The sequence below is a fragment of the Ixodes scapularis genome, unplaced genomic scaffold (genome assembly GCF_016920785.2).
Source record: "Ixodes scapularis isolate PalLabHiFi unplaced genomic scaffold, ASM1692078v2 PGA_scaffold13__105_contigs__length_92229423, whole genome shotgun sequence".
Lineage (NCBI taxonomy): Eukaryota > Metazoa > Arthropoda > Arachnida > Ixodida > Ixodidae > Ixodes > Ixodes scapularis.
In genome coordinates, this window is record NW_024609839.1 from 1,556,753 (window position 1) to 1,700,931 (window position 144,179).

The following is a 144,179-nucleotide window of genomic DNA, read 5'->3' on the forward strand; positions in this document are numbered from 1 at the left end:
GCCGTTCTTGATTTGTGCCCAGATGAGTTCAATGGGCTTGAACTCACGGTGGTAGGGTGGAAGTCTCACTACCGTACAACCAGCCTTCTCTGCAGCGGTATCGACGCGATACTTCAAATACAGTGGCTTGACCGACGCCACGATGTCAAGGAGCTGCTTCTTCTGCATCTTGGCATCCCACGAGATGTCCTTTGACATGAGCCACTGATTCGAGGTTAGAATTGTTCTACGCGTCGAACCTTCTACGTCGAATGCTCCAGAAGCCAACGCGTGTACAAAAGCGGCTCCGCGTGGCAAGCCGGAGTCAGTTTCGCCTCAGCGTTCGATCCCGCTGCTTCGCCGCCTTCGACGCCCGCGACGCTCTGTTGTTATCTTTTTCTCCTTTTATTTTTGGGCACAAGTTCGCCCCCCATTAAACGTTCAGTTTACTCAGTCATTTGCTGCATCATCACTTGTCATTCGTGACAATATAGCCAGCTCGCTATTCGACGAAACGGTTTTAAGCAATACAATCATGAGAAATTGAAATTGCAACAACAAAAAGAACTGATCGATATTCACAGTAAAGTTGAAACGTAGCAATGTTGTAAAACATTTTTTACATTGCCCTTTTCAAAGAACCAGGGCGAAGGTACATTCGTGTCTTGCCTGGCAGACATAACTTCTGAGTCTTCTGGCGGAATCTTTTCTTAGGGAGAGCCCGATAGTTGCACCCTACAAGCTGTAACATCTTTCCCTCCTGAAGAAAATGTCCTTGACTCATGCGGTGGAACCTACTTTTTAACATTCAAAGCAGCGAACATCTGTGACAATTGTTTTTCATTGCTCACCTCGCGCGGAGATAGGCAAAACCAATGCATTGTGGAGAATTTGTCTGCTAGCGGAGACTCCGAGCTCACCAGGGGCGCTGCGATCACTTTTCGTATGATATTTATTTATTTATTTATTGTACTTTTCCGGTGCCCCTAAACAGCCCATAGGCCTACATAAGGGTGCACCGTTGACACCTACATGCAGTTTTGCATAAAAAAGATGCACGCAAACGCATACATAATTTGAACAAACAAAACGTGATATATAAATGTAAATTAGAAAAGTGCATAAAGTTGAAAACAACACTGTTTGCCAAAAAGACTGATACAAGAGGGCGTCACATTATAAAAGCACTAGCAGAGACCGCAAACTAAAACTTTCCCGCAAAAAGATGTCTACTTCGGGCGTGTTTGCGACATTTGACATGTTAAAATTATACTGGATACGCTCAATGGGTCTTAAGCTTTTTGGATCAGAGGAACCGAAAACACGATGGGAGCGAAGAGACCTGCCAGGTACAGCAATGAGTACGGATGAGGTTAGCTTGGGGCAATCTATGAAACCGTGAAGACATTTGTGTAAAAATAAAAAGTCTCGTGCCTGCCTCCTTTCGGAGAGGCAATGCAGGTTTAAAATCTTCAACAATCGCTCATGGCTGAAATAAATTCGCCTGTTAAAATAACGGTCGTAAAGTAGTCGAACAAACTTCTTCTGTACATTTTCAAGTTCATTCGAGTTTGTCTGGTTTAAACGATTCCAAGCAACGCTAGAGAAATCCAGTTTAGACAGGATGAGGGATCGGTACAAATGCAAAAAGCAAGAATATCCTCTAAAGTTTCGAGTCATTCTGGTAATTGCGCCCAGAGTACGGTAACATGTATTGCTCAAGTATGCCACATGATCAGAGAATTTAAATTCACTGTCCAAGAAAACTCCTAGATCACGTACAACTGAGACGCGCTCAATCGAGCACTTGTTCAAAGTGTAGTCAAAGGTGTTAAAGAAATGTTTTCTCGAAAAAGATATGACTTTTGTTTTAGCAGGGTTGAGAACCAACTTGTTGTCCTTGCACCAGTCTGCCAATGCTGTAATATCTTGCTGTAGTTTATTGCACTCAGAAATGTCCACAATAGCTCGGAAAAGCTTAACGTCATCGGCAAATTGTAACATTTCCGAGTGATTTATGCATGAGCAAATATCGTTCACGAAGATGTTGAAAAGCAGAGGCGATAGGCTAGAACCCTGCGGGACTCCCGATTTGGAGAGGTACGCGGTTGATTGTGCACCACCGTATGAAACAGAATTCCATCTGTCATGCAGATAGCTCCGAATCCATTCGCAAAGTGGTAAGGAGATACCATAGGACGCAAGTTTCTTAACTAGCAGTGAATGGCTCACTAGGTCAAATGCTTTTTTAAAATCAAAGTAAATTGCGTCGACCTGCTGCTTCGACCCTAGTTTGGCACCCACAAATTCCGTAAACGCTATTAAGTTTGTTTCCACAGAACGATTTGGCATAAAACCATGTTGTTGCACGTTTATACGTCTGGAAAAAAAATGCATGATATGACAATGCATGGCCTTTTCGAACACCTTGGCAAACGAACAGATCAGTGAAATTGGACGATAATTAGTGACAGTTAGTGCCGACCCATCTTTGAATATTGGCAAAAAATATAAGGGAAAGGGAGATAAGTCTGATATTAGGAATTATTGTCCCATAACCGTGACACCAGTTATTTACAGGCTGGTAATGCAGATTATAAAGAACTGACTGGAGGAGTGGGTAGATTGCGAGGCATACTGGGCGAGTTACAGAACGGGTTTCGGAAACAAAGAAGGTTGGAGGACGATTTATTTTCTCTAACACAGTGTATAAAAATAGCGCAAAAAGAAAACAGACAGCTCTGGCTGGCATTTCTGGATATAAAGGGTGCCTATGACAATGTGAACCAAAGGAACGTGTGGGACATTGTGGAAAGCTTAAACCTAGATGAAGGACTAACAGCACTATTAAGCACTATTAAGGAACATTTACAAAGATAATAAGGTGATTATAACATGGGAAGGAAAGGCGACAGGGAAAATAGACATAAGACGAGGCCTTAGGCAGGGGTGCCCGTTATCGCCTTTGCTGTTTATGTTGTATCTGAGAGGATTGGAGGATAGACTAGAGAAGAGTGGGCTTGGATTCGACCTTTCGTACAGTAAGCTAGGCCAAAAAATTCAGCAATCCTTACCGGGATTGATGTATGCGGATGATATCGTACTAATGGCTAACAACAGGACAGAGTTGCAGGAATTAATGAGCATCTGTGGTAGGGAAGGAGAGGAATTAGGTTTAGAATTCAGTAGTGAAAAATCAGCAGTCATGATTTTTAACGATGATGAAGTTGAGAGACTGAAGATACAGAATATTACAGTTGAGAGAGCTAGTAAATACAAGTATCTAGGAGTATGGATATGCGATGGTGCACAATATTTCAGTGAGCATGAAAAGTATATAATAGGCGAGGGCAACAGAAATGCAGCTGTAATGAGAAATAGGGCACTTTGGAATTACCACAGGTATGAATGAGGTGGTGAGAGAGATTTGGAAAGGGGGTCATGGCGCCTGGCTTGACTTTTGGAAAAGCAGTGCTATGCATGAAATCCGAAGTGCATGCAAGACTAGAAATAAAACAGAGCGGAGTAGGTAGGCTGGCTTTGGGTGGGAACATTGCAAAACGCCAAAACAGGGCAGTACAAGGAGACATGGGATGGGCGTCATTTGAGAGCAGGGAAGCGGTGAGCAAGATAGAATTTGAGGATCGGTTGAGGCAAATGGATGGGGACCAATGGGCACGAAAGGTGTTCAGCTATTTATACATGAGGAGTATAGACACAAAGTATAGACAGCGCACTAGGAAATTAAGAGGAAAGTGTTTAGGCTATGGTGGACATACGGAAGGGCAAGTCTCAGTTAAGAAGAAAGGCCACAGAAAGAGATCGGTGGCTAGAGGGAATTAGCATGCCAGGAGAATATTATTACGTGCTAGCTAAAGTAACCGCCAGGGTGTCGAACCGAAATTTTTATCGGTTCGGATCCGGTTCACGGCTTTCGGTTCGGTTCCGGTTCAGTTCCGGGGAGCAAAAAATAACGGTTCAAACCGGTTCGAACCGGTATGAACCGCTAAATTGTGAATATATTTTTCCGCGTTCTTCTGGCAATATACACTATTTACGCTGTGAAACGATTAACTATATAGTTTCTTTGATCGTCCGTGCAATTTACTTTTGTTCTTAGGTACCAAAAATATTAAATTCAGTTATTTAATTTTGACGCAAGAGCAGAAGAAAATCTACATTAACATCCATAACGTCGTGTTAATACAACTCAATATCCCTTTGTTTACGAGTAAAATATATTTTGCCTGAATCAAAATGTTTAGTTACAAGAGTAAAGAGTTGAGCTTGTTGGTACATACCTGTAAATAGATCAGCTTCTAATTTAGAACTATACTGTATTTTCTTGTCCTTTCTTCGTGTTTAAGTAAAATTGTAAAGTTCAAGCTGATCTATTCACACGGTATAAAATGTTGTCGCGAAGTGTGGTAGGTCGTCTAAAATACCCGTGATTGGTACAACTTTCTGTCGCAGTATTAAAAGTGAAATCGTGTCATTGAACTAAGGAATTAAATACATCACATAAAAATATGAAATGAGCATGCACCTCGTGGCCATATATCATGAAATGAGGTTTACGAAATACACTTCACAATATATATATATATATATATATATATATATATATATATAGAGAACGAAGAGGGGAGAAAATGATTATTGAATTTATTGCATTAAAGTTAGGGAAAGGGAAAGGGAAAGAGAGCTGGCGAAAAATTGTGCCAGGAGCGGGGATTGAACCCGCAACCTTCGCCTGACCGGGGCGACGCCTTAACCGATTAGACCATCCTGGCCACTGGTTTCGGCGGACTCAATTTCTGACCAGCTCTCTGTGTACTGTTTAGTTTCGAATTCGCTTAACTGGGTAGACGACAACCGTTGCTGATTTAAGGCCCGCGCTATTTCCGACATGCGGCAGTGACGTGGCACGTCATCTCAGCTTGCAAATGTCGGAAAGGGCCCGTCTTCCAGGATATCTAGGGAACCACTCCTCCCCATAGGGACAGGCTGCACCGTATATATAATGGGATTGAGTGAAGATTTGACAAGTGCAGCCGTAGTAATATTGAGAACGAAGAGGGGAGAAAATGATTATTGAATTTATTGCATTAAAGTTAGGGAAAGGGAAAGGGAAAGAGAGCTGGCGAAAAATTGTGCCAGGAGCGGGGATTGAACCCGCAACCTTCGCCTGACCGGGGCGACGCCTTAACCGATTAGACCATCCTGGCCACTGGTTTCGGCGGACTCAATTTCTGACCAGCTCTCTGTGTACTGTTTAGTTTCGAATTCGCTTAACTGGGTAGACGACAACCGTTGCTGATTTAAGGCCCGCGCTATTTCCGACATGCGGCAGTGACGTGGCACGTCATCTCAGCTTGCAAATGTCGGAAAGGGCCCGTCTTCCAGGATATATATATATATATATATATATATATATATATATATATATATGATGACGGACCCAACTGAGGTAAAAGCAGTGAGATTTTCGAAATGTAACAAAGTTTTAGGATAATTCCTTTCAGTCGATCTTCTATAGACACACCGAGCGGCAATGCAAATGCCTGTTGTTCTAACCAGACATTCGTTAATCATGCAGCAAGAAGTAATCGCAATTGTTCACTCTAATATATACGCACCTTCGCATTCAGATCGAATCTGGCCCAAAATAATGCTTGCCCAAGTGAACATTTTCTTATACAGAATAAGCTGGCATAGCCTGGCTGTTGAGGGTTGTTGTACGCAAGATGCCGAACAATTTAATTTACAAATGAGCATCACCCTTGCTAATTGATGATTTTAACACGATAGCATTAAGGAGCTCATGTCGCAGAAAAACCGATGTCGGTGGCGTGACTGGAAAATCCTGATGGGTCGATACGTTCATGACGTCAGAGCTACATACCCTAGCGCAAGAATTTGAAACAACCCACAATGCTTACGTGAAACGTGGCATCAGGCGTGGAATGAGGGTGATTAAAACATGATATGTAATGCGAAATAAAGGGTGCCGTATGTTTCAAATGATTTCACTTTTAGTAATTCCTTTGCCTTAAAGAAAAAAATTAAAACTTTTAGGCAGGATTCGAATTCACAACCCTTTAGTTGCGAGTCAGACGCTTTTCACTATAGCCACGCGAGGCACGCTTGCGCAGCAAAGGAGAATGCGATGCAAACGAGGCCCGTTGACGCTATCGCGTTCCTCTTTTAAAGGCGAAGCTTAAGCGTCCTTCAAAGTTATTTTCTGTTAAGTAAAACGAAGTAGTATTTCACGTTCTACTCGACATGGCAGCTACTTAATTGGACATTTTCTGACGGTTTGCGTGCATAATCGTCAAAGTTCCACCGCGCGCCCCTGTTTACTTTGTTTTCGTCCAGCCCACAGACACATAAAGCTAATGTTCACCACATAAAAGAGTCAATAACAGACTTCTATATGTTTGAGAAGTTATATGTGTGAGGAACACGTAGTTATTTAAATTAGCTTCAAAATCAGAAATGTATGTAAGGCAGTGTTGTACGGAACGGCGTTCCAAGGAACGGCGTTCCTGGAACGCGTTCCTTTTAGGAGGAACGAAGGAACGCCGCCGTTCCAATTTGCATCGCTGGAACTGGAACGGGAACGCGTTACATTTTTACCGGAACGGAAAGAGTAACGGCGTTCCTTTTTTCGTCCAGTGGGGTCATTTTTATTTTATTTCTAACGAAAATTTTGAAAGTACAAAAACAATACCTTTACGAAGTGACGGATCTTGTCAACTTTTTGGCTACTAATCTTATGGATTATTTTGTGAGGTCATCGCTTGCTGACAGTTTGGAATGCAGAAAAGCTGGTGGACATTTATTTTTTTTATTTTTTTCTAGAGTGCCCGAAACTGCGGTACAAAAAGCAAAACGTTTAGTCATAAGAAAAGACAAAGAAAGAGGGTCGTTTCAAACTCAGCTGGTTTCTTTGGTTCCACGAATCCTCATACATCCAAAAATTTAAGGCCGACTTCAGCCATTTCTGAACTTCATAACGAGGCCTACAATTACAACAATAACGCGGGTTGCCAGACATCGAACACACCCTTGTATCCCGAACATTGGTCACTTAAAAGATAAACACATACACAAAAAACTTTATTCCTTCTCTTGTCCCCCACCTTCAAACTGAACAAGTTCAACCTTCACAAAGAAGTATTTGTAGTTTTCAAGACTGACCTTCCAAAAGCCCCACACTGTCCTTCACTTGCTCGTCTTGCGGACAGCAACATCGAGGAAGCCACTCTCGTTAAGTTCTAACAAAGGGACTTTGTTGAATTGAAACGTTTGAGGTTGTTGTAAAATGCTCGTGCAATGTTGGGTAAAAGTACATTCGGCTTGTCTGAATCGTCCACTACAAACATAAATATGGTTAAAAGCTGAGATTTTTAACTTGAATGTATCAACAAATGAAACCCTGCTTCCGCTTGTTTTCTTCTACCCCCCCCCTCCCCCCCCCCCCCATGCCTTTTCATCACGACATACAAACTCGTATGTTGCCCATTATTAGGATAGATAAAAAAAAAAAAACTCTGCTTGATTTAACTAAATATGGTAATCAGCAAAATACAAATGTAACGTATATGTAACGATACGTTCTATTTTTTAAGCTGTAACGGGAACGAGTTCCTTTTTCGCAGTTGGAACTTGTAACGGGAACGCGTTCCAAAAATCAGAAGGAACGAGGAACGAGCTTTCGTTCCTTTTTTTGAGGAACGTGTACAACACTGATGAAAGGCCGTCCCATATCACTTACAACGTGCCTGTCGAGGATAAAAATGCCGGAAAAGATTGGCAGAACACCTTTCAAATAATTTGGGGGGCATTGCTTTAGGGTGGTCAGCCCTCTATTTATGTTGTCAAATATTCAATTAGTAATTAAATATATTTTATATTGATAAAAAAATTCTACTTTATAAAGTTCACATAACCGCTTGAGACCGACGCGGAAGGACGATACTCGAAACTACGCGATCTGTGGAGTCTACGTAAAAGTGTTTTTCTGTTTGCTGATTGGCAGTGTGAAACATCGGGCTGCAGGGTACGCTAAAAAGGACTCTGTGCACACATGATGAATTGGAAGTTAAATACACGAAATGTTCAGAAAGAGAGAGATAATTAATGTTATTTTTTTCCAAATAATCCCTTCCAGAACACCTTACTGCAAAAAGAGATGCGTAAAGATGCACGCAATGATATTCATGATTTTACACAAATAGAGCGAAGGACAGAAAACGTTTCTTGAAATCTTAGTATAAATTACATTTCATCAACTTGCATGAGCTCGAAACTTCCGAAATACTACCTCGGGAGGCTAATGTTATATTCGGTTTTACCTGCACTTGTTTTGGGCCCTCACTTTACGACACTATGCTAGAATAGTCATGCGTTCTAACATTTCTCTAGGCTGCCACATCTCATCGCGAGACTGCTCTTAATACTGCACAAATTTACAATTGGGACATCTATGGCTAGTGTTGCGAACATCGCGTTTCACCAGAAAGCTGAACTGTTTAGCATGGTATGCACGTGACGTCATCACACTATAGGCTGGTGGTCATTCTGATTTCTTCTTGCTGGGAAAGTCGAATTCGACGGTGCAAAAGGTACGCTGCAGGAGGCGCAAGCTCAGTGAAAGCCAAGTATTTGAAAGGCACGTATTATCATTCTTAGTGCACCGTCGTGAGGAACGGCGCGAGCGTCTGGCACGACAAAAACGTGCTTTTTGGCAAGAGCATTTTTCCAATAAAAGTAGTTTGCGGGGTCACGCCTTTTTGTCTGCGCCAAAGATGCAGGGAAGAGGAGCCTTTACGACACAGTATGTTTTTAAAACTCCCCCCTCCCCCCCGGCCCCACACACAGACGCACTTCTTTTACAGCGGTGCTGTTAAGGGCTAGTTTCCCCAGTGCCGTGTCCGTCAGCAAACAAATGATGACACTAAACTCTGGAGAGCTACCGCCATCTATAAATGACGACGGCAACCAGACAACCGGCTTGCCAGTTGTCTGGTTGCCGCCGTCGCTCTTAGATGGCGGCAACCTTTCCAGCCTTTCAACTCTGGCTTGCCCGACTTGCGGCTATAGTGTTAACAGTGCATGGGAAAGCCAAAACGACAGGTTCTTTCAAGAGTGCAAAAGCTGGAGACAACGCTTCACTATACGATTCGAACCGCTCTTCGCACACCCGTAGTCTTTAGTCATTGGGTACGCGGGAATATTTTGTTTGCCTGTCTGGTCTTTTTGTTCAAACCCCTTATTATATTTTAGATTGCGTGTTTTCGTTGTTTACCATTAAAGTTTCCCTCTTTGAACATTGAACGAGCGAGATGTGGCAAAAAAGATTGAATTTCTGTCTTTTTAGAGACAGGAAAATAGTAACTAAAAAAGTGATAGTGTAATTTATTTTTCTCTCTTTTTTGCATTTTGAATGGGTTGAGCAAGGAAAAACACGCGCCGGAAAAATTCCCTGGCTACGCCACTGCTATGTAGAACAAGTAACGAGCCCGCGAGTGCCTTGCCAGGCCTACGTCGCGTGTCGTTTCCGCGGCTGAACAGTGAACATAGCGAGTAGTCGTCGGAAAGTTTAGTCGGATTCTCAAGTTCGAGCAGTGGCCATTTTGAACGGCAGGCCGTCTCCGACGAATCGTTCCAGAGATACGAGTCCATCTTCCGCTCGTCAATTTGGAGGGGGTCCCACAAAACGGATTTTCGCCTCTTTCACGGATTTCGGGAAGCGTTCCGGATCTGCCAGGGGGATTCACCGTTAGTTTATGGAATAACGCAGGTGCTTTCTGTACTTATTTCGTACATTGAATGTAATCCCTTTAATGAGCCTAGGCATCAAGGTATGAAGCGAAATGGTACGACAGTATGAAGACATGAAGAGACATAAGAGACATGGGTCCAGATTAAAAAAAGCTAAAATTAAATTTTGGCTTCGGCCAAATAGGAAGGTCACGTGTTCGCTCAGGCCACTTGACTAAGCGTATCCGGTTCTGCGCTCGCAGAACTCGCTTTTTCGTATTGGGGAGCGGTGGGGACTGCTTTTTCTAAGACTGCAATGGTTCAAGCTCGACACAATGTCGGGGAAGCCAACGTGATTGTCCCAAGAGTGAACACTTCGACGCTGTCACCGGGCACCGCCATGTTTCCGTGGATTTTGCCTACTATTGATGAGCTGCTAGCGACGATAGTGCGCTCTTATTGGCTCTTTAGTGTGATTGACTGCTTGTTAGCGCAACTGTGTGTACACGCTTGGAGCAAGCGCTCTTCGTAACAAAACGGTGTCCGCTTGCCGCTACGTAACGCACCGCACTCAAACGCAAATGTGCGTAGAACCTCTTCTCGCGGCTTGCTTTGCAAACGCAGCCCACAAACCATGTGGCCCCGATCTAGCAGTTGGAAGCACTCAAATAGAGGCGCGCTAAGATTGAACATGAAGGGACGCCGAGCGTCGAGAGCGGCAACTAGAACCTGCGCAGTCCATGGATGCTTCAAAACACTACACCTGTCGGTCTCAACCACGCAGGAAAGAAGGGTCATTGGGTCGTCTTTTTTTCTAGATTTGGAGTCCAGATACTGTAAGTGAATTAATTTTTGCAAAGACCTAATCCTCCTTTTGGCGAATATGTGCTGACCCCTAGACATGCGACTGGGTTCGAGACTATGTGGCTAGAAAACAATGCACACGAAGGCCTCTCCCACCCGTTATCAAAACCTCGGCCCCATCCTGTTCACCCATTAAGCCACTGTGGCCTAGATACGGCTCCCCCAAACTCGCCTTAGTCGCCATCGTGGGTTATCGTCTGCCCAAAAGTCGACACGAAGCAACCATCTTCCCTCTCTATTTGGCCTGAAGGAAGAGAGAGTGGTTACTAGAAACATTTACTCTCGAACCAACGTTTCTACAAAAGGTCCATTTTCGCGAATCGCCTACAATTCGCGAAATGTAGGTTCCCTTTCAGCAATGGACCTTTTATAGAAACATTGGTTTGAGAGTAAATGGTTCTAGTACCCCCTCTTCCCTCTGGCCGAGTAGAAAGGGAAGATGGTTGCTTTGTGTCGACTTGAGGCATAAGATAACCCGCGATGAGGGCAAAGGCGAGTTTGGGGCAGCCGTATCTAGGTCACAGCAGTTCAATGGGCAAACTGGATGGGGTTGACATTTTGGGTGTCGAAAGGGTGGGAGAGGGTGTGCGCGCGCATTGTTTTCTAGCCACTTAGTCTCGAACCCAGTCGTGTGCTTAGGTGGCAGCACATGTTCGCCAAAAGGTGGATTCCGGTAAAATGTAAACACATTGGAATCTATATTGAGATCCCACCGCGTCGCGAAAATTAGAACCAGCGAATTATTCCAAAACTTCAGCTTTCATCTAAATCGGGAAATACTGAACCCCAAAAAAGGATTTTTTTTTCTGCAATGATGAAACATGTTTTGTTTAAAAAGAACTCTGCACATCCAACATGTTCCCAAACGTCTCATCAAATTTTCCGTTACTGGTTGCAGGTTGAGGCTACTAGTCCGTGGAGTGGAGGATACCAAGCGTTTTCGTCACATCAGCGGCAGTCGCCAGTTGTTTGTGAAGCACGTGTTGCTTTGTAATTATCTTCCCGATAGTGGTGCAGTCTAGTTTAATCCTGTTGTTTCTTGCTGGAGTTGTGAGGAATGGCTAGGAGTTGATTTGCGCAGAATTATTTTGCAAACATGTTGCATCGTTGATGGACCGCCCTGAAGTTAAAATAATATAACTATAAATGCTTTCACCGTTTATATATTTCTTATCTAATGTTAAGGTACACATTGTGTAGGCAGACTCCATTGAACTGTCAAATCTCAAGTTTAGATAATTATTTTTTTTGCTGGGACTACAGTATGTGATGCGAGAATGTCCTGATCATTGATAAGTTTGCTTTCTAAGACTATTTAAGCTCCTTTCCTGCGTATAAGTACTACTCTTGTCATCGAAAAATGAGGTGCCATCTGTGGACAATAAAAGGCCTGGACCTACCTGTTCAACTGTTTTGCTGGAACTAGGGTCTGATGTGAGAATGTCTTTATTGTTGAATAGTTGGCTTTCTAAAAACTTGAATACTTATCTTGCTATCAAGAAATGATGTGCTCTGTGTCCACAGTAAAAGGCCTGAACCCGTGTGCTTATCTGCTTTGCTGAAACTATAGTCTGATGCGAGAACGTCTTATCAGTGAAGATGGTTTTCAGAGACTATATAGGCTCATTTCTAAAAAAATATTGTTGTTCTAGGTCTACAATGAACAAACTTTCCGGATGTGTGTTGCCCAGTAAATTGCAAGAGTGCATTGCAAACTATCGGGACTTTTTTGTCTATCAAACAGTCACTACTGCCAAACCTAATGCAGTGATGTGATTGGCCTAAGCCATTTTGGAGCATCTCTTGGAGCAGCCAAAACAGTGTTTCGCAGCAGCAAAAGTGGTTTTTGAAGCGAAAATTCTTAGAATATTTTTTTCTTTGAAGTGCTGGACTAACGAAGGGCGCTTTGTGCTGTGTCGTGAAAGAACTTGCTTTTTGTGTTCCCGACGTGCCAGATTTTCGTCAAAAGTAAGCAAACATAAAACAATAAATTGCAAGAGTCCCTGCTGGCGCCTCTGTCGTGTAGTCATGTTCACATGCACGTGAGGGCAACATCAGCATGCTTTCACTGGTACGTGCTTCGTCGCGCAAGCGGAGGCAACGGCTGTTCAATCGAAATCGGAACAATGCCACTTCGCTCCATCGCCAACTGGTTCCCAAAATAGTATGCAAAATGTAACTGTCCAGCATACGACAAAACAACACTCCAGTGGCGCGTGCTTGCCAGACCGGCAGGTGAGATAAACTAAACACACAGGAGAAAAGAACTTGAGCGCATCGATGCAAGACATCGCGAGCCAGGGTAAAAAATTTGGAGCGCTTTGTGCAAAGACTGAACTCGAGAGAAGCAACCACGATGTGCGGGTGCAGCGTGCAGACATTGCCTTTTTTGCTTTAGCTCTCTCCCCTTCACCAACTTTCTTTTGCTGCAAATGTTTCATGTACCAATGTCCCTCTCAAAAGGAAGCCCACCGAGAGGAACCTAGATAATCGTTATTTCGACAAGCAGTCTTTGAATTAAAGGGACACTTTAACAAAATTTGATAAACAGCAGTCGTGTTCAGAAATAGGTTGAATATGATCTTCAATACCCGTAAATGATAACTGCACGTCTGTATTTTGAGCCTGATCACTGTATTTCTGGTTATTAACGGCCCACTCTGGTAAGGGCTTGGAGAGCAGGCAGCGGAGAGCACGTGGCATTCACCGCAATCGTGACGTAGTTCATCTCGGAACGAGCAAAGCCTCGGCGAGGCTGATGCCGCGATGTCCTAACGGTTCCAGCCACCGAAGCGGCTGCTTTTGTATGAATTTTGAGTGACAGGTTAATCTTCTATTATCTTGTAGGGGGACAATAGCCACTTCTGGGAGACACAAAGGATGTTCTCAGGGGGAGGGGAGCCCCTCCTTCCCCTTTTCTCTCGTGGTGGCCGGAGGCGAGGCAGTCATATTCACTAGCTCTCGAGGTTCCTAGACGGGCATTACAAACGAGGCGTTAGCGACATCCACCAGGTGCTCTTTGCTAATTGTTTAAGGGGGGACATTACCCAGACTAAACAATTTCGAACAAAAAAAGTTGAGTTTGAAAAAATGCCATATTTACTTCCACCAGCACCTAGATAATGTTCGCAGAAAGTTTCATTAGCTTACACTGCATAGTTAATTTTTTTATAAATTATTTTCGGTCCTCCGATGCTAAAGAAAAGCCAGGGGTTGGAACACTTTAAACACATTTTTCCCCGTTCCACTTTTTGGCATAAATTTCACTTTAGGAAAACTATCCTTTTCTTATTACGTAACTCGGATTAATTTTTATGAGTTCTTCTGGAGTGAAATTTAGAGGGGAAGATAGCTATCAGCTTGTATTTTTTATTTTTGTCATTTTTCATGGTCAAGAATGAAAATCTTGGACAAAGAATGGAAATTTAAACAACAGTATTTGAGTTTATGTGGCCTTTTTGTCATGAAAGATGGTATAATATAGAAATATGGCTCGACTGTCCTAAAGGAATATAACACATGAAAACGACAAATTTATAAGTATTTTTGAAACAATAGTTTTCCTACGCTGACACGCCCACTTTCTTCTTTAAACATTTGCAATTTTTTTGTACTTCACCCAGGTTAAAAAGATTTGGCAGAAATATTCTCAACGTCAACAAAAATAAGCCCTGTAAATGTCATTTAAATCAGACAAGTGGTTCAAAAATACACTTTTTTGGGTAGTGTCCCCCCTTAGTTTGTTTTAAAATTCCTTTTCGTGCCTTTTTCAACAAGAGATTGATGTTGTCAGCAAAGCAACTCTCGTCGCGCAAAAACGTGGTTTTGTTTCACAGCATGACGGCATGTCTGGCACCCGGCACACTAGCGTCGGGGCGTTCGCACACGCCCGCGCCTGTCGTTGAAGAAGTTTAAAAAAGACGCGAGACGAGATTCCCGAGACGACGAGGCACGAAACGCGAGACGGCGGCAAAAACCATGCAAGACCGGATGGATGCAGGGCACTTTGTGTCGGGCGGCCGCTTGCGCCACATAGCTCACGCATGCTCAATTACGTTCTTAGTTTAGTTTCGGTTTTGAAAGGCGACCAAAATTAATCCTTTGGAGCAGGCTTGGCGCAGAACACCCGTATTTTGGCAAAATGTTGCAGGGTTAGCCCCTTGGCGCAGTTTGGCAGAGCAATCACATCACTGCGAATGTACACTTTCTATTAACTCAATTTAAAACTCTTGTCACCAGCATTTTACAACCAGTTCTAATTGAAAGCTGCAAGGTTTCCATATGTTATAAAAGATTATCCGGCGTAATTTTCTATAATCATGCCACGAAAAAAAAGTCAACCATTCTGTGGAATGCAATGGTTGTAAGTACAAGTTTTCCTTTTAATGTCACACACTTCAGAGGTACACGACGTTACGCTGCCATTAATTCCGTGCACTTATTTTTTTACCTTTTGTGATATGCATAGGTCAAAATGCGAGAGTTCGTAGCAAAAATAAATATGCCAATAATTCAGAACAAAATAAAAAAAAACGTTTTAACATTTTGTACAGGTGCCTCGGGTTACAAGAATAATGTATATGCGCCTCCAAGTACTGTCATCACAAAGGCTACCTGCCCAACCGAACAAAAAAAATGTATGCACTTTTCAACCGTATTTATACGTATAATGCATGGCTCCCTCAAAAAAAAAAAGAAACAAAACAAAACTATATTTACTGGCCGACGAAATAAGTTTGAAGGGAGAGCACGTTTCTATTTTGCTTTTCCTTACTAAGGGCACCTGAAGGCAATGTAGTAATTCAAGCACAGTTTGCATTCGTCGGCTGGTAGCGGCTACAGGCTTCCTAAGCTCTTGCACGGTGCTTTGCCAATTCCATATGTGGCGCACTTCAAACAACTACCAAGTGCCTACTGTCACTTGACACGATACTGTACTCGCTGTGCAACATTGGTTCGCAAGGTTGATTTCGTCAGCAGTAATAGTAGAGTAATAAAACGTGTGAACCTAGTTTGCTATTTATAATTCCGAGAATACTTGTCCGCCGTTGTGGGCACTAGCCTCCCGCCATCTTGAAGTTTTCTTTCGAGCGTCGGTGCAGAAGAAATAGAAACCTCGACGAAGGTGTGCAGCGAAATTCTGTGGCCACCGCAGTATATTTTTGTAATCATGGTGGTCGTGCATTGAGTTTCCTTATGTCGTGGCACGTGTATGATACACAAAAAGAAGGTTTGTACAACAAACAATAGTCGAGATGAGGCGGAAACTCTGAAAGAAAATACTCTTTGAAACAAGTGCACAACCACGACAAAACATTAGGATGTCGAGACATCTCAGAAAACAGACAATAAGAATCGCTCGGAATATTGCCGTGTGCAGCTACATGCTCTCTGTATCGCAAAACTGAAGTCACCATTTTCCCGTTGGTAAGGAAATACATGCCCACCCTCTATCACGAAACGACTCTCATCCTTGGCCTGTCAAAGTTCACCATTCATATTGCATTGCCTTTCTCTCTGCAAGAAAAAAACAACAAAAAAAGGAGAAGAAAAAATTTCCTGGCTGGGGACTTCTGATGCGTCGCAAGAACAAGGAGAATGTACAATACTCGAGGTCTTCAAACACACTCTTCGTGGCATCCTTCTCTTACAGTTGGCTCGTATTCGTGAAAAGCGAACAATTGGCGCCGATTTGCAAAGCTCCGAGACACACAATGTCAAGTTTTGATGTGTGTACCCTTTCCTAACGTTTCTGAAACTGATTGCCCGGTTAAAAGGGTTTAGCTAAAACAATCCAAGCCGACGATCATGATCAATGGCACGCCATAAAGTTCTAAACTTTGTCGGCAGTCAACGAGGAAGCAGTCTCAAATGCCAGGTGCAGTCGTTACGGAGTTGATGACGCTAATTGTACGAGCACCCTTGTCAACAACATTTGCGTATTTTAGATCGGAGCGCCCGCTAACAACTTTATTCCTACTGCTTCCGAGTTCACGCTCAGACAGCTTGCAACTGCTGAGATCTGAAAAGGATTGATAGCATCGAACAAGCAACAGGTCTTTGACGCTGCTTCCAGCAAACTCCAGTTTGTTAAGTCTAAGCGCGTCCTACGTACGTTTAAACACGGTAAATTAAAGGTACCTGTGCAATTCTCTGCTGTTTTTTGTTTGCGACCTATCTCTGGTCGCACGTTTCTTTTAAACGACATATCAGATCTCTTGCGTCTGCACTTGGTACAGCAGTCTTGTGGTGTCGGCTAAGAACTCTTGCCTTGCGCCGTTTTCTTGTCTGTAAGACGGTCTCCAAAGAGACGCAGCAAATGCTCAGGGCGGGGCTGTCTTCGTTCCGCCGTGACAGAGATTCGCTGCGCTCTGGTCGTCCTCGAGAGCCCTCTTGCCGCCTCATTGGTCCGAGCGCTGCGGCAACACTTGAGAAAGGGGGACTGGCTCGTCGGCCTTTAGTCGGGCCGATGGATGGCCAACTTGGGGATGAATTCGATGAGCAGCAGCTGGTTTCAGAACCAGTGGTAAGGGACCCTCATAATTAGCAAACTTAACTATTTTTGTTTGTAAAAAAAAATGGTTAGACAACAAGTCAAACAGTGAGCATAAGCAAAATTACATTGTTAATTTTGTCTTGCAAGAAAAGCCACTCTTTGAAAGTTGTGTACATTGATTGCAGAAACATTTCATCACGAAAACTGCAGCAATGGCTGTCGGCTACAGTTTGGCTTACTAAGAAAGCCAATAGCCGACACTGACCAATGGCTAACACAGTAAGAATGTGTAATGGCTAACACAGTAAGAATGTGTAATGGCTAACACAGTAAGAATGTGTAAGCTTCAGACCATTTCATTCGTAATAAAAAGATTGATGCAATTGCCGTTAGACGAGAAGTATAAAAGGATGATTGAAGGCAAAATTTGCTTGCTTTGTGTCGGATCAAAAGCCACTCTTGGAAGTAGATGCAACCTAATTAAGGAAACATTTGGTCTAGAAGACGGCAACAACAGCTGCCGTTTTCTCGACCATCGCCACATTTGGCACCGGGCAATAGCGACATTCAGTGATCTCGTCAACTTTGCTGCCAACCTGCGCAACAAAAGTCTGAGAGAACGGAAGAAGTGTCTCTATGTCTTCACTTTCTCATTTATAAGCTTTTTCTTTGAGCACTGCAGAAGTTGTGCTAGCCTCGCAGCCGTAGCAGGAACAAGCTGACGCAGAGTAGTTTCAATAACTGGAGCCCATTTTCGATCGGAGGGTACTTACGCATTCCATCATGCTGTTGGAATCGCACCGCTGCTTTCCAAGCTTCCAATGTAGACCGAGTTGAAACGAAGCAACACGCTCGTTAACCTTTGAATAATCTGCAAGAGTTGGAGCAACAGTCCTGTGCTCCCATGGGGGGTTTACGCCTAGGCTAAATAAATATGGCAGAAGCTCTTTTGGTGGAACTTTCACGGGCGGTTTTTTATAGATATGCAACTGAAACTTCACCGTTCCTTCGAAGTGGTCTTCTAGTCATACGATGGGTGGAATTCCCGGCAAGAGGGAGAGGCTTGTGTGATGACTCGGATTTCAGTATAAAGAGATTGTACTCTAGCATGAATCGCCTTGATATGATGATGACATGACATACTGATAATACATCATATCATCATATGATATGACGACTCTACAACCTGCTATTAGGTTGTGCAATTGCCGAAGGTGTATAGTGTGGATGCAAGACTGTCTGCAGCACTTACTTGCTGCAACGGTGCAAGCGTTTGCACAAAATTTCTCTACGTTTCTGAAAATCGGAGCAGTCAGCAGATGATGTTCCTGCTGTCATGACGAAACGAATGCAGTGTAATGGACTCCCCCCCCCCCCCCCTTTTGAATATTAAAAGGTGGAAGAAACCAAAATGACAGAAAAATGTTCAAACTGTGGTGTCTCTGGTAATAGGTCGGCATTTTTATGAACAAAACCCGCACACTTACTTCCTCACCAAGAACTTGGAGGCTAATTGTTTGCACAAAATTAACGAGGCAAAGATCTGATTTAGAAAAAGGAGCGAAACCGCCGGAATGTTGAGCGTCATGTTTACATGGTCAGAACCTTGGCACATATCACATTTTCTGCACTCCCTCTCTAAATCAGAGTGGCTAACTGTATGTGCTTGATGTGCAAAGCAGGCACGTCGAAGATGCGCGAGCCTTTCTATTAGAAGTCTACCCATTATCGAGTAAAGCCAGCACGAAGAAAGTGTGGCTCGGTTGACTACAGTGCAATCCACTTATAACAATAATGAAAAACCCCAAAATTCATTCGTCATAACTGATTATCGTTGTATCTGGACTAAAAGCTGGGCGTATCTGGTCTTCAAACTATAGAAACTGACCGTTATAAGCAGTACATCGTTATATCTGGTATCGTTAGAAGTGGATTGCACTGTACTACACAGATTCTCCTACCTATTGCCTTTGTTTGCTGAACAGGAATTTGATGTTCGTTTGATTACAGAACGCATTTTTGCAGCCGAACTCTTAGGAGAAAACCGTCGTGAAGAGCAGTCATGAAGAAGTGTCACAAAGGACTGTGACGTCACCTGACGCCATGGCATGGTGATATCAAGACGGCGTCATTTTGTCACAGCTCGTAGCCTTTTGTGCCTCCCCAGTCCTTGTCGGCATAATCAAGCTATTCATTGTTTCACCTCAAGTGCAGACACATCCGACACTTTGGGCTGACGTGACCGATAAGGCAGTGTCAGACGCGCACCGTCATGGTGCTTCTCTTGTTTATGTGTGCGTTCTATCATCGCTGAACCAATTGCAGACAGACTAGTTCATTTTGTGGTTTTAAAGCTGCTTGATTGGTCCCAACTACCTTGTAGCAGCTTTCAAGTATCCTCATGGGTGCTGCCAGAAAGTTTCACTCCCTTAACTGAAGTATTTTTTTCTGCAATAAATTACTTCCGACATGCAGGTGCCACCTGAAGTGTGGGTTTCTGAACTTTCAAACACATTTATCTCAGTTTCACTTTTCAGCATCAAACCTTGTTTCAGGAAAGCTACCATTTGATAATGAAATGATGAGTGGATCCAATTTTTGAAGTTTCTGTACTGAAACTTTTGTAAAGAACGTACTTTTCTATGAGCTTACTTTCTGCATTTTCATGGTCCTTTGTTATAAAAAACTGCAATAACTTAAACCGAATGCTGGTAAAGAATTTTTTTTTTGATTTTCACATTTTTATTTTTGAATAGAAATGGTGTTTTGTCATTTCTTTACATAGCCGTGTGACAGAGATGTTATACTGCATGCTTGTTCAAAAGACCTGGCCATTATCATTCCCTTTTCGAAACGAGTTTTTCTGGGGGGGGGGGGGGGGGAGTGCATGTTCATTTTATGTACATTTATGTAACTTTAAAAAAAAACATACTTATACTTTCAAAATTTAGCTTGTCATCCTCTTTACCAACTATCAATATGCTCTGCAAATTTTATACGAAAAAGACTAACGATTAAAAAGTTTGCTTTCCTGAGTAGTATCCACTCTTAAACAAACAAAACTAAACCTATGAAAAAAACCTTTTTTATTTGGAAGGACAGGACGTCTCAAAATAAATACATCTCTCAAAATAAATGCGTATAAAAAATTGTTTTTGTTTTGTTTTGTATAGGGTGATTTAAGGAGACGCTCTTTAAATGAGCCACAAAATTCGGTTTCTTAACCTATCACGCTACGACTTTGTGCAGCGTTGCCCACAGATGGTGCATTTTTTTATGATATTTGCAAAGACCGAAATTACCTGAGAAAAAAGTAAAGAAAGAAAAAGTCTTAGCTCCTATGGAAATGCAGCGAAGCCACCGGTCTTCAAACAACACGGCGCCGTTTCGCACTGGACACAAGAGGTGGCGCAACGGACGAGCATACGGCGCCCAGAGCCGGCGTTTTTAGCAGACAATCTTTTCGACTTAAAAGCGGCGCGCATTCCGCTGTCGGCGACAGTCGCAAAAACAAAAACAGGCGCGGTAACAACAAAAAACTGCAGTTTCTCGTCTGCTAAAGACGCCGGCTCTCAGCGTCGTATGCTCGTTTGTTGGCGGCAGTTGGCGTCGCGACCGCATGCGCTATCTGTTGTCTCCCGTGCGAAACGGCGCCATGTTGTTTGAAGACCGGTGGCTTCGCTGCATTTCCATAGGAGCTAAGCCTTTTTCTTTCTTTACTTTTTCCTCAAGTAAGTTCGCTCTTTGCAAATTTTACAAAAAAATGCACCATCTGTGGGCAACGCTGCACAAAGTCGTAGCGTGATAGGTTAAGAAACCGAATTTTGTGGCTGATCAAGAGAGCCTGGCGTCTCCTTGAATCACCTTGTTGTATTGATGATGCAGTACAAATTTTTCGATATCCGGGCAATACCAAGACTGTAGTCTAGGACAGGTTTGTACGAAACTATTTATTGTTCATTCCAACTCAACAAAGGTTTTGCTAATCTGGGGATAATGAAAATACATGAATATTACAAATATAGACTTACCATGAAATATAAACAAGAATATACCAAGAGTAAGAGATTTTTATTTGACTTGGCTTCCGTCAGAAAAAAACCGCAAACGCATACCCTTCGTCACCCTGACCATTGGATAATAAATAGACACATAGCGTATACTGACTACGGCCTTCAGACGATTAGAAGAAGCCTGCCTCAGTTGCTCAACACTTTCTCGCATTCCAATGTTGATATAGTATCTTTAACCCCACGTGAGATCCGTGAATATTTTCTTTGAAATAATGTCGTGTTAACTTTTTGTATTTTGCAAGTCCATTTCCTTCATTGTTGTGTGTGGCTGATATCTAGTTGGCATTTTCGGCCCAGTGTTTGCTTTTCTTCCCTTTGTTTTCTTATTCCTGTTTTGCATTGGTGGACTTCTTTGCTTTGTACAATTTTTGACACCGCTGTGTTCCTCTGAGGGGGCTGGGGACCAGTCAAGCTCTTTGTAAGCTTTCTTCCCCAGCTTTCACCATATAGCATACATGTATATGGTAAATAAACTATTATTATTATAAAAAAAAGTAGAACGAGGGAAACGAGGGCTGGGGAGGAGGAGGCAGACGAACCGCAAAAGAAAGGAGGAAGTTTCCCCCTCCCCTCTCCAGCATACCGTCTGCTTGCTCCTCTCCCGCCTTCCTTTCCCTCGCCCCAACTTCTTGAGTTGAAATGGGCTATAGTGTTCGCTCTGAGGCAACTCGGAGGTCCAGCAAACTCGGAGCGGACACTAGTTGGTTACAAACGCTATCATCATCATCCCACACGGGTACAGTTTCGGTTTCGTCTGCAAACCAAAACGTTTGTATTGTAGCATAAATATTAGTAAAAAAAAAATGTTCTTTGTGACAGACAAATTTTGAGACATTCCTGTTCTCAACAGATAGGGTACTAGGTGCAACGTTTTTTAAAGTTGAAATGAAGTAGAATAGTGTAATTTCGTGTTTGACTTCAGCCCAATTTTAGAATGAGACAGCCCTCTAACGGTTGCCTGCAGAAATGCGATGGGCACAAAAACAGGACCGCATGGCGTTGAAGGCACACTTACCTTGTGGTAAAGGAGACTACTCTCCCAGTCCAGGACTTTCTCTATCGAATGCCGCGTCTGCAAATAAGATAGATTCCAGTTTTCTATCCCGTTCCGACACAGTCTTCGAAGGTCTGTAGCCGTCTATACACGTTCAAAAGTGTACATTGGCGCTTTAATATTTGCAAGATGCAATCATAAATGTGACGTTGCAGCATCCAATTGTGTACAAGTTGTGGTCATACACCGAGCGTCTGTCAGCACCTGTTCTAGTGTGCTAACAAAAACAACAAAACAAATGTACAGCACGGGGCTTCAGAGTCTTCCCAAAATGATAAGCATGTAGTTCTTTCAGATTTGTTTTAAAAAATGTGGAAAACACGACCGAAGGATACTTGATTTTTCTTGCCACGGGCACTAGTCGAAACTTGAAAGCTACAGAGGCCAGATTCACGAAGACTTTCTCAGGCTACGCAACTTAGCTATGTTCGCAAGTTACACACATCGTAAGAAGTGCGAAAGTTAATATTTACGCACTGAAGTTCTAGTCTTTTGGTGCCCTGCAAGCTCCCGATGCCAGCGAGAGCGTGGCTGTTGCTATGGCGATAGTCCTTTCGGCAACACAAACAACTAATCAGGGCTCAACCCGCTTCGGAGCACGTGGATTCTGAATTACAACAAGCGCAGGTGGACTTTCCGCCAATGCTTGTCTGGAGATTGTTTCCGCGCAGTGAAATGACGACGCTATGATTTACATGGGCCCCAATGTCGAGAGAGAATGCCGAAATAACTGCCTCGCTCGACTGCTGTAAACTCGATCACTACGAAGTCAACACAACTACCATCGTTGCTAAAAGAAGACGGCTTGCACTGTTCGTCTGCAAAAGCGGCGCACAGGGAAAAAAAAAATTGCTGCAGCGTTTTTTCGCGGCCTCGGGGCTGTAGGAGCGAGCAGTCGTCCAAGAACATACATGTGAACTACAAAAGTGTCGGCAAGAGCCATGTCAATACCTATTTAATACACTGGGAGGGCACATGCGCCTGTTTGATCGAATCGCTGGAACAGCGCTGTTGGACTGCATCTCGGTCAGCGCTTCGGGACCAATCTTTTATTTATTTATTTATTTACTGAAATATCTTAAAGATCCACTGAAAATAAATGTTTTTAAACAGTCTAGTTGAAACACGCGTGTCAAAAAACTAACTTTGCGCAAAACCAAAATAAGTTTTCAGAGCAATATTGACGGTGTGAGACGCGATTTAGTCGGTAGTAACCTCCTTTCCACTTGTTTTCTCTCTCGGAATTTCGGGTGCTAGGAGGAGAGGTGGATCGGCTTGGCCCTCACGTTGAGGTGGCGAGAGTGTATGACCGTTCCGTGACGTCATGGGCATTCCACGCAGAATTTTAAATAAATCTCGAGCCTTCAATACTGCTCCAAAAATGTATTTTTTCACGTAAAATTTATTTTTTGAGACGCGTGTCCCAACCAAACTGTTCAAAAAAATTCTTTTTTTTTTTTGGTGGCCCTTTAAAGGTTTTTTCAACTGGATTACATAAAAGAAAAGGCACACACCTTACGAGGAAAAACTAACTAAAAACAACCAAAAGAATTGAAGCAAAAAGAAAAAGAATAAATAACTAAAGCAAGTCACACAGCCACCACTATTTTAAACAAGAAATGATAGAAGAGAAATCAGAACATTTCTAAATAAAAGAAATAAGAGTCTAAAAATATTTGAGGTTAGTTTTGGTGACAAAGGAATCGGGAAGGGCATTCCACCAAACAACATATTTTTGAAAAGAAAAAAAGTAAAGAAAAAGGAAGATGTTTTTCAGGTGTAGTGATCAAGTTTGCACAAGTGGTGAACATGAGGCGATACATTGAGAAAGTGATTTTTGTGGGCCTTTGCGGCCCTTGGCCAAGACTCTCTCGGACGGACGGCGGCAAGGCGACGCCTGGAAGTACGGTCGTTCTACCGCGCACAAGTCTTCGTCGAAACCTGCCGTGACTGTGGTTTCCTCCGCATCGCCAGTCCAGGTGACGGACGAGGTAGCACCGAAAGACGCTGATGGATTTACGCCCGTCCAACGGAAGAAACACGTCAAGCCTTCTTCTGGAACCTGTGCAAGCAGTGAGCTGTCGTCAGCCCCTAGACGACCGAGGCTTGAGGCACTTTTTGTTTCCCGCCTTAGTCCAGACACTTCGTGCGATGATGTAGGAGCAGCTCTTACTGCCCTTCTGGAAGGGAAACCTTTTACCGGCATCCAGTCGAAAACAAAACATGATAGTTACTCTTCGTTCCACATACCTGTGAATGAGGAAGACTTCAACAAAATTAATGTGGCGGACGTCTGGCCAATGGGCTCTCTTTTCAGACCATTTTTTGGAGCGGTACGGGGTAATGATGATTGTGACACAATTACGACGAATTAGATCACAGCCTAAATTGTCCACTCTTTTACCAAAATGTACGCGGGTTGCGCGCAAAAGCTAATATATTTTTTAACAACGTCGTTCTAAGTGATTTCGATATTATTTCACTAACTGAAACTTGTCTGAACAGCTCCTTCGCAACGAATGATTACTTTCCCCCCGAATACACAGTCTTCTGCCGCGACAGAGATTATGAACGTTTGAGTGTAAACTTCCGTGGCGGAGTCCTCATTGCAGTTAAAAATCACTTGCATGCGGTTCGCAGGTTCGATTTTGAGTCAGACTGCGAATCCGTTTGGATTGAAATAACTCTCCGTGATAAGACTAGCCTTCTAATCGGCACACTTTATTTTCCTCCTAAATTTAATGCATTTATGCTTTCTGATCAGTTAGATATAGTGGCAGATAAGTTAGATGTAGACCGACACAGTATACTCATACTTGGTGATTTCAACATTCCTGATATAAATTGGAGTCCAGAACACTCAGCTCTGCCCACTCGTAATGCCTCACCAAAGGCAAATATTATTTTGTCGTTTATAACTTTCAGGGACTGAACCAATGGAATAGTCTTAAAAACCATGCAGGAAAAATCCTAGATCTTGCTCTATCTAACTTTGCCATCGACAGCCTAGTGTGTGTCCTTAACCCATTGGTATCACCCGAAGTTTTGCACGTCCCATTTCTTGTCTCCCTTAAGCTTTTCGTGGGGAACGTGAAGCAAAAAACAAATCCTGACTCGTTCTCCTTTTCAAGAGGCGATTACTTTGGTCTATTTCAATATTTAGATAACGTAAACTGGGCACAGATATGCAACATGACTGATGTAAACTGCGCGGTAGCAGCGTTTACTAAACATATCGTATCTGCACTTGAGCGCTTCGTTCCTAAGAAACGTCCCCAAACAACTCGGTATCCTCACTGCTATTCTTTCGAGCTGCGATCAGCCTTAAGATCCAAATTTCATTATCATATGAAATATAAGGCTTCTGACTCAGCGTTTTGGTACGCCACGTTTTCCGAATCACGTGCGCAGGCAAAGTCGTTGTTGCAGCGCGATAAGAGAGTGCACCATGAGTCTGCAGAGCGCCGTTTATATCCTCACCCATTGCACTTCTGGAGGTCCGTCAAGAACCGTACAGCCACAACTGCATCGACAACAAACATCGCTGACTCATCTGGAATTCCGATTAGTGAACCCGAAGATGTAGCGAACGTTGTTGCGAGCTATTTTGCATTTGTATATTCTTGCAGCCGGAATGGTTTATCTGCGCCTGACGTTGGTGACAGTGGTAGCGACTGCCTATCAGTCCCATTATTTGAAATCGCTGACATTAAACTTGCAATCCAAAACTAAAACCTAAGTTATCGGTCGCATTTGACGGTATCCCGAGTTTTATTGTCAAAGGATGTTCTTCCATTTTCACACCCATTCTAACGCATATTTTTAACCTTTCTTTATCGACTTGCACTTTTTCTTCGATTTGGAAAAAAGCGATAACCGTGCCGATGCATAAGAAAGGAAGAACAGATGACCTAAAAAAGTATAGACACATTTCATTATTATGTCCATTTGCAAAGGTTTACAAAATAGTACTTTCGGGAAATATTTCGAGCTTTTTTAAACATAAAATCCTGCCCTCACAACACGGTTTTGTGCGCGGAAGATCAGTATAATCAAACTTGGTGTCTTTTCTTAATTTCGTTTCGCCTATCGTGTGTCAGCAGGGTCAGGTTGACAGTGTATATTTTGACATGCCCAAGGCATTTGATTTGGTTGACCACTCGTTACTTTTACAAAAGCTGATATCGTACGGTATGAGTACTACACTATGCACATTGCTTCACAATTATTTGTCCGATAGATAGAACTTTGTACGTGTTCTCGGTCATCTTTCCCGGCCTTTTGTCACCCTGTCTGGTGTTCCCCAGGGGTCCGTTCTTAAACCAATTCTTTTTAATGTTTTCATAAACGACCTTCGTTCATGTGTTCTACATTCAGAAATCCTGCAATACGCCGATGACATCAAGTTATTTAGGCAGATAGTATCTGTAGAGGACTGTGTGAAACTAATGGATGATGTAAAATCAGTGAGCGATTGGTGTAGTCTCAACAGGGTGACACTTAATCCCACTAAGACTGTTGTTATGTCATTTGCTAAGAAGCTAAGGCCTTTCATTTTTCTTACCAACTCGGCAATGCCCCCTTGCAAAGGGTGGATTGCACTCGTGATATTGGAGTTTATATAAACTCTTCTCTGTCATTTAATACATATGACAATAACATTGTCAACGTGTCTTTTCGTACGTTAGGTGTCATATCCAGAATTACACGCGAGTTTTTCATGTGGGCCTGTATTATGCAGTTATACTTTTCATTATTAGGTCTAAGCTAGAGTTTTCGTCAGTTCTGTGGAATTCTATTGGGCGTACGCACCAAGAGTCGATTGAAAATGTCCAGAAACGTTTTTTTTTCGAATTTTTTACGACCGCTATGTTGGTTGCATTGTTTACTTTGAATATAGAAGACTTTTAGAGCGATAGAATTATTCTACTTTGAGTGCCAGACGACGCAACAGAGATCTCATATGTTTGTTCAAATGCCTTCACGGAGTCAATGATTGCCCTGACCTAACTTTATCGATAAATATTCATGTCCCGAGAAGATTTTTGCGAATTTCTCTTCCATTTTATGTTAATGAATTTTTCCGAACCTGCCCCATGACACGAAATTCAGACCTTGTATAATACTTTCAATGATTCTTGCATTGACATTTTAATTCATCTTTTGCAGCGTTCAAGTTTTCTCTTACGAATCTATAACCATCTTTGTAGCGTTCAAGTTTTCTATTGTCAATTTGTAGAATTATTCTTTTTTTTGCTATATGTTAATTGTGCATCATTATAAAGGCTTCAAGCGTTTCATGAGCACGAAAAATAAACAAATGAATGAATGAATGAATAAATGAATCTCTCTACATTCTGTAGAATCAACGAAAGTTTCCCTTTTCAACAAGAGCGTTTGCCGTCGCTGCCTCTGAAAACAAGGCAATGACAAGGGGAAGAGACTGACTTCTGAGCTGAAAATCGAGGTCAAAAATTAAACTATTTATACGGGAAGGGTCGACAAGGGTCGCGCGAGCACATTCTATTCAGCAGACGGTTTTGGCCAGGGACAGTCGGAGCAACACAGCGTAGGAGTGCCTTGCTAGGCTTAGTGTGCCGAACTAGCCCTTGGCAGCTGCTTGAATGGCGAAATTGCTGCCGTTGTAGCTTTTTTCGGATATCTTCGGATCCAGCGTTCGTAAGATTGTTTCCTAAATCTGACCTCCGGTCTATAGCAGCTTCTACGATGCTTGCACTCATGGAGAAACAAAGCGTACAGTGAAATACCACTTGAAGAAACTTGAATTGAAAAAAACTATTCAGATGAACAAACTCAAATTCCCCAGCAAAGCCACACTGTGCATAAAGCATTTAATGAAGTGAACTTTCACCGATGTAAACTATTCTTTGAGGTGCCTTGAAATTTGTTTGAGTTGTATTTCACTGTATCTCCCGAGATTCGACATGGCGGGGATCGAAGCGGCATAGACCTTAGTTTTCATGGTGAAGTCGTGCAGGACTTTGAGGACTGTGTTGCGAGACTCAAAGATGGTGACACGTCTGTGCTGTTTTAGTGTTCCTACGTTGTTCCAAATTGACTGAACAAAGGAAAAGAGATGAAAAACAAAGAACTGCAGCCTGCACTAGAGCCTTGTTTCTCAGACCTGTAGAGAACATTTGATATGAGAAGCGATAGAAGCATCGCTATCTTCAAGCACTATTACTTCCCATTTTGGATAAGTGGCACCAAAAATAGAGAAGATCTGCACTCTGTAGGTGGCACAACCTGTTGCCCAATGAAAAAGGGTTCAGCCACATTTATCTACCTATGTTTTGGGCTCCTGTGAAACTGCGCCGAAAAAATCTTTCCAGTATGCCTCTGCCCCTACAGGGTGCAGCCATAGGGATCATCACATCGGCTTGCATTGCAAAAGTTCAAATTCTTGCATACCCGCAATTGGGACGCGAACATAGTCTCTCAAGATGTATGTCTGTTTTTTTCAAAGCTTAAGTCAGAGATGGTAATATATTAAAATTAAAGCACAAACGACGGCTGTGCATTTCCTATGGCATATACCGGATGTTTGTTGTCTGCACACTGGTTTTTGAGCTTTTCCACAGGTGGTCATTATTCATCATATATTGTTAAAAGTATTAATTAACGCGATTATCTCGCACATCGCCAGCCTCTACTATTGGCGCTTAGTGTTTTTGCGTATTGCGATCCATGCGCAATTTCTCGCATGCATGCTTGGAATTCGAATTTTGCAAGGCGTGCCAAATGTGTCGGTCCTTACTGCCCCACCCTGTGCATACACCCTGTCCCTTGCCTTGCTTCCCGCTGTCGTTCTTTTCGAAGGGCAACGTCTCGCACGACCAACGTGGTCAGAACCCGTCTTTGCGCATATTTAGCCTTTTTCGGCGATTCTCTTTTGAGCAATGGTAGTATGCAGCATAAATATCAATAAAAACCGATACAATGCCAGCGCGTTTTGACGGGCGTATGCTATGTTGGGCTTCACTTCGTTTGAAGTTCACAGGCAACCTTCTAGACTGTGCTTGTTACTTGAAAAGGGTTCATTACTACAGTGGAATCTCGTTAATTCAAAGCCTCTATATTCAAACTCGTGGATAATTCAATCTAACATGCAGGTCCCGTCCCATGAGTTATAAGGGAGGAAACCCCCGGTAGTTCAAACTTTGCATTATTCAAAGAAAGTTTTGGTCCCCCTTGGGTTCAAATTATAGAGATTCCACTGTACTTCCTCCTAGCGCTTGGGCTAGATGCTCCCAAAGAGAACTTCGGGAAAGGATAAACGTTGGGAAGGGAGCTCAGTGTTCGGGAAGACGAACGACTCACCCGTTTGCTCAAGCAGACGACGGGCCAGAGCGAGCATCCGAGGGTACAGCAACAACACAGGCAGCCGCAGAAAAGCCACTTGACGTTCACGGGTAGAGTCTTGCGCAGGACGCTGTTGATGCGCACCATGGTAGCTTTGAATTCTTCTGGAGCCACCTGCGGTAATTTTGCAGCTGGTTAAATTACAGCTACCAGAGCACGCCACCTCGCACGAGAAACAACTTTCGGCCCTACGTGTAAACGAGGAGGGCGCCATTTCCCATCGACTACGGTGAATGAAAAGTATGGGTCCGGCAACAGCATCTGCTCATAGTGCACATTTGTTTCGCCTGCTCAGTCAGAGCCACTTGCTTGCCTCGTATACTGCCCAGCATTTTTTTAACGCACATTCCTAAAACTCGTTACACACTTCACGAATGCAAACCTCTATACACGTGGACTACTTCCTGTGGCATATCAGAAGTGAAGAGCGCTCGTGCACGGCTCTGATGTTCGAGCGCCCATGGGCCGACAACTTTGACCGCATAGCCACAGCAAGGTGTCCTTGAGTACATACTCTGTTGCAGGTTAAGAAAAGCAAGACAAGCTTTGCCCAAAAAGCTCTCCAATCTTTCTACTTTAGCAGAGTGAATGCCAAAGAGGAGGTGAGTTTACCTGCCTACTCTCCAGTCTTTGATCTGCTAAAATCGAAAAAATGTAGGGCTTTGCAGGCAGAGCTTGTCTCGCTTTTCTTAACCTGCCATACAGTGTACACCTAGTGGTCGGTTTGCCTTGCTGCATGCCCGACCCGGAGAAATAACACGGAGCAAAACGGTTTCAACAACAAGAAACTACATTTAATTGGACGTGGACGGGACGATGAAGAATACTAACAGAAAACCAACGAGTACTGGTTGTGCTTCAGTCCAGCCAGCGACTCGCTGACGGTCATCACAGGCCCTGGGAGCAGTTAAGCCGCGGCACAAATTCCATCGGTACGTCGAATCTAGCCGGAGCCCAACACACTCTTAGAAAAAAGGGGACCAAAAGGAGGTAACAGACCACCTTTACCACCCTCCTCCCGGCCAGGGGGGAAGCGCTCCGCTTGTTACCTCCTCAGGCGCAGCGGACACTAGGAATGCGGTGCTACAAGGTGAAGTTCGCCTCGAAGGGGCACCAAAGAGGTAAATATTACCTCCCAGAGGGTGCACGTGTTCGAGCACTGCTAAAGCCTGGGCGCTGCGATTGGCTATGGAAAGGCGCAAACCAGTTCGCTAATTGGTCTCCTCGTATGACACGTCATTCTTCGCGCATGCGTGGGAGAGCTCTCGCCCGGCCGACCGGGAGCGTCGGCGCCACAGGTCGGCGCCTTTCCCGTCCACGCTCCCGGTCATAACGGCATAACGGTCTTTCTTCTCGAACGTTCGACGGAGGCGTCCCTGCGCAGGAACGTTCCTTATTGTTCTGTTCGGCTCAGTCTCTTCTTACGAGGTCACTGAGAGCACTGCATTGACTTCAGTCGAAGATCCAAGTCGTGTGCACCGTATGCAGGTAAGGAAATATTCTGCGCGGGCGGCAGTTGGCGTCGGTTATGACCGCCCGGGAAGGCGACCTCCGTCTTCCTTAGACAAAGGCTTGGCGGACATGTTGGCACGTTTGAAGGCGTCGAGCGTTCGATAAAATTAGTGTGTGGCGCGAACGCAGACACGGTTTAGACCATCGAAATTCATAAAGAGCAAGAACAGAAATGACTGTCGCTTGCACTAGCGCATATTTAGAAGGTTGACATTCGCTAACCAGTGGCGTAACCAGCAGTTTTTCCCGGTGTATGTGTGTGCGGGTGGAGGAAGGGGAGAGCGGCGGTTCGGCGAGCCGGGCGACAAGGCGCCTTTTGAATCGGGGGTCGCTTAGGTTTAAGGCGTGAGGGGGTAGGGGGTTTTCTCTTTTTGGGGCCGTTGGTGTGTCGCGTCGGACGTTAAAATGAGGATCTGATCAAATATTTGAAAATCTCATAAGGTGGTTGGTGTCTTTTTTTTTTTTTCGCAGAGCAGTAGTCGATCAGGCATTCATTGGCGGCACCGGCCAACAGGCGCGATTAATTCTCAACGTCGTTGATATTTGTAAAAGTCAGTATTGAACACTGATTTTTAATAGCAACGTTTTTGTTTGTTTGTTTTTAATTTAACGAGGTTTAATAAATAGTTTGGCAAAATGTCACGTTATGAAATACCGAATATAAATGTCTGAGCTAATTATTCGTGTGCTTCACAAACATTAATAGTAGTATATTACGGAATGAGGTCATGAAGGTGTTACCGGCAGCGAGACTAGCAATTATATTGTCTTGGCATTTTCTTTGCGTGTGATCAGGCATTTCTAAAACATCATTCAGTAGGCGAGTTAGATATAACTCAGGTTTGCATTATTTGAAGTTGATTGAATATATTTCTTTCGTCCTGCGGCAACGTTGTAGGGTGATTTCGTCGAGGGTACTGGATGCCTGCTACCTTGGACTCATCTCGTGACAGTTCTTAACACTGTTAACTGCAGGTAAGCGTAGTTCGATATTTTATTCTGATTTTCTAGTTCCCATTTGTGCACTTGAAATGGGGCTCTTGATCTTTATGTTTATTTTGTGTGTGTGCTGTTTGTTCATTTCCGAGAGAAAATTGAGGGTATTTGTAGTAAATAAATTAGGGTAAGACACACAAGGCGCTTGAGTGCGTCTCTTTCGGTGTTCTTTTTTGTGTTTTCGTCCTTGTGCGCTGTTCTTCTCATGTCTAAATAAAACATACATTGAATTTTTATCAGGCAAATCACTTCGGCAAAAATATTTATATATTTGCCGAAGTTCGACATTCGGCAATTAGAAATTATTCGTGCGCTCCGCAATCATTAAAAGTAGTATATTACGGAATAAGGTCATTAAGTTGTTGCCAGCAGAGAGACTAGCAATTATAATGTCGTCATGACTTTTTTTTTTTTTTTTGCGTGTGATTAGGCTTTTTTAAAAGTCTAATCTTTCAGTAGGCACGTTAGGTATGGCTCAAGTTTGCATTATTTGAAGTTGATTGAATATACTTCTTTCGTCCTGCGGCAACGTTAAGTGCAGGGTGATTTCGTCGAGGTTACTGGATGCCTGCTACCTTGACAAATCCCGTGACAGTTCTTAATACTGCTTACTGCAGGCAAGCGTAGTTCGATATTTTATTTTGATTTCCTTGTTCCCATTTGTGCACTTGAAATGGGGCTCTTGATCTTTATGTTTATTTTGTGTGTGTGCTGTTCTTTTCATTTCTGAGAGAAAATTGAGGGTATACTTCGAGTAAATAAATTAGCGTAAGACACACAAGGCGCTTGAGTGCGTCTTTTTCGGTGTTCTCTTTTGTGTTTTCGTCCTTGTGTGCTGTTCTTCTCATGTCTAAATAAAACATGCATTCAATTTTAAATTTTAATCTGGCAAAGTTCTTCGGCAACAAAATTTACATTTAGTGTTTGAACAGCGCAAAGACGACAGGAAGATATCTTCCTGTCGTCTTTGCGCTGTTCAAACACTAAGTATGAACCAACTAGCCCACCGCAGTACCTTGCTGCAAAATTTACATATTTGTCGAAGTTCAACATTCGGCAGTTAGAAATTATTCGTGCGCTTCGCAAACATTAATAGTAGTATATTACTGAATAAGGTCATTAAGTTATTGTCGGCAGGGAGACTAGAAAGTATATTGTTGTCTCGGCATTTTTCTTTTTTGCGTCTGATCAGGCATTTTTAAAAGCTGATCATTGGCGAGTCAGATGGCTCAAGTTTGCATTATTTGAAGTTGATTGAATATATTTCTTTCTTCCTTCGTCAACGTTGTAGGGTGATTTCGTCGAGGGTACTGGATGCCTGCTACCTTGGACGCAACTGCAGGTAAGCGTAGTCAGATATATTATTTTGATGTTCTTGTTCGCATTTGGGCACTTGAAATGAGGTTCTTGATTTTAATATTTTCTTTGTGTGTGTGTGGTGTTCGTTCATTTTCCAGAGAAAATTGAGGGTATACTTCGAGTAAATAAATTAGAGTAGGACACACAAGGCGCTTGAGCGTGTCTTTTTTGGTGTGTTCTTTTTGGGTGTGTTCTTTTTCTTTGTTTTCGTCCTTGTGTACTGTTCTTCTCATGTTTAAATAAAACATACATTCAATTTTAGTCTGGCAGAGCACTTCGGCAAAAATATTTGCATATTTGCCGAAGTTCGGCAGTTAGGGTTGGCGGTTATGTGGGTCTGCTGTGGTGCTGAGTAGCTAATGTGGTGTAGCGTTCTGTGGTGTACGTTCTTCCTCTGTCCTTGTCTTAAAGCGCACTCATGTTTTTTTCACGTACAATACCAACTCGCCCAACAATCAGCACTTGTATATACTAACCTGCTACAGTAGTTGTATCCCTTTGACTAAGATTTGTTAGTCTTCTAAGTAAATCGGGGTGACAAATTTAAACATGACCGGCGAATACAAAGTGCTTACTAATCTACGATTACCACCAGCCATGTGATAATTTTAGTCAGTGGTGGTTAGTCACGTCTGGTAAGTATGGTTGATGCTTTATAATGCTAGAATCAGTGGCCCATCAAATGCTCAAAATGCGTCTTAGAAAAATCTAATATTTCTTCACAGTTTATTTAAATTGGGGATGATATGTTTCAACTTCATATCACATGACTTCCACATTTTTTTTTTTGGTTCCAGGCAGGCGGTGCAATTTACCCGGTGGCTGTCAGCTCAAGCCTAAGTAATCCTGAGGCGCCCAGCGATGTGGCAGTGGAGGGAGACCTCGAAACCGCGTCGCCTGCTGAGGCAGTCCTGGTTGCATTCTGCCTCTACTTCATCTTTGACTACACGTATCATCACCAGTTCAGGCGCAGACTCATTACACTAGAGTACTTAATTGATCTGAAACACTCAAATGTGGAGTCTGGTGCAACGAATTGCTTTCGAACCTAAACGAAATGCCAAAAAGTAGTTTCTCTTTTAATGCCTTCTTATGCAGGTTTAGGAATTTTTTATGTCACTTGTTTAATGCTTTTTTTTTTGTCTGACATAAAGCAGGATGGTTGATTCTGAGAGTTATAGAAGGTCAATGATATTGCTTTAGAGTCACATTTTTGTAATTTTCGAACTCACAGCTTTTTGCTTTGTGCAGCATTGGCATACTTAATTTATTTCAGTGTACTTCATACTTGGTGCCTCAAAGCGTTCGAGGGTTGTGGTTCCATGTTCACACTGATTTGTGCTTGCAATGTTTAAATACAGCTCATTAGCAGCAGGAGATACAAGCCCTTTCTTCTTTCCAGAGTCTGCTTTCCTCTACTCCAGCGTTCATTCCACTACTGTGGATAGGACGGGCATAGTGTACTGCTCTCCTTGAGTTGCAACGTACTAGTCATTGCTAGTCGTGTATTGGTGAAGCTTCGCTATTCCAAGCAGTGTTCCAAGCATTCACTGTTATTTTCTGGGTAGACACCGATTGTTTATGTAATTTTTGTGATAATTTTATTGACTGTCGCGAACTAGAGCCCCGAAAGTGTTGTTCCAGATGCCTTTATTGCGCTTAGTGGTTTCATCTTAGAACTTTTATAAGATGTATAGTCATGCCATTGATTTTTTATGCCATTTTGTCTGTGACAGCCACAATAAAACATTGTCATTTACTTTCAGAACTAGGCCGTCTTCATCTATTGTAATGCCCACCATTGAAACATGTACTATCACACCCACAAAGGGCCATAGTACCTTGTTTTAGGAGGCAAAAGTGATTCCATCAAGTGTACATTTAACCTGTATTAGGGGGTGAACTGGGCCAGTTGGTTGCTGTTATACATGATGGGAAAAACAGCTCGGAAATCGCGGACTACGAAGAACAAACACGACAGGACAGCACTGTCCTGTCGTGTTTGTTCCTCGTAGTGCGCGTTTTCTGAGCAGTTTTCCTCGTCGTGTGCATTTAACCCCAAAGTGGATCATAGTTCCCTCCAAAAGGAGGTAAAAGCTGCGCCCTCAATTACGTCGTCTTACCTCTCAAAAGGGTTGAAATTACCCCCTAAAGGAGGTAAAGAGTGACCCTAAAAGGATGCACTTTTAACACCAAAAGGAACTAAGGTTACCTCAAAAAGGAGGCAATGTTGCACCCTAACCAAGGAGGTAAGTTTGCACCCTCGTTGCAGGCGGGAACGTTACCTTCAAAAGGGGTTGCCCTGTGTGCTCGTCTTTTTCCCCCCTCAAGGAGGGTACTACAGTGCCCTTTTTTTTTAAGAGTGCATAATGTAACCGCGCATGACGATTTCACTGCTTTATGTTCCCATTGCCGTGCTTTAGGATTCTGGGGCCGCCATATCGCTTATAGGTGATTTCTCTGCAAAGCATAGGAGACAAGCCTCCAGGAATGCAAAAACCCGTTTGCAGCTAGCTTCTGACACAGCGATAACAGTTGCAGGAGCCGTGAGGCTGCGGACTTTGTTTAATGGAAAGAAGCGGCGTCAGCGATTTCTTTATCTCCCAGGACTCGTGGCACCCGCGATCGTGAGCCAAGATTTCATTACAGGCGAAAGCATGACACTCGACTTTTCTGGAGGCGGATATCGGTCGGGACAGCAACCGGAACAGACTATGTGTTATTCCTCCGGGTCGGGCAGGCAGTAGGGCAAACCCAAAAACAGCCTTTCCAAAACAAACGCTCCTGGGCTGCCGCCTTGCTGCTGATGATGAAAGCGTCTGGTGCGACTCTCGCATGCCCTAACAGTTTTTCTGCCACTCTCCTGGATTGTTGAAACCTGCTCAGTGCGATCCCCCACCTATGTTTTGCGGTTTCGCATAGAAAGATATCATGCCTGTCTTGGAAGTTTCTGCTCTATTTTCCTGGAGCATGCTGCATGCCCTTTCTCTGTTGTCTTCCCCCGTGAGAAATGAGGCTGGTAAGTGCACACCATTTCAGCGGTTCTGCTCGACTTTCACAAGAAACAAAGGGAGGAAAGAACATCGAACGGCCCACGACGCAATTCTGCAAACAAGGACAACTGTTCTTTCAAGTCCCAGAGATAATCTGCGTAGAGGTTTATCTTGGGGACTGGAGAGAACAGTTGTCTCTGTGCTTGGTGCTGGTATTGTGAAAAAAAAAGAAGAAGCTCTCCCCAAAACCAGGTCCTCTTGGATTACGGCCGCCTGTAGAGGTGCGACTGTCGTCGACACTGCTGTGCCGCGTTATTTCATACCGTGTGGTATGCGCAATATATTGTTTGAATGTTGACGCTTGCTAAGTTTGATGTCAGAGTCGTGCCGTGTAGATTGGTATCACATCATTCGTGCACGTCAAATAGGCTTGCCTTTCGGCCACCTTCTGTTAATGATTTTCGACAGCTTTGTCGACTGACACTGCCGAGCAGGCGGCGCCAGCAAAGCCCGTCGTAAAACAAAACAAACATACCAGTCACATTTGTTTAGTCGTGCAGGTACCCAACAAAAATAGCAACCAGCTTCATTTTTTGTTTTAAGTGCGGCAGAATGCTTCTTCAATGTCTTTGGGAAAGTAAATACAGCATTAAACGCAAAACAAAACAGCGGGAAAAGGCGAGAGTTGAGCTGCCAGCTGTGTCTGAAGTTGCAGCTACGCAGCCTGCACCTATCGAGATCAACGGTCCACTCAGATAGGGTTAGCGGGGAGGCCGGTAAAAGACTAGCGCCAAACGCACTGAACAGGTTCACTGTGCTTGTTAAAGATTGTTTTCCTAGACAGGAACAATTATCTTTCAGTGATAGCAGGCAGTTACTATTAATTAAAACTAAAGTTATGAAAAACCTGGTGCAAGCCTCTATCAAGGTTGCATTCATAGACAATACAGAATGATTGTTTGCACACAGGAGCTTCTGGAAGCCAGCAACATGTATCACAGCCTATAATCAAGTTTGTCTGGCCATAAATGGGACCAAAGTATGTTAGCGAGAAAAAGCAATTTTACGACAATTGAGCCGGCGAAATTTCGTGACCCCACATAGTGCGTCACCATATCACAGCCAGATTTGTGCTTAAATCTCAACCTTTGTTTCTTAAGACTCGCATAACTCTACAAGAGCGTCTCTCAAGATAACCACCACGGTTAAGGGTTGTCAGTGATTGGGAGCGGATTTCGAAGAGGGTATTTACCGTAGCAGATAGCGTAGGCGGGAATTCCGTGTCGAATTTATTTCTCAGGCCAAACCTGCAAGCACAAGAAAGCCACATTTCTAAACAAACTGCCTCCTCTTCAAAGATGTCTACTGGATAATGGGAACGGTCCCACGCGTGGACCGCATAACATGTTGAAGATAATGAAGATGTGATTGTTGTAACATGACAGCAGACCAGTCAAATGATGTGTGTACACCCCTCCACGCTTGGGTATACAAATATATTGTAAATCATAAAATAATTGAGCGAGGCACGGCGTCGCATTTAAAAGATACCGTAGTTTGCATCAAGGGTTTGAAAAGCACAGAGATACGGGGAAACGATCAACACTGGAAAACATACATAGGGACACCTGGAAATTGTCAGCTCAATGATATCTTTTTTTTTTTTTTTTTTAAACAGAAGGTACAACTGGTCACTGCTGCAGTGTGTTTCGCTTTGTCCCGTACCACGGCATCCTCTTACTCCGGGAGTAGTGCCAATGAAGAAGCTTATTTTGTGGATCAGGGTGTCTAGCAAATTATTATTTTGAAATTCCCTGACCATTTCAGGTTAAATTTCCTTACCACTGTAGAGGCGGTTAAATATATAAGACCATTACAACACAAGGCATTGAGCACTGAGCGCTGTGAGAGTCATTTTGCACGGGCTTAATCCAACTTGCATATTCCGAAATATTCCGGTTCGTCTAGTCCGGATTAAATGAGCACTTTCTTGCTGCCAGCACCGTCAGTAAAGAGGCCATTTTCGGAGACGCGATGAAAACACAACGCTCAACTACACACGTTAATAACCGAATGGCAGCATGGCCACCAGATGCACACTTTCGGATACTTTCGTTGTAAAGCTTGGGTTGGGGTGTGCGGCTTTTCCCATTTGTTAGTAACTCTAGTAGCCCTAGCTGGGTCTAGTCTAGTGTCGCACCCTCAATCCAGTCCAATGCTTGGACTGGATTTGTCGGCTGTTCTCTTTGCATCGGGTAGCACACGCTACATCGAGTGAGCAGCGCCTGCGCTCTGCTCTAAGCAGAATTTATGCCAATTTTTCTTCCACCAAGTCTGCAAGTCTTGGCTCAGGGCACTTGATGGCGTTTCCGGCTTATTTTTTCTGACTGGGCTCGTTTCTTAACAATGTCCCTGACACTTCCGGGTTGTGCCTCCACGTCACACCACTCCGGAACAGTCGACTAAAGGAACTTAGTGGAAATGAACCAATGCATAGCATCTAAAAGAGAAGTAATATTAAAAATCTTTATTGTCTCATGAGAGCCACACAAAGGCAACAGTCCAAACTATGGGGACAAGAACCACAGGGCGTCTGTTTCAAATGCCCTTGCTCCAGCGTGCACAGTGCTGGGGCTGCGCACTGCAGGCTTTCAAGACGCCGAAGCGGTATCAAAAGTAGGAAGCCATCATTCTCATCTTGTCAGACTGCAACAACTGTGTTCATATGTGGTGATACAATATGCTAGGTGAGGACAACACTGTCATACAAATACAAATCGCACGCACACTCGCAGGCAGGAGATATTTTGCCAGTATGGAGAAGTGAACGGTAAAGGGGGAAATCATGGTCGAATCGAGAAAAGCAAAGACTGCTTTTACAAATAAACTATGCATCGCGGAAAGCTGAACCGTAGTCAGAATCCGATGCTAGCGGTGGCGATAAAATGTGAAAGTGTGAGCGCATGAAGTTATCTGGATCAAAAGACACAAAAAAAAGACTTCTCAATGAGCCGATATCTACTTGAGCCTAATATTCATCGAGCAGTAATTTGAGATTGTGGGTGCCTGTAGCCTTTATTTCAGTAAAAGAAACTGGGGCGCTATGTGCGACAAATATTTCGTTTCTCCTAAAAAGAAACGGAAGTGACGGAGCTGACAACAAGGTGTCTGATTGGTTAGAAGCTCAAATGACTAAAGTTCCCTCTTTCGTCATTTGAGCCTCTAACCAATCAGACGCCATGATGCCAGTTCAGCCACTTCTGTTTTTCTTTTTTAATAGAAACGAAACATTTGTCGAACATAGCCCCCCTGGCCACTTTCATGCTGACAATTAGTTTCTTCACTGACATATTGCTGCAAGCACTGACAGTCTCAAATCTTAATTTGGTGAAAGTTTGGCTCAGGTAAACGTCGACCCATAGAATTTTTTTTTCTGTAGTATGGCAACATTATGCGCTCAAACTTTCGCATTTTATCTTTACCGCAAGCGTCAGAATCTCACGGAGTTTCAGCCTTCTGCGAAGCGTACTTTACTTATGAGAGCTAAAAAGCCGGGTTTACCTTTCAGGATCGGACTTCGTAGATCAGCCGATCGATAATGAAAATAAAATTCCGGATCGACGAGCTGTTTAATGGTCGTGACGTGTGCGAGACGTGAAGAGGGACGGCGCGACACCACAAGAAACACGTGGGTGAGGCTGAATCGATGCTGGAAAAAGACCTCCCCTCCATTTCCCCACACACGCAAGCCGTTACTATCTGGAAAAAGTTGCGGCACGCCAACAAAACACACTGGGCGATATCGTTCCTTTTGTTTGCCGTAACTACCACGAAAAATGCACAAACAAACGAAAAGCGCGTCGCTGGCAGCTCTCGCCGCCTGCCTCTGGGCAATTGGAGGGGATAAAAACCCAACGTGGTTTGTGTCGCTATTTATTTTCAAAGCGACCTGACGTTCAGAGACGCTGTCGGTCATACCGCGGAGGTATTTTCCTTCTTTCGTAAGCAAGCACCGAAGCATGGTTTAAAAATGGACCATAGAAGTGCTCGCTCGAGCACATGCATGCACGATGAGGGGTGAAGGACTCTTGCATCGCGTGACATTGAGGCACATGGAGTATGCGCTAGCTCGTCCGGAGGAGATAGACCGGTACTCACACTGTCATGTTTCCCGCGCCTCGTATGACCATCGGTTCGGGTACGAGGCTCACCAACGAATCTTCGTTGGCCCTCAGGTCTTCGTCGTCCTCTTCGTAGATCGCGTCGAGATCTGCCATGTTTGTCTATGGGGACGCCGCCATCCGGCTTCAAGGTCACGGGCACGCACTCGTCGCTCTCCTGCTTCCGTCTGTGCGCGAGAAGTAACCGTGGTACGCCCTAATGCGACTTCAAGCGAGTCATGGCACCGCACGAGCCATAACAAAAGCGCTTAGGGTTCGTTCAGCTGTTGTGAGGATTTCTGCCAGTCTCTGTTACGCTCTCCCCTGTTCCTCTATGATAGCTTCTTGCTTCTCTCACAGGTGACGGCACTAAAAAACATGTTTAAATATAATAATAATATTGGCAGATGGCGCAAGAAGCCGTCTAATTAAAAATAACATTGTTTTGTACATATATAAATGTTTCTGTCACGTGATTTGTTTGAGTGCGTTCTTTTACTTCATTCAAGATTAAACAAATGCCAGAACGCTCGGCATGGCTGAAAACGATAAAAGTAGTAATAATGCATTAACGGTATAAAACAGAAAATTATTGTTCTCATCAGCTTATCATTGCAATGTTTTCTTCTTTCGGTCGGTTTATACCCTTTATATTAGAAATAAATTAACCAGCGCAACCCGTAACATTGGATACTAAATGACGTCACTGTTAAAATGAGACGGAAGGACTTGTGTACTCAAGCGCGTCCATATCACTGCTCTTGTCGCTGGTTTCTGCGATCTTTTAAGGCGGGGTGTGTTTCGTGTTATGTTTGTGCCTTGGAGCCGTTTTTCGCCATTCTTCACGTCCGTAAACGCCACCGGCTTTCCGCTGGACTTCTCAGCGATGCATCACGGCATGTCGTCCGAGAAGTTCGAATACCTCGAAGAGGACCTCAGGGCCCTCCTCGACGACATCAAGCGCAAGTTGGACGGGACCCGCAATCGCCTTCAAAGCGGCGAAAGCAAGAAAACCTATCTACGCGAAGTACAGCGTAAACTGGACCAGGCCAACGACGTCCTCCAAGAACTCCAGGACGAAGCCCACTCGGCGCCCAACCCGTACCGTATCCAGATGAACGCCAAGACCCGCAAGTACCGGGCTGAACTCGACGACGTCAACAAGGCGGTTGTCACACTGGCGACTAGCATCAACGCCAGCGGCACGAGGCAGGAACTCCTGAGCCCTTCAACCGTCATCGGTGACTTTGGGAACGATCCTCAGCGCAGTCGGCTGCTTCAGATGAACGAAACCTTGGGCAGGACCACCGATGCCCTCGTCCGAACGTTTCAAGTCGCTGCCGAGACCGATCAAGTCGGGGTTGCCGTAGCCGAAGAGCTGCGCATGCAGCGCGAGTCTCAGGTCCGGACCAAAGAGCGGCTCGAAGAGACCGATCAGAAATTGACGACGAGTCGCAAGATACAGCGCACCATGTACAGGCGCGTGATCACCAACAAACTCATTTTGATCTTGATCATCATCATGGAAATTATCATCTTCGGTGGCATCGTGTACTGGAAGTTCTTTATGAAAAAGTGATTTGGCGATGGTGAATCTGAAAGTCGTGTGTTGTTGCTTTGTTGTGTAGTGTTGTTTTGCCCAATAATTGTCAACGTTGAGAACACGACGCTGCGCAGATTTTCCTAGTGTGATTTTGCGTCGCGGACGACGGGCAATGAAAGCATGTGCCCATATTTAGGGATCAATAATATATTCGATAAGGGCGTCAAATAAATAGCTACACATTTTGTGAACTTGTACGAGTTCCGTACTCCTATTCTTAAGAGGTATTTTTCGGCAATAATAAACGAGTAAAGCTATACGCACTCCGGAGTGCATTTTGGACGAAATGGGTATACGCACTCCGCGCAGAGCTCATGCCGCTCGGGCCACCCTTTTCGAACGGCGCGTGTATCGTTGGGGGCTCGTTAACACAGCCCCCCGCCTGCGTTCACGCCGCTTCGCGGCGACAGTATCGGCTGCTAATTAAAAAACTTAACCAGTACACGCCGCTTCGCGGAGTCCAGCCGGCAACCCAAGCCCCGCTGTCCCCGATCGCACCTCCGAAAAGGGAGACCCATACCATTTAGTTCTGCGAAGTTTCGTCGACAACATCATCGCAAAAAAGAAATTTAAATATCGTCAATGCCTCGACAAAACAAAATGTTTTGAGAAAGAAAAATAGGCAGATTGTGGATCGAACCCGCGTCCGCTTGCGTACAAAGCGATCTCCTTCACCTCTATGCTACGCCATCGCCTAGAAAAAACGTTGCGGCCCTTCGTTTTATACGAGTTTAGCGGAGTGGGTATAGCCACTTCGAGCGAAATGCACTCCAGAGTGCGTATAGCTTTATTCATAATAAACTAGACATTAAATCGTTATTTATGACTTGCTTGAAGCTCATTGGGACGCCGCAGAGAAACAGCGATTAATAATTAGAAAAAAAAAATGATTCATTTTTAAATCTTGCAGCACAGCGCACACAAATATCTATTATTTTTGGACCAGATTTTGTGTTTCCAAATGAAGGTTCGAAGTGGCGCTGGTGGCGCCGTGATCGCGAAGGCGCGCGCGGTCGCGCGAACTTGCGCGATCAAAAAACATAAAAATAAGCGACGTATGGGCTTCACGCGTGGCCTCACGTGACCCGAACCGGCGCATTTCATTGGTCCGTTTGTGCGGAACCAACCCGTTGCGGTGAATTTAGCGCTTTTTGACTCAGCAGCATCGCTGCATTTCTGTCAGTTGGGTTCTGACAGCGCGGTTCGCTCGGGCGTGGGAAACCAATCCACATTCGGACATCAATACGAAGACCGCACACCGGCTCTGGTCAGCCACGAATGTCACCGAAAGGAGCCCCCATGCAGCCGTGAGTCGGACCCACACCGAGAGACGCGAGATTTTCAAACTGACCCGTCTTTCTTTCTGCCCGTAAGCGCAAGCAGCGAGCCGACCGTTTTTTTTTTAAACATGGCGAGGCGTCAAGCTCACGTTGCGTCCGTTGTCGACGCCGGCGACGAAAACTCCAGACCCTTCGGGGCTGCCCCTTCCAAGAGGTCCGAGAACCCCGACAGCAAGATGCAGACCCAGGCTTTGACCAAGAGGCCGGCGCTGACCAATTTACAGCCCGATTTGGTGGTGGGCGGTGGCAAGCAGGCCGGGCCCACGAAGCGAGATTTGGTTCGACAGGTGCGTTTTTTCATGCCTTGTCGCTTTGTTCCAGTCGTTGACTCCCCCTTTTTTTATTGGTTTCCGGAGAACCTTGCTCATTTTTTATCTTTTATGTTGTCCTTGTTCATAGATCTTCCCGTTCATGAATATGCCTGTTCATTACGTTATCTTGAACCATTTGTAAACCTAACGTGTTGTTCGTCGATTCTCTGTTGTTCGCGAGATTTTGGGGGCGCCTTGGACCTGGGATCTTTGTCGTGAAAGCTTCGTTTGCTGTAATTCTGCTAGTGTTTTTCGCGGTAACTCCGGATTATCTTCGCAACATTTATTAAGCGTCCTCGTTTCGCTAGTTTGGTTGTGTGCCTTACGTGCGTTTTAAAAAAGATTTCGTAGATTTTTGTTTTTCTTACCGAGTAAATTTGTTAACAATCATGATACTCTGTGTACTGGATAAAAATATCTCGGGTACTCCCGATTGCTGCAGGGGTGAACATGCTAGGTCGACGCAGCAAGCGTGCTTACATATCCAGCCTGGATCGGCTTTTCCGAACGTTAGTGCTCAACGCCAGAATCTCAGTATTTTATTGTGAGAATATATATTTTAAAAGCTATGGGGATTGGCAAGTACAGTGCTAATCAGACTTGTCTATAACGCGCGAGCGTGCAGGTTTCTCCGGTGAGCGCTAGACTGCTGGCATTCGCGGAAGCTAAGCTAGTCACGTTGCGCAACGTGGAACGGCCCGCCCGAGGGGTATCCTGCCCACTCTATCGCTTGATAAGCGATAAAAGTAAAGTGCTTTATAATCTGCTTTTTTTTTATGACGACATTGTTGATATGCCTTCATGGTTCAGTTTGTTTATTGTTCGAGCAATGGTACTTGCAAAAAGCGTGCGAGCATCCTTCCGCGTTCGCCGCCAGCTGATAGAGTGGGCAGGACACCCCTCGAGCGGGCCGTTCCATGTTGCGCCACGTGACTAGCTTAGTTTCCGCGAATGCCACCAGTCTAGCGCTCCCCGGAGAATCCGCACGCTCGCGCTTTATAGACAAGTGTGATTAGCACTGTACATGCATCATTTACAAGCCGGTAGTGTTTGGTGCGAACTGCCTTTCCATTGTGCTAACACTTCCATGCTCGTTTGCGTAAAATCATACCTGTTCCCCTTTTTTTAGATGGTTTTTTGGCAATGAAAAATTTGAGCAATCGTCAGCTTTCCGGTCATAGTGCTTTTTGCCGATATCTGTGACAGTAACTTTGGAATGGGTGGTTTTCTATGTCGACCATTTCTTAAACTTTTTGTCTTTTTTTTTTTGATTTAAGACATACATACAACCACTCATGCAGCTTCTCAAGCAGAGTGTTTATCTATCGACATTGCCCAGTTTGTGAGGTAAAGACCCTTGCGGTTCACCTGGCCTCTTTTTGAATTCTGGTACATATGCGACGTTGTGCTCTCACTTAAAGGGAGAAACTGACTTTCTCCCTTGGCAAGAAACTGAGAGCCTGAAGACTTAAGTTTCCTGTTCCTAGTAACCCCCCCCCCCTCCCTTTCTTTATAATGCTATGTGACCTTGTTAACCTAATGCTACAGAAGACTGCATGTGAGTAGTATGTTTACATCAACTAGAAATAAAGTAGTTTCCTCAATGTCAAAATGATGACATTTCTGGCTTGGTCAGAGTTCTCATGTGCCAAACACAAACAGTAAAAAGACTATAGTTAGCAAATGTAGATGGTACAGTTTAGAGCCACTGCATTTTGCAAAAGTACTGTATACCATGGCGTCGAATTCAGCTGGAGAAATTTAGCTTTAGATTTCTTTAGGTAAGAAATCTTGTAGGCTGTCATTGGCCACCATCCTCAAGAAGCACTAAATGTCGTTTCTGAGATTGTCTGTTCTTGGTGAATACTCCTTCTACGAGAACTTAGCATCCCAGAAATCGGGAAATTATGCTTGTGCGATGTCTATTTCCCTGCTAAAAATGTGATCGAAGTTTGTGCCACCCCCCTTTTTGAGCGGCAAAATCTGGAGCACAGAATTCAGCGGAGGTGCTGGTGGCGCCTTTGCTTGCGATTGGCTGGCGCCTCTGCTGAATTATGTGCTCCAGATTGTTCTGCTCAGAAAGACGAGTGGCACGAATTTCGATAGCATTTTTAGTAGGGAAATGAACTTTGCAGGAGCATAATTTTTCGATTTCTGGGATGCTAAGTTATCGTAGAAGGAGTTATCACCAAGAACAGACAATCTCAGAAACGTCTCTAGTGCACCTTTAAATCCGGTGGGGAAAGGGGGATTATGCAAAATATTTACACACTCTAAACAACCTGTGATTTCTGACTGTTCATAACGTAATGTGGGCGTTTGAGTGTTAAATGAACGAAAAGGTTCGCTAGGGCTACTGTTGAGTGGTCCACAGTCCGTGGGATGTTGGGTCTTTGTTCTCTGACAAAGTTTGCCTACTCCAATGGCGCAATGCGGGCATTTTGAAACCACCGATGGTGTTGAGATGCACGTGTTTCGCTGCTCTTGAAACATGGTCGCTCTCGCGATGCCCATGCTGAGTGTCTAAACCCGATGGCTGCTCCCTAAGAGCAGCCATCGGGTCTTTGAAGTGCCAGTCTTCGAACACGTGCTTCATGCCTTCTGCGTGGCTGTGCACGCGTGCTGCAGGTGTACGAGTTGTCGAAGGTAAGGCAGTCGCGCTGGAGTCGGGACAACTGGAGCTTTTGATTGTTTACGACACGACTACAATCATTCCGTGTTGCGAGACACCGAGAAGTCGCATGCCCAGGTGATCCCTTGCGGCGCCCCCACCAAACGTGGCGGAACGGTAGCCAAGGAAAGTTAGCCACCGTTCCAGAACGGCTGCACCAATCTCTTCTCTGCCTCTTTTAAAATGCGTTCCGGATTAACGAAGGACGCCCGACTCTCCGCGTGGCTCTAAAGCGACTCCAGTCCGGGGTATACGATGCCCTTCTTCGGTCGCTTTGTCGATTGATTGAATCGACGGTGGCAACAACGTTCAAACGCAGCAATCCAACGCCCGGCGGTTGGCCAGACTGAGCTGCAGAGGATCCAGTTTGTGCCCTGCTCCACCGAGCTTCGAGATCTACGCAGAGTCGTCTGGCGCACGGGGGTCGCAAGTCGACGTCAAAGCGGCTGTCCCCGCCGTTGCTTCCGACGAGGACGACGAGAAGGCTCCGCATTCCGATGATCGGGGGGCGTCCGGCGATGTCTGCTCAGACTCTCCAGACTGTGGAATGGAGTGCGAGGCCGCGGGTGAGTCTGCCTTCGCGTCGCATACCGTCGGCGTTGCGGCTTTTTTCACAACTCCTACACATCGTTTCACTTATTGCGCTGTGGTTAGCCCCATTGGCTCATGTCATAGGGAGCTTCCGTATTAAAGCTGCCCTAAAGACGTTCCTGAGATCGTCCGTTCTTGGTGACAACTCATACTACGGGATCGTAGCACCAGAGAAATTAAAAAGTATGCTCGTGCGACGTCACATTTTCCTACTAAAAATGTGATTGAAGTTAGTGACATGCCCCTTTCTGAGTGGAAAACTCTGGAACGCGGAATCCAGCGGAGGCAGCCGCGTGACGATGAGCGAGTGTCAGCCAGGCCGTGTGCCCGTTGTCACGGCTCCGCTGGATTCTGTGCTCCAGAGTTTTCCGCTCAGAAAGGGGCATGTCACTAACTTCAATCACATTTTTAGTAGGAAAATGGACGTCGCACGAGCCTACTTTTTAATTTCTGTGGTGCCAAGATCCTGTACAATGAGTTACCAACAAGAACAGGCGGGCGGATGCAGGAATCTCCTGAGGGGGGGGGGGTCAGGTGTTGGTCAGCGTACCATATGTTTTGGAACCCCCTTTTCCTTGTTTCACGCCATAAATTTTACATACTCAGAAATCAAGGGGGGGGGGGGGGGGGGGTTCAGGGCATCCGGACCCCCCCCCCCCCCCCCTCTAAATCCGCCCTTGAAAACAGGCGATCTCAGAACCGTCTTTAGTGCACCTTTAAAATAAAAACAGCCTTGTTACCTCACGTGTGCAGTTTTTACGCATTGACAAGTGCCAGAGAGCCTCCTACCTGATGCACACCTGTTCGGACATTTGCATAGAACGCGACAGACTAAGGCAGGCGAGGCTTACTCGAGGAGTTGCGGCGTAGTTGGTCACACTGAAATTCAAATGCCCGTATCGACCTTTACTCGACGGCTCCTGCGACTCGCTTCGTCGCCGCTCTGAAGATGGTGTAATGCGTGGGCGAAACAGGAGGCCGGGCGCTCCTGTCAAAACGTGTTGGGGGCGGCACTTTGGTTGCACCGACGAGCGGACCCCCCGCCGTCTTCCCCTCTTCCCAACCGGGGAACCCTGCAGACCGTGTACCCTGGGGCCCAGACTCCCCCATGGTCCTGGACGCGTCCCTGCACACCCTGGAGCCCATGTCCTACATGGAGATCCGGGATCTGGAGGCCAGCTCGGAGTACGCCCAGGACATCTACACCCACCTCAGGCAGCAGGAGGTGGGTGGGCTTCTTTTGTTCACGCCGCTGCTGATACGTCTTGCAAAAGGACGTGTTGGGAGCATACATATGTATGAAGTAGACTTGCTCCATGCACGCACCATACCTCTTGTACGTTGTACGGGCAGTGTGACTGCGGCCTTGCGGGACGGTGCCGCTGCTTCGTTTTGGAAGGGCTTCGCCGCGGCTGCCGTGATAGAGCCGCCGAATGGGCCGGTTTCTCCACCGGGGTCGGTTTGCTAGTGAATCTGGGTATCTCTGCTGGAGGTTTTACTGTCGCATGACTGGCTTCGTGGGGACGAGGTACCTATAAGAAAAACTCGACGTCTACTGTTTTCTGCTATGTTGTCGAGGCTAGCGTCTCTTGTGTTGTGCTGCAGCTCGGCACTGCTGCGAGAGTGCGCTGCTTTGTCCTGCATCTCGTTTTCACGCGCTCTCGTGGAAAGGAGACCGTGTAAACGCGTTGTAAACGCAAATGAGGTGTAGTTGAATGTAAGATGAAGGAACGCCGATTCAGTTGTACGACTTTCGTCTCCTTCTTCCTTTATTATCTCATTTCTGTTTTGTCTTTTTTTTTCTTTAGACGATATAGCGCTCGACCGAATGGCTTTTACGGTGTGCGAGCACTGTGGAAGATGCGCCAGCCTCGACTCTGCAGGGCAGCATAGGTGGCTGTGAGATTCGCAAATGGCTGCCATAAATAGTATCATTAGTGAGAGATGGGCTAGTTGGTACGTCATTCCTTTTGACAGAAGTGCCACGAGACATGGACAGAAAGTAAGACGTAGCACAAGCCCCCTTTTGCCACAATTCTGTCCTCACTTAGATTATTCAAGTATGCTTTTGCACGGGCGAGAAGATGAAGAGGCTTGAAATGCGAGACTAATAGCATTTGTCTGCTTTAGGAGTGGCATGTGAAGTTATCTCTGGGAAAGATAGTCTTGGAGTGAGAGTAAAAAAAAATGGGCAGGGGTCTGATGAGCGATATTGGCTGGAACGCTATTGCCTGTGTTACTAGTTGCATGCGGTTCAGGCAAAGGCAGCGCCAGGTGAGAAGGGGCAAGCACCAGGAAGGCTGGGGACGAGGAGAGAAAGCTCCTTTCCTCTCCAAGGTTCGTAGCGCTCTGCCTTTTCCCCTCACCTTCCTAGTCCTCGCCCTTTCTCTTTTTGCCTGGCGTTGCCTTCGTCTGCACTGCACACAACTAGTGACATGGAGTACAGGTACTTTCCGTTCTAAGCCAATCACGTCGCCAGAAAATCTCGCTGGGAGAAATACCTGCATTCAGCAGCGAACCGCCCCGGGGAACATTCCACACTCGAGGAAACCCCAATCTGGAGATTGATGCAGTAAACTGGTCATCTACCAACCTGGGAACAGTGGAAGCCGTGAGTTGTCGGGGGAATTCAGCGATTCCGTAAAAGCCGGGGATTCTCCACCTCGATCGGCATCGGTCGGGGAAATTGTGCTTCCCTTTATCCGAGTGACTGCAAACAATGAGCGTCTTGTGCAGCACACATTGCTCACGACTCCGGTTGAAAACTAGTCTTGGTGGAACCCGAATTCTTGCCTCTCGAAACTCTGGCACCAAGACTAACTTGTCTGCTTGCACTTGCACCAGTGGGCTTGCCCAGAGGTTTATTTAACACTGGACATTTATTTTACAAAAAATGTCAGACTGATAAGGTAACAGGTTTTGTTTAGGTGCCCCAATGAGGAGGTTAAGGAGCCCCCGTTGGGCTCGCAGGATATACAGGATGTGCAGGAAGTGTATGGCTTGTAGTTAAGCATTGACAGAAGGCTTAGATCTGCTAAAATGGCACTTAAACCGAGGAAATGTTTCACTCGGGGGTGGGGACGTTCGAGGAAATTTGGGAGTTTGGAGAGTCTTGGAGGAACCCCCTACATCCCCCAGAAAGGCATTTTGGGAACCCAGAGTAGTGACACCGCATTCCCCGATTGTTCCGCAAAGCATAAGAGCAGTTAACTATAACTACCACTCGAATTGGGACTTCGCGAACCTTGGATACGGCGTCGAGAGGCTCGGGCAAATTCGTCTCCCTCAGTCGCGGAACCACTTAAGCTGCTCCGCAACTTCAGACGAAACCTTGCTTAACTTTAAACGACGAGTTTGAGCACTTGAATGAAACTCCATCGTGCAGGCTTCCCGCAAGTCCTTGAAAGTGTCGGAACTCTGAGCCGTCATTTTCAATGCCTCGTAAGTTGTTGAAAAAATATAAAAAAATGTTGCGGCACTGTACGAGAACTGCAAAGTGTGCAGAACCTCAAGCACACCTTCTCACGCGAGTCTCTCACGGCTCTCTTCTTCTCTCCCCGGGTGCGCGAAGGAGAAGCTGACCCCGAAGCCGACGTACATGAGCAGGCAGCCGGACATCACGTCCTCGATGCGCGCCATCCTCGTCGACTGGCTGGTGGAGGTTGCCGAGGAGTATCGCCTGCACCCGGAGACGCTCTTCCTCGGCGTCTCCTACGTGGACCGCTTCCTCTCCGCCATGTCGGTGATCCGCAACGAACTGCAGCTCGTCGGCACAGCCGCCCTCTACATCGCTGCGTGAGTGGACTCCTCGTGCGTAAGAGCGAAGGTGGTGACGTCACGCTCGTGCTCCGATCTTGATTACACACAACACTGATGCATGTTCTTTCTGTTTTTATGGTTGGGGCAGCTTTTATGGCACACGCCCAGTTTGTGTGCCCCAAGCATTGCTGATGGAAGTGCTGCGCCAAATTGCATTATGAATCCTGGTACTTCTTGTGCCAGAATGCCATTTTTGCGAAGAATTGTGCCTCACATGTGCCTAGATGGGCCTAAATCAGAAAAATATTAATGTTTTATTATTGGTAGGCTTTAATATTTGGGGAAGTAGAGGGAAAGAAAAATTTTACAAATATGAGTTTCACGGCGTCTCTACAGATCGTATAGTTTGCCTCGTCTTATGTCAGAGCACTGGCGAAGGCTGGAACACCCGCACCTAAAAACACTCGTACAACAAGTGGCAAGTCACGGGGCTATTCATTGCACTTGACTGATTTAGCCGATGAAAGCACGGGTACAATAAGATGATGAACGCCACGATGTCGCGCTTTGAAGCGGCAATTCAACTGGGCAGAGCCGTTGGTGCTGGGCATCGACTGCTCTGGCCGCTTGATGCATTGGCTGGTTAATCGCCGACGTCTAAATTTCCAGTCGATGTCGGAGACCGAGTCCCGAGAAACCTTTTGCAAAATATTAAGATAGTTGATTGCAGCTACTCGTACTCCTGATAAGAGCACTCGGTTATCGTGTGTGCCACATGCCTCCGTGCCGTGGCACTTGCACCGCTTGCGTCAGCCTTCACTGCCTGTCATCAGTGTGCGCACGTCGAGCTTCACCGCTTTGCACCAGAGTGCTACGAGCAGCGGCTGTTGTGGGGCAGCGCCTGGCCTAACGCGATGGGCATGCAAATTGTGCTCCGATTTATTACAGGTTGGGCTTTGTCCTAATTGCAAATTAATCTCTTAACAAAAAAAAGCAGAGAAGGGAGAAGGAAACAAGGGTCTATACCAGGGGTGGCCAAGCTGCGGCTCGCGAGCCACATGCGGCTATTCGCATGTTAAAGTGCGGCTCGCGGCTCCCTCTCCTACACCCCCCCCCCCCCCCCCCCCACACACACATTTCCCAGAGACAGAAATAGAACGAGTTTTATATCGAAAGACAGATTGCGGTTTCGTAGTCTTATCTGCTTTTGACTCGGATACATTGAAAGTAGTTCGAGTTTCGTTTATTGCTCTCAACAGAAAGTGTGCCCTCCCCCCCCCCCCCCCCACGGCTCTTGGAAGTTTCGTGGTTTTGTTTGCAGCTTTTAGGCCGGGTCAGCCTGGCCACCCCTGTAAACAACTTAATTTTGCGAGGACCTCATTTTTGCGAATCGCTTTTAATTCGCGAAAATCGGGTCCCGCAAACAATTCCGGTAAAATGTAAACACACATTGGAATCTATATTGAGATCATCCCACCGCATCGCGAAAATTGAAAACCGCAAAATATTCCAAAACTTCAGCTTTGACCTAAATCACAAAATATTAAGCCCGCGATAAAATTGTTCGTTTTCGGTATATACATTCGAATGAATACAGTAGGCACGGTAGTCCCCGTGCAGCTGTAGATCGAAAGAGCAGCAAACTGATCCACTCCGATTCCTATGCTGCTAAGAGCAGTGTCACTTTTAAAGCTCAAGTGTAGGCTTTTATAATATCTTTGGGTGGTTGTCTTTGCAGTTTAGGATATGTCTCCAGTTTGGTAGGTTCGTTAAACTTACGGGACAGATTTCTATTGGCAGACATGTTAGTGGATATGCTGTTTCTCGCTTGTACTGTATTTGAAATGAATTATATTTACAGGCTTAACAAACTACCTAGTATAAAAGGGAGAGAGGATTTATTCCAGTGGACTGTGGCACTACGATTCACTTTTCAATCATATTTAGTACCCATTATGCATGAAACCTACTCTGACTAGAGCATTATTTGATACTATTCCTTTTACTCGATATTTGCTCTTATCACAAATGGTAATAAGTAATATGCTCGAGTGTCAGAGGAACCCTCTATCGCTATCATAAGTGAACTCGTTAAGATGCAATCTCGCTGTCGTCGAATATAGTTTGTCGGCAATTTCTAGATCGCGGCGTCCTCCTTGAAGTGCGAGGTTGACCTACAGATCTACCATTCTGTAACAAAGCAAGAGGACGATACCGAAACGGAAGTTGCGTAAACAAAAGGATTATGCGCCCACAAAAAGTGACACTACACAATAAAACATTGTTTTCGTCGCTTGCCCTTGCATGCTGCTACACGTTGAAAAAAAAAACAAACAAAGACTGCCCGGTTGAATGGGGCAGGCAGCAAACCCAGACACGATATGGAAGCGCACCCTGCTCTATTCGGGCGTGGCACTCGAAGCGTTAAAGCTCGTCCACGCAGTTCCATCGACTGCGTTGCGTTGCTCATTGGCTCATCGTAGGAGTCACCATAGCAACAGCTCAACGCAAGCAGTCTTAACGAGACTCAAGCGGCTGCAGTCGTGAGTAGGAGCCTTTAAGCCATTCGTGACTTATTCGGTACCTCCTAGATGAGCTGCATTCGACGAACCCTTAGCAGAGTTGACACCATTTGTTGTGTTTGGGTTTTGCCAGACGGTGGCGTACGGAAGCTCTTCCGAACGAGCAGTTCTGGCACGACTAGCTCGTACGGCCAGAAGACTGCTCTCGTTTCTATCTTACCCTTAGTAAATGCGCCATTTGTCTGTAGACCAATCGGTGCGTCTGACGCGGGCGCTGCAGGAAGTTTGAGGAGACCTACCCGCCGAAGGTGTCGGAGTTTGTCTTCATCACGGACGACACGTACACGAAGCAGCAGGTGCTCCGGATGGAACAGCTGGTGCTCAAGGTGCTTTCGTTCGACATGGCGGCCCCCACCATCTACTACTTCCTGCTCCGCTTCGCGAAAGTCGGCAAGGCCCCGGACACCGTCAAGCACCTGGCTCACGTGAGAGGCTTTCTTTGATTAGGTGCCGCCTTTGTAACCAAAGGCCGGTGCGCACTCTTGCGACCGCTTGCGACTTGATAAATTACGACCTTGCACGATATCCTAATGGGGAACTCGAATGGGTTCTAAGATTGTCTGTTGATGACGACGACTCAATATGCGGGCCCAAGTCATCCTAAAAAGACCCGAAATTACGCTCGTGGGTGACAGATTGTCGTATTAAAAATCTAACCGAAGACTGACACACACTTTTTTCTGCGCCTTAAAGCAGACACTGGGGGCTCCGTCGGTTGGCATTTTCACTAGAGCCTAGATTGAAGAGAGGATTCATTTTAAACCATGGGTGGCGTTTACAATTCAATGGTGAACACCTCCTGTGATGATCGGTTGCAGGCGCGCTGTGTTTGCGGGTGGCGAGGAGGAAAGGCGGAGACGTTTGCAGCCGATCGACGCTTATGTCGCCTCCTTGCAGCTCGTTTTGCCAATGTGGCCCATAAACCACGTCGCCCCGATCGGGCACCCAGTGATTTATTTCTTGTCGAAATATAGTGCTTGATGCACTTAAAGAGCACTATTACAGATATTTGTGATTTCACGCAACTCCCTCTTTTCATTGTTCCAATTTTACGGAGGGGGTGGAGACCGGAAGATGCCCCTCCCTCCCTACTTCCCGAAGAGGAAGTAGTCGTGGTGCATTTTTTGCTGGTAGTTTACTATGACATCTTGCCATCTAGAACTGGTCATTTTTATTGAACAATAGGCCATTAAAAACAAGCGTCTACGAAAAGCACGGGAGTGCCCCTTTAAGACAAGAAAATACTGGCACCACCTATGAGACAACTTTGGAATTCATTTCACTGCAGCGAAAGTTTTGCAGTATTTGCGGTGTTTAATTTATTGAAACGGTCGTTTATGACATTACCGTAAAGTTCCGAAAGAACGCCCACCCAAAATGAAGAGATTAATGGTGAAAAACAGGGGCGGGGTATCTTTGGGGACGCCACAGCAAAACTTTATCTAAAACTGGCTACAAACCACGTGATGCGGGAGCTTGTAAGGCAGATCGTGAACACCGCAAATTCGAGTGTCGCAATGCGATAAACAAGCAGGAATTCGCTACAAACTCCTGTGTCACGGGAAAGTATACCGCAGGTTGTGGACGCAGCAGATTCGCGTTTCACGGTGTTAAGGTCCCGCGGAAATCTGCCGAGGAACTCTCAAGGGAACGAATGCCGCAAATCACGGACGTAGCAGATGGAAGTTTTATGGTGCGATAAACCCGCGGGAACCCGCTACAAGCCTGTCTGTCACGGGAAACAATATCGCGCGCGCAGATCAAGGACAAAGAGGCAGGAACCCGCTACGAACTCGCATGCTACGGGAACAAATCCCGCAGATTGTGAATGCAGCAGAATCGTATTTTACGATGCAATATAGATGTGGGACCAACTCAAGTGGAATCGAGGTCGCGCACGCACATCGCGGACAAAAACGCGGGAACCCGCTATAAAGTCGCGTGTCACACAAACTATAAACCGCTATAATCTCGCTGGTGCAACAAATTACGCGGTTGATGCGATTCCTGTCTGACATTGCGTGACGTCTGACAGGAATCGGGGATGGGCAATGTTTCGGAATTTTTATGTTGCAGATATTTACCCAGAAAAATGGGATGGGCGATCTCTCGGGGCGGGCGTTCTCATAGAACTTTACGGTAAGGTTTTCAAGCCAGTACGGAGAGAAAGTTAGCTTTTTGCAGAGGATTTGTGGTGACGTCAGAACGACGCCGGGCTCTGATTGGCTTTGATGGAAAGAATAGTGGCTAGGCCTTATGCTAGGTGCCTTGAGGTCTACCCACTATATTTCTGCATTAGCCAATAGGAAATCATCGTTCTCACATTATTGACACCCCTGCAAAGAAGCAAACCAACTTGCGCTCTGCATAGCAAAAGAATGATGTGAATAAAAAAATGGGAATGTTCAGAAATAGCAAGAGTTCCACAGCTGCCCGACAGATCGCGCCGGGGGTGCTCTTGCACGGTAAGGGACCGGAAGAGGTTGTGCTTTGCATAACGTGCTCTTCACATCAGTGTTTTGTGGACGCATTTTGCCGGTCTATGCAGTTGTCTGCTACGCATTTTATGACGTAGATTTTATGTAGATTTTGCCGGCAATGCCATGGAGCTGCGAAAAGCCATTTTCGTCGTTTAGGAATCGGAGGAGTGTAGCAGTTCAGCCATTTCAGGAGTGAGAATGGGCTCCGTGTCTCCACTCCTGGGAGTTGAAAGGCATAAACTAATTCCCCAGAATTTCGGCGGGGAAGAGAGTGCTTGTTCCACAACACTGGCCTAAAGGGGCATCTACCCGTTCCCTCAAGCGTGTTAATTATAAGGAGTTTGGAAGTGCCTACTGTGTGCTTTTAAACCAGTTGCCACTCGAGTATAGCGCGGTATTTCTTCCAGTATCTGTGCGAGCTGACGTTCCTGGAGGTCGACCCGTACCTTCAGTACCTGCCCAGCATCGTTGCCGGTGCGTCCTTGTGCCTGGCAAACCACACACTCAACCGATACCCGTGGGTGAGTCTGACTTGTCAATCGGTTAGCGTTCTTATTCCTTGTGGTGAACGGCAATGAGGATGTAGCTACAGAAGTAGCGGTGCTAACACTCCCCCACCACTTAAAGGAGCTGTGCAACGATTTTAACGTTAAAAGAGCTGGCATTTTCTGCTTTTGATATTGTTCACTGTGTCACAAAAGGCAGAAAACACACCGCCTTCCATCGAAATGTTCAGATTCCGCCGCGTAATAGCGATGCAAAACTCTGAATATTTCCCGACCTGCAGCCACGAGCGGCGGCCATGAGAAACAAGCGGCGTGACGTCACTTGGGTAGTTGTAAAAAAGATAGCAAGTTGTGCGAATACCTGCTCGATAAAAGGTAACATTTCTATAAATCTTGTCGTTCCAAAATATATATAAATGCGTCAAAACCCTGGTATCATCGACAAGACTTCTATTATACGGAGTTTTAGTGGCGTTATCTATCCTAGGTCCACAAAACCGCGAATAGCCACCAGAAGCCGGAGCGGGAGGGGGACAGCGCCGGACGGGCAAGGACGGGTATGGCCGGACCCGGATGAGACTTTCCTCCTTTCACCGTATATTTCGCGGGGCGCCCGCCAGCACGTGGTCACGTGGTCGCGAGCGGATGAGTTCTCGCTGCTCGCTGATGGCTCTAAAGAGGGACCTTTTCCGAAACCCCGCGCCTACTCAAGTGACGTCACTGCGGACGTGACCCGGAAGACGATGTACGAGTTGAGAGGCGGCAAAAACCTGGATATTTTTCATTTTTTTAAAATAAAAACTAGGGTATCCAGTCAAAATCAGTTTTCTGTAGTTCACTGCGGAAGTGTCAGGCATCAACTTTCACAATTATTTAACCAAAGCCCTGAAATTGTTGCACAGCTCCTTTAAAGGCCGACTTCCCGCTTTCCACTTTTGCTGTCCTCCTTTCTTATATGCTCTCCAGTTTTTACCTCGCCCCAACTTGGCTCTTCTCGCAGCTTAGGAGAGGGGAAAGCTAAGAGGATTGTCTTCCCTGCAGTAAACCGAGGTTGTACGTCGGCCTTTCAAGAGACAATGGCATCTCCGCAAAATTACTTATATTTTTTGCCAGGCGGTTTAATATGGTGTCGGGAGACTACCAACCAGTTCAACGCGTGTTTCGTAAGTTACGAAAAATAACGAGTAATAGAGGTAGTACCGTCAGTAGCACAGCACGAAGAAGATAGGTGTACGTTCACGGCGTAAGAAAAATGGGCAACGTTTTCAGTAAAATTTGTAGCACATTTCGCGTTTTGTTTTATATGAATTCAAGAAAACTTGGTTTGAAACTGTGGAATTTGATTTCCGCAGTTTCGAAGCCTGAATTTCCATGAAATTCAGGCTTGGAATTTAAATTTCAACTTTTGAACCTTTCAGTGTTCAATTCAATGTTCAGCGTTCAAATTTTTCTAACTATCTATAAAAATATTTTGATGTCAAGCTTTATATTTTCGAATTATTCGAAACATTGAACCTTGGCAGAGTTATGTTGCAAACTGGAACTGGAACTTTGGGAGGTTCGTGGCATCCCTAAAAAACATTTGTAACGCTCTTGAGGGTAACTTTAATTGGTTCGTGCTTGTCGATGAGCACGTTCCCGTTGTAGGTCCTGCAACAGATGCTGCGATCGTAGACTTTGCGTGCTGCCGGGGCAACACAAAGTTACGTTGAAGAGGCACTCAGGAAACTCCGACGACTGCGGAGATGCGAAACACCTTATGGCTACTTCGAAACAAAGCGGAGTGTGCTGGCGGTGACGGTGTTCTTGCAATGCCTGGAGCAATTCGAGGAGAACTCGTGCCAGGATTAAATCATCTGCAAACTTCCGTTTAGTTATTCTTTTACTCGACAAATCGGCTGCAAGATGTTCATAACCAAGGTGGGTTTGATTAAATGTACGGTCAGTCTACCGTAGTCTTACCATCCACCTTCAAGGTGTTGGCTCTATTTTTTTTTCCTCTCTCGCTTTTATCGAATTACCACCATATCAAATTTTTTTTGCTGTCCCCTTGACTTTATTATAGCTAAGGATTACTGTAGTTTGAACGCCACGTGACCAGAGAAAAGAGTGAGCGCCACTGAAACCGGCTGTTTTTGGGCGGAGAGAAAACGAATTTCCAGCCAATATATTTCGAGGACACCTACGCACTTATGAGTTGTGGATGCGAAAGCATGAATGTCGACCTTCCGTTCCCTCAGTACGTCTGCGGCGTCATGGCGTGGACGGCCAGATTTTGCTTGGCGACAGCAGAGCACGCGCTCTCGTGAAGTGCCCGTGCCAAGCTGAGCTCGGCCGTGCACCTTTTCTTGAGTTTGCCCGGACGGGCTCTGCGGTCAGGCCCGCACTGCCGCACCTTGCCAAGTTGCTGCGTGCGCTGCGCCACCATGGAGAGGGCTTCTCTGGTGGCGTCCAGGGGAACTACGCCGCACGAGAGCCAATGGGAGCCTCGTTCCTTGGAACTATGACATGTGCCAGCCAATGGGCCATCAGATTTCTGCTACAGACGACATTGGGACGGGGGAAGGTGCCGTTTGGCGCGGCTTCAATGCTGGTGACAGTGGTTCGCTCCATGGGTCCAGTTAATGCTTTCGCATTAAAATTGTGTTATGGGTGGTTCGGCTCTTGTAGGTCATGTTAAAATGAGAACCTCAGTGAGCATAGATACCCTGCCGCCTTCGTGCAGTAGTTAGTTCTTCATTGTACTGAGAGCAAGACTGCCTTTTTAATGCTCTAGCTGTGACGTTCCATGCGAGTGTTTGTTTTGCATGTTGTGTTACTCACACTCTAGTTTAGGTGGGCGGTTCCTTGCCCACTTGACCGATTGCGCAGCGGGCAAGCGGCGCGCTTGTGACTTTTTATGCAGACCTTCATGAGCCATAGTTTGGGCCTAAAAGCCATTGAAGTCTGTTTTGCTTAAAGGGGTACTCCCACAACATTTTTCTTCAGCCACCCCAACTCAGTTCTTTGAATCGCCGGTCCTTTACCCCCTTTGGTACACGTTTTTGGATCGCAAGTTAAAATAATTATTATGAAATGGGCAAATGAAGTTGATGTCAAACACAACATTGAAATATACCTGTGCTTTTCAGTTTCACATTACAGACGAGCAGGGAGTCTAAATACTGTATTCACACAATTGTGTGTGACCCCCCCCCCCCCCTCCCTCCCTCCGTAAAAAACTTCCACAGCAGCAAAAAAGAAAGTTGATAGTTTAGAGGCACATTCTATGGCAAACATGTGAGAACGGCAGGGCGTCTCTCAACACCTCGGCCTCCAGCATACATTCAATGCCTTCTGCCGTGCTTTGGTCGGTCACGCACATGCGAGGCGCACGAGATGCCGGAGAGTTATCAAAGCTGGAGGCGGAACAACTGAAGCTGCCCCCTGTCCTTCTTACTCTTTGTCTGCTACTAGACACTGATTCGTCGGTATCGTCCTAGAAACTCTCGCACTTGGCAAATGACCGCATCTTCCGCGCTTCTTCTGTGATCGCATCGCCCTTCACGGGCAGCAGCCGATCGCGCGCTTCTGCGACGTACGTTACAAGCTTGACCTCCAATTTTGGAAAGCATCTGGACCTGTCCAGACTTTGGCCCTCGGAAGCCACTCAGTTTGTTGCCATGATTAAGCCCCTCTGCCGTTGCAGACGCTGCTGGAGCACCGCCCGTTTTGACGGGTCGAACTTGCGTCCAGCAGCGCTGTTTTCGGTCGCTTTCGTATGAAGTATGGGCCGTAAATGAGCACCGAAAACCAAAGCTGCCTGGATCACCAGTGTCGGTAGAAACTTGTTTGGCTTTCCAGCAAGCTTCCATGACCTCGACTTTCGATCAAACGATGTGCGACCGTGCATTTTGCGAAAAGCGGGGGAGTGAAGCTGTTCCATGGTCGTTCCGAAGGGGCTCTTGCGTCAAGTGCCGTCACCCTTGTGATTCAGGCGCGTCCGTTCACCGCCGAACATTCAGGCTGGTTTGCGAATGGAAATAAATAATACTTTTTTGTGCAATAATGAAGAGGAAAAGTTGTATAATGAACGTCCAGAATAGCGCAATGCTACAGGTTCAACCGGCTGAACTCGAGCATTAGTGTTCTTGATGTCACAGTGGATTCATTTTTGTCGGCTGTGGAATGCTTTGTTTCTGCGACTCGACCTACAATCGTGTAAATGCAGTACAGTATGCCAAGCATGTTTCATGCTGCAGCATGGGTGGTTGATCGCGCTTCCAGAATATTTATTCGATGCCATGAAAGTGCTTGTAATCAGTGGGAACCTATTCTACATTCCACAAATGAACCCCTACCTGCCGTTGGCGTCACTTTTTCATTGTTGCCAGTAGAAACTTTCAGTCTCAAAGAAAACCGAGGACCAACATTGTATATTTAATAAATTGGCGGAAATGTTTTGGCCAGACAATTTGGTTAATTCGGCAGTGTTTGTTGTGTGGGGGCGGTGGTAGTCCCCAGGAAGAAGGAACAAGTTTAAAGATTAAGATAACTGTTTATTATGGAAAATAAATGTTTGTCTGAGTCAGTGGGACCGGCGGAAGAAACTGGAAAGAGAAGAACGTGGGCTTGGAGTACTTTGAGGCTATGGCAGCGGGCGAGGGCGAGGCTAGTTTATGGAGTGAGGGGTAAGGTTACAGCTGCGGCGAACAAGTCTGCTGCCGGGGCTTGCGAGCAGAGTCGACTTGGCTGGTGTTTACATTTGGGCGACGGGTAGAACTGAGGGCAAGAAGAATGGACGGTGGTTTGAACGACGAGGGCTCGTTGGCTCTAGAGAACTCGGGTTGCGGGGAGCAATTCGGAAGGAAAGAACTGAGCGGGGGCGGCAGAGGGGATGGAAGAATAACAGATGGCTACGGTTAACATATGCTCAGAATTAAGTCAATTTTGGGGCAAATCGGGGACTATGAGGAAAACGCAGGAGTGCCCCTTTAACTTCCGCAATCCATACGTCTTTTCCTCCTCATTGCGTGCAGTCCTCGGGCCTGGTCCTCTACTCTGGCTATAACGTGGAGGACTTCAAGGAGTGCATCCACAGCCTGCACAGCAGCTTCTGCAATGCTGGCACACAAGCACAGCAGGCCATCCAGAAGAAGTTCATGTCCTTCAAGTGAGTCTACTGCACTGCATGCCTTTTTGTTCTGTGCTCCCTTGTGAGCCCTCGAATTTCATTGTCAAGACTCCTGTGACAAAAATGACCATGTGGGGAACATCGATTTAAAACTTGAAATCTTGGCCTTGTCTGGCCGCTTGTTTCGAGAAAGCAGCAATGATTGACGGTACTTCGGGCATGGTGTGAAACATCCTTTGCAAAAATGGGAAGATGTTGGTGAGAACATCGGAGGTGGCATTGTTGCTGTCATGCAGTATAATCACTGGTAGTACCATTGCGTTCAAAACGATGCGGTTCTACATCCTTTGGGAACTCCCAAGTCCCTTGTAGTTTTACAGGGAGCTATTAAGGGCTAGTTTCCCCAGCTACCGTCATTTATGAGCAATGGCGGCAACCTTTCCAGCCTTTCCATTGTCATCCTTGAGGTACAGCTTTGCTGGTCTTCCTTCTTCACCAGAGTGGAAAGGCTGAGTTTTTTAAAGTTTATTTAGGGGAACCCTTTTATGGTATTTGTGGCAGTGAAGAGGCATATTACTCGGTGTTCAAGCAAACTTAAAACCGCTGCACTCTGCTAGCCCCCTGATGCGAGATAACCAAATGCCACATTCTTCAATAACTCTATCGTTCCTTTGGCTTTTCGCAGCAGCTGTATGGTGATAGTGCCAGGCATTGCCATACATTTATTTATATCAAATTCGGGTGGTCAATCGTCGGCAATTTATTTTGCCAGAAAACTGGCAATAGCGTTTCCTACCTGCCAATTCTTCCGAATTTTTTGAGAAATGTATGAATTGGGACTAACTCTACAAGTTTACAAAGCCTTTGTTCATGTGTTTGGCGGCGCTCGTTGTTTCGACGTGTTGTGCCTCGCTGTCTTGGCCAGTTTCGTGGCAAGCAATGCGGCGTCTTTGTTACACGTATATTCATAGCATTTCCCTAGTCGCGTTGGCTTTGCAGCCGAATGGCGCACTCCAAGCCTCAAGAGAGGTACTTTCAGGTGTTCCTGAAATCCTACATGTTGGAATTCCCGTGCTTCGTGCCGTCCAAGAAGGGAGAGAAGTTTGTATTCTGTCACACGTGCACGTGTGATGTAAGCGTTTCGCGCGGTCGCAAGGCTGACATTAAGCTGCACGTCGCTTCGGATAAACACCAGGGATAAGTGCCTGCCTCTTACAACTTCCCCCGCGGCTGCGGGAGTTTTACGAATTTGAAAGTCCACAGGTCGGCAAGTATGGTGTTCGCATTGCCAGTTTCTGGCTGGTGCGCACAGTTCAGGTGGTGGTTCTCCTCCGGCAAGCACCGAAAACTTTCCGGCGCTTTTCCGCCCGAGCGGCCAGGCGAGCGGGCGTCAGACTGTGTCCGGTGTCGTCACCTCCAAAATGGGAGGGGTCAGCGAGAAAAACTGAGCAAAAGAACAATACAAATCCGAAGTCTCTATATGGCGTATATGTGGCCCTGCGGATACGGAGAAAGGCATTGTGTACAAGATCCCCTGCCAGGACTGCAGCTCTTCGTACATTGGGGAGACCGGACACAAGAAGATAACCAGGATGAAAGAACACCAACGTGACGTCAAGTATTTCACGAACGCCACCCGTCTCAAGACGGAGCTGGTCGACCACGCGTGGACCACAGGACACACCTTTGACTTCACAGCCGCGACGACCTTGGCGAAGGAGGATAGGTGGGGCCCACGCAAACTACTCGAGTCATGGTTCATTCGCGGAGATAAGACGGCGTGCAACAAGAACCGTGGCCCCCTCCCGGAAGCTTATATGGACCTTCCCGATAAATAGGACTGCGTTGACCGAAGCTCTCTCATTCCTGTGTATGTACTATCGTGGACACTGTTAGCTATAACACGGCAGCGGCGGCCGTCCCGTACCCCCAGCGCCTCATAGCAGGCGCCGTCCGAAACTCCGCGCATGCGCCGCGTGGCGGACTCGCTCTTCCCGCCTGCGAGCACACCCTCGCTTTGTCGTCTGCTAGGCACAGAGCAGACGACGCCACAGCGCTCACAAATTTTCTCTGAAGACGGTTCAGCAAGCCACCACGTAAGAGGTGTCCACGGTTGATTCCCTTACTCCGCTGGCTAAGGATAATCATCGCCAATAATTTTAATATGACGGTTTATGGGACAAACTTGCAGTTATACTCCGTTTCAATTTAGGTATAAGCGCAGCGGACGCTACGAGACGATCAGGCCAACCAAAAGCGACAAAAGCGATCTTCTTGCACCTTATTGTGTCCCCCGGTGATGCACTCCGTGACATTGCACCTTTGCCGCTATTTTATTGGCTGTGTCGTTTTGTAGCGTACGCTGCACTCGGACTTTAGGTGAAACGGAGTATAAGTCTATTTCTGTATCACACCTGCTGCGCTCATACTGGTTTGCGAACGCATATTGTGAAAGATGCATCGCGAAATCCTGTTTCTGAAAAAGGAAAAAAGAAAAAAAAAAACGTAAACAGGGTTAATGCCCCAATGACTCTGCAATCTCCCCCAATCAAAATCGCCGGTTTAAGATGAGTTCGGGACCAGTTCGCTAGGGCCAGGGTACCAGCCGAGCAGCACTGTGGCATCGCCTGCTCTGCGCCTAGCAGATAACGCAGACGACAAAGCGAGGGTGTGCTCGCAAACGGGAAGAGCGAGTCCGCCACACGGCGCATGTGCGGAGTTTCGGACGGCGCCTGCTATGAGGCGCTGGGGGTACAGGACGGCCGCCGCTGCCGTCTTAAAGCTAACAGTGTCCACGATAGTACTGATGCCTCCCGCATGGGAGGCGAAACGTTTAATGAGGCTGTTTTTCTTGTTATGTGAAGTCGATGTTCTTATTTTAATCGTGGCAATTTGAGTTGGTTCAAGGTCGCAGACCAGCGCCAAAAAATAGACGGGGACAAAAAGTTGACGTAAATACTGGCCCGAGTTGCACCAGTGTTTACGTCAGCTTCTTGTCCCTGTCTGTGGTGTGAAGTCACTTGAGCAGCCAATACTCCAGCGAGTCCAAGCAATTGGGACACGGGTGACGCGGCAGCAGCAGCAGCAGCCTCGCTATCGGTGTCTCGCGGTCAAGCGGCGAAGTAAACTGCCACCGTCTGGCGTTCGATGTTCAGTTGCTGAGGGTCACGTGGTGTACTGCCGGCACGTTTATGGTTGCCGGTACCGTCGGCTCGGTCTTGCCGGCGATTGAGCACCCGAATTTGCCATTTGTGTGTACACTTGGCGAGAGTGCAGTGACATACAGTAGGTTCGCAACAGTTCAAGGATATGCCATACTTCTGGTTAGTTTGAACTAAATTTAAAAATTTGGGTTGTCTCACTCTGTTTAATGCAATTTTTTAATCAAATTTCATAAGCCATTTAATTATAACGGCGTTTTCATGCAATTCAGTATTTTTTTTTCTCGCTGCCCCCATTGAGTGTGCTTCTTTTCAAGCATCGGTGCCTTGCGGAGAACCAGCACCTGCGGAGCTTGTATCTGCGGGTGTTGCTTTTCCGCAGTGCTCCGGTGCTCGTTAAGAAGCACGCTCAATGGGGCTAAAGCAGGGGACACATGAGCAATGAAAGTGCAGCAGTTTCAATAGCAACATGAACGGACGCTGTGACGGGGCGGCATGCCATAGGTGCGGCGTGCGCGCAAGTTGCCATGTAAATTGCAGTGCAGCGCCTGGTTTTACCGCTCGTGCGTCCCCTGCCTGATAGTCCACAACAGACACATTTTGTTTTAGATGAACAAACTTAATGTGTTTTAAGGTGTCACGTGCTGTCTAAACAGTCCACGATAAACATTTTTGAGGGGTCAAATAACTGGTGTTATGTTTCACCAATGTTTTATGCATGGCATACCTGCTTATGATTATAGGCCCATGTGGAGGAAATCATAAGATATTTGCATTGTATGTCTAGCCATTCATACACCAAATTGTAATGTTATCTTGCATCGTATTTAAATGAATTTCTGATAATTCGAGAGAAATTCGGCGCTTCCTGGAGCTTGAAATAATGATTCTACTCTAGCTTCCAAGGTGCCCGATTGTGTGATTGGCATGGCAGTGACTAGGAATGCAGATGCCTCTTCTTTCCTTTTGGTAAATTGCCACTTCTCGTTGAACATTGTTTCCACCTGCTTCAAAAATGCATTGCTTGTGCATGTCATTGGAGTGTTCGGTCAGGCAGGGCCTGTTTATGCAGCAGACGACAACAAGCAAGGAACGTTTGAAAGAGAAGACAGTTCAAACGATGAGGCGCCCGTTTGGACTTCAAGACTCGCTGAACGTAGTCCGCAGGTGGTCCGTACAGCTTAGCGGTTTGCCCACGTTCATGTTCTCGACTTCACGACTTCTCCTGGGCTAGCACAACTGCACAGTTTGTGTATGCTAGCTGGACACATTCTTTGTCTGGTCTTTGTCAGCGTAGCTGAGCTAGTGTAAATAGGGCTTTATAAACAAACTGTTAAGGTTGGCTTGCACTGCTTACGGACGAGTGACACCTCTCGGGATCTGTTGCGACAAGTGAACACGCCAGTGCCGTCCTTTGAGTAGCCGCGGAATGCTTGCCGTTTGCATAAAGTTTCAGTTTTTGTTTTTATTCATGCATCATTTTTTTTTTCACTTGGCTCGAAAATCTTTTAGAGGTGTTACGAACGACCATTTCCCATTGGTGGTAACGTACATTTGACGTTGCAAATACCACGAAACCTTCGCTCTAGTGAATTGCAGTTCTGGAGCTGCCTCATTAATGGCGCCAGCGTGCCACTGCATCTAGCCGCCCCGTTCACCCGCTCTGTGTAGCTCGGTCGGTGTGGTGTCTGGCTGGGAATGGCTTGTTCCTTGTTCCATCCCCATTCGAGAGTAATCTTTCATTTGTTTTAATAACGGGCCTATACGCTTCATACAAGTTCAACCTACGTGGAACAGTCGACTGTTGGAGCAGTTCTAAAATGGAGTATAAACAGATTCTGCCTTAAAAATATGGAGCCCTACTTAGACCTACACCGTTTTGGTGCTGCCTGCCTTCCCAAATACTAGCACGCTTACCGCCGAATGCACAAATCTTGCTCCTATTTAGGTACCCCTTCACTTCCTCGAGGAAAGCGAGAGGGTGAATAAGCAGCCTAGGTTGCCTATTCGTCCTTGCGATTGGCCGGCGCCGGCACTCGCGCCTGCCTCGAGGAAGTGGAGGGGCACCTCGGTTGGGGCGAGGGTTGTGATTTCGGCGCTTAGTTCAGTGAACGTCCCTTGGATGTCCTAACGTTCTGGGGATTTCCTCCATAGAACATCCCCATAACATTAAGACGTCCTAAGGAATCGCAGAACAAAGTGTGCTGCTAGAGTTCTTGTCGCTCACACCGCCTTTTGTTTTTCCTCTACACCAGGTTTCACTACGTCGCGAATCAGAAGCCTGCGTCCACGCTGCCCTTCTAGCGGACGACTCCGCGTCACCACCACTGCCGCTCAAACTCAATACGAACAAGTTTTTTTAATTGCATGTGAGACAATGCATGCTGCACTGCATGTGCCGCTCAACCTCAACGCGAACAAGTTTTTTTAATTGCCTGTGGGACTGCATGTGTACATCGATGGTCGAAGTGTGCAATCTCATGTCTTGTGCGATTGTGAAAAGAATGAAAGTCGCCACTGCTGTTGCAAGATTTTAAATGAAACCCATTTTTTTACATTGGGGCGGGGAGGGGGGGGGGGGGGACTATGGGTGAAACTGTTGGCTTGGCTGCCAGGCGCAGTAACGAGCGAGTTAAGAATTATGCAACACGTTGCAGTTTTTCTACCACAGACCTGCAACACCTCGGAGCAGCATGGCGCATGTTTTTTGGCTCGCTTGAGATTGATCCTGCTGGCTCGTAGCCTTGTCTGCAGTTTGCATTAAAATGAGCAAGTATAGAGCGCATCTCGCAGCTTTTACTCACCCCCCAACTTCAGCTTTTAATTTCCATGGTCTGTCTCTGATATACTCATGTACAGTGCAGATATGATACGGATGCATCATTCAAAGAGACATTTCCACTGTGTATGAAAGGGTGGTATATTTATCCAATTGCCACATCCTTTCTTTTTTATTTAAAAAAAACTGACTCCACTTTTAAGCCCTGTACATAAGTGTCGAACAAAGTATTCTTTTTAGGCCAGTATGTGTCCTGTCCAATAAATGTACTGAACCAGATTTCGTTGGTCTGCATTGGTTTGTTTTGAATGAATGCGATTGGTTCAGGAAAGTGTGCAAGTCTGTGGTTTTCGCGAGGCTTACAAAATAGGTACGCTTTTAGCTCTCAATTCGGGCGAAGATGTTTGTACTCTGACATGGGGCTAAACTACCACTGCGCCGGAAACACGTCTACGGCGGGATATGCAAAATGTTTCCGGGCAACGTATACTCCGGTGACCTGAACTAAACAAAACTAGTGACTCGGTTTGCGATCGGCCCGAATGCTTCAACCCGAGTGAAAATGCCATTTTTGATTCTGGCGTGTTTTAAGCTAAGATGTTCATGGGGATAGGGGAGTGGAGGAGACGAGATGTAATGCAAAACTGTAAAAAAAAGTAACCATGAAAGAAAGTGTCATTTGAAGTCCCAAGCAAATTGTGCGGAAACCCCTCTTGCCTCCTATTTAGTATAGTCATCTGCAAGGGGCTCATGAGCAGGACTCGTCGCCCTCTCGGTCTCTCAAAGAAATTGGTATTTGTGGGTCGTAACTCCATTGAGACTTGTTATTGACTTGCCACCCTTCGGGCATGCATCTAGTGTACATCTTTCCCCGTTTTCGAAAAACATTTCAATATAATGCCTTGAAGTAGTAACGTGTGTTGTGGTCACTCGTAGGCTGGATCGCGTATTGGGAGCCAGACGGTGACAGCACCTGCAGCGATTGCTTGACACTAGGCAAAACCTTGAAGCTTGTCTGATGTGTCTTGTAGAGCAACTTTAAGGTTTTCCAGGAATGATAAGACAGAATCTGCCGGTGTGAGTAACTCTTCAGAAAATTACACAAACAACATGCCAATCTCTGTCATCTGCTCAACCTTTCCAAATCTTAGTCCTGCTTCAGATAACTCGATAGTGTGTCATTGATCGTGTGCAGAGCAACAAGAACATAGTTTGATGGATGTCGGCGGTATTTATCAGATAGCGCCGGGTGCACTGCAAATGACTAGTGCCTTGTCATGCGAGGTACTATCGCGGACAATATGAGCTGAAACAGCGCTCCGGCCTGTGCACGGTACTACCTGCGTCGCCTGTCGCATCGCTCCCCAAACACGCGCCGCACCCTGAGGTTGAGATAAATTCTCACTCCGCTCACTGCGCCGCTGCGCTCTTCCGGCCGTCTGCTAAATAAAATATTCGCCAATAGAACCACCATCACGATGCGTGTGCCGTACAGCCCAGTGTTTCCAGCTAACATGCATTTCAGTGTCTTTCAAGAAAGCGCCGAATTGTAAAATGCATTGTCACGCTCGTATCTCCTAGAGGAGCGCTGCCTGACGGAGCTGCCTTGGCCGCCAAAAGGTGCCGATCTGAATATCATCGAACACGTTTGGAGGCGCATCAAGGTAGCCATGTCACTGCGTCCCCTCTGCCGCGCCACTGCCGACGAATTGTGGGAAGCGGTGAGGCGTGAATGGGCTTCGGGCCGAGCCAGACTCCGAGGCCGCTCTGCATGATTCTTTAGCAGAGATGATAAGAGCCGTGGTCGCGGGTTAAGGGAGAATGACGCGGAATTAACTTCTCTCGTAAGTTTTACTGCGCCTCGGGACCCCCTCAACTGGACTTCTACCGGTTGGAGCAAAGCTTGATGCTACGGTTGCGACACACTGGTGCCGTTAACCGGCGCACATTTAACTTCCCCGCCGACTATTAATCTTTTGTGTCTGACATTGTCCTCTGCGAATATTCTTGCGATGAAGTTTCAGGCTACTTCTCAGGACAAATATACGACTCACACTTTATTAGAACTAGGAATTTATAAATGAAACAATGGTGTCTTGTCATCAACTTTTCTAGCTTGAAAGAAATACGTGGGCCCGGTAATAATGAAATAATATTTTTGAGCATTTCCATACCAATAAAGGTTACAAAACTGTCGCATTAACATGTTACCGTTGTTTTTAAACAGCTGTGCTCAATGAAAAAGAAGGAAATACATCGGAGCCGGCCTTAATCCGATAAAAAGATTTTAGTTAATATTTTACGATGTCCTACTTTGTAGATGCACTTAATCAAATACAAACAACCTGCAACGTAATTTCAGGGGACTTTGAAAAACGATAATCGCAGCTGAAATTTAAGACAGCGCAACATTTTTTCTTTCCCAGTCAGCGTTTTTCTACTTAATTTTTAACAGGTATTACGACGGGTGGACTGAGACAACCCAACCACCTTTTCAATGTAGGCTGTTTCCTCCGGCATCCTGGTAGAGTGTAGTTGGGAGGGCACTTGGTGGGAGACATAATGTTACTACAATTTAGTTTGGCTTAAGGGGGCGCACCGCCGGAAAATTGCAAATTTTGAGGAAAAAAAATTTCTTTTCCTATTTTTATGTATAGTGGTTCCAGAACTGGAAATTTTGATAGCAATGTCTGAAGTATTTACGGAGAAATAAATAAAACATTTTTGGTAAGCCGACGATGTAAAATCATGTTTGTGAAATTTCCCTGTTTTCTATTTTCAAACTGCAGTAGCGTTGCACCGGTATACCCTCGAATGACGATCATACCCTTGTTAGAAAGAGATTTTCTTCAACATCAGTACATTAAATATCTTTGTTTGAGAGTAAACTCTATTCGGGCACGAACACCATAGAAGTTCAGCTTTCACGTGGAAGAGGCTATACATATGACTAAGGATCGAAAAGCCTGCCCTGATTGAACTCAAAACTGACTAAAGCCAGCCTTTTGTTTATAGAAAGTCTCGTGGGTTTGTCTGTTTTGTATTTCGATGATGCATGGCCCGCCCATTTTTGCTGATGTTGGTTTGTGTATTGCAAGCATACCGAATTCCTCACTCCTTTCACAATCAAAGTCCACACGCTGACAACAAAATGACACTCGGAGAAAGCATTGTCAGCTCGGACTCACTCAGCAAAACCGTGCAGGAGATTGGGTGAACGCGGAAGGCACCACAATGCACTTAGTGCCTTTGAGTTGCCACCACCACCAGCAAAATCAAATGTAGTGGTGTGGAAACTTCAAACAGGTTTTTCGCAGTTCCACTTTTTTGCAGCAACTTTCGTTTTAGAAAATCTGTTATTTCAACGAATCACCGAACGTATTCTCCGCTGTGGATGTTTCGGAGCTGAAATATAGTGAGGAATGCGGCTAGATGTTTATTTTTCTATTTAAATGAAGTTTCTATTGCCAAAAAGTAGTCTTAATGAGGAGAAAGTGCCCCGTTATGTGGAATGCTTTTCAAATTGACATTTTGCATAGGAAAAAGACGGATTTTACGGTAACATATAGACAGCCGCACCCGCCATGTGTTGCAGGGGGGAAGAGGGAAAGGGAAATCGGTTATTAGAGAGTTTTAGGGAACCGTTTTTGCACATTCGATACGGTACGATGGGCCCTCCGGTACGAACTGCGCATGCGCCTGTCTTCTGCGATCTTACCGTAATGCGCTGGCCGAACCGTTAGGCACGACCGGCACGGCCAATAGCCGACATGGACAGTCTCGCTTCGTTAGCAAAACGGCTCTTTCGCTGGCGGAGGGAGCCTGCCGTGGCTCCAATCATGAAGAAAATAACTGGTGGCAGTGCCTGGCAGGAGCGCCATGTGTGACAGCAAATCAATAAAGTTTGAGTAAGCGAATAAGAAGAAGAATAAAGACCAAACCGCAATTCGATTTCTTTAATTTAAATAAATTAGTCTTTAGTGTATCCGAAAGTCGTCTGCTCGGTAGCTCAGTGGATTGGAGCGACAGCGGAGAGTTCGAATCCCGCTGGCCCAAACGTCTTATTTTTTTTTAACATTTTATAAGTTTTTTTCTTTTTTTTTTTTACAAACATTGGATGTGCATTTCGAGCACTTATCACCCGTTTTTTACAGCTGCTGTTATGACTGAGGATTTTCTGTAGCGGCAACAGAGTGAGCAACAGCCTTCTGCATCATGGCTGTGGATACCTTTTAGTTTAAAAATGCTGCATGAATTTAAAATTTCTGTACAAATGCTAATCACCTATATCCTATAAAACGAGCCCTTTGAATATTGGGTGATAGTTTTAATAGGTGCACAGCAGTAAAGTTACAGGTTTTGCTTAATATTTTCTTCGTGGTCGTACCGTACACGGCGCAACGATCGGTACGCGGGCGTACGACCGTGATCGTCTGCTATCTGTACCGTAAGAGAGCAACATGAGCGCCGCATCTACCTCCGTCCCTCCGCCTCCTCCTCGCAAGCGGTTTACAGCAGAATACATCTTTCTACTTCGGGAGGTGCTAGGCGCTACTGCTTTTTCACTCCAGCCCTTTGGAATGACGCAGCGTTGAAAAAGAACTTCTCGTTGCGAGGAGCGAAGGAACGAATTGACCTCCTCGTAAATAAAAATAGAGATTTGAGACGTACTGTAAGATACGTCATTCCAAAAATATACACACTGTATGGAAAGAAAAACAGAAATCATTACATTCCTTCCTTAGTTAACGAACTCCCAGAGTACCTCATGAATATGGAATCCACTAGGGTACTAAAAAGGAAACTAAGGAATTGGTGTCAACCATTTAAGCTGTAGATATCATAGCCTAGCCGTTGGATATGTTTCGTACTTTTATTTCATGGTTGCGTGAATAGACTTGGCTATAAACACCTATATTTATGCCCTAAAGTTTTCCTTTTTGTATTTATTTGTGCTGCTAATTTTAGGTTTCTTTCCTTTCTTTTTTTGGGCTGCAGAGTGTTTTCTTTTTCTTTTTTTTTAACAAGTATTCTAGATGGTCGCCTGGCCCACATAAAAGCAAAATGCTGCTTTTGTGGGCCAGCTCTTTATTGTGTATGACTTGATCTGAAAATAAAAATTGAATTAACTTGAAAATTGAATTGAATTATCTTTGTACAAGAAGACTGACCGCATCAACTTGCGAAAGTGTGTATATTTTGGTTATTTTTGTATTTTTTTCGATATTTAATATTTCTAGTTTTATTTGTCCATAGCTTTCTTAACACTCGATCCTGCATTGGGCCTCGAGGGAAAGAGAGAGGATCGCTAGCAGACGACTTCGAATGTCGATGATAAGCGCGCGCGAGCGTGTTCTTGAGCCAAATCGAGTTTGCTTTCGGCACCGCTTCAGCATATCAGGACGTGGTTTGTATAAACATCATATTTGGCTGATGTAAAACAACAAAGCTTGCCCGCTGAGAACGCATGATTTATTAGAAAACAAGCTACCATGTACGGTCGAGGCATTATTTTATTCCCCAAATATATAAATCTGGTAAACTGAAAAAAAAAAAAAAAATACGCTGGCACATCATCCCTGGTATCACAACTTTTTTGTATATTCAAAAGCTACGCCAAGTTGAACGTCCTATGCCTTGCCGCCAACAAGCGCCTTCTCTTAGTGTATCGGTGCTCGGTGGCACCCGAAAGAAATACGACTGACTCCGTGTCACGGCAAACCAAAAAGAATGTTTATTCCCTCGTGCCCCTGCACAAGTCACGGGCCCCACGGCACGCGCGTTCGTGCCTCGCTTATATAAAGCGGGAAGTTCAAAAGAGACTCACGCCACACTTAGTGCGCAGACAGTCGTACAAAATCACTTTTTCTAAATTGCTTTCGCTGTATAGAGCCAACTCCAAGTCATGGTCAAAAAGATCGAACGCCATTGTTGTCGGAAAGCTCGCCTGCTTCTTTAGCAGACGAACATTTTAGAACTTCGCTCTGCTAGGGGCGACACGCCGTGGTGCGCCAGGTTTTGTATTACGGAAGCGCATTTATTCCAGTAAAAAAACGAGACGAACTATAAGTAGGTATACAATATTTTAGGTTCTCTATATATTTAGGGTGCTATCTTTATTTACTCGAGTTTCTGCAATTTGTACAAACACACGCAAATTTGTCTTTTCTCGATGAGGCGGATGCAGGTTTCCGTTGCCAGGGGGCGCGACCTGTACCGATCGTCTGCTATCGTCTGCAAAAACGGTTCCCCCAAAGCCGTTTTATGGCACACGATCGGTCCACGCGCCCGATCCAAGGTATCGATCGTTTTTGATTATCGATCGTATTTTGTTCCGGTTCCCTAAAACTCTCTATTATAGGGGGCTAATTGTAACGATCAGTCGGCTAATTAATTGAGATTCGTTAATTAACTTTTTAATTAATTAAAATATACATATGGCTTCAATTAGAAACTTGCTCAGCGTCATCGAAAACCACTAAATCAGTCATTTTCAGAAAGACTTTGAGCGCGTGAGAAGCGTAGTAGTGCACTAAATTTACCTCTTATGTAGCCCCAGCATTGTACCTGCTCCACGAGTGGTAACTTTAGTACAATACTACGCTTCTCACGCGCTCGAACTCGCTGAGGAAGTTTCTAATTGGAACCATATGTCTATTTTCGTCAATTAAAAAGTTAATTGACGAAATTTAATTAATTAGCCGACAGATCGTTACGATTAGCTCCCTATAATATGTCCCCCTGGCCGTATAACTCACCTCCACAAGCGGCATAAGTGTAACTTTCAAGGTTTTTTTTAAACAAATCTCTTAAGCTTTAAACAAAAACCTGTATATATATGTGTGTGTGTGTTTGTGTGTGTGTGTAAGCAATCCGTGTTTTCAAATATATAGCGCATAAATGTACTTTTGTAAACCAGCAACATTCTCCATTCGTTGTTTATTTTTCAGTTACTACAAGAACTGAAACTGCCGTTCGGCAAAGACATCCGGAGGACATGAGAGCCAAGATGGAGGCATTTACAGCTTCTACACTGGTGTTCCTCAAAGGAAAAAAAAAACGTCACTCTGAACCTCGAATAGCTGCTTGAAGGTATAATTTAGTCTGTGTTTTTGTAATCTATCACAAGTTTCAGACTGCGATGACGCAAAGGTTTACCTTCGTCCATCATAAATATGCTGGGTTAACTTATTACCTCATTACGAACTCATGACCGCTTATCGGCGCCATTCGTTTAAGACAGGGTTAACTTATACTCGGAAACAACTTTCTGTGGAGTTTCTGAAGTGAAGAGTGCGTGTGCATAGCCTTGATTGGCGCTCAAGATGCGCGGGCGTTTTTAACTTCGACTACATTGCCAAAAAAAAAAAGATTGCCCAAGTCACCTCCGAGTATAGTGCATTGTCACAGATGATAATGCAAGCTTGTCAGGGTTATATTTTCAGTATACGAGCTAGTAATATAAAACAGATCCTTGCTTTATTTTCTAAAAATAATTTAAAGAAATTTAAGCGACTAAAGTCAATGACAGGTTAAGAAAAATCTAAAAGAAGAAAGCCGACGGACGCTTGGAATGGAGAGAAGGTTTCTCCTCTCCCCTACAAGATTCTGTCCGCTTCCTCCTCTCCAGCTCGTAGATTTTTTTTTAACCTGTTACTGACTAAAGGGCAAGAAGGATTAATAATGGGTGGAACCAACGTTTCTTGAAACATGCTTAAAATTCCTGTGCATCTACTTTCCCGCAGAACACTCGAGAAGCCAATCACACCAATTCACGAAGAGAGCTCGGCGAATAAAAAGGCCAAAGCATGTTTAGACATATGAATGAAGCGAGAGATGTCACTGAGCATGACGTTCCACGTGCTGGCTTCACGCTTAGTGTCACGTTAAAGACTTCATTTTTAACTCGAAACAAATTTTTAGCTTCTCCGTTGGCCGAGTTTTCTTCGTATAGATTGCATTGATCGGCCCCTCGAGTATTCTCGGGGGAAGTGGACGCACGGACATATTTAAGAGCAGAGAAAATGCGGTGGCAGGTTGGGCATTGTTTCACGTGTGTACTGTACATATATTGTAACTCATTGGCTTCCGATTTTCTTTCTTTACTACTTCTTGGTTGGAAAGATAATACTTGATGCTGCGTGCCATTTTTCGTTTTACACAGTGTTGTAGCAAAGGGGGCTGACACACGAGGCTGAAAGTAACGAGCCGTTTCTTGCTACATGGTCGTCTTGACCATCGACTACAAAGCGTCCGGAGCAATAGTAGAGAGAAGCAGAGCGCGCTCATTTTTTAATAAGGATCATATTAAGTCACGTGATAGTTCAGGTGCTCCGCGCAGAAAACGTTTCCGAGCAAAGCCCTCTTTTCAGGCTTCGTCGTCCGCTGGTCGCGCTCTCTAGATCGCGCTGACTGACCCATTAAATGTTTTAAAGAAAATCAGATCTGCGGGTATGTTTTAGAGCGTAAGGCTAAACGAGAAATAAAATGCTTAGTGAAACCTATACAATTATAATTGATCTGAAAGCGTCGCGAATGAGGAACTCGCAGCAAAATTATGCAGAGGAAAATACATGTGTTTATATTCTTGCTTTCTTGTTGTAGGAAGTCCGGACACTGATGCCACTAATCCATCTCCAGGAAAATAAATTTGACATCGCTTTGGACGGTGTCCTCACAGTGAGCGGCATCAGAACGACAGTAGAAGCTGCGTGCACATTGCTGGCAGTAATACCCGTCTCGTCTTAAAACTGTTTCAAATTTTGTTAGTTTTTTTTACTGCGAACAGAACAATCAATTTTTGCGACCCCAATAAAGTATATGAATGGACATGATCTTTACTCTTCTGCCTGTCACCTAGTTAATTGCGTACCGGAATGAAGTGTGTTGACGCTGGCCAGACTGATGTTTGTAAACCTGTCAAAAAGGCCCAGTGCTAGCGATTAAACGGTTGGTATAAAAAAATTCACCTTGTGGAGCAAGAAATACAACATACGATTTACTAAAAACTAGCTAGGAACGTGAAAAAAAAAACGATTTGTCATAAAAGAGGGTTTGAAGTACAAAATACGGTTTACTAAAATAACGCTAACATAATCTAAAGAACTAGGGATTTATTGAAAAAACCAAGAAGGGTTCCGAATAAAACATGAAATAGGGTTCATAAAGAAAAACAAAAGAAGAATCCGTTAAGAACCTTGAAATAAGGTTCATTAAAAGCACGAAGAAGGGTTCTGGAAAGAACCCAAATAGAGTTCATTAAGAAGAACCAATAAACGATACTAAAAGAACCCTGGAATAGGGTTTATTAAGAGCACCAAAAACGGTTCTAGAAAGAACCCGAAATAGGGTTCATTAAGAGCACCAGAAAGGGTTCTGGAAAGAACCCGAAAGGGGGTTCATCAAGAGCACCAAAAAGGGTTCGGGAAAGAACCCGAAATAGGGTTGATTAGGAAGAACCCAAAAAGGATCCTAGAAGAACCCCGAAATAGGGTTCGCTAAATAGAACCCAGAAGCGTTCTGAAAAGAACCAAAAATAGGGTTCATTGGGAAGAACCAATAGACAATCCTAAAAGAACCCCAAAATAGGGTTCATTAGAAAGAACCCTTTTCGTGGGTTCTTTTCTGCACCTTTAAGGGTGCCGCCCATTGGACAAGCGAAAGAACCCTAAAAGGTGCTAGTTGGCACGTTTTTTTTTTAGACTGTACCTCACACAGCCTCGTATTACGCCGTAGTGTCAACAGCCGCCTGCGCTTCTCTAGCCACCGATTGGTAAGGTGGTTCAACAGCCAAGTCAACAATTGAACATCGAGGGAAGCAAACTCTGCCGCTGAGCCTCGGGCACCTTCTTCATCCGCCACGCATTCTCAGAGTTGCCAGCGTGGCGCGTGCTCGCAGCCCATGGACTAAAACCAAGCTTCGAGGGTTTAGCCTTCTTGGCCTCCATCTCCATCATGCAAAACAAGAAACAAGGGCCAACCGGATGGAGCGACACCCCACGAGCCACCAGAACCCCAGAGTCAGCTGGTTCAGGATGCCCTGCCTCGCCCAACACAGAGCGCGGTGGCTCTCAGCCCACCAACACGATGTCCCATGCAGGAGTCGCAGCCGCCCACAGCAGGCTTCAGACGGGGCAGCACTCGCTAATAACATATTCAGTGAAAAACTTTACAGAAAACCTACCGATTGACAACAATACCTCCATTTCAACACCTGCCATCCTCGACACTGTAAGACTAGTCTGCCCTACTCCAAGGCGCACAGATTTAAAGGGATACTTCAAAGAAATTTGAAATATTCCCGTCGTGTTCAAAAATAGGTTGAATATGATCCACATATCCGGAAATGACAATCGCACGTTTGTATTTTGAGCCTGGTAGCTGTATTTTTCGTTATAAACGGCCCACTCTGGCAAGCACTCGGAGAAGGCCCAGCGGAGACCTTTTGACATCCAACGCAATCGTGACGTAGGTCGTCTCAGGACGAGCAAAGCTACGGCGAGGCTGACGTCGAGAGGATGGCCTAGTCGTTCCAGCCACCGAAGCGGCTGCTTTTGTACGAATTTTGAGTGACGGGTTAATCTTCTATAATCTTGTTGGGGGACAATAGCGACTTCTGCGACACACAAAAGGCATTCTCGGGAAGAGGGGAGTTCCTCCTGCCCTCTTTTCTCGTCGTGGCCGGAGGCGAGGCAACCTCCGTCACTAGCTGTCAAGGTTCTTACAAGCGAGGCGTTAGCGACATCCACCAGGTGCTCTTTGCTAATCGTTTAATTCGTCTAAAAATTCCTTTTCGTGACTTTTTTGTGATGCTGCTCCTTTGAACACATATAGACCAAAAAATGAGCGCCGAAATTTCGTTGTAGTATCGCTTTCAGCGCATATGCTCAGACAACAATGACTTTGAACAAAACGCTCGGGAACCGAAACGCGTACTAACCCAGCAGAAGTATCCAACCAACGTAATCGATGACGCTGTAAGCAAGGCAAGAAACCTCGACCGCTCAGACATCATTGGCAACCGAATAGAGCGTCCTCTAGAAAGCAGACAGTCTAACATTATTTTAACGTATACGCGAACTCAACTCTATGACGTCACAGCGCGGTGATGGCGCGTCGATCGCACTTCCGGTCTGGGGCTGTGGGCAGAAGTCCCCATGCCAGACGTGTATTCCTGCGTTGTTCTGAAAGGAACCAGACAAAAACCTGCCTTCTCGTCAAAACACCGCGACTGGGGCCGTACCAAAAGTGTCGAGAAAGGTTTGAAGGTCAGTTTTCACGTGCTCGGTTCGTCCGCCAATCTGGATATGTGCCGTCAAAAGGGAAAAACAGACGCCGTCGGACAACGATTGATTGGGCGGGAAGCACTTTGGGTTGAATTCACGGATACTTGTGGTCATTAGATTTATTTGTTTTGTTCCAACATGAACGCCAGAAAACTGTCAAGCTGTGCGGACCCCCTGGGGCATACGTTCAGTGCGTCTTCAAGTTCAAACGGCCGCCTGATCGTTCGAACTGTCGTCTGCTCCTTCAAACATTTCTGCTTGTCGTCTGTTCTCTTAGACGACGCCGGCCCGTAGACCAAATGGGGGCCCGGTACTTACGATAAGAAGTAAGTGCAGTTCTCAAAAGACTTAAATTTGAAGGTTTGTAAGCATGCTCGATGTAAACAGTAGATACAAGGAGTTGTTGATCATTGTTACCAGTAGCCGTCACCGACTTGTTATCCCTAATTCACTTCGTCCGATTCTGCTTGCGATTTTCAGTACCGATGTCGACCATCTCAGCTACGGTTCACGCTTTTGCAGCCCGAGCGGCGTCGTGGCTGAAAATTGCGAGCGGAATCGCATCATGCGAATCAGGCTTTAGCGTACATACTGCGGCGTTTGCGATTCATTCCACGCGGAATGAATCACCACATGTCACATTATTCACGCGAAGTTTTGTGGTGTAACGAGCCTCGGTAATTTCGCTGACGCCGCTCAAGCAGTCAGACATCGCCAGGAAGACGTAGAATCAACAATTCGAACGCGAAAAAGTGCAGGGGGACTCACACTGACGCCGACAACATCGCATCCAATGGTTTTTTTATGGGCGACGGCGAGCTTCTTGCCCACACCCCCATCGCGCATGCGAGGCGCCGGTGGCGTCCGCTAGGGGCGCTCCGGTTTGTTTGTGAACATGAGTTGGTGTATACAAGCAATCTTCCAAACATCAAGAACATACTGAGCAAAAATTACAATCTTCTGTCAAAGAGCGACCGCCCTAAAGAAATCTTTCCCGCCGCTCCTTGGGTCGTCTATGGACGCGGCAGGAATCTCCGGGACGTCTTAGTAAAATCAAAAACTACCACTCCCGCAAGCCTAGGTTGCCGACCATGCCGAAATTCCAGGTCTAAAGTATGCAAGCACATGTCAGAAACAAAGAACGCCACGAGCACAAATTTAGAGTTCACGTGGAACATAAGTGGGAGCTACGATTGCGGCACGTCAAACGTGATTTGTATTCTGCACTGCAATGTCTGTAGCAAACAGTACATCGGACAGACTAAACTGGCTTTCAGACTACGCTTTAACAACCACAAATGTCACGCACAAACGCTCCTCGACCTTCCGCTCTCAAAGCACCCGTCTCTTCCTAATCACTCAATCAAGCACATTTCTGTTGTAACATTGGAATCAGGCTTCAGCACAAAACTTTAAAGCGAGCAAAAATAATCGTAATTTATTTATAAGTTTAATACCTTCAACCAGGGCATTAATGAAAGCCCGAGAAGGCTGTCTAGTTTGCAGCTGGTCTAGATTGAGAGCTGATCCTCTCCGTCCTTGAGCTTCTCGAGATGCACACGCTGAAGACATTAGAAGATCTTCAAATTTAACAATCGATATTTAAACCACAACCTAATACGTTTAAGTAAGAAGAGAACCTCCAAACCGAATAAATGCGGCTCAAGCGGTTAATCTCCAGGCAGGTATAGACTTTTACATCCTACCACTCCTTATTGAAGGAAGAATCCCCCAAAGTTTTAATCCACCTCAAACTTCGACCTTCTAGCACAAACGAATGTCTCGGGATTTGGTCGCGTCGGTGGTTACATATGACTTATATCTGCTTTGAAGGCGAGCCACCCCTTCCCAACCAGGAACTTTCAGACACACCCCTTTTTTTGTGTGTGTTTTTCGCTTTTTGCTTCGAAACTTCTCACCTTTTTTATTCTTTTATTATTTTTTTTTATGTTTTAACCAAACTTTTTTGAGCTTTATTTGTTGTGCGAGCGTAGATAATCTCTGCGCCAACCGTCTTTTTTTTTTAGCATCCGCAAGTTTTGGGTTTCCCTCCCCTCTGTGTGAACTCCTATCTAATTTGACAACGTTATTTCTATTTCCAATTGCACTTTACCCCCTCTGATTTCTCTTAGGGGTATATAAACATTCACGGGCTGTACACTCGTTACCTGATGAAGAGCGGTCCCCGCTCGAAACGTCGTTATAAACTTCGTATTAGTAACTCCCTCAGTACGCATACATATATATATATATATATATATATATATATATGGGTGGTTTCATCTCAAATCGTGCAGGCAAAAAGGGTCGAATTTTTAATATCGATGAAAAAATATATGTTATGGCGCCGTTTCTAAAACCGCAGTCGTCACAAACCGCAAGTTCGTCGGATTTTTTGTTCTCTACTTATGAATTTTTAAAGAGGCCGCGGCGAAAAGCAGTGTTTTTCACACCCGTCGTGGGTCGGATGTTTCGCTTGATCTCCCGCCATGGATCCACATTATATTATCTTTTTTTAAGTACTCTGTGGACACGTTTAAAAGGCTCCAATACCATGAAATAATTTTAGGAGTTTTGCTTTTTTTCTGTAAAAACGTCAAAAACGCCTCCTCGGTCAATTGTTGACGAACTTTGACAATTAATTAATGGCGATCTACTTGGGTTACACCAATATTTTTTATGTCCACGGAGAGCCCAAAACACGCTTTTTATATTTATTAAAAAATAACTCGGTTGTGTAAAATATCCTTTGCGGTACGTTTACGTTAATATTATGCAAAAACCAGAAAGTACCATTTTTGAAATTGATTTTCTAAAAAAAACATTTTTTATTTTTTTTATTTTTTGTTCAGATGTAGATATGATAGTTGTCTACACGAAAATTAAGCCTAGAAAGTGTATATTTTGTTTGTATGTTTTATATATAGGCCTCAATATCGGAAAAAACGTCTTTGTTTTGCAAGACCTAAGTCAGACATAGCGACCCATGCGTCTCTATGAATTGTGAAAACGTTTTCTGGAATTTTCTTCTGTATTTTGTAATCAGTTATAAACGGATTTTGTGGTATTGAATATTTATGTATGTTTTGATAAGAACGGGAACCACGAGATACATATCTAACCAAATCAGCAGGTCTAGTAGACTTTCAATAACCAAAAGGCAAAGACGTTGTATTGTTTCGATTTATAAACCTTTCACAGTAAACTAGCACGACTAGCTATTAGCTGTCATATTACTAAGACAAAGAAAGTCACCACATCGTCGGTATATTATATACAATCCTTTCCGAAACCAAACACTGGGGATTTGTTCACCGCACATCGCACAGGTCACCAGGGAATGTCCTTTCACTTCCGTAGTACACAAAAGTGGTGACACAGAAACGGTCCGAAACACACAGAGATTGTGTCATGGAGAGGGGTAGGAAATAAAAATAAATAAATAGGAATTAAATTGCCCAACTCCGATCTTAACGAAAATTGCGTTAAAAAAAATAAAGTATTCAGGTTCGAACGGTGGCAAGGCGATAGGTCCACGCCTGGTGGAGAGCCAGACAAAGACGTCGACGGCACGTAAAGGTAAAACAAAAAAAATCAATAATTTAATAAAGACGGGAAAACTCAGCCGCACATGGTAAGAACAAAAACCAACTCCTCCGGGCATTCCCTAAACGGGACGCAACCAAATGTGTGCGAACACGCTCTCTACATCACAGCCAGGCCGCTACGCCATGACGAAATAAACCCGACAACTGAACAGTGCTAACAAACAGTTAGTAAGAAAACATTCAAAAAAAAATTTTCAGAAAAAACCGCACCCGAGAAACAAAGTTCAGCGGGGCGAAGAAACACACACGAGTCGGTCCCACGACACTGAAGTCTGGCAGGATGACGGCGTCCAGATGATGTTCGAATCTGTTCCTCCCTCTATTACGCACATCCACGACGGCTGTGCGGAACAGCGGCTGTGCGAAAGAAAGTGAAGTATAGATTCGAGCAGCGATGCGCGAGAAGGTAACCGAGAGCATGCCTCAAGCTTCATATCGGGAGAGGAGCTTTCGAGGTAGTTTCTGCAGTTACTCAAACTTTCTCTTTCCCATTCCCTTTTTCAAAAGAACACGTCAGCCGGCGCTAACTTTTCATCTCGGGAGAATCCCACTCTTCACAAATTATTATAGTTGACAAGGAGGCTGACTTCGACCCAACTTGTCTCCGGGCAGAATACAAACACAAGTATATTTACCAACACGCTCGTTTTAATGTCAGTCTCCCGGCTTTGCTGTTTCCAAAAGAGATAACCCTTTATAAGGACGGAACGAGCGGGTTGGTGGGGATAATTAAACTTAAACAGTCCCTTCTCGTTTTCTTCCTCAAGTTTAATAGATAACCCTTCGGTGCTATCGGATCTCCCCGGAGAGAGAGAGAGAGAGAGCACGGCCGTTTCAAAGTAAGGGTAGGGCGCTCAAAGCTAGGGCAAACAGGCGGTATCGTTTCACGCATGCACGGATGGCTGGTTTCAAATTTCCCCACATCCCTAACGAAACCGGCCCATCTTCGCGTGTGCGTCTGCGGGATTTCTGTCCCGCGCCGCCGGTTTTAGCGCGCACGCGGCGTTGTTTTGGCTGGCAGAACAGTTGTTGACCGTCGATATTGTAAGGCCGTGGTGTCCTCATCCTTTTAGGCAACGATTCCTTTGCTTTCCCTTGTGCAATACTCTGACTGACTCCTCCTGGGTGGCTGTCACTGTTCTCCGCGTCAACGACACATTCGTACCATTGCACTCCTCGTGACACAGGGTGCGCTGCTCGCTTTACTGTCACGGGCCGTCCTATCTAACACAACGAGCGCGAAAGGTCGTAGTCATCTGCTGGGTCCGAAAGGGCGGGATGTTTATGCAGGCCAATGAGGGCCCCGAATCAATATGACGTCTGCCGACTCCTACACTTTAAAAATTTACGACACCTGCTGGTCTGTTAAGAAGTGTTGCTTTCTCTTTTTGGAACTCCTCCGATGTAGCTTGCCGCCTATAATTAAATTTAAATAATCAATAAATATAACATGGTGGAAATACTGTATTTCATTTTGATGTGGGAACGTTGAAAAAAAGAAAAAACTATTTCCAAGCTTGTGAAGACGCGCAATTCGCAAGTCCATTTCGAGCCGTAAAAACACGTTTTGTACGATATTGATGCTTAAATATAGAACATACAAACAATATATACACTTCCTCGACTTGATTTTCACATAGAAAACTATCACACCTACATTTTAACAAAAAATAAAAAAAATAAAAAATGGGTTTTTTGAGAAAATCAATTTAAAAAATGGTACTTTTTGGTTTTCACATAACATTAACGTAAACGTACCGCAAAGAATATTTTATACCACCGAGTCGTTTTATAATACATATAAAGAACGTGTTTTGGGCTCTCTGTGGACATAAAAAGTATCGATGGAACCCATGTAGATCGCCAGTAATTAATTGTCAAAGTTCGTCAACAATTGACCGAGAGGGCGGATTTGACATTTTTACAGAAAAAAAGCAAAACGCCTAAAATTATTTTGTGATATTGGAGCCTTTTAAATGTGTCCACAGATGGCTTGAAAAAAGATAATATAATGTGGACTGAAAATTCACGGCGGGAGATCAAGCGAAACATCCGACCCACGACGGGTGTGAAAAACACTGCTTTTCGCCGCGGCCTCTTTAAAAATTTGTAAGTCGAAAACAAAATATCCGACGAACTTGCGGTTTGTGGCGACTGCGTTTTTAGAAACTGCGCCATAACATATATTTTTTTCATCGAAATTAAAAATTCGACCCTTTTTGCCTGCACGATTTGAAATGAAACCACCCATATATATATATACATACATATATATATGCAGATGAATGAACCGTACGTACTTAATCCAATAAATCAAAGAATTAAAGTTTTCAGGAACCCGCCGAAAGCCAACGGCGGAACCAGGATTTGAACTCTGGGCCTCTCAATGTCCGGTCAGGTGTGCTAACCTCTACACGAGTCCACCTTGACTTTCTGGCGTTTCCAAATCTTTCTTATTAATGCACAAGAAACAAAATGTATCCAGTCGCAGGTGTTCTGGAAGCACACGCCGCCGCGTGGAGCGCAATACGGCGCTTCGTGTCACGTGGTACGTGCTCGTTTGTGCTCCAGAAATCCTCCCACTGTTCTGTCTCGTCCCGTGTACATGTAGTATTCTTTGTTTATGAGCTTTAGAGACACGGTATCATCATCATCTGCGAGAATCAAGAGCCACGTTATTGAATATACGACACGGGCACTTCCCACCATCGTACGTGGTCTCCGGGGAGGTGGCTCCAACAACCGTCTCAATTGCATTTTCTGCCGTATATACTATTCGTCATCCCGCGCTACGTTTTTTTTCTGTCTCTCTTTCTACATACACACACACACACACACACACACACACACACACACACACACACACACACACACACACACACACATATATATATATATATATATATATATATATATAATTTTTTCTTTCAAGGTTACAAAAAAGTGTATAGCTTTTGATCCGTTAGCGATATCCTGCTAGCCAAATATCAAGCGGCTTGTTTTGTACTTTTTTTTTCGTCAATTCTGTGTTATTTATAGTTTGAAGTGACCATTGTTTCAGTTTGATTTTGCAGGCAGTGTTTGCCCGTTTACTGTGTTGTGTAAAGTTCATATAAAAAGTAACGTCAAATACTATAAATATAGTGTATTTTCAAAGTAAAGTACAAGTACTTTTTAAGACAATCTTTTATGATGCCCTTTCATCACCTATATACTGTGTTTTCTTAACTGGTATGCATTGCTCGAAGAATTATCGAAGGTGCATCAGTATTTTCGAAATGGCAGCAAATATTGGGCAAAAACCGAATCGCCACAGAGGAGTTGTTTTACTCTCGCTGAAAAACTATTTAACAGAATTCTCTTATAAGGCACTTATTTGTATCGGTCTTATAGCCTCCATTACTTCACTCAGAGAAATGACCAGATTACATCTCGAAAGACGGTAGCGCGTTTTCACACGACGGTACGCCATTTTGTTTTTTCCAATTTGGGGAATGTACTGTGAAGTCCACAAAGTAACAGAAAAAAAATAATTTAGTGAAGTACAAGTACATGCTCAGAGAATGTACTTCAAGTAAAGTACAAGTTTTCTAAACCTACATAAAGTATAGTTGTCACTGACTACACAAAACAAAACTGAGGGTGAGGAGGAAACAAGAGCTCGCGACGACGTCGAAGGGCCGAGCTCTGACGATACGACGTAGAAGACAAGGCCCGCTCATGACGTCGAGGTGGCATTAAGGCTATCGGTTATACTCCGACGTCTAGAGTAACAGGATTGATCACAGATATCCAGTTCCTGATCGCCGGCCAATCAAAGGCCCATATTTTGCGCAACCCTATGTTCGCTGCGTTTAAATTTCGAAGTATATCATAGTAGTTAGATATGTATACGTTCGGGCAACAAATATTTAGAAACCGGAACTAAAAAGTAGCCTTGATAGTATCTAATTTATTTGGTGAGCTTTTTTTACCGTTCACAAGTTGACCGAACAAACGCAGCTGCACTTTGCGATTGTGTATTTTCGTTTTTTTTTTTATTCTTACTTTTAATTTATTTCTCGAGGGGTTTTAACAATGATCACAGTTGACAGTTTTCGTCATGACGGTGTTAATGAAGAATGTTGCAATTTCCCACGTGATTCTTACGCTAAGTGTCGAAGGTATAAAATCACCAATTCGCTCAAATGCGAAGCAGTTTTCGCTAAAACTTCATTCCATAAAGAACGTCTATGGAAGCGATGAAGCTCCTGCTGACTGCCGTCGTTATTTCTATTCACACAACAGGTACGTAGTACATCTTGTATAATTTCTTAGATGCTTCGGTTGTACTGGGCCTTAATTTTGAACTGGAATGGGTGACAAATAATCGGTACAACCTTGCCATTTTTTTGTGAGCCATTACTCTTGTAACATTTGATGTTGAATCAAAGTAGTGAGCTGGATGAGTAGGCTCTTGGAACTTGATTTGTTTATTTTCCGTTTTGACCTTTTTTATATTTAATTTATCGCCCTAATACTGAAGCGTATGAATATTTCTAGTTCAGAAACATAATTTTTGTCATTTAATTATTTGGTGGGTTTATTTGAAATCAAATACATGTGTTGGTGTGGGTAGGATGATTTCCGTGGCTATTTTCATCCCCGCTGTTTCGGTTGTGCTGGGCATTATTCTAAATGTAGGATGGCTGTCGAATGAAAGGCAGAACTTTGTAATTTTTTGCAAAACGTTACCCTTGTAATATTTGATGTTGAATCAAAGCACCGATGAGGATTAGTTGGTTCTTGTGACTTGTTTTGTTTACTATCCACTTTTTCCTTGCCTTTTTGTCTTTTCTATGTACTTCACCAGCATGATATTAATGCGTGTGGTAATTTCTATTTCAGGACATAATACACTGTGACTTAATTGGCATATGTTATAATTGAACCATTTATGTCGTCCAGCATTCTAACTAAATGTGGTACCATTACAGTGCCACACATATATCTTTGGCAGTACAGATGTCGTTTTTTGCTTAGTTTCTGCCCTTCTAAGTTGACAGACACACACAATCACATTTACAAGATTATAATTTATGGAAAATCACCCTGCCACTAAACGAACAAGCTGACTTTGAATAAAAGTTGTGTAATTCATTTTTATTGCCATGAAGATGAATAGACTTTGTTAAAACATTAGAGCTGGAGTGAGGATCTACCCCAGAATTGCAAAGAAAAATGGCACCTCTATACTCTCCTCGGCACAAAAGCGTCATAAGATTCAGATGTTAAAAAAAAATATGGTACAGCGCCAAACATTTTATTATTTCTTATTGATAATTTTCTTTATGCCCCTGTATTACCGATGTCTCATAATTTCACATGAGACCCATATAAATCAATAAAACTCAAGGTGCTTGCTCAAATTACTTTACAATCTAGATGATTGCACACAATTATCCTATACTATACACATACTATACGCAACAGTCAAATAAATGTCGGCTGAAGTGTGCCAGATTTATATGCTTCAGATACGAATCTGCGGCAAAAGAGAGGCAAGGTATGGCAAACGAGCATGGCCAGAGATCAAATTGAATTGTACATGGTGAATTGAAAAAGAAAATTATAAATTATGCCATACCATCCTTTCATATGGTGATCTAGAGATATGATTGGCACAAAATATAAAATTAAAAGCCAGCTCCCATTTAAATGTGCACCAAGACATTGAGTGGAGCGCACCTTTTTGGGGTGGTGCCTCTTTCGCAGATTTTATCCTGCAACAAACTATGTGCAAGAGCTAAATTTTTTTTAAAAATGTAAGAAAGTAATTTTATGTTTGCACTATTTCCCGAGTCCCCGCCCTTTAATTATACGCGTAGTATGTTTCTTCTATAAAAGACAATGCATTTTTGATCCCATGTTTACCAGATATAGAGATATATTTACTTTATCTTTATAACTTTCTCCATTCTTCCAATTTTAATTCCGTATAATTGTTGGTTTTTATTTTCTTTATTTGAGTTAGACTTTTGAAATGTGTGCTTCTCCGGAATGCAACACTTCTTTTTGCATTAACTCTGTAAAGACTTAGTCATCTACACTTTATATACTGGGAGCATTCACTTAATTATAATTCCTAAAATATTAAACGTGGGGCGCTGGTGATTTTATTAAGCTTGTTAAAGCCCAGGGCCATTAACTCGTCAAACTCAGTCAGGGCCGAAGTTCGCGGATGACTAGGCTATCATGACGATGATTCTGCGCTTTTGTCGCCGGCGTTCAATCGGAGCACTCTGCAAACTTTCAGCTCCCACTTGAGACCCCAGGATGTGTATAAAAGTAAATGGGTACAAGACTGCCTTTGACCTTCTTAAAGTTGCAATAATCGGGATAGAGAACTAGTATGTTTATCTTAAGGGAGCAAACCAAAACCACAATGGTGCCTTTGGTTTTTATACAACAAAATGTGACAAGGATGTTTTCTGAAACTCAAATAACGATAAAAAATATATAAAAATTTAAAACAGTACGTGAAAAATAAACAGGTTCACCGTGCTTTGCCAAAAAAAACAACAACAACAACAACAACAACTCCCGTTTGCATTATTGAAGCTTGGGATGAAGACCTGCCAGACGCAGAATTCATAATCGTCCCCAACGAGTGGAAAAACCTGTTATAAAAAAAAATACTGACAAAAAAGTTACTTTACTCCGTCTCATCCTGTATGAACAATGCCCAATGCTACAGGCCGCCAGGTCCAGTCACGAGCCTGTTAAAAACCACGTGGTATATTTGCTCCGTCGTACGTATCAGTGCTCCAAAACGCGTCCTGCGGGGGGCTATGCGTCGGATGCGTCGGAGAGCTCTGCGCAGAGGAATTGAGGGATAAGAGGAGACGAGAACGCGTGAAGACGTCAGAACGCCGACGTCTGACTGGAAGGATTAGGGGGGAGACGTAATGCCAGACGTAACCCTTTGTGCATATTTATTTTTCGAAGATGTTGGAACGCGAACTGAGAACGCAAGACGCCGGCGTTCGGCAATCCAACGCTTTCAGAGTATGAGTACAGATGAAGGTAGCTAGCTTTGCGTCTACCCACTAATCATTCTAGTCAGAGCTCGGCGCTCTTGCGTCCCCGCACGCTCTCGCCCTTTCCTCTCCATCAGCTTCTCGGCGCAGAATCAGACAGCTCAAGAAACGCCGAATGTGGCATATTATGCTATAAGTTACACAACCCTGAAAATGCAGAAATCAAAAGATCACACGCACACACAACACACAATCACACACATACACACGCACAGAAACACACACACGCGCCCATGCAAACAAAGTCTGAAACTGGACTCGTGTTGTGTTTGGCTCGATGTCTAACCTTCATTAGCTTGTTTGCAGCCTGACTTTCTATCCATTATGTTCACGCTTTTTGCTTCGTGGTTTGTTCTTCGGCAAATAATTCGCCGAATGCCGCAATCTCAATGGTTGCGGAGCGATAATCGGATGCTATAGGAACTCGCCACACCCTGCGTTTCTGAACATGTCAGTTCCTATTACCTTGAGAACGACGGGGCTTATGACGATTCGTTTCAGTCATGTGTTGTTTTATGTCCACGTATATATAATTAAGGCTAGTTAATCTCAGATATGATTGATGTTACAGGGCTCTTGACAACAGAAGAAGCGAAATGTGAACCCCGGTACAATGGTGGTTATGGAAGTAGCGTAGGAGGAAACGTTGAACCAAAATGGACTTTTGATCCCAAATTCAAACACTGTGAACAAGTTATGGCGTCAGGGAGCTGTTGTTCTTCACAGAACTGCTTTGAATCTGAGGTCCAGTGTGAAATAGAATGCGGTAAGCGTCCTCGCCGTTGCTTAAATGCGTGGCATACTTTGGTTATATACGGTACAAGCAACTGAACTGTGTCAGAGAAGCTATATGAGCATCTTAACTAAACTCAATTTTTCAAAACTGATAAAAAAGTTGGTGATACGTCGTAAATGGAAATAATATTCTAAAAATCAAACCATTGCTCTATAGTTCTTGCCCCGCTCCAAAAACCCGCAGGACCATGGGGTTATGAAACCGTGTGGGTCCCACAGAAATTGTGTGGATGTATAGGTTCCCATGAGTCCCCATACAGTCTGTGTGGTTCTACGGGAGCTGTGTGGGTCCTGCAGAGATTCTCTAGGAGCTGTTTATGACCAGAGTCCTGTGTGGGTAACCCATAGGGTTTCATAACCTCATTCTCTTTGGTCAATCTGCGTTGGAACCTGCGGGAGGATGCATGCTTGACACAGTATTTCACTGCAGACCATTGCCAAGAACCGGCTGGTCCTATCTTTATTTACTGCTTGGCTCTTCATTTCTCTTGCTTTCGCCGGTCATTTATTTTTCTCCCAGTATGTGGTTCACTTTTGCTGTCGTCGACATTACAGCAATGACATCCGCATGATGTTTTTGGCCACGGAGCTTCATCACTAGGAATTCTGAAAAATATGCAGTGACGAAATATTTAAAAGAGCACAGCTTGTAGACGTAAGGCTTAACCAAATGTTCATTTCAATCACATGCCACGTCACTTTAATGAATAATTTCATTTGGAATAGCCTTTAATAATTACACACTTGAAAATTGCTATTGCGACATGCCCTATAAAATCAATAATTAAAAGTTAATTAACAAATATTAGTCAATTTGTAAAGATATTGTGACGGTTATCCCTTTATCTATGTCCGCCGAGCCCCACAAATACACAGTGAAAAAGGAATCCACGTAACTCGCGCCCCCTTTAAAAAAAAAAACTAAGTTCGAATTAAAATGGCACACCCTGTATAATGTCAAACCCGATTATATCGAACTATCCCTTGTATCAAACTCTTTGTGAACAGACTAGTAGCTGCAATAAGAATGCATAGCAAAAAATCTGGCTACATTGCAGCGTCTCCCGTTAGATACAACTGCCAAGAGCGCCGCTTAGCTCTGCAAGGTGGCTTTCCCGCTATGCGGACGTAAAATGAGGGATAGCCAGCTTGCAGAGAACGCTGGCTTTTTATTTTTTGGGGGGCAACCGCGTCGACCGCCGGGAGGTGGGGGAGAGTGAGCCGGTGAGACCTTGAAAAACGAAGAAGCGGCCACTGAATAGCCACGTGGAGCATCCCTCATGGCGTACAGACGCTCCTTCGAGAGTACACAACTTTTCTAAATATGTCGTGTTTGTTTGTTGTCAGATTCATTGAAAACTTTCATGTAGAATTACCCGCAATATCGAACTGGTAGACGGTTTTTTGCGAGTTCGATATAAGCGGGTTTGACTGTATAGCAATTAACAATCATCGCCATTTGAAAGCTTTTTACGTCCAGTTCTTGGTTTCGACAACTATCGGGCTCATGAAAGATACCGTCACCACGTCACCGTTTTTCACAACCAAAAAGAAGGTCCTTGGCCCTTTCCCTAGAAAAAAATGCTTAATGTAATTTTTTTTTTACACTTATGCCTGACTGCGCGGGCCGCTAGCAAACGCCAGGCGGGCTGCGTGTTTGAGACACAACATAGGGTGCCCCTCTCCTGTCTAATGTTTGAGCAAGCCAAGATCAAACAATTAAAAAATAAGTACAATGCTGATGCTGGATTCAGTTTAGAGAAAGTGATTAAGAGTGTTCAAACATCCTACCACTCATTGAGAGTACTAATATACATCACATATTATAACCCTGCTTTTGTTTGCCACTGCATGACAAGTACTTATAGCTACTGTAAAATATCGGGCAAGCGCCCACTCGTACTTTAGAGATAATCACAAAAAATAGGGGATGGGCGCTTGTCCGGTCATCAATTTTACATATATACGTACTGTGCGTATTTTCTCACGTCTTACAAAGTTGGGGATGGGTGCTTAATGTGGAATGGGTGAATGCGCGGTATTCTACGGTACTCTAATTTTTCACAGTACGTACTGGGAGTTCACATTGTTCCATGGGCACATCGAAGTGACCAGATAAATGGGCATATTGCGCTATGATTTATTACGAGGGCATGCCTGAAAGCGGTGGCTTAAGCATTTCAAAGATCAGGACATAAAGAAGAAGAAAAAAGAGAATTGTTTTTCCAACAAAAAAAATTTCGCAGAGCCTTTTTTTTTTTTGATGAAGACATTAGATATTATTTAGGGCCACTGTGGCATGTATTGCAACTGCAAATGACTGGAGTAAAAAGGATATGCCCTACGCATTTCTTACTTCATGCAGCCAAAATAAAGGCCAGTGGCACAAAAAAAAATTGGTGTTTGCATGTAAAGTATAAAAAAATATAGCTTCTGCGTTTTACTGAGGTTACCTAATCTTCCCATAATTTTACTGAAAGCTTTCACCATTATGTAACACCTGTGTGCTCAATCCAGTCAGTTGTATGCGGTCCATCCAAAGGCCACTGAAACAATGTCAATTCCCAGTATAATACCAACTAGCTGCGAAGATAATGACTCGATTGAGAAGATTTTTCAAATAACTGCTGAGGTTACGATTACCTGAGATAATTTTCACTCCCCTCTTAGACACCTTCTTGGGGCCCCTTCGTCAGTGAACCCTCCTCGGGGGTCAAAGCCAAAATGCTGTCCTTGTCAAGACTGACATTCGACGCCACTTCGGTCAAAGTCCTCTGCCGAAGGACTCTGCACCCCCACAGAGCAATGACCACGTTCTTCACAGCAACGCTTGGCCTAATGTCCTGGTTCACTATGTTGTCACCCCAGGCTTTCCACGTCACCTTGACATCAATGTTGTATAAATGTATCTCAAGGAAATTAAAAGAGGAGGCAAAACCGATGCATTTAGTGGTTAGATCTTTTTTTCGTGGAATGCTGCTTCGTGCATAGTGATTAAAGTAAGCTTTCGTTAGTTTAACCCCTTTTTTAATCGAATCATTTTCAAACCTCCTGGGAAGCGCCCATACAACAGTACTACGCTGCTCGAGGTATCGAGCTCGTTTGTTACGTCTCCTAATTATGCCGCTGTCAAACTGCAAGGGGCACTGGGTGGCAAGCCCTTTTGTAGCGTTGGCTGCTGGCGAAGATTATTTGGCCAGCTCAGAAAACCCCAACAGCGCTCTCACTAGCTGACTGTACACCTTGTGATTTCGCTCTTCCCTGTCCAGTCCTCTTTGTCTCCTAGCCCAGCTCCTTAGATGTTCCATGATCCCACCCCCTGAACGTTTCGGTCGGTGTGATGGATAGAGACCATGAAAAAATGCGCCCACTGATTTCGGTTTCCGGTGCAACGCGTGCCTCTTTTTCACCTGTGCTTATGCAACCTCAAGCGTGGCTGGGACTATAAAACTAACTGCTGAAAAGAAAAGAGGCCACTTTATGCTCCAAGATTTCTGGAATTTCATTCCCATGTACCTGGTGTACATAGGAAGAACAGACCCTTTTCAAAACTTGGGTATCCTCCCTTGATGGCCGCCATTTCTTAGACACGAAAGCTGTGATTGTATCGAAGTCCACGTGGAACGCTGTCGTTGCACTCACGTCTATCCACACCAATCACTGACGCGGCGCTTGTTTGCAATGCGTGCTCGGGATCCGCGTTTAAGAAATGGCGGCCTTGGACACGCACACACTTATGAAAAGGGTTTATTGTATGGGCCATGGGTAATTAATGGGGAATGTGACGCTTCAAGCCTTTCTGCCCTATGCACTCAGAATGTTGAAAAGAATGTTACAGATGCAGGTCTAAACCTTCTACAAAGGGATGTCGCCTTAGATATGTTTTCAAGACATTATAAGCTTGGTTCTTACACCACTGCTGGGGAAGTGATGCAACACCAAAAAACAATAATTTTTGACGATGGTGCTGAGAGATCTCATTTGAGCAACATTTATCAAGATCTACATGGTCAATGGCAAATCGCCAAGGCCTTTTTATCATGAAGACATTGTGCAAGCATAGAAAGGCTTTCTCTCCAGAGGTATCTTCTATAAAGCCAACAATTACCAAATCAACTTACCATATCACAATGTAGGAAGTTTAGGAGCTGAAATGGATCCACCTCAGCGGGTGCTTTAGCAGCTCCCTCAGCGGATGCAGGTCCGGCCGTACCAGCTGCTCCATTCGAGGTTGCAGGCAATGTAGCTGCTGCACCAAAGGCTGCACCTGCGTGGCACACGCTCTGCATCACAGGAGCTGGTGCTGCTGCCACTTGTGCTGTGAAAAATATAAAAAAAATATGACATGCGTCAAAACAGCGTGCAGCACTGTCACAAGATGTGCGTGGCGCTACACAAATAGCTGAGAGTGGGGTGGCGAGTATATACCGATTCAATCAACCACCAACCAGCTTTGAGCAACGCGGCTGCACTCCTGCTTCTGTGTATACAGGGAGAGCAGTGCCACATAACACAAGGCTGATAGCTGTTTGGTCCAGCCCATACACAGTTTCTATGACACCGTCAGCCATAAACTTCACAGGTGTAGTAAGGGTCGTGGCTATGACATTTATGATGCTGCAGCTTGTAAAAGAGTGTATGTCGAATGCTTACCATGCTCCTGCAGTCATGTATTTGTGGTTAAGAAATAACACGGAATATTTTTCATAAAAGTGAAAGCCGTTTACAACTCCCTGTAGCGCCGAATTAGAGCGCAGCTCTTGAGGAGGAGGAGGGAAGGGTACTGGGGGGGGGGTCAAGTGACCTTGGGTGGGGGTCACGTGACCTAGGGGTCACGTGACGATGACGATGCCGATGACGTCATCAGTAACGATGACGATGTGGATACCGATGACGTTATCAGTGATGATGACAATGACGATGCCGGTGACGTCATCAGTGATGATGACAATGACGATGCGGATGCCGGCGACGTCATCAGTGACGTCACTGATGACGTCATTAGCGATGATGACGATGACGATGCGGATGGTGATTATGACGATGACGATGCGGATGCCGGTGACGTCATCAGTGGCGTCACTGATGACATCATCAGTGATGATGACAATGACGATGCGGATGCCGGTGACGTCATCAGTGATGATGACGATGCAGATGTCGGTGACGTCATCAGTGACGTCACTGATGACGTCATCTGTGATGATGACGCTGACGATGCGGATGCCGGTGACGTTATCAGTGACGTCACTGATGACGTCATCAGCGATGATGACGATGTGGATGGTGATAATGACGATGACGATGCGGATGCCGGTGACGTCATCAGTGATGATGACGATGACGATGCGGATGCCGGTGACGTCATCAGTGATAATGACGATGACGATACGGATGCCGGTGACGTCACGGATGACGTCATCATTGATGATGACGCTGACGATGCGGATGCCGGTGACGTCATCAGTGACGTCACTGATGACGTCATCGGGGGTCACGTGACCCCGGGGGTCACGTGACTTGGGGAGCCACGTGACTTTGGGTGTCACCCTGGGGGAGGGGTCACGTGACCTTGGGGTGACCTTGGGGAGTCACGTGACCTTGAGAGTCACGTGACCTTAGGGTCACGTGTCGGGGAGGGGTCACGTGACCTTGGGAGGACCTTGGGGGTCAAATGACCTTGGGATGGCCTTGGTTACGCCGACGGCGACGGCGACGCCGCTCAAGCCGGGAACGGGCCCCTAAGAGCTGCGCTCTAAAAGACTACCGCAAAACTTCGCTACTCAGGAGTGTTCTGCAGAGTTTTAAGGCGCGTTCACACTCTTGCAACCGAGTACGACCGAGAAAGACTTCTTGGGACCGGATGCACTGAGCGGAGCTGGTCCTAAGAGATCGCAAGAGGCTTAAAAACCGGTTTGGTCTCTCTCGGTCGCACTCGGTTGCAAGAGTGTGAACGGGCCTTTACAGATCATATCTTCTTGACTTCACGGCTGGATAGACCAAGTAGTACGTTTTCGGACATATGTGACAAGGACATGTACAAGAATCTCTGCAAAAAGTGTGCAGTTCGTGAAGATCAGAGTTCAGTACAGGTGTGACAGAATTCGGCACGACAAATATGCCAATGTCATTATTTATTTTTGCAACATTAAAATGACACTAAAAGTGTGACCAGTTACAGGGTGTATTCACGCAAGTTTTGCGAGTGTTAAATAAAGGTACAGAGCCTTGGTTGTGTCCATGTGCGATATATGACAAAATATCATAGAGACCAATACTCGAATCTTCTCTGAAAACCGATGGGCACGGTGGCGATAGGACGAGAGTGGCACTGTTCACCACTCTCGCCGTTTGTTCGTGTTTGTGTGTTCTACTGACAAGCGCACCAATGGGAAGGCTTTAGCCATTACTGGGAACACTAAATAAACAAATACAAAATACATATATAACACACACAACAACACTGCATGCAAAAAGTGATGCACTTCTGTCGTCAATTCTGCATTCCCCTTACGAATGAAATGCGCAATTTCCCTACAGGCCTTCATTCCAAGCAAGTGGCATCAGAATTGCTAAAGGAGAGCCTATAAACACAGTCTGTGTTAAAAACAATTTTAGCAGCAATAAGTTGCTATTATATTGCCCAATATGTAGAGCACCTTACCATAAACAGCCTTGGTAGTCTTCCATGAAGCCTGGACTTCAGCAGAGGAGACTGTCATCCTGTGTCGTCTCAGGACACCCACATCAGAATGGTGAAAGTGAATGCCAACTTCTGCTTGGCAAGGGCTGCAGTAAGTATAAAGATGAAAACATAGATTAGAATATACAATAAAAATATCGTAGACCACCTTGAAAAAGCGCACAAAAAGACAAGGACAAAAGGACAGGAACACGTAGCGTACAGACAGGTGCACACTAGCAACTCAATCTATTGAACACAAAAGAAAATAATAGAGGATCAGAGAAATCAGAAAGGCTGTGCTCGGAGAACTGAGCACAGCCAGACGAATGTGCGGACACATTGGTTGCCCATATTATGAATAATAAAGGCCTAAAATAATCCTTTTGTACGTTTTTCATGGTATACGCCAATTATTCACGTTTTTTGTAAGGATGACATACACGAGGAGTTGGGCTGATTGCGAAATTAGCCCAACTCCTTCAGTGTGGTCCAGAGGCCCAGAGGCTTTTTTGGCGAAAAGCAGCCAACATGAATAGCCAACGCACCGACCGGCGTGGGTGGCTCATACCTTGAAGCTAACCGAACACAACCAAACTAAACAAAAACAGCTATCGAACCTTCCCATTCACTTGACTGCAACATTGGTGTTCCCTCCAGTGAAATGCCTCGTCTGTCGTCCTCAGTCCACTGTTTTACATCCTTATAAAGAAACCACCCATCCGTTACCAAGCAGTTGTCACTTTGAATGTGATTCTTGACAGACAAGAAATCAAAACGTGTTTATGTGATTCCTCCCCATCCAAGAAATCGAAAGCACGTGACCATGTGTTGTGGAGTAAACGGGCTTTCAAGCACGTGATGGAAGGAAACAATCTACTGAGGCTTCACCACACTAATGAACACTCGGGCAAACATAAGAAATTTTCCGACCTCCGTGAAATTACACTGCTCGCCACCGCGCCCACAGCACGTGTCCGCGAAAGCCACCAGAGACGCGGATGGGCGCGGAGCGACCTGGTCCGGCAGGTTCCCGGTTTTCCCGCTTGGTGGCGTCCGTTTTGCTGGAGTCGCGAATAAAACAAAGTTGAAAAGACTCGTATCAACTATAAAGGCCGGAGTTCAGTAAAAACGCTCTTTTTCTCTTCACTTATTCTTCACCCCACTTACCTTGTGCTTTACACACTAATGCCCTTAATTAACAGGAAAAGTATACTCTGACTAGAATCCCCGGGTAAGGCTGCTTTGTTAATCAGCACCATTCGCCTGAAGGGCACAATCAACGAGGTAGAGGGCCTTAGAGTGATAAACTAGTATACCGTTCATCAGGCAAAAGTGACCCCCAATTGGCCGCCGCCATGTTGTACAATTTTGACCACTAGACACGTGACCAGGCCAAATCCTGTGACGTAACCAGACCAAATCTCTGGCGTCAACGATAAGATGGCAGCGCCCAGTGCGTGTCGGAAGCGCTGTGGGCGTTGATCGGAGTGTGTGGATTTCGTGTGCGGAATTCGGTTTTTCAGGGTTTTGTGTGCTCTCCCGCGTAGGAATAACGTGAAGTACGAGAGAATGAGGCTTTTCTTTTTTATTTCATTCAGGGTGAGCCAGATTCGGTCCCGTGCTTCTCGTACGGGCTCGCATCACTACCGACCGGTGCTGCTTCGGACATCGCTCGGTCGTTCGAGTTTAATTAAAATATCCTCAATTGTTAATTAACCACGGGAGCTCCTCGATAATCGCTGTGTCGAAGGATGCGTCGAACGCATCCGGAACGCGGAGTCTAAAGGTATGTAAAACGTAACCAGAACGCGGAGTTCTAACGCTACGGCGGACGTGCCCGCACAATTTTCTTAGCTCGACGGTCAAGATTGGCATTTGAGGCACCGAGAGAAGTGTTAAAATCTCCGAACTGCTTGCTGCTGAGCTAATTATGGACCACGTCACTACGTGATCCGTAGTGACGTGAAAAAGACCGACGGCGGTCCCCCCGAGCGCTGTGAGCATGGTAATGTTGCAGCTTGTCCTGTCACAGGTCACACTTATACACTTTGCTCCAGCATCCTTTAGTTTAATGATTTACTCCTGTACAAGGTTGGCGCGAGCATTGCCGTCCAGACCATCGATGAGGGCGTAGCCCAGGGGAACCTTCCAGTTTTGGTTGACTGCCACCACCAAAAATGCAAGTGCGTGCTTTGCAAAGGTGACGCAGTCGTTGCGCATGATGCCGTGACCCAGGGCACAGTACTCGACGACTTCTTTACCATCCCAGTCTGTTTGTCTTTTTATTCCTATCTCCTCGACCATCAGGCTGACGAAAAGAGGTCCATTCTGGGCTTCCTGTGCAACTTTGTCAAACGACTGCTGGGTGAATCCTGGTAGTGCATCAACCCCCGCCGCCCATTTCCGCAGAGCGCTTAAGTGTGGTAGCTTGACCTGCTTTCGCAGAACGCTGTATGCCTTTGCCGAGTAAAAATGGTGCGTGATTGCAAACTTGCGCAAATTCCTCTGTACGTGCGTTTTTGTTGTGACTGACTCTTTTTAAGACGAGGTTGCGCATTGTGTTGGTGAATGCATTGTCAAGTATGTCAACTGCTGGCTTAGGAAGTCGTGTCCTAAGTTCACCGAGCAGCGTGTTCAGCTTCCTAATCCTGGCCGTCTTCCGATTGATCTTCTTCTTTGCCTGTTTCAACAGTTTTCTCGCCTTCTGCAGCTTGTGCCTACTCGTGGCCAGGATCCTGTGCAGTCGCGGTGACACAGCTGCGTACGAGTGGACACCGGAGAAAGTGTTGCGTCGCTTGAACACAGCTTCAGGGGCAGTCTCAAACGTCGTAGCCTGAGAGGGGGAAGTAACCAGCTCTACACTGCTTCCAGAACCAGTGGCAGCTTGGGCCTCTCCTGGGGTTGGCTGATCAGTCGTCGATCCAGGCTGCCTCTCTAGAGGGCGAGACCTGTCAGCAGAACAACGAGCGGTGACATTCCAGACTGCCTGTATTCCACAAGACTGTGTGCCAGGGCATGCATTCTTGGCAGGTTATACAGTGCAGTGTGATATGTGACCACACCTTTTATGCGTGGGCCAGAAGTGGCACTGACCCACAAAAAAGGGGTGCTGGGAGTTCTGACTTATGAATAGGGTTCCATGTTTTGGGTGTTTTTAATTTGTGAGCGTTACCTGGCTCAGTGAGCGAAAAAAGAGCCGTGATCAAAGGGTGCAGCCAAAAGCCGTAACCAAAAGTTGTGTCCAAAAGCCGTGACCAATGCAATGCAATCCAAGGGAAAAGAAAAACTAAAGAAAATACTAGAAAAACAAACATCTCTGCTCACGTTATCATTTTGGTCACGTGAATTATTAATCACGCGATCAAACAAAAAATAAACCGAGAAATAAATTATCCCATGCCCGGTTTCGAACCTAGGCTCTCATGATCGTAAAACTAGTGTGCCATTTGTTGCGTCAACCTAGCTTCTTTTTTTTATTACCAGGTTTGCATAAAACAATACAGAATAGATGCGAAGAACTGTATGTTGGGGACGGTAATAGACACGCGTTACACAACACACATCTAAAAAGTTGAGTGAAATCTATCCTGTCTTGCTAGAGTAAGTGAAGTTAAAAGGGTTTTAAAGTTGCCAGCTCATCCAGAACAGGCAGCCACTCAAGGTCACTGTTGATCTTTTTGTAGCATTCCCGGAGGCGTTTAATGCTGTCAATGAAATACTCGCGGACAGTACGGCCGTTTACGTCTGCATGACGTACCGCCATTCGACCTTTTCCATATACTGTGGAGCCCCAGGAGCAGCATTGTGTCACATGGAACCGGTTCACTGTCTGCCGTTAGAAAACGAATCCCATACGGTGTTAATGGTAGTTCTTTTTTGATTGTGCGCTGGAGCACGTTCCAATATAGCAAAGCATCCCAACAATCTAAAAAAGACATGCTCGATACTTTCTGGCTGCTTGCATAATTGGCAGTTTACTGTCCAGTACAAATTCATTCCTTTAGCTTCTAAAAAAGTTTTTACGGGTAGTGTTTCACTGTGTAATTTAAAAAAGAAAGTTTTAACCCCAGGGGGAACCAACGCTTTTTTAACACGTTTTAGCACGTCCTGTCCGGGGGCTCCACCGTATATGAACCTATACCGTGGCAAGGGCATTAACACATCCACCAAATCTCGCGTCAACCTTTTGCGCGATACAACAGACAAATAATCCCGAGGAAACCGTACAAAAAGGAAACGACACGATGATACAACTTCTCTCAAAAAACGCGATAATGTTCCGTAACGAACACGGCATGACGAAACAACATAACTGGGCAACACATCAAAAAGCTTTGTTTGTATTACCGTGCGCAGAAATGGGTCAGATTGATCGCGCACAAACATAAATCGTGTAACGAGTTGACGGATGAAGAAGTGACACAGACCAACACCACCATCACGGGGTCGAAGGAAAAGATTGGCTCTACTAGTCCGCTCCCACTGATACGCCCAAATGAATACTGCAAACACCCAGTGCATTCGCTGAATATTGACTCTGGAACAATGTAGGACTTGAAGAACGTACCATAGTTTCGACATAAAGAACAAGTTACAAACTGTCGCACGTGCGAAGATCGACAATTCTTTCGTTACCCACTTTTCCGCGGTTGCCTTCAGTTGATTAGTTTCTTCCCGCCAGTAGTCGTTATTTTCGCGATAATGTTTTAACCAGATACTTTTGGGGTTCCCGAGACCATTGGATATTTTCAAAAAAGTTTGGCGCAGAAGCCCACTCTCCGTGCCATAGCCCGTAACACTTCGACCAGTTGACCGCACACGCTGTGACGTCACCAAACCGCTTAGCCGCTTCCACAGCCCTTGTGACGCTTCTAGAGTCTGAACCAAAAACAGCTATATCGTCTGCATATGTTAAAATTTTTACTTCGAACTCGCGTAAAGTGAAACCCCTAATGTCCTTACATTGAATGATGTAGCGGCAGAAAGGTTCGAAAAAAAATCGCGAAAAGTAACGGGGATAAAGGACACCCCTGCCGTACTGAAGAAAGAACGTTTATCCGCTTAGTGACTTCTCTGTTAATTATTAACTTTGTTGAACAGTTTAAATAAGCCATTTTTACTCCTTCGAGAATGAAAGACCCGATTCCTACGTGCTCTAAAATTTGAAAAAGTGCGTCATGACATACACGGTCAAAGGCTTTTTCCAAATCGATTTGGAGCAGTGCGATTCTCCGGTACTCAGCATCACAAAATTCCAGAACACTCCTAGCTGTGTGTATATTCGTACAAATACTCCGGTCTTTATTTCCGCAGGTTTGATGAGGCCCTACAATTTTCGAAATTCCACTCTGCAGCCTCCTCGCTAACACCCTCATGAGAACTTTATTATCAACATTAGCAAGGGTGATCGGTCTATAGTTGCTAGTAAAGCGTAGCTTGGAGGCGTCGTTACCTTTCGGTATCAAGACTGTATGCGTACACAAAAAGGAGCCCGGTAACCTATGATTCCGATAAGACTCATTAAAAACCCGATGCAACAACGGCGCGATTTCTGGTTTAAATTTCTTGTAAAAGGCAGCGCTCAATCCATCTGGGCCCGGCGATTTGCCTGCGCTTAGTTCATCTATCGCTTTCTCGATCTCTGTTACGCTGACTGGTTCTTTAAAAACTTGCTCGTCATCATGGTCTAACCGTGGAAGACTTGGCAGGAATTCCGTATCAAAACCCGTCTTTTTTGGTATTTTTTTGTCGAACAATGCTTCGTAGTATTCAACGAATGCACGCTGGATAAGGGCCGGATCGCTAGTCATTGTGCCTTCGTACTCTATTTCCGCTATCTGGTTTCCGCTAGCATACTTGTTTTCAAGGACAAGTGCCCGTTTGGTGGGCGCTTCCCCCAAAAGCAACCTTCCTGCTCGGGCACGAACAATCGCCCCCTTATACCGCTCTTCGTAAATTTGTTCAAGTTGCGCTTTTATGCTGCTTATATCATCTTTGAAGATTCCGGGTGTCCTTCCTTCCTCCACGTGCAGCCTCTGTAAATCCGCGCGAAGACCGTTTTCTACTTTTCGCTCTGCACGTTTAATTTGACATGCCCTCTCTATCGCATCAAGCTTCACTTGTTGTTTAAACAATTCCCACTCCCTGCAGACTTCATTATCAGTTACACTGCTTGTTTGCTCCAGCCTACTTTGAACCTTTTCGGTAAATTGCTTATCGTCCAAGAGCTTAGCGTTTAGCTTCCATAACTCCCAGGAGAAGCTAGAGCGGTTCTTGCAATGACCTACTGTGAAAGTCACTAGGCTGTGGTCACTGAAAGACACGTAACTGACTGCATAACTACCACATTCGGGCACAATATTGACCGAAACATACGCTCTGTCCAGCCTCGCATGACTGCTACCTTGGTGGTGCATGTAGATCACACGATTACCGGTTGACGTACATTGGGCTACGTCTTCAAGTTCGAAATCTTTAACCAAATTATTTAGCTGCTCCCCGGATTTATCTCTGTTGTGTGATCGGTTTGATCGGTCTTCAGGTGAATAAATGCAATTAAAATCTCCTAATAGTACCGTAATTCTATCACTCTGGAGGTAAATAGAAATATTTTCAAAGAAAGTGGATCGCTCGCTTTTCACATTGGAGGCGTAAATGCATATAACCCTCCACTTTAAATTGGAGAAAGAAAAGTCACAAATAACAAAACGGTCCGACGCGCATGCAACAACATTTTCCTCCGTGATTCCTGGTGCTTTCTTCAAAACAGGCAACAGCCGCCTGACCTACCGACAGAGTGGCTCACACATACATTGTACCTCGACATAAACGGTCGCACCATGAGGTCGGTCTTTTGTTTCTTGGACAGCAAGCACGTCCAGGTCGTTCTCCGTGAGTAGGCGACTAAGTTGACACTGGCGGCGACGTACCGCTAAGCCCCTAACGTTCAGAGTTCCAATACGGAGCCCGGACGTGAGCCCTACCATTTTTTTTTCTTTTTTTTTTTGTTTTTAGTGCCGCCAGACCAACCTCCTGGTGCTTACCTGTCGCTTGGCTCCAGCAGAGCTCGGCTCATGGCGCAGAGGGTCTCTGCGACAGTTCCCCATCGCGGGTCAGCGACGAACCCCGCAGCTTGGTGGTGTAACGACCTTTCTTCCCGATTTGTTTCCACTAGCCTTGTGGGCGATGTAGCTCCTGTGCCTCGTTGTCCTTGGTCTCATCATCCAGTCGCCGCTTCACATTCGCAAGGTCCAGTTCCATTAGTGGCTCGTTCACGTCACCCTTGTCCACAGCGTCGGTGCCTCCCGCCGTCGTCGCCTGCGTCTCCTTTCCAGGTTCCTCAGCGTCGGGCTTCGAGGCCCTGGCCGTCGCCTCTGCTGCGTTGGTACCGTTCGTTGCATCACCTGTCGTAGCTTGCTCCTTTGTCTCCGGTAGGCTCGGAGGCAGCGTCGCCGCCTCCTCCGTTTCTGTTTCGTCCATGATGATTTCGTCGTCATCATTGGCTGGCTCGATTAACTACGGCGCTAGCATACGAGCGCACGCACTCCTGGGACACGTGGCCGAAGCCTCGGCAGTCGCCGCACCGGGGCACACTGCAGTCACGTCGTATGTGTCCTGCCCTGCTGCACCACAGACAAACCGGCGCTCGTCCGGGGACGACAGCAAGGATCGTGCCCCCGTTAAACTTCAGCTGGTGAGGCAACTTGTCCGGCGTCATTCCCTCCTTCAGCGTGATTTTGGCAATCCTTGTGGTGGACTCGATATCCTCGAAGCCATCCACACGCCAGTTTTCCTTGCTCACTTCGTTGACAGTCCCGTACTCTTCCAAGGCTCTTCCGAGAACGTCGTTGGGGACGTCGAAAGGTACCCAATGCAGCTTGACCCGCACTTCCTGCCTGTTGGGGTCCACGGGGATGCACAGTTTACCTTTGACGGTAAGCCAGCTCAGTTTGAGAAGCCGCTCTTTTGCCGCCGCACTCTTCAGGCTGCACAGCCACACGTGTCCCATCCGGCATACGCCGAGCCCCGCAACTTCTTTGACCATGTCGACCTTTCCAACGGTTCCTGAAGTCTCCAATTCGGAGCGGCCTAGCATTTACGTCGCAGTGAAGATAAACCTGGTTCTTTGTTTTATCGCCCGCCGGCAACGTCGGCAATAGAATCCGGTAATCATCGGGGATACAAAACGCCCTGTCACCACGGCCGGCAACGACCGTTATCGTCGCTCGATCGGAGCTCGCCATCCGTGCGTCCGCACTGCTCGGCAGCCGTAACACGAATCTTGCGTCAACCTAGCTCATTGACGTCAATATAACTCGGCCAAAGGTAATGCTTACACATTCTCACATCATGAAAGAAAGCTGAGGTTCCCTCGTAGTTTTATTTTTTTTTAAATGGGGGTGATTTTTGGGGCTTATTTGTCCTCTCGAATTTTGAGTTTTTCGGTGTCTATTTTTTATATCGACCAAAAATCGGAGTTTAATGGTGCTTATGTGGTAAAAGCAAATTCATATCTGTGGCCTTTCTAGGAGACACACTATTATATGCATTATTCATTGCTAAATGAGGCACATAAAAACAATTTCCAAAGAAAAAGAGCAGCCTCGCGGACAGATCAGTGCGGTCGGTGTTGTGGTTCAACACAAGTACAGTTGTTTATAAAGGTTCCCTGCCGTGGAAAGTGCAATTTCTCTTCAAAGCAAGCTCAATTCGGGTTCTTTCAGACTTTGCAGATTTCAAGAAAAATCGTTTGGAGGTCATATTTTTACGCATATCAGTGTATACTGAAAACACGGAACCCATTTATGATTGAATTATTGTAAAAAGCATAATGCATTCCATGGAATTATCAGAATGGTGGTGGTTGAAAGTGTTGCAGAGAACCTGGATGTTTTATTCAAACCTATCAACTTGATCCCAAAGATGCCACTTTTCTAGTGATTCGTTGACTACCACTTTCAGATACAAGATGCACACCTTTGCAACTTGTGCAACTAGTCGCCCGAAGTACCTGAAGACTGGAGCCTGCACCATGTGTAATTTACGTTGTCATTGTTGTATTGACATTTTCTTTATGTGCAGTGTTGTCATGTGCAAACAGTGAGCATGCTAGTTTATTAGAACTCCATAGCTTCTCCATCCATGCCTTGAGGAGTTTTGGATCATTCAGTGGGAACCTGTGATGGTGTAAAGAAGCAATTGTGAAACATTTTTTTTGCATGCAAAGAGAAATGGTACCAAGCCATCTGGTGAAGACTGTTTTAGGCACCTTCCAATTGCATAAATGTACAAGAATCTGGTATCTTGCAGACTGACCACCTCTTTGAGTCACTCTGAGGAACAATAGGTTAAGGTATATGCTTATTTATTCAAATTGCCCTGCTCTCGGAAACTAGCAATAAGAATGCCATACTTTTGTAGAGAATCACATTTCCTCCGGCGGGAGGCATGACTCTAAGTGAAGTTTCGGCAGTGGGATCAGCTTACAAGCTGCTTTCCTTGTTGAGCACTATATATGTGCGCGGGAAGGCGAGCCACGGATCTTCTAGCGCTCGAGGGTACGGATGAGAAATGCACGCCACGTCAAACAGTCTCAACATGTTTTGCGTGGCCAGCAAAACGAACGGTGTGACCAGGTTGACTGCAAGAAGTAAGAAACTAACCTATGGTACGAGATCCCCAAGTCCTGGCTACCCCTGTTGGCACAACCAATATCGGCGCGGGCACTCGGCATGGTCTTGTTTTTAGGGTCGTTTGATTATTTTTATCGGTTAGCAAAGTGGCGGAGCAAGACAAGCTGTCGTCCTCTGAACCGAAAAGGCGCGCGCCAAAAGTCGTCTGCTATGCTTACGGACCCTAAATGCAACGGTGATCAAATGGTTTGAACAGTTCAGATTATTTGTAAAAATCTATTTTTACCTCAGAAAAAACACAATTAAAGAGTACTGGTGAGTGTTAACGAAATCAGAAGCTGCGGATGCGAAGTCGTTCAGCGTCCTGGTTGAGCGCGCTTCAGTGTTATAAAAAATTTGAGCGCGCGTAAAAATCGTCTGCTCTTTCTCCGCCCCTTTTGCGCATTCTGAATTTCGTTTCAATCCCCTATTCCCTTGAATTGTGTTCTTTCTGCGGTAGAAATTGATTTTAATAAGTTATATGCATATTTGACGACACTATGGTAATACGGCGGTGGTTTAACTACCTCTCACGGATTCCTTTGGATATATTTCCTTTGAAAACTCTCCCACTGGGCATAACTGACAGCCGAATTCATAAACGGGCCTCGACTCGAACTCGACTCAAACTCGACTCGAAACGCCACTCGAGGCCGGTTTTGCGCTTCATAAACCGACCTCCACTCCAAACGCTCCTCGACTCGAGGAAATACTCGACTCTTTCCTCGAGAATCTCAAGGTAGGTCCGGCGCTTCCTCGAGCCGCTCCTCGACTTGAGTTTGGGGTGTCATGGCGGCCGGCGAGTCGTTCGCGGAGTTCGTGCACTTCGGTTTAAGCGCAGAAGAGATCCTCTACGACGACGCAGGCGACAGCGAATCGAGACGTGTGACGAGACGAAGTTTCAGAGAACGCCTGAACCCGCTGGAACACTTCAGTGACCGCGGATTTCCTGTGCGGTGCCGCTTCACGAAGGCGACCGGCGAGCACTCTGCTGTCTCTGCCAGGAGCGCGAGTACTCGGGGCCTACCGCCCTCAACGATGGTGCAGCTCCTCGTTGTTTTGAGCTTTTATGGTGCCAGGACGTTCCAAGTTGTTACGGGAACCATGTGAACATGCAGCAGCCGACTGTGCGCCGGATTGCGGAGCGAGTTTCGCGGCTCCTCGCACGGACCATTTTCACCCGCTCGGTGAAGCTCCCCCAGGGAACTTCAATGCGTTCGTGCGGGGCTGCTGCGAAATGAAGTTTCCAGGGGCGACTGGGTGCATTGATAAGAGGACGCGGCGGTCCCGATGTGGAAGTGTTCTCGAAACAGAAATGGATACTTCTCCATCAACGTGCAGGTAAGTTCACACCTGTTGTTTGCGTTAGGAGTGCCAAACTTAATTAATCAAACTGTACGCTGAGATGCGATATCGTAGGTCTAAACTCTGACGTAACGATATCAATCAAAACTTTAAATCAAATCTGTATCCAGCGACAGTTAGCACGACCGAGCGTGAACGTACTCCCGTTCTTATGAAGAAAAAAAAATGTCATTAAATGGTTGCCGACTTTTGTGAGAGCACAAAATACGTTCAAATAAAACGAACTCCCGATCGGGTTACCGAGCACAATGATAGTAGCGGCCCGAGCGCACCCTCTTTGCAGGAATGATCATGACCAAAGCACATTTCCAGTGAATGTGGGATGAGACGATGTGTGTTGCAACACAGTCTCATCCCAGATGAACCTTTTTGATCGTCAGATTCTCAGACATGAAAACTTAAAATAAATTAAAATTGAAAATGATGAGCGAATGTTTACTTTCTACATACACTTGAAAGCATTCATTTGGTGGCATTCAGTAAGTTGTCTGTGCAATTGTTAACTACAACAGTCCCATATGTAAACAGTTTCTGTGTCTGCATGTGCTTGTGTCGTGTAAACCAAACTGCACGGTGAACACCCACTGCTCAACAACATTTGTTGTTCATTGAGGTTGGTTGTTTGTTGGTTCTTGGCATTTGTTGCTTAAATGAGCCCGCGGCTTACGAGTCCACAGAAATATACAATAATGTAGGAAACATACGCCGATACCATACCATTCGCAGATTGACATCCTTCGGCAAGCAGCAGAGTGTACTGAAAATACAACTAGTACCAAAGTCCATATCTTACAGCATACCACCCAAACCGGACTGATGCCTGCAGCCATCTAAAAGAGACTTTCTGAAGCTTAAGATGTGCGCGAAGAGACGTTATCCACTCACGACAAAAAGCTGTGTACATCTGAAGAAGAGTGTCATCATACACACCACTTTCTATCGAAAACAGTAGTCTGAGCATTAATCGGACATACACTACTCCACAAACCAGTCCCACATTTTCTATTCAAACAATAATTGTGCTGTATTGCTCTTCATTTTTGTCTTATGTAGGTACCAAAAGGCCCACTTCTGGACTAGGAACTCGATGCAGCGGGCCTAGGCACTTTCCGTGCCTCGACATGTGCCAGCAGCACAAGCCTGAATGGTCAGCTGTGATGACCACTGGTGAAGTTGCACTGCAAAACTTGGCCCACCTGCAGAACGAGCCACTTCCCGCTCTACCAGTCCCACCCCCCACTGACGATGCTGAAGGCAATCTCAACTCCCATCGACTCCAGACCCTGTGGACACATTCAACGGGGCATGGGTGCGGGCTCAACTCGTTGTGTGGTGTTTCCAGGAGGAACTGAATACAGAGCATGTCCTTTTTAGCTTAGGACACCGAAGATTCAAGTCACTGGCCATGTTAAAGCTCAAAATGCAATCGGGCCAGAAACAAATCAACCTTATACTATGGCCACAGACTTTCTAATTTGAACCGAAACAAATCCGCCGGTTTCTCAGCTAGTTGGTCACCACAGATTGTTGCAATGCCTTTGTTCTACTCAGGTTCCCGCAGGACGACAGTGTTTGAAACGATGCTGGTGGTTGCTGTCTTACCAATCTTCCAAAAGAAGCAAGACCAACTTGCCCTCTTTGTTGTGGAAACATTTTGCTCGAGAACAATTCAATATTTGTCATCACACAAAGCAGGGGGGTAGCAGGATACAAAGAAAGTGAGAAGCTTCAGGTAATTACATTAAAATAACTCAAAATTTTGCCGTGTTCAGACTCGAGACTTTTCAGCGAGTTGTTCAGTGCACATTTGTTCGAAATAAACTTATACATGAGAATGTCTGAAATGATGTCTTGCAGCTGTGACCCCACATGAAAAGTTTTCGGTTAGAATAAATATTACAATAGCGCAGCAATTCCTTGTGAGGACACCTTCGGATGTTAGGCAGTCAAGGGTGTCCTACCTAACAGTTACTTACTCAAGCATGCGGAGCCCATGCACTCAAACTGATGGCATCACACTACGTATTACTGAATGCGAGCATGAATGAGGTGAGCACCGTACCAGGGTTTAGCTGGAACCGCTGCTCAATTACTGTATCACTGTGTGGCCAGCTGCAAACTTGGGCCCAATTGCTACGTCGGCACTGAAGTAGTGTGCAGTGAAAAGGCAGTGAAGTCAAATTTGGGGGTTTTACGTGCCAAACCAACGACAGGCATCCGGCACACCCCAGCAGAGAACTGAGGATTAATTTTGACCACCTGGGGATCTTTGCACAAGCAACCAAAAGCTCTGTGACACAGCGCCACGTCCGCAATGAAGAGGCAGTGGGCAAGCCTCGTCAATGTGGTGTCGACTTTACTCTGGTAGGCGGTGCAAGTTCATAGAGGATTGCGAGGCACAAACCCCTGGACAGGAAATGAGACGTCTTAACTCAATGAAAACTATGGCAAAACTCTGTGACAACAGCATTTAATGAGCGAGGCTGCACATGGACTACACACTAATAAAAGAGACATTACATAAATAATAGTGGCAATGTTTAGGAAACACCTGGCTGTACATTCAAACAGATTCCTTATATCCATCAAGGGGATCGGTGGTCGACTGCATTAACGGATCACAGCTTGGAGCACGTGGAGTGAAAGCTCGCACAGCTGAACATAGGGATCTTGAGTTCAATCTCTGCCTCTGCCTGTATCGATGTGGATGAACATTGTAACAGCATGCGGTTGTGTATCACTACCTTGATTTAAGTTAAAGACCCCAGGATAGCTGTGGTACGACACTGGCTGAATATCTCGTCTACAGTGGAAATAAGTTGCTCACTGGGGCTGACTAACTTCCCGTTGTCTAAACATACAAACATTGTAATGAGTAAGAAAAAAAGTACTCGGTTACTTTTTAAGTTTCAAAAGAATAGATTTAAAGCTGACATAACTGCCCTTTTGCATAAAGTGTTCACTAAAAATAGCGAACCGAGAAACAAGTTAAAAAAAATACTAGGCTTTAACGAACGAGATATGGTCAATACTTGTAACAACTTCAGGTCAGGGATAAAATGAAGCAAGTTGCAGACTTTAAAAAAGCATTCTTAAACACAAAAGAGAATGGTAATTACTAAAGAGGAAGATGAAACAAATCGAATAAATCAGCCTACTGCTGTGGCTGGGCCCCGAGAACAAGCAGTTGTTGCAGGGTGATTAGTTTGTTGAGCTGAAGCAGCTCAAGCTCGAACCAGCTTGTTACACTGCTGCTGATGGAAAACCTGGGCCTGCGTCTGTTAATAGGCAACCTGACACTGACGTAGCTCCACCTGCAGCAGGTGCAGCTCCTCCAGTCGGTGCGGCCTTTAGTTGTCTTCACTCGGACAACCACACGTGGCGGCTGAGGAGGTAGAGGAGGTGGGGGCTTGGTTGGTGGCGCAGCAACCGCAACCTCCATGATGCCACCCCAGTCCAGCAGCGGTGAGGCAGGTGAATCTAGGCAAGCACAACACATTGACGCCGAGTGTTACAGGCACGGTGAAGACACCGGATAACTGCTAGAAACTGTTACAACAACCCCATTACAGAAATGTTAAATGCCAACTGTTGGTAAACATGAAAGTTTTCCTTCCTTGTTCTGACCCTTTCCTTTCTGTGATACTGTCAGTAGCGCCAGGGCAGACTCCAAATGGTGATACCATCAAAAGAAACAGCGCTGTTATCTCGAACCTTGTTGGCCCTCAGGCACACGTGGTGTATTTGTCAATAAACATGTCATTATCCAGACCCAAGGAATTTACCGTGTTCCTACGTGACACCCCTAACAAGTCGCATTCATGAAAATATGTGGCTCATTGTCACAGTTTTTAGCGTTCCTACGAGACAGTATGCCAAAATCGAAATAATAAACGGAAGAGCATAGACAGATTTTTTTATAAATAAACATTGGAAGCTGTGTGATCAAGTAGCAACCAACCTCCATGGGTACGTAGCAAATGCAATCGAAAACTTTTACCAGGCATCATGCCAGTCGTCATGCTCGTTCACTGTGGCTTCGGGAATGGCGGCTGGCAGCATTGAGAGCACCGGCCAACCAGCGCGGGCGCTGCCACTGCTGTACGGGCTTGGTAGCCGCATTGCCATGTGGAACACCAGTGCCCCCACAAGAAGGAGGGACGGGCCCATTGTTCAGCGGGTGCGATACCAGTGCCCCCTCCTGCAATGAAAGGCCAAAGAATATCCTGTGACAGCATCCATGAGTTGAGATGTACAGAGCACAACGCAGAAAGAAAAACAAATCATACTACAACTTATGCGGTACAATTTGTTTTCGACACTTAACTGCAAGAAATAAATGCGAAACAAGTGATGTCATACCAGTGCTGTTTCTTGATATGCATGGAAAATACTAGAGTAGCTTAATGTGATCATCGACAACAGTCATATTGTAGACACAACTTTTCAAATCAATAATGTATACTTCTACCCATATTAAATTTGTGCAAGCTTAATCATGCCAGTACGATGCGCTGGTTAACCTAGCAAATAAATGACAATGGTTGCACACTAACATGGACACCCGAAAAAAGGCATCTGTCAACAACTGGACTCCAGCATGTCTCATGTTTACATAATGGCATTTCTTCAGAGGTTAAAATTAAGAAATGAGAGCTGGTAGTCAATTAAACCTGCACAAGATTTTTTTTTCTTCAAAAGATTAGCACACAAGGAGATGAGGTGCTAGGTCCAATTGACATAGTGGAAACTCCTACTTGGCGTAACTTCTACGTGCACTAGTGTCAGTTTCGTGCGTCGCGTTTTTTTTTTTTTTTTTGTACGTCCAGGTTGTTTTTTTTAATCTTAAGAAAGGGGCCGGAGGCTAAGGTAGTGTGGCGCAACCAGAATGTTCGCAGCGTAATTTTCGCTTGGATATAGCACAACACGCAAAGTAAGTTGTCGAAGTCGGCACAAGAATCACCAAAGATAGCGCCAATTCACCGTCACTGCCCACCTACGGCCTCGACAGTAACGTGCTTGACTAGCTGCAGGTGGCCACAGCAAAGTCCCTTCCAAAGTTAATTAGTACACACGTCCTGTCATGTGATTTTGCGAACCCGTTGCGTTATTCTGCCCAAATATAAAAATTGCTTACACACCTGTTGCGTGGATGCCCCGATTCTTCTCGAAGTCTGTTTTCTTCCACTTGGGTTTACCGTTGTCCCAACACTCGTGGGCGGACATGCGGCTGGCACTTATACTTGGTGCAGACTCTTCTACGCGTCAATTTTAGCTTCTTTCGGGGAGGTGTTAGTAGAACGACGAAGAAGCTCCCCTTCTTCGTGGAACCACTCGCCCCTTCTTGTCACCTTCGTTGAACGACATCGTTGTTGGGCAAGGCACTCTAGTAGGACTCTGAAGAAAGAGGAAGGGTGAAAATGCTCGTTCTAGGCGGTGACAGCGAAGCAGATAAGCGGTGAGACGAGGTGAGACGGCGAAGAACGGGCGAGACGCAGAGGCGAACGGCGGTAGCGAGCTACAGCTGCCTCTACGACGCAAAAGCTGGAGAGCGGCCGCCACCGTTGCCAGACTGGAGAACGCTTGTGGCTGTTTGTCCGAAAACCGGCCGCAACGCATAGAACATGTGCGCTGCGAAGCAGAAATCTTGCAGACTCCCAATTCAATGTTAGTAAAACGTGTCCCTTCAGATAAAATGAACTAATATGTTCATAATTCACACCACAATATTGTTTTCAACTTCGTTTTTTACTACAACCTCGTAACCAGACGCCTTTCACGTCTCCTCGAGTTTCCTCGAGTGGAGGAAGTGTTCTCGAGGAGCTCCTCAGCCGAGGAAACGCCGAGGCGCGTCTGTGAAGCCCGATGGCTCCTCGAGTGGAGGCGAGCTGCTTTCCTCCACTCCAGTGAGTCGAGGTGGAGTGTCGAGTCGAGGCCCGTTTAAGAATACGGCCGTTAGACAAGTTTAGCTCAGTTCCGTTTTCGAAACGCCCAGCTAGTGCAGCATGTCGGCCAGCTAGCGCTTGGCCCAACGTTACTAAAACACTCAGTTAGAAAACTCCCATTGAGACAGCTTTGAATAAGTGGCCCCAATCTGTCTCTGAGCACCGAGCTAATGACGAACACAACGCCACCATTTCTCCCGCAGCGGCCACTCGAGGAACTGCACGTGACTTGTATTTTGGCTTTAAGAACAAATACAGCGGTAGACGTTACAGGGGTGCTACCCCCGCCCCCTGGCGGACGCGCTGCGTTCAACTACCGAAGTTAAAATGCACCTAGGGCGGGACGCGCTACCTGAAAGGCCCGCTGAGGCATGGTTGTATGAAAACAATACTAATTGTTTCGCAAAACCTTGCTAACTAAAGATGAGAAAAACATCGCGCGCCCATCATTTGGTACTAAACTCCAATAAATTTCATACAAAAAGAGTCTTTTCCGTTTGTTTTTACGCAAAAACAGGCTTTCAAAAAGCTCGAGGTGACCATAGTACAAACAAATGATAAGAGTGGCGCTGTTGTCGCATTTAGCTCGGTCTCGGTGGACGCCAGCGGCCCAGGTTTCGATGGCGAGTTTCCCAACTGAGTGTTTTAGTAACGTTGGCTCGGCCTATAGACCTTTTCCGCTTACTCTCGTCCCCGACCGCCAAGTAGGCATATCCGGTACGGGCGACGGAAAAATATCAGAACGTTTCAACCTGCAAATAGTAAAAAAATAGATGTGAGGCAAAACGAGAATGTGTGACGGTTACGTTTTTGTCCTAAGTGCCTCCTATTGGCGTGGCGACGGCATTACAATGTTTTCGCCCATACTGGAAGTGACGACAATTCAAGATGGCGGTGCCCTTGCAAAAAAGATCCATATCGGACAATACCGGGAAGTTGACGGCGGAGCATGGCCAGTGGCGGCCTGGCTCCGCCGGACAGTTCTCGGTACTGTCCGACTTAGGCCCAGTGCTAGCAGAGATGCTGCGCTAGCTGGGCGGAAGCCATGTTTAAGACGGAGATTTGTGAAAAAGATTGGTCGGTAGCTGACGTATTTTAGGAAAGGGGTTTATTTTTTCCAGATAGAACCCCTGTCTTCTACAATAAAAATCTAACAAAGTAAAAAAAAAACGATTTGCACACACATAATGAGACGTTCCTGTAACTATCTCTGGTACAAATGTTTATGATACATTTTCAATGCCTCGTGCGATCAATTTCCTCTTTCATGGAGCTCTAAATGTTTTTTTTGTACTGTATATATTTAATCTTCTTAAAAATGAGGTCTTTTTTTAAATATCTCCTGTTCCCGTTCACCAATATCTGCGAAGAATTAAGACTTCTCAATATTCTAGGCGGGTAAATATATTTTTCCCGGTTTGCCAAGCCACTACTCCCCACAAGTATCTCCCTGAAATGTTTTCTCAACTAACCGAAGCCGATGAGGCAGTCCTTGCAGGCCAATTTTGAAAAGTTTTTTTTTATCAAGTGCTTACCTCAAAAACACCATTTCTTTGTTTACCTTCCTTCTGTTTCTATTGCCCTGTAGTATGCCTATAGTTCATAATTAGCCTAACTCTTACCAGGCAACTTTCATTATTGAAGTGTTTTTACTGTATGCACCGACAGCCTAAAAAACCTAGGACGTGACGAGTTTCGACTTTTTCATCCTGGTCATCGCTCTTCAGCCAATCGGATTGGGACCACAGCTGATCATAACGTCAAAGGCCTAATTACAAAGCGAGAAGCATGACCCTAATAGGCCCCACCCTTCATTTCTTAAGTCGTTTCTTAAGTCGTCAGTGACGATACAGGGCCCAATCGGGAAATCGAAACGCCTTTTTTTTTCTTTTTTGCCAGAAAAAATCTCTTACTCATTGCACTAAGCTGAAACTACGTGAGGGTGATTCAGTAGGTGAATGTGATAAAATGCGAAAGTTTAAGAACATGATGTTACCCGTTGATCAAGATATACGGAAGAAAATCTACATTTTCTGAACGAGCCGACATCCACCTTAGACTTATAATCAACATCCCAAAATATTACAATCTGTTCGCCTGTAACGTTAAATGCAAAAGAATGATATATAACAGCGAGAAAGAGGATATTGTTTCCTTTCTGTCTGACAAGTTTTTTTTCAGGAAAACAAATGCTGCAGTCGCGCACAATATCATTTCTTGCTTTGATGAGTATTAGGCTTAAATGAATCTCGGCCCATCGAGAAATTTTGTTTTCCTCCCGTATCCTTCGATCCGGGCAACGTCACGTTCTCAAATTTTCGTATTTTGTCACCAGACCATAGCGTCACATTCTCACAGACTTTCATATTTCTGCGGTTCGCAGTTTATTTTTCACCCCCCCCCCTCCCCCCCCCCCAAAAAAAAAGGGGGCTTTTGGACGATGGGGCCCTGTAGATGATTATGACATACTTGGATCACACAAGAAATATTTGTAGGGACGAAATAGGCCGGAAGCTAACCGTTTGGAACATTTATTTTCTTAAAGGAAAGAGCGAAATGCATAAGGCAGCCAATGTCAGCAAAATCTTCGGGCTCGTGGTGATGCCGCCGTTCCCGTCGTTGCAGTCGATACTGGTGCAATTCTTCAAGTCAAGATGAATGTTGATCGCGTGGTGCACGGCTTTCATCGCAGGACTGTATCGAGTACACCTTGTTGTCACATTCAGGAAGCAATTATAATTGCCAGTACTGCGAGAAATTAGAAGCGAATTGGAGCGGACAATTACGGAGGGCAACCTCCCACAGATTTATGAACCTAACCACTTTAAACATCGTGAATATTTCATCCGAGATATGATGCTCTCACATTTGCTTCAAAGAGTATTTCATATTTTGGTGAAGTAAGTTAAAACTTACAACTTACCCGCCTCTATTAAAACTTACTCGTCTCTATTAAAAGCGGTTAAGAATGTAATTCCAAAGTAAACTTTTAATCATTTTGTCTTTCTCTGCACTGAAAATTTATTTTGTATTAAAGCATGCACAGCTTTTTAACGTAATCCCCTACCCCAAACACTTGTTCATCCGTCCGTTTGTTCATTAGTTTGCGCATTTTCCCGCTATATTTAGCAAGAAAAGTGACGTCACAAAACATTTTGATGTCACTGGGCATCACGACCTGACTCCGCGACTTTGTGTGACCTGAGATCACGTGACCCTAGGTCACCTGATGACAATATTTCTCTTAAATCTAGAGGCAAAATTGATGTCACGCGATCTGACATCACGTGACATTAAGTCAGGTTACGTCAACTTTTACGCTATATTCAGTTAATACATTAATAAGAAACTATACGACTTTCCGAAATTTCTTCTTAGTGTCTTAGCAAAATAAAAAGAAATAGTCCCTTAAATAAAGCAGTCCATGCATTGTAAAGCTTCAGCGATAAAGGTCACTGGTAATTATTATTTTTTTGTGCAGGCAAGAAGTACTTTTTAATATACGGCAAACATATCCTGTCAATGTCAAGACTACCGGAGTCTTAAAGCGAAATTCTACTGCTTTAAAAAAATTATTTTGAAATACTTTACTCACTCGTTTCTTATTTTATATTGACCTAATATTGAAAAGCTTGTTTAGCCAAAGAAAGGCACTGCTGCACTTCCGCTGAATCATTTTATCATCTATGAAAAACATTTAATATATATATATATATATATATATGAACGAATATGTGCAGATGAGTGAACCGTACTTAATCCGATAAATTAAAGAATTCAAGTTTCAAGGAACCCGCCGAAAGCCAAAAATTGGCGGAGCCAGGATATGAACTCTGGGCCTCCCAATGTCCGGTCGGGTGTGCTAACCACTACACCACTCCACCTTGGCTTTCTGGCGTTTCCTACCTGTCTTATTAATGCACAAGAAACGAAATGTATCCAATCGGAGGTGTTCTGGAAACACACGCCGCCGCGTGGAACGCGGTACGACGCTTAGTGTCACGTGGTACGTGCTCGTTTGTGCTCCAGAAATCCTCCCACTGTTTGTCTCGCCCCGTGTACATGTAGTAGTATTCTTTGTTTATGAGCTTTAGAGACAAGGTATCATCATCATCTGCGAGAATCAAGAGCCACGTTATTGAATATACAACACGGGCACTTCACGTCATCGTACGTGGTCTCCGAGGAGGATATGAACGAATATGTGCAGATGAGTGAACCGTACTTAATCCGATAAATTAAAGAATTCAAGTTTTCAGGAACCCGCCGAAAGCCAAAAATCCTGGCTCCGCCAATTTTTGGCTTTCGGCGGGTTCCTGAAAACTTGAATTCTTTAATTTATCGGATTAAGTACGGTTCACTCATCTGCACATATTCGTTCATATCCTCCTCGGAGACCACGTACGATGACGTGAAGTGCCCGTGTTGTATATATATATATATATATATATATATATATATATCTACTCAACAAAATATTAGCCCTTAAAGGAGTTAGCCGAGGAGGTTGCCAAAAAAGTGAGATTGATGAAACATTTCGGGCCTGGTAGGCTCTTCGTCAGTCAAGTGAGAACACTTCGTTCTCCTTTTCTTTCAATCAAAGAAAAAACGGTCGGAAAAAAGCAGTTAATTGGAAAAATGCTTACCGTTTAGCGGGTATCTACTCAACTAAATTATCGCTTAAAAGTTTAATATATCCCGATACCAATGCAATAAATACTATGGAAAGAACTAAATATAATATTATTACTGCCATTCTAATCATAAAACCAGTTTTTGGGACATGTGGTTGGGTATAACCCAACTATACCTGGTGTCATGTGAAGCCAATGAGAGGCCCAATGTTACGCGTTTGCTCGTGTCACATTAAACGATGAAGCGAAAAGAAAAAAAAACAACAAAAAGACAACAAGAGTGCGGTACCGATTAGAAGATCTCAATTAAATGTCCATAAAAAAAGACGGCAATAATCCTTTCGAACTGTTAAGGCCCTTCGGTTCTAAAGTATTAAATCTATAGATAAATTCAGATTCTTTATTTTTTCGATCTCTGGTGGTTCGAAAGCCCCCCTGGAGTATAATAAAATTAAAATCAGAAAGTCCGTTATGTCCTGCGGAGTTTAAGTGACGGGAAACCGGTCCGGCGACGTGTTTACGTGTATGACTTTTATTTAGATTCATGCGTTTTCTTATGCTTGTTTTAGTTTCTCCTATGTATTGAATTTGGCATTTTCTACATTGAATTAAATAAATAACAATTTCCGAATTACAGTCAAAGGTACCATTTATTTTCCAATTAAAGTTATTCGCTGTGCTACGAATACAGTTAGCTATAATTATGTCCCCACAAACTGCATTGGTTATGATTGCACTTGGTGCAACCAATCGGGACCAGGCTACGTCCGATGGAGTTTCGGGAGTGTTTAAATAAATCTAATAAATTACGTGGTCTCTTGAACGCTATACCAGGGGGTCGAGGGATAACTGCCTTGAAAGCTGTGTCCATGTGTAAAATATTCATGTGTCGTCTAAGAATATTTTTTATGTTTGGAAGTTTTGATTGGTAAGGTAAGATTAGTCGTAATTCATGATTATTTCTTTTCGGCCGCTCTACTAAACACGCGTTCCGAGAGATCGCTCGACTTTTTAATATATAATTATTTATTAGCGGTAAGGGGTATCCACGGTTAATGAAATCCTCTCCTAGTGCTCTAGCTTTTATATCAAAATCCTTATCTTCTGAACATAAGCGCCTTAAGCGTAGCATTTGACTGTATGGTATACCTTTTTTGTTTTGTATTGGATGACAGCTTTTATAATTGACGTCTATCTGTAGGTTTTCGATATAAGGTTGTTTTCAAACCATTTTCAGTAAGTCTTACCTTAATATCTAGAAACTCTATTTCTGTATCAGAGTATTTATACGTAAATTTAATATGTGGATCAAAATTGTTGGCAAAATTAATCAATTCAAAGAGCTTATCTTCCCCATTATTCCAAATTATAAATATGTCGTCTAGGAAACGTTTATAAAAAAGGGGTTTATGCGGGAAGGAGTTAAGTAGCCGCTTTTCTAAAGACATCATATATATATTTGCATAGGAGGGAGAGAAGCGAGATCCCATTGCTGCGCCATGTATTTGTAAATAAGGCTCATTCATAAATGTGAAGTTATTAAGCTCTAAAGCTAAGTGCATAAAAATATTTAAGACGCTTTTACTAACAGTGAGGTCGTTCTCATTAACAATATTAAGAACTGCTTGAATACTTTCATCATGCGGTATATTAGTGTAAAGAGACACTACGTCCATTGTGACAAGCAACATACTATTAGTCCTAAAATCTATTTGGATATCATTAATCAAATTGAGAAAATAAGAGGAGTCTTTTACGTAGGACGGGGCACCGGCTGCAGTACTTTTAAATTGTTCGTCAATAAAGGCGGAAATATTCTCTGTATTAGTACATATTCCCGAAATAATTGGTCTACCTGGGTGATTTTGCTTATTTACTTTCATTAGCATATAGAACTGTCCTGGTCTCGGATTTTCCTGAATGAGATACGTAGAAATGTTTTTCTCTATTTTCTTATTATCTACTAGGTATTTTAATTGTGTTTTTATTGTCTCTCGAAACTTAAGTGTTGGATCATAATCTTGTTTTTTTATAGAACTTAGTGTCGTTCAGTTGTTTAATTGCTTCCGATACATAGTCGGCTGTGTTAACTATGCATATACCTACCCCTTTGTCAGCCTGGGCTATTATGATATCTCTGTTATCCGTCAGGTTTTTTAAGCATTGCCTATCCTTATAAGTTAAATTATTATTAAGTGGTCTGTCTTTTTTATACGCTGATAAAACATCTTTCTGGACCGCCTCTATGTATTTTATGACATTAACATTTTGTTTATTCAACGGCGGAATCCAATAGGATTTGTGTTTATATAAATGCTCTTGATAAGGAGCTCATTTGAAAAAAACTTTACAGTGCAATTGCCGTGCAAATTCATTTAAACCTTTGTGCACGTCCAAATCATCACTATTGTTGCGAGGAGTGGGGCAAAACTTTATTCCCTTCTTGAGAACTATCTCTTCGTGTTTAGAAATTACATAGGAAGAATAATTGAATATTTCGGACTTTTCTCCACCCAAATCTGTAGAATGTTCTGAGTTACATGGATTAGTATGCTGTGTTCTGTTAATTAGGCGTGAAAAGAAGTTTTTCCATTTTTCTATTAGGGGTGAGATAAAATCCAAGAGTACATTATCTCTAAGTGCCTTACGTCGTTTAGTATTAATTACTTCTCACTCCTTTTTATGTATGTAATGCTGCAATTCTTTTAATATTATTAAAGGTAAACCAGGGGAAGTTTTTAATATAATATCGATCTGAGACTCTAAAGCACGAATATTTTTCATTGACTGCTGTATTGTAATGTCCAGTAAAGACATTCTAAAATTAAAAATAGCGCTATCCCATGTCTGTAAGTTTACATGGAATAACTGTATGGTTGGAGCTGTATATGTGTTATAAAAACCGAACGGAATCTTTTTTTGTGTGCGGCAGTTTTGCAAAAAAAAGGTTGTGGAATTCAAATCGAATTAATATATCGAAACCAACGCTAAGATTAAAAAAGGGTTGGAGAAAAGTCTTCGGGAGTCAAAGTGAATCCGACGAACGTCGGCGTTTACATTGTGGAGCGCGTCGAAAACGACCCGCTAAGGGATTTCTATTACGTGCGGAGCCATCCCTCACACTTTGCCGTGAAAGCTGCGGGAATGACTCTGGCAACGATAATAGAATAGAATCTGAAGGCGTGCCAAAAGAAGGAGGAACAACCCCTGAAACCTGCCCACTATGTACCCTCCTCCCTCGGGCAACATCTTCAAATTCAGGGGACCTAGGTGTAAAGGGACACTTGCACAGCAAGTGAGTAACTAAAAAATCTTTGAAATGGTTGGCCAATTCAGCTACACCCTCCCTACTTAGGTGTAACCCATCGAAAGACAAAAAACGATGAGGGGTCTCAAAAAAAGAACGGTGATTTAAGAATACTACATTTTCGTAAATAAAAGAGAACTCCCTCAGAAAAAAGTTTAATTCAAAGATTTTTGGGTTAATCCATCGTATGTAGCCTGGTCCACAGGGCCTAAAATTATCCTCCAACCGGGGAGGAACGCTAGAAATATTTATAGTCACGTCCGGTCGTTTTTGCCGAATGTGTAAAATAAGATTATTAAATAAAATGGCGCACTGGAAAGGCGGTAAACGGCAAATATCGTTTGACCCGATTTGTAAAAAAATAGAATTGACGTGACGGGGGAGACTGTCTACGATAGAAAAAAAATCCGAAATTACACCACCAGATTTCGAAACAACCGTCGGGCCACTACCGTTAAAATGACAAGAGTGTGCAAATACTTAATGATGGAGGTTCCCACGATGGCAACGGTCTCCAGGCCTAGGAGGGCAGGGGCACGTCCCGAGGCCATGATCAACGGAACAGCACCTGGGAACAAAAGACGGCACTCGAGAGAAATATGCTCAACAAAATATTAGCCCTTAAAGGAGTTAGCCGAGGAGGTTGCCAAAAAAGTGAGATTGATGAAACGTTTCGGGCCTGGTCTCCTTTTCTTTCAATCAAAGAAAAAACGGCCGGAAAAAAGAAGTTAATTGAAAAAATGCTTACCGTTTAGCGGGTATCTACTCAACTAAATTCCCGCTTAAAAGTTTAATATATCCCGATGCCGATGCAATAAATACTATGGAAATAATTAAATATAATATTATTACTCCCATTCTTATCATAAAACCAGTTTTTGGGACATGTGGTTGGGTATAACCCAACTATACCTGGTGTCATGTGAAGCCAATGAGAGGCCCAATGTTACGAGTTTGCTCGTGTCACATTAAACGATGAAGCGAGAAGAAAAAAAAAACAAAAAAAACAGTGCGGTACCAATTAGAAGATCTCAATTAAATGTCCATAAAAAAAGACGGCAATGATCCTTTCGAACTCTGATACTCTGATACAGAATAGATACTCTGATACAGAAATGTATCTAGTATCTGATACAGATACTGATACAGAAATGTATTTAGTATCTGATACTAGATACTAAATAGTCTGATGCAGAAACAGAGTTTCTAGATATTAAGGTAAGACTTACTGAAAATGGTTTGAAAACAACCTTATATCGAAAACGTACAGATAGACGTCAATTTCTACATTATAAAAGCTGTCATCCAATACAAAGAAAAAAGGTATACCATACAGTCAAATGCTACGCTTAAGACGCTTATGTTCAGAAGATAAGGATTTTGATATAAAAGCTGGTGCACTAGGAGAGGATTTCATTAACCGTGGATACCCCTTACCGCTAATATATAATTCTACATCAAAAAGTCGAGCGATCTCTCGGAACGCGTGTTTAGTAGAGCGGCCGAAAAGAAATAATCATGAATTACGACTAATCTTACCTTACCAATCAAAACTTCCAAACATAAACAATATTCTTAGACGACACATGAATATTTTACACATGGACAAAGCTTTAAAGGCAGTTATCCCTCGACCCCCTGGTATTGCGTTCAAGAGACCACGTAATTTATTAGATTTATTCAAACAGTCCCGAAACTCCATCGAACGTAGCCTGGTCCCGATTGGCTGCACCAAGTGCAATCATAACCAATGCAGTTTATGTGGGGACATAATTATAGCTAAATCTATTCGTAGCACAGCGAATAACTTTAATTGGAAAATAAATGGTACCTTCAACTGTAATTCGGAAAATGTTATGTATTTAATTCAATGCAGAAAATGCCAAATTCAATACATAGGAGAAACTAAAACAAGCATAAGAAAACGCATGAATCTACATAAAAGTCATATACGTAAACACGTCGCCGGACCGGTTTCCCGTCACTTAAACTCCGCAGGACATAACGGACTTTCTGATTTTAATTTTATTATACTCCAGGGGGGCTTTCCAACCACCAGAGATCGAAAACATAAAGAATCTGAATTTATCTATAGATTTAATACTTTAGAACCGAAGGGCCTTAACAGTTCGAAAGGATCATTGCCGTCTTTTTTTATGGACATTTAATTGAGATCTTCTAAACGGTACCGCACTGTTGTTGTTGTTTTTTTTTGTTTTTTTTTTCTTCTCGCTTCATCGTTTAATGTGACACGAGCAAACGCGTAACATTGGGCCTCTCATTGGCTTCACATGACACCAGGTATAGTTGGGTTATACCCAACCACACGTCCCAAAAACTGGTTTTATGATAAGAATGGCAGTAATAATATTACATTTAATTATTTCCATAGTATTTATTGCATCGGTATCGGGATATATTAAACTTTTGAGCGAGAATTGAGTTAAGTAGATACCCGCTAAACGGTAAGCATTTTTCCCATTAACTTCTTTTTTCCGGCCGTTTTTTCTTTGATTGAAAGAAAAGGAGACCAGGCCCGAAACGTTTCATCAATCTTACTTTTTTGGCAACCTCCTCGGCTAACTCCTTTAAGGGCTAATATTTTGTTGAGCATATTTCTCTCGAGTGCCGTCTTTTGTTCCCAGGTGCTGTTCCGTTGATCATGGCCTCGGGACGTGCCCCTGCCCTCCTAGGCCTGGAGACCGTTGCCATCGTGGGAACCTCCATCATTAAGTATTTGCACACTCTTGCCATTTTAACGGTAATGGCCCGACGGTTGTTTCGAAATCTGGTGGTGTAATTTCGGATTTTTTTTTTCTATCGTAGACAGTCTCCCTGTCACGTCAATTTCATTTTTTTACAAATCGGGTCAAACGATATTTGCCGTTTACCGCCTTTCCAGTGCGCCATTTTATTTAATAATCTTATTTTACACATTCGGCAAAAACGACCGGACGTGACTATAATTATCTCTAGCGTTCCTCCCCGGTTGGAGGATAATTTCAGGCCCTGTGGACCAGGCTACATACGATGGATTAACCCAAAAATCTTTGAATTAAACTTTTTTCTGAGGGAGTTCTCTTTTATTTACGAAAATGTAGTATTCTTGAATCACCGTTCTTTTTTTGAGACCCCTCATCGTTTTTTGTCTTTCGATGGGTTACACCTAAGTAGGGAGGGTATAGCTGAATTGGCCAACCATTTCAAAGATTTTTTAGTTACTCACTTGCTGTGCAAGTGTCCCTTCACACCTAGGTCCCCTGAATTTGAAGATGTTGCCCGAGGGAGGAGGCTACATAGTGGGCAGGTTTCAGGGGTTGTTCCTCCTTCTTTTGGCACGCCTTCAGATTCTATTCTATTATCGTTGCCGGAGTCATTCCCGCAGCTTTCACGGCAAAGTGTGAGGGATGGCTCCGCACGTAATAGAAATCCCTTAGCGGGTCGTTTTCGACGCGCTCCACAATGTAAACGCCGACGTTCGTCGGATTCACATTGACTCCCACAGGCTTTTCTCCAACCCTTTTTTAATTTTCGCGTTGGTTTCGATAAATTAATTTGATTTGAATCCCATAAACTTTTTTTGCAAAACTGCCGCACACAAAAAAAGATTCCGTTCGGTTTTTATAACACATATACAGCTCCAACCATAGAGTTATCCCATGTAAATGTACAGACATGGGATAGCGCTATTTTTAATTTTAGAATGTCTTTACTGGACATTACAATACAGCAGTCAATGGAAAATATTCGTGCTTTAGAGTCTCAGATCGATATTATATTCAATCGATCAATCAATCAATCAATCAATCAATCAATGTTTATTTTTCTCTTGTGCTAACCAACAGCTCGAAAGCCTACTGGGTTAAGCACACACAATTGAAATACACCCAAAATACAGAGTAGACAAAATAAAGAGTTGTGAAAAAAAAAACATGCAAGCACACAAACGTGTATATATGCCAATTAAAAACACATGCATCAAAATGATCGTTCTCCAAAAGACAAGTTTGCACTAAAAATATCGACGTCAGTAAATTGCGTGTTTAAAACATGTTGGATACGCGAAACCGGTGATGCGTTTCGAATAAGGTCTGGGTAAAAGACTCTAGGATTTCTAGAGTTCGTTCTAAGTGGTATGCGAAAGTGAACACAGGTGAGGAGAGTAGGGCTGTCTATTGCATTATGAATTAGCCTATGTAAAAACTGAACATCCCGAATGGACCTTCTTTTACCTAAGGTGCGCAATGTTAATTTTGCTAAAATCGAATTATATTCATAAAAACACTTTCTTCCAAAATATCGGTCGTAAATGATGCGCACAAATCGCTTTTGTATATGTTCTATACTTTCACTTGCTGTTATAGATATGCAGTTCCAGACTACAGATGCAAATTCTAGTTTCGAACGTACATGGGTACTATATAATTTCAAGAGACAGTGATGAGTGATAAATAGTCTAGTTAAGCGAGACATTATTCCTAGCGTGTGCAATGACTGGCTGATAATGGAGTTTACATGAGAAAGGAAAAAAAGATGGTCGTCCACAAGAACACCTAGGTCTCGCATCTGCGTGGTCCGACAGATCGTTTCATTTTCCAGAACATATGCATAGGATAAATTGTGACGCTTTCTTGACAGCGACATGACTTTTGTTTTGCGCGGATTTAAGAAAAGATTGTTAGAACTGCACCATTCTACCACTGAACGAAGATCGTCCTGCAGCAAAGTACAGTCAGTGACTGAGGTGACCTCCCGAAACAACTTCACGTCATCTGCGAACATAAGTAATTGAGAGTGTTTTACGGACGACACCAAATCATTTATAAAAATAAGAAACAACAAAGGTCCAAGGTTTGAGCCTTGGGGCACTCCTGATATAGAAATGAATGGACGAGACAAGAAGCCAGATACCCTTACACAGTTCTGCCTTTTATGAAGATAACTCCTAAACCAGGTATTGTACTCAGGACTCAGGCCATAGTCCCTAAGTTTCAGCAATAACAGCTCATGATTGACCTTATCGAAGGCTTTGGACATATCCAGATATATTGCGTCTACTTGGCCCTGAGACTGAATAATTGGAAAAGCAAAATTTAAAAATGTGCAGAGATTTGTCTCGACGGATCTGCCTTTGACGAAACCGTGCTGTACAAGAACAAACTTTCTTTTAAAATAATTATACAAACGATTGTACACCAGCTTCTCAAAAACCTTTGAAAATGCATTGAGAAGGGAAACAGGACGATAGTTACTAACATCACAAGAATTACCTGACTTGAAAATCGGGACTACTATTGAATATTTCCATTTTTTCTGGAAAGACACCACTCTGTATAGACAAGTTAAACACTTTTTCAAGAACAGGAGCAAAACATTCGGCACATCCTTTTAGAACGAAGTTGGGAATACCATCTGAACCTGTGGACAGTTTTTAATTCAGCTTTCCAATAGCTAAAAGCACTTCGTGAACAGTACATCTAGTAAAAGGTAAATAGTCATCAAAAGTAGTATTACATGTCATGGGTAAAGGGGTGTTGACATTGGAAAAGCATGAACTGAAATGATGCGAAAACAACTCACAAACAGATTTTGGGGACGTTTCAATATTTGACCCGTTGCTCAGCGTTATATCGTTAAAGTTCTTCGTGGTATGCTTTTTCACATAGCGCCAGAATTCTTCTGGTCGCTTGTTCAGGTTACGCTCCATCTGCCTGCGGTAGTGATATTGGTCGTTAGCAAGAAGCTTTTTAGTTAATTCACGACAGATGCTAAATTTTTCATACCACAAGCCGAGCCTCGTTTTTTTATATAATCTGTGGTAACGTAATTTTAATCTCAAGTAATATCGCAAATCTTTGGAAAACCACTTCGGGTACTTCTCTGGGCGGTTGGTGCGCTGGGGAACTAACAATTTCATGGCATCATTGACTACCGCTGTGAAACTATCCACCATCGAATCTACGTCAGAGCATTGTAAGACATCAGTCCAATCATATTGTTCAAAATATTTGTATAAACTAAAGTAATCGCCAGCGCTGTACGCGTACCTTAGTGCACCAGACGAAACCCTTGACCTTAGAAACATAGAAAATGAAACCGTAAGGGGAGGATGATAAGCATCAGGGGGGACCAGCGGATCGTCTACACGAGCCACTTTCGAAGTAGGAATGTTAGATAAAACCAGATCAAGAATGTTACCGGAACAGTTCACAAACATGTTGTGTTGTGTAAAATCATTAAAATCTATGAAGTTAAACAAACAAGACGCTTTTTGACGTGTGCAGGAGCTTTCACTGTTAATACGACCATTAATCCAGTCAACTTTCGGTAGATTAAAATCCCCGTATAGTTGCACGCGATATTTAGTAACGTCTATTTCATTTTCAAGAAAATTAAAGTGGCTTACAAAGAGAGCCGCATCTGAAGCGGGAGGGAAATAATATGCTCCAATTAGAAAGTTGAACCCGTCACCAGACGGTATCTCGACCCAGACGGATTCTTGATAGGTTTCCAAATCATTTCGCCTATGTGCATTCAGTGATTGATTGCAAGCTATCAATACACCACCTCCATATTTTATCCCGGAAGTATAATCACGATCTCTACGAAACACAGTAAAGGCAGGTGTAAAATAGTCACTATTCGCAATGCCGTCATGAAGCCATGTTTCTGACAATATGACAATATCGTAATCGGTACCTAGGAGATTGGACATAAATTCATCCGATTTTGTTCTAAGGCCGCGGACATTTTGATAGTAAACGTTAAGATTTCGAGCCATGAGTACCTTCGGTTAAACTTTCCGCTGCAACCACGTAATGCCGGGAATTAGGTAACCTCCCCAAAAAAGGGCGAAAAAGAGAGCCATCTGGCCAGACGTCTGAGTTATTTAACACTTGCAACGACTCCTCGTCAACGGCAAGATGGAACGAGTTATACGTGGGGTATTTTGTTTTAAGTTGCGTGTAAATCACTGGCTTGTCCCCGATAACAGTTGATACTATAGATTCGACGTGAGTGACGCTAGTGGATGGGTCCAGACGGGACACAAACAAGCCTTTGGAAAGTGGTGGGCGAGGCACCGCTTTGACGGTGCAATTCTTGGCTTGACCAAATGAGGCCTGAGGCCTTAAACGGCGCTCCTGGTTAGCTCGCGGGAAACCCGCGTTGTGGGCCATGCTGGTAGACTCACCGTTGCCTGGAGGTGCCGACGAGAACGGTGCCCTCTGAGCTCCGACATTCCCAGGATTATCGCGGGATAGTCCCCAAGGTGGGGCTAGGGGCCGGGGAGCCAACGCCACAGACGCATAGGATGGTTTCGCCGGCGGCGAGCCGGCGGGTGCCGCGTCCTCGGGGGAAACCGCGATTGCTTGTTGCGCAGCTGTCTGGCTCACAACCGCTTGGCGAAGTTGAGCGACTTCCACCCGAAGCGCACTGTTGTCCGCACGTAGAAGCTTGATCTCGGCCGTCAAAATATCCAGCCGAGACGTTAGCCTCAGCAGCAGGCCATAAACTTCTGACGAAACTGCAGCCTGTGAAGTGTCAGCGCAGTCCCCTCCGTTGATGCTGAATCCCGTCTCGCCATCGGTGGGCGTCGCTCCGCTGTCATCAGCATGTTCGCTGATAAGCCTTGTCGACGAAGGATCGCGGCGCCTTGAACAATCGCTGCATTTGTAGCTGCTTTTTCCGGATTGCATGAAGACATCGTATTCCTCGGCCAGCACATTGAGGCACTTACAGTGGAAGCGAAGAGAGCACGATGAGCAGCGCAAATATTGCTGTCTGCCGTAAAACGGGGCGGAGCAGCAACTGCACTGATCCGTACTCGGCGCCATTCGCGCGTCGAAAATATATTAAAAACTTCCCCTGGTTTACCTTTAATAATATTAAAAGAATTGCAGCATTACATACATAAAAAGGAGTGAGAAGTAATTAATACTAAACGACGTAAGGCACTTAGAGATAATGTACTCTTGGATTTTTTCTCACCCCTAATAGAAAAATGGAAAAACTTCTTTTCACGCCTAATTAATAGAACACAGCATACTAATCCATGTAACTCAGAACATTCTACAGATTTGGGTGGAGAAAAGTCCGAAATATTCAATTATTCTTCCTATGTAATTTCTAAACACGAAGAGATAGTTCTCAAGAAGGGATTAAAGTTTTGCCCCACTCCTCGCAACTATAGTGATGATTTGGACTTGCACAAAGGTTTAAATGAATTTGCACGGCAATTGCACTGTAAAGTTTTTTTCAAAGGAGCTCCTTATCAAGAGCCTTTATATAAACACAAATCCTATTGGATTCCGCCGTTGAATAAACAAAATGTTAATGTCATAAAATACATAGAGGCGGTCCAGAAAGATATTTTATCAGCGTATAAAAAAGACAGACCACTTAATAATAATTTATCTTATAAGGATAGGCAATGCTTAAAAAACCTGACGGATAACAGAGATATCATAATAGACCAGGCTGACAAAGGGGGAGGTATATGCATAGTTAACACAGCCGACTATGTATCGGAAGAAATTAAACAACTGAACGACACTAAGTTCTATAAAAAACTAGATTATGATCCAACACTTAAGTTTCGAGAGACAATAAAACACAATTAACATACCTAGTAGATAATAAGAAGATAAAGAAAAACATTTCTACGTATCTCATTCAGGAAAATCCGAGACCAGGACAGTTCTATATGCTAATGAAAGTACATAAGCAAAATCACCCAGGTAGACCAATTATTTCGGGAATAGGTACTAATACAGAGAATATTTCCGCCTTTATTGACGAACAATTTAAAAGTACTGCAGCCGGTGCCCCGTCCTACGTAAAAGACTCCTCTCATTTTCTCAATTTGATTAATGATATCCAAATAGATTTTAGGACTAATAGTATGTTGCTTGTCACAATGGACGTAGTGTCTCTTTACACTAATATACCGCCTGATGAAGGTATTCAAGCAGTTCTTAATATTGTTAATGAGAACGACCTCACTGTTAGTAAAAGCGTCTTAAATATTTTTATGCACTTAGCTTTAGAGCTTAATAACTTCACATTTATGAATGAGCATTATTTACAAATACATGGCGCAGCAATGGGATCTCGCTTCTCTCCCTCCTATGCAAATATATATATGATGTCTTTAGAAGAGCGGCTACTTAACTCCTTCCCGCATAAACCCTTTTTTTATAAACGTTTCCTAGACGACATATTTATAATTTGGAATAATGGGGAAGATAGGCTCTTTGAATTTATTAATTTTGCCAACAATTTTGATCCACATATTAAATTTACGTATAAATACTCTGATACAGAAATAGAGTTTCTAGATATTAAGGTAAGACTTACTGAAAAATGGTTTGAAAACAACCTTATATCGAAAACCTACAGATAGACGTCAATTTCTACATTATAAAAGCTGTCCCCTACTGAAAAAAAACCATTTGGCGCCTATATGAAAATAAACGGGTCCATACCGGTAACAGTTTAACCATACCGGTCACCAGTTTGTCAAAGTGGTCGCCCGTATGGCTCAAAAGGGTCTCCCGTATGAGCCATAAAGGTCACCTATTTGGACAAACAGGTCACTCCTTTGTCAAACGGGTCGCTCGTCTGGGCAAATGGGTCGCTCGTATGGGCAAATGGGCGACTCGTTTGGGCAAAGTTGTCGCACGTTTGCTCAAACCGGTGACCATGTTGCAAACTGTGCCGGTTTAATCAAACGGCAATCCGGAGCCCGTTTGATACTGAACGTACAGATCGGCGGCGTGGGCACGCCTAGCGTTTCATCCGTGGCAGCCAATGTTTCCGGAAGGCTGGGACCGCCGGTTCATCGATTTAAGATCGTCCGCATAATGCAAGTAATTTTATTTATATTTCAATTGCGCTGATGTTCGCTTAAGGCCTGTTCAGACTCTTGCAACCGAGTACGACCGAGAGAGACCAGACCGGTTTTTAATCCTCTTGCGACTTCTTAGGACCAGGCGCGCTGCTGCAGAGCTGTTCCTAAGACGTCGTAAGAGGATTAAAAACCGGTCTGGTCTCTCTCGGTCGTACTCGGTTGCAAGACTGTGAACGAGCCTTTATACTGCAACTAAAACTAACACCTTTTCTTGTTGTTGTTTTACGTAAACGCGCGACGTTGGTGAGCCGATATTTTTGAGAGAACTTTAAAACTTCGGCGTTCTTTGTTGCCTCAATTTACTTATTCAGCTCGAATCTCTCTCGCAGAAGACGCGACCGCGTGAAAGAATGTACGTCTAGACTCCGTTTCACTTTAATTCAAACGCAGCGAAGGTAGCACGCGCGCACACGCGGCTGCAAGAACATCGAGCATTGCGAGCAGACCTGTACACGTTACTGAAAAATAGTAAGGAATTACATTTACAATTACTCAAGGCTAAATTGTAATTTATTACAATTACAATTACCCTCTCATAAAAGTAAGTGGCCGTTACCCCCAAAAGTAATCCGTTACTTTCGTGGCGTTACTTTCAACATTTTTGTCCTCAATTAAGAAACAAAGGAAAGAGGATCATTCAAGTTCTTATTACTGCCACCTGCTCCATTTATTGACCTTGAGTATTTTGGGCAAAGCTGTCTCTCGAAAGTCTCGTCAGACATTTTCCGTCATTTCTTACTGAAGATGTCGACTGCTACGCTGAACACCCTTTGAACTGAGGCACTGGATGGGAGTACCATAATGTGCGTCACGAACATTTAATGCTCTGCATTGAGCTATTTCAGTGAAGCAATGGAAGTACTATTTAGCTCAAAGATAGAGCAAGGCTTCATCTTTGCAGCCGTTGCATGATATTCGAGAGTTTTAGTAGAGTTGGTAACAGTAAGGTGATAACTAAAATAATATATAAGGTTTGCCTCGATATTCTTCTTTCTTTGGTTATGAACAGGTCGAGCCTCGGTTGAGACGTTGGTGAATAAGAGTTTCTAATATATAAATATAAGTAATCGAGAAAAAAAATAACCAGGACACTCATAACAACAATTAATTAGAACGTTGGTTAAAACAAATAAATGTAAACGCACGTTTGTTGTATGTACCTTTCTTGGTGCCTTTCAAAAACGCACAGAGCACGGGCCGACTGCAGTTTACTCCGATGTTCTCCAGATAGACATCCGCTGATGCCACGGGCAGCGAAAGGTAGAGTACTAAGTAAGACACACTATGAAAGAAACACTCACGAGTTTCACTCGCTCCTCCAGCCCAGAATATCAGTCTACGTCAGCCATCATTATGTTTTATTTGTAAAAATATCTGCTTGAGATAAGATGCGTATTGCAGGGGTAAACACAGGAAGAAAAAAGGAAAATTATTACTATTTTAGAAGAGCTCGCGAAAAGTTGACTCACAAAAGGGTGACTGAGATGCAGATAACCTGCCCGGAGTTCACAAATAAAGTGGGCCAACCCTAGAAGTTAGACTACAAAAATAACACCTTCACATATTATCACATCTCTTTTAGTGAATTTTAGGGTAGACGGAGCGTTGTCTCGTGTTGTGACATTATGAAAATTTTCGTGGTCACTATAACCGAGAAGGATATTGTTAATTCTTGTCGTTGCACTTACTGCCTCGAGCTTGTCGAAGAGGCACACAATCACTAGGTGTCCTCCTCTCCCCATCTTCGATCGCAAAGAAAAAAAACAGGAACTAAAAAAAGCGAATATAACTTGCCCCCCCCCCCCTCCCTTTTTTTTTTCGTAGATGTGTTTATTTGGATCTTTGCATCGTTGTTACGGTGAAAAAAAAAATAGGTGCAGGGGCTTGGTGTTGCAAAAAAAGACTGCGGAACTGGAGTGCCAAGCCCCCCTTTGCGCTGTTCAATTCGCGTAAGTGTCACTGCATTCAACTTTACCAAAATGAAAGAAACCTTTTCTTTAGAAAGGGGGGGGGGGGGGAGCTGGTCTTGAAAAAAAAAGTAACGGATTACAAGGAATCCGTTACGTGAAAATTGTAAGGGAATTACTTTAAAATTACTCTAGAAAATATGTAATTTTTCCGTTACTAAATTACCGATAAATGTAAGGGATTACAAGTAATTTCGTTACTTGTAACGGATTACGTACAAGTCTGATTGCGAGAGCCCGCCCGCCGTTGCAGCAGTCAAACTACGAGCTCGCGCTGAGTTCTTTCTTCGCTCGATCGCAAGCCGAGCTTCTGGCCGCCCCGCCGCCATTTCCAAGGTTCGAGCGTGCTAAAATGCGCGCGCCCGTGTTTTTTTTTTTTTTTCGAGGTTACAAAAACACATTTCACTGGAATGCCTAGGGAGAGGGAGAGGGGCCGTCCTTGTGGTCCTCGCCCCCTCTCTCCTCTCTTGTCACCCGTCACGTGACCTGCAGCCGCGCGCGAGCTACACGCTGATAAGCATCGAGATCCGGAAGGGTGCGCCTAGCAGCCGCTTTTTTCTTTTTCTGCTTGTTGTCAGTTCCAGCTCGAACTTCGCGCGTCCACCTGCTTCGATCTGTCGCCTAACCCTGCGGTCTTATTAGGATGTCTCTCGACAACGTATTGGATGTGCACCAAAGCTATCAGTGTTCGAAAAGTCGTACGTCTATATCGGCAACAAGCGATTCTTCAAAGAAGTCAGGAATTCTCGCGGTTTGGTTGGGTTCGGCAACTGACAGCTTGTGCGCCACATCGTGTTGAAACTTCTAAGAAGCCGTTCCCTCTCATTTGTGTTTGTGTGGTTGTCCTGTTTTGACCGTGTCGACAAATATCACGGATTACATCTTTCAAGACCGCTATATTTATGGTAAGTGTACTGCAACCTACTTCTTGGCAACGATTGACCGTTCTTCTGCTCGTACTCTTCCAGATTATCTATATAATTATGCAGCCACTATTCTCGCGGCAGCCGGGCGAATAATTTCCCGAAAGTCTACCTTCACAGTCTAGAATTACCTCGGTTCTTGTTTGCTTTGCTATCTTCTCAGTTGTATAAAAGCTTAGAGTGCCTCTCACATTTCACAGATCGCTTGCACGTTTGTACTTGTCCACAGAAGACGTAATAAACTTTGTGGAGAATCGAAAACAATCTTGTGTCTTTTTTCCTGTCCATTTGCAAGCACCTACGTGAGCACATTTGTTCTACGTGTTTTCTCCATGTTACAAATAGGTTTACGAGTTTCGGAACGTCTTAAATAGTTTTAAGATAACCAACCTACCAGACATTCCCCCTTTAGGGCTAGCGCATAATTTCCCGATTCGAATGGCATGTTCAAACGTGTCGTCACGTGCAAGGTCGAACGGGCAGCTGTATCAAACGGGCACCCGTTTCAAACGGGCACCTGTTTCAAATGGGTACCGTTTCGAGCGGGTACCGTTTCAAACGGCTACCCGTATCCCATAATGACGTTTGATCCAAAGAGGTCGACAAGTTTGCACCCGTTTGATTTACCAGTTTGCCACCCGCTTAATTTCAAATGGTTTTTTTCAGTAGGGTCATCCAATACAAAACAAAAAAGGTATACCATACAGTCAAATGCTACGCTTAAGACGCTTATGTTCAGAAGATAAGGATTTTGATATAAAAGCTAGAGCACTAGGAGAGGATTTCATTAACCGTGGATACCCCTTACCGCTAATAAATATTTCTATATCAAAAAGTCGAGCGATCTCTCGGAACGCGTGTTTAGTAGAGCGGCCGAAAAGAAATAATCATGAATTACGACTAATCTTACCTTACCAGTCAAAACTTCCAAACATAAACAATATTCTTAGACGACACATGAATATTTTACACATAAACACAGCTTTAAAGGCAGTTATCCCTCGACCCCCTGGTATAGCGTTCAAGAGACCACGTAATTTATTAGATTTATTTAAACAGTCCCCAAACTCCATCGGACGTAGCCTGGTCCCGATTGGTTGCACCAAGTGCAATCATAACCAGTGCAGTTTATGTGGGGACATACTTATAGTTAACTCGATTCGTAGCACAGCGAATAACTTTAATTGGAAAATAAATGGTACCTTTGACTGTAATTCGGAAAATGTTATTTATTTAATTCAATGTAGAAAATGCCAAATTCAATACATAGGAGAAACTAAAACAAGCATAAGAAAACGCATGAATCTACATAAAAGTCATATACGTAAACACGTTGCCGGACCGGTTTCCCGTCACTTAAACTCCGCAGGACATAACGGACTTTCTGATTTTAATTTTATTATACTCCAGGGGGGCTTTCGAACCACCAGAGATCGAAAAAATAAAGAATCTGAATTTATCTACAGATTTAATACTTTAGAACCGAAGGGCCTTAACAGTTCGAAAGGATCATTGCCGTCTTTTTTTATGGACATTTAATTGAGATCTTCTAATCGGTACAGCAGTGTTGCTTTTTTTTTCTCGCTTCATCGTTTAATGTGACACGAGCAAACGCGTAACATTGGGCCTCTCATTGGCTTCACATGACACCAGGTATAGTTGGGTTATACCCAACCACATGTCCCAAAAACTGGTTTTATGATAAGAAAGGCAGGAATAATTTTATATTTAATTATTTCCATAGTATTTATTGCATTGGTATTGGATATATTAAACTTTTAAGCGAGAATTTAGTTGAGTAGGCACCGGCTAAACGGTAAGCATTTTTCCAATTATCTTCTTTTTTCCGACCGTTTTTTCTTTGATTGAAAGAAAAGGAGACCAGGCCCGAAACGTTTCATCAATCTCACTTTTTTGGCAACCTCCTCGGCTAACTCCTTTAAGGGCTAATATTTTGTTGAGCATATTTCTCTCGAGTGCCGTCTTTTGTTCCCAGGTGCTGTTCCGCATATATATATATATATATATATATATATATATATATATATATATATATATATATATATATATATATATATATATATATATATATATATATATTCACAAAACATTTGCCCTTAAAGGAGATGGTCGTCCAAGGTCGCCAAAAAAGTGATCTGCAGATATGTTTCGAGCCTGGTAGACTTTTCGCCAGTCAAAACGAGAACACTTCGTTTTCCTTTTCTTTCAGTCAAAGAAAAAATGGCCGAAACGAAGTAATTGGAAAAATGCTTACCGTGTAGCGGGTATCTACTCAACTAATTTCTCGCTTAACAGTTTAATATATACCGATAAAAAAGCAGCGAATAGTATTGAAGTGATGAAATATAATGTTATTAACGCCATTATTATCACAGAACCAGTTTTTGGAACATGTGGTTGGACATAAGCCAACTATACCTGGTGTCATTAGAAGCCAATGAGAGGCCCAATGTTAAGCGTTTGCTCGTGTCACATTGAACGTTGAAGCGATAAAAAAAACAGTGCGGCACCGATTAGAAGATCTCAATTAGATGTCAATAAAAAAAGACGGCAATGGCCCTTTCGAACTGTGAATGCCCTTCGGTTCTAACCCAGGCAGCACCAAGTTCTGGGCCAAAACTTGGCTTGCGTCTGGCAGTTTAGGGCATTAAAAAGCCCGAAGAAGCCAAAGTAGTGCCAAACCTAACCTCCCTTGGCAACAGTCTGGGTATCTTGGCCCTAATTCGCCAAACAAGTGCCAAACTTAGGCTTCGCTGCCGGGTAGTTCGGTTATTATCTGGCATCTTCGGGCCTAAATCGCCTAACAAATGCCAGATTTAGGCTTACTGCCCGTTAGTTCGGCAGATCTTTGGCATTTTTGGGCCAAAATCGCCAAACTAATGCCAAAGTTAGGCTTCACTTTTTGATAGTTCGGCTATCACCTGGCACATTCGGGCCAAAATCGCCACAGATGTGCCAGAGGTAGGCTTACTACCTTGTAGTTCGGCAGAGCTTTGGCATTTTTGGGTCAAAATCGCCAAACTAATGCCAAAGTTAGGCTTCACTTTTTGATAGTTCGGCTATCCCCTGGCACATTCGGGCCAAAATCGCCACAGATGTGCCAGAGTTAGGCTTTCTACCTTGTAGTTCGGCAGAGCTTTGGCATTTTCGGGCCAAAATCGCCAAACTAATGCCAAAGTTAGGCTTCACTTTTTGATAGTTCGGCTATCACCTGGCACATTCGGGCCAAAATCGCCACAGATGTGCCAGAGTTAGGCTTACTACCTTGTAGTTCGGCAGATCTTTGGCATTTTTAAGCCAAAATCACCAAACTAATGCCAAAGTTAGGCTTCACTTTTTGATAGTTCGGCTCTCACCTGGCACATTCGGGCCAAAATCGCCACAGATATGCCAGAGTTAGGCTTACTACCTTGTAGTTCGGCAGATCTTTGGCATTTTTGGGCCAAAATCGCCAAACTAATGCCAAAGTTAGGCTTCACTTTTTGATGGTTCGGCTATCACCTGGCACATTCGGGCCAAAATCGCCACACATGTGCCAGAGTTAGGCTTACTACCTTGTAGTTCGGCAGAGCTTTGGCATTTTTGGGCCAAAATCGCCAAACTGATGCCAAAGTTAGGCTTCACTTTTTGACAGTTCGGCTGTCACCAGGCATATTCGGGCCAAAATCGCCACAGATGTGCCAGAGTTAGGCTTACTACCTTGTAGTTCGGCAGAGCTTTGGCATTTTCGGGCCAAAATCGCCAAAATAATGGCAAAGTTAGGCTTCACTTTTTGACAGTTCGGCTGTCACCAGGCACATTCGGGCCAAAATCGCCACAGATGTGCCAGAGTTAGGCTTACTACCTTGTAGTTCGGCAGAGCTTTGGCATTTTCGGGCCAAAATCGCCAAACCAATGCCAAAGTTAGGCTTCACTTTTTGACAGTTTGGCTGTCACCTAGCACATTCGGGCCAAAATCGCCACAAATGTGCCAGAGTTAGGCTTACTACATTAGAATGGCAATCTGGGCTAGTTGGTTCATGATAACTTTCAGGGCGCCGAAAATACACAAGGACAAGATACAAGAAAGGAGACGTGAACAAGGCGCACTCGCAACTAGCGTTTATGAAAAAACCACATTAGTGACACGTCTGTGTCACTATCGGCAAAAGAGCACACTTTTCTACGAAGGGGGCTACACCGGACGTAGTATGACTGTGTAGTATGACTGTGTAGTATGACTGTGTAGTACGACTGTGTAGTATGACTGTGTAGTATGACTGTGTAGTATGACTGTGTTGTTTTCCATGAGTATATAAGAGAGTGGTTTTTTCATAAACGCTAGTTGCGAGTGCGCCTTGTTCACGTCTCCTTTCTTGTATCTTGTCCTTGTGTATTTTCGGCGCCCTGAAAGTTAGGCTTACTACCTTGTAGTTCGGTTGAGATCTGGCATCTTTGGGCCCAAGTCGCCAAGCGAGTGCCCAAGTTAGGCTTCGCTTCCCGATAGTTTGGCTGTGATCTGGCAGCGACGGGCCAAAGGTGCCAAACAGGTGCCAGAACTAGGCTTACTGCCTTGGACTTCGGCTGATGAGGTATTTGATGTACGCGGGTGTTCTTCATCTTAATTAAAAAGAAATCAAGTTTTATTCGGCTGGCAACTTTATCTTAGTTTGGTTGTCGCTTGATTTCTGCAGTCCAAAGGTTGGCTGAATGTTTTGACGCGGCTGGAGCAGGCTTTTAAAACGCAAATTGTGCCAGATGTTTTACTCGCGCGTAGGTACACAAGCCAATATCGGGCGCGCCGTGACACTGGTTCGACATTATGGCGCGTTCACAACGGCGATGCGATCTAGTCGCGCCATAACTTTCATCGCAAAAGCGACCATCGCGGGAAAAAGTGACGGGTTTTGAGCAGTCGCTTGCTGACCCGACGTTTTGCGATGCACTCTAGTCGCGGAGAGGCCGAGCCAACCAACGGCGTTCGGAGCGAGAGTCTTTGAGACGCGACTCGCCAACGAAGGCATTGGACTCGCTCATCGCGCTCGCCAAATTGACCAACTAATTACTTTTTTTTTTTTTTTGCGATGCGATTTAGTTGGATCGCGCGACTTCTATCCCCGGTGTGAATCTGCCTTTAGAGAAAGTGCTGCCATTGAGCTAACACCGCGCAAGATGGATGTGCGCACGTCTCAACAAGATATATTATTATTAAGGGGTGTCCAAAGAGGACACTACAAAACGCACGACTCCTACAAATCGTGAAAATTGAAGCGGACGCGCCCGCTTCAAGCCCGCTTCAATTTTCACGATTTGTCGGAGTCGTGTCCTGTTTGGACACCCCTTTAGGCGGCGCATTGCAAAAGCGAGCGTGGCTCTGTGCGTGTCTTGCATTGTGATTGAGCACTGTCAAATCCTAGCGATAACAAAGTGCGGAAACGACCGTGGCTCTATGGCGCGGTTCCCGGATCACACTTGGGGGATGAAAATGAAGTCCCGGAAATTGTACTATTTTAGCGTGTTGATACTTTTTAAACATTAAAAAGTGGAGACACAAAAGGGACGATAAAGACAGGACAATCTTTGAACTTTAAAGGCCGCTGTACAAACGGGACGTTCTGCAGAGAAGAACCTTCTCTCCCGAAGCTGGGGGACGGGGAGGGAAAGGTCAAGCGTTGGATGGAAGGAGGTTTAGAGAATGGGATTAGCATCGGGGCGAGCCATCCTCTCGAGAGGGAGTGGGGACGGAACAAAGCTGCCGTGGGGGTTCCGGCTAAAAGGTGGAAAAAAGTTAAGCTTGTGAAACGGCGACCTCGGATCCGAGGACGGGCACGCCAGAGAATTCGAAAATAGCTGCTTGATTAGCCGGACGACCCAGTGCGGTCTAGTGGTTCTAGAAGGTGACTCGGATGAAGAAAACTCGTTTTGGTCGAAAACTCTAAAAGCATTCTGGACGGGAACTCTTGCCACAAATAAAAATAACACATGCATGAAAAAACTGCGAAGGCACCTAAGCTTTCGCCTATGATGTGGGAATGCGTGAGCATTACAGGCAGAGTTATGTTGGCGCTACTTGCAATAAAGAAAGAAAAAAAAATTATGTTGGCGCAACGGATAGCGCGCTAGTTTCGCGATCAAGAGGGCCTAGCTTCGAAACCGGGCAGGGGATGGTTTTTTTTCTCGTGTTATTTTTTTTTTGTTTTTTTTTCTTTGTTTGGTTACGTGACAAGAAAAATCACATGAACAGAATTTTTTTTGGCCAAGTCACCAGAGATTTGTTTTCTAATTTCTCCTTTTCTTCAGTCTTTCTTTCTTTTTCTTTTTTTTCCTTTTTTTCGGTTTACGCTTCCTATCGCAAAACTCTTCGCACCTATTTCGCGTTACATTGGCGTTAGCCAAATTATTTTATTTATGGCAGGGAATTCTGCCGTACGTATCTAATGTTACTATTACCAAGCTTGGATTTCGTCCGGCAACCAGTTTGGGAATGACGACGCCAAATTTGTGTTATAATTTCTTTGAGGTCTAAGGCCTCGTTATCCGTCGGTCTCTAAGATTGGCTCTTCAACTATCTTTTGGGAAAGAGTTGACGACAGGCATTTTTAAGGAGCACGTGTGTCGACCAGAGTGAACATTGCAGAAGCTCCTCTAGTGTGATTTTGGCCGTAAATAACTGGAGGCCCCGGGCAAACCAACCCAATGGAGAAAAGTATCTACCTTTCTGGTTTCATAGAGAGCTATGAAGGTCAGAAGGGACGAATCCCAGCCGAGTCAGACTACCGGCTTGCAAACGCAATCGTGTTGATAATAGCGCAAAGGAGTTTGTATGACTCTCTCTGGCGGTGCGCAGAGGGTAAAGGCACGGAGGTAATATATGCTTTTGCCCTGTCACCTCGCGAACGGTTGGGTATTGGCTGCAGAGATCTATTTCGCTTTGTTTTATTACCGGAATTATATCTTGATTTCTGTGTTCCTAATTTCACAGACAGAACGTAATCGCTTTTCTCGTGTGGTGTCACGGCGGGAAGACAGAAATCAATCAGAGTACCGAAATTCGACGCTTGTGCTCGTCCTATAGCGCTTCTAAAAACCGTGCGATCACGGCTGTGTATCGTCAACACTGCATAAACTGCCGTTACTTGTACTCGTATTGCATCATGAGGGAACAACTATGACTGGGTAAACAGAAATAGGGAGAATGGGTGCGTGTGATTTGTTGAAGTTCGAATCAACAAATCGAGCTTCAACGAATGCGATAGTATTGCATTCACTCAACCAGCTATATGAGTTTTCAGATCTTTCCAAGTATGCGATTCGTGTTCTGCCAGTGGTACCTCAGTTAAATTAAAAAACAAAATCCACGCTAAAAAAAAAAAAAAAATTACGGTGACTCGAGTTGCTCCCGCGTCGAATCATGTTTCACGTAAGCGTAATTTTTGGGTTCGATGCACGACGAGGGGTCTTCAATCATAAAAATATTTTGATTACGATTATTTGCGGCGCTAAAATTTTGAAAGCCAAGCAGTGAAGACGATGGTGTTCTTATAAATTTTATATACATTTTATTTTACTCTGTTTGAATACGCTGCCGTCGTTATGTCCTTGAATTATTGGCTAGTTTGTGGCGGACAAGGAAGTCTTGCAGGACCATTATGATAGGACCTACACTAAACCTGCCACGCTTCGAAAAATGTTAGTCCAATGCATACCAGCTTGTTCAAGGCGGACGAAGCGTTACGCATCCGGCAAAGCGCATTAAATCGCTGTCCGCGATGTTTTTTTATTTTTTTATTTTTTTTATTCATTAATTTATTTATTTATTTATTTTTTGTGCAGCGAGATAATCTTTAGTCAAGCAGCACGCCCCCTCTATGGCTACGTTTACATGGATGCGACAGCAGCGCATCGGATCCAGTTGGCGAATCGGATCGGTCCATGTAAACGACTCAAATCGGATCGGATCCAATCCGATCCGCTGGGACGGGGTGGTTTGAGATGGTCAATCCGAATCGAGACTCTCCATGTATACGCTAGCGGATCGAATCGGGTGCTCGAGCGAGGGATCACGGGAACGTTGCGTTGCATGCCGGTAGCGGATCCGGACGACCTGGACGACCAACATGGCGGCAGCGAACTCGGCTAGCGGCAGATCTCCCCGTGTTGTTTTCACTCCCAAGGAGACGGAGACTTTCCTTGCCCTAATCAGCGAAATGAGTATTAGCTCATTACTTGACTCGCGCCGGCAGCGCAACCAAGTGCACTTCCAGAGGCTGGAGGCACAGCTGCGGTTGCTGGGATTTCAGTGGCACTGGTCCCAGCTCAGAACCCATTGGAAGAACCTCAAAAGCCGGTACTCAAAGGTAAATTGAACGAAGAACAGGCTTTCGTAATCCGCAAATATCAGCGTTCATGTAGCTGTTATGAAGCATAAATTCTCGCGCGCCGAAAGGAAAACCTTGAAACGGCAATCGTGCGCTGCTGGCGTCTGCGAAGGGTGCGAGTGGGGGCGCTCTGAAACGGTGTGCGAGTAGGAGCAGTAGGAGCACTTGCGCGACCGCGACTAAAGTACCCTGCGCGCTCGCGTCTCCACATACAAAGTATAAGCCGCACGTAAGCGAATTTTCCAAGCGAACGGCAAGGCACCGCCGCTCGCTCGCCGAGGCACGCGAGCGATTTACCGGGCAATGAGCGAAGCTTTCCAAGAACCGGTCGGCGCGACGAGCGTCAGCGAGCGATTCGCCTCGACAGCAAATCGCCTTCATTTGGTTCAGCCTGACTGCCTAAAATCCGAGATCACGTAACGCACCGTGGAAGTCGTACGCATTTACCAGAAATAGCCATACGCACGACGGGAAAGTCGTAAATAGTTACGGATATTCCTTCAGAGCGGCGTAGCTCAGTGGTTAAGGTGTCTGCTTCGTACTCAACGGACCCCGGTTCGATCCCCGGTGAGCGCTTGCTTACTTTTTTTTTTTTTTTACAGTTTTGTTTTAATGGTTATTTGGCGATATTTACATTTCCTTTTTTTACCATGAACACTGTAAAAAAATAAAAAAAAAGAATGTTGTTGACGAAACTTCGCTGAACTACATGGTATGGGACTCGCCTTCTGTAGGTGCAGTCGGGGGACAAGGGGGCAAGTAATTTAATAGGGGGTTAAGACGCTTCACGTGATACACACACTGTCCGAAAACGGTGACCCAAATGACTTGAGCTCTTCGCGTCGTGCATATGGCCATTTCCGGTTGAGGTGCATGACGTAGTGCGTATAGCTTTACTCCTCGAATAAAACGAATTGCAATAACGAGTGTCTCAAGTTGTAGCGTAGCTTAGCAAAAAGGTGTCCGTTTCATACGGAGCAGAACCAGGTTCAATGGAGAGAGAGGTCAATAACTTTTAGTGTTTTTTCTTGTCAAAGATTTTTTTGTAGATAATTTAGCTATACTTACATTTCTTTTTTTACAATTATCACTGA

At 44.6% G+C, this 144,179-nt stretch overlaps 2 protein-coding genes, 1 long non-coding RNA gene, 2 other non-coding genes and 1 pseudogene across 5 annotated transcripts; 2 read left to right on the plus strand and 4 right to left on the minus strand.

The window, feature by feature from the left end:
• Positions 1–4,698: 4,698 nt before the first annotated feature.
• Positions 4,699–4,772, minus strand: Trnat-ggu. Its single transcript has one exon. It is a non-coding gene; the product is annotated as a tRNA-Thr (tRNA).
• A 361-nt stretch (positions 4,773–5,133) lies between these two features.
• Positions 5,134–5,207, minus strand: Trnat-ggu. Its single transcript has one exon. It is a non-coding gene; the product is annotated as a tRNA-Thr (tRNA).
• Positions 5,208–17,068: 11,861 nt separating this feature from the next.
• On the minus strand, positions 17,069–40,778 carry LOC115311723 (annotated as a pseudogene).
• A 635-nt stretch (positions 40,779–41,413) lies between these two features.
• LOC115311733 (vesicle transport through interaction with t-SNAREs homolog 1B-like) lies at positions 41,414–42,239 on the plus strand. Its single transcript, XM_029970512.2, has one exon. It carries the CDS (start codon positions 41,446–41,448, stop codon positions 42,214–42,216), a length of 771 nt encoding a protein of 256 aa, XP_029826372.1. The 5' UTR covers positions 41,414–41,445; the 3' UTR covers positions 42,217–42,239.
• Positions 42,240–43,461: 1,222 nt separating this feature from the next.
• On the plus strand, positions 43,462–67,812 carry LOC115311730 (G2/mitotic-specific cyclin-A-like). Its single transcript, XM_029970510.3, has 9 exons — positions 43,462–43,547; positions 43,615–43,867; positions 46,882–47,128; positions 48,233–48,378; positions 50,725–50,948; positions 53,715–53,919; positions 56,382–56,495; positions 61,499–61,632; positions 67,010–67,812. Exons 1-9 carry the CDS (start codon positions 43,519–43,521, stop codon positions 67,056–67,058), a joined length of 1,401 nt encoding a protein of 466 aa, XP_029826370.2. The 5' UTR covers positions 43,462–43,518; the 3' UTR covers positions 67,059–67,812.
• A 43,652-nt stretch (positions 67,813–111,464) lies between these two features.
• LOC120850453 lies at positions 111,465–113,263 on the minus strand. The gene is made up of 3 exons (XR_005718146.3): positions 113,163–113,263; positions 112,022–112,222; positions 111,465–111,501 (listed from the first exon to the last, which is right to left on the minus strand). It is a non-coding gene; the product is annotated as an uncharacterized LOC120850453 (long non-coding RNA).
• Between the last annotated feature and the right edge of the window lie 30,916 nt (positions 113,264–144,179).

Excerpts from the sequence above, each read along its gene's own strand:
- LOC115311733 (XM_029970512.2), top strand. The coding sequence starts at position 41,446 with ATGTTTGTGCCTTGGAGCCGTTTTTCGCCATTCTTCACGTCCGTAAAC.
- LOC115311730 (XM_029970510.3), top strand. The coding sequence starts at position 43,519 with ATGTCACCGAAAGGAGCCCCCATGCAGCC. Across the intron at positions 43,548-43,614 it reads AAAGGAGCCCCCATGCAGCC|CGCAAGCAGCGAGCCGACCG; the intron begins GTGAGTCGGACC and ends TCTGCCCGTAAG. Across the intron at positions 43,868-46,881 it reads AGCGAGATTTGGTTCGACAG|CAATCCAACGCCCGGCGGTT; the intron begins GTGCGTTTTTTC and ends GTTCAAACGCAG.